The following is a 144,179-nucleotide window of genomic DNA, read 5'->3' as shown; positions in this document are numbered from 1 at the left end:
CATCGGCTTCAAAATAAAGCCCGTTGCACAGCATGACGGTTTCCATCACCTATGAACCGCTCTCAACCCAGTGTGACCTCCGGTCTTCCCTTTTTGTGTTCCTCACTCTGCAGCTCTGCATGCATTGCTTTTTATTGGTCTTTCCCACTCACCAGCCTCCAGTTCTTCCCTGAGGGTCAAGGTCCAGACACAGCGTCCTCTCAGCCTCAACCTTTCCCATAATCCTTCTGGAAGGAAGTGCTGGTGCCTGTTCTGAAAGCCCATGGCATTTTATTTGTACATCTTCATGACAGTTGTCACTTTTTTCTTGATTTGTGCATGCATCTTTTAATTGTTAAGTCCAGAGCAAGATACCCGAACGTTTCATCTTTGACTCCTGCTTAGCACCTAGTGCCATAAACTGACACCAGTTGTTGCTGTTCAGTCACTAAGTCACGTCTCACTCTTTGTGACCCCATGGACTGCAGCACACCAGGCTTCCCTGTCCCTCATCATCTCCCAGAGTTTGCTCAAACCCGTGTCTATTGTATCACTGATGCCATCCAACCATCTCATCCTTTGTCGCCTCCTTCTCCTTCTGCCCTCAATCTTTCCCAGCATCAAGATTTTTTTCCAATGAGTCGGCTCTTCACATCAGGTGGCAAAGGACTGAAGCTTCAGCTTCAGCATCAGTCCTTCCAGTGAATATTCAGGGCTGAACATCAGAGGGACCCAATAAATACTTGCTGAATGGCTGGGTAGATACTGGCCCCAGTAAGCAAGTTCAGAATTAAGATGCATCCACCCCTTACCTGTAAATGGGCCTTAAATGCTTTAGAGGATGCTCCCAGAATCACAGCTGCTCACACACCCACCCAACAGTAGTCCTGGCAACCACACAGATCAGCCTCAGGTTACCATTGCTTCAGACCTGCACCAGTCCAGGGCCAAGGGCCAGGCTGACTTGCTCTGACGTCAGAGATTTGCACTCCTATGGCATCTTGTGGAAATGGACTGAGTTACTGACTACCAGGACTGGTTCATCTGGCTGCAGTAAAGAAGATCCTGTGTGTGTGTGTGTGTGTGTGTGTGTGTGTGTGTGTCTCTGTTCTGTCCAACTCTTTATGACCCCATGGCTCTAGCCCTCCAGGCTCCTCTGTCCATGGGATTCTCCAGGTAAGAATACTGGAGTAGGTTTCTAGTTCCTTCTCCAGGGGATCTTCCCAACCCAGGGATCAAACTCAGGTCTCCCACCTTGCAGGCAGATTCTTTACCATCTGAGTCACCACGGAAGCCCAACTTAGGTATGAAAATGGGGCTCATCTTGAGGACCCAGATGGAGCTCTAATCAGGCCAAGCCCCTTGTGGACACACCTGGAGTTTGGATCTGCGAACCTTCATTCTGGTGCCCGACCTCGCTCAGACGTGGCCACACACCTCAGCTCTGATTCTGCTGGGCCATGAGCAGGCCATCCGTCTAGGTGAGGTCTCCCCATGCCTGACTCCACTGTACAGCCTTTGATTTGAAGCTCTTGCAACCAGCCAGCGAATGTGTTGTCCCCATTTTAGTTTGAATTTCTGAGTAAAGAAATTTGGGACTTCCCCGGCAGCCCAGCAGTTAAGAATCTGCCTGCCAAGGCAGGGGACATAGGTTCGATCCCTGGTCCAGGAAGAGTCCCCATGCCAGGAGGCAATGAAGCCCATGTGCTGGAGCTACTAAAGCCGTCATGCCCTAGAAGCTGAGCTCTGCAACAAGAGAAGCCACCGCAATAAGAAGCCCGTGCCCCCCACTTGCTGCAACTAGAGAAAGTCCACGAGCAGCAACAAAGACCTGGCACAGCCAAAAATAAATAAATACATAATTTTTTTCAAAAAAAGAAATTTGATTGGTCTAGTGCATCTCTGTTTGGAGAAGGAAATGGCAACCCACTCCAGTGTTCTTGCCTGGAGAATCCCAGGGACGGGGGAGCCTGGTGGGCTGCTGTCTATGGGGTTGCACAGAGTCGGACACGACTGAAGTGGCTTAGCAGCAGTGCATCTCTATAAGCCAAACGATGTGGCCCTTAGGTCAGGTGCCTTCTGTGGAGTCTAGTCCCCAGAGGCTGGGGTGCAGAGACTCGTGTGTATCCAGGGGACTGTGCAGTGGAAGCTGCTGCTCAGGTGGCAAGGTCATATACCCGTGGAGGATGGATGCCCGCCCCCCACGGTGACCCTGCGACTATGGGAGCATGAAGTAGGAAGGACTCTGCTCCCTGTCTGAACAGCAAGAGAAACACAATAATCAGAGGATGTGACAGCGAATCCACCCAGCTGTCCAGGCTCTGGTGCACTGAAGGGAGAGGTGGGAGAGTGGTATGGGGAGAATGAAACCACCACAAGTGATCCCAGACTTGTTAGGAAACAAAGACTAAAAACACACACCAGGGAGAAGAAGAAGAAAATGAAGTCAGCACTATAATTAGCAGTGGAAGCCTGGAGCTGGTCTTTCTGTACTGAGTGATAAACTCCATGCCTTATTTAGAACCTTAAATAGAGCTCGTTTGGGCCTCCTGTATTTTAGACTCATATTCTATTCTGGGTCCTCATTTTTAAAGCATTTGAGGCTTGCCACGGGATATTTAAAAAGAAAAAGAAATCATAAGCCATTGCCCGATGAATGCCTAAGACACAGCCGTTTCTGATGTTCACTGAGCGCTTTGCCTCTCAAGGCGGCTGATGCTTGTTCAATTTTCATCTAACAAGCTCTCCCTTCTCAAGTCTCCGGTACTTTATAATCACAGATGGAGAGCCGTGATTAGCTGTTCAATCTGGTGACCACAAGCACCAGTTATTTCTTTCAGCAGATTCAGGCAATCACTCTGAGGTCCCTCTGAGAAGAATCTGATTTCAGGGCACTACTGGTCACGGCTGCCCTGCTGCTCTCCCTGCCGCTGGTGCCCTCCCTGCCTCTGGTGCTTCTTTCTCTTTCTTCCTTCGGGAATCCTTTGGCTGACCCAGCACTGATCCTAAGAGCCAACATCTACTGAATGCTTACTACACACCAGGCGTGCTTGTAAGCGTGTCCCATAATCACCTCACTGAATCTTTGTGACGGCCCTACGGGCAGGTACCATCACATCTCTGATTTACAGAGATATTTTCAACGCTCTCCTTCCAGTCTGGGCTGGGGATAAAGTCGGGGTGAGAAGGAAGCAGGGCATAGGAGAGAGAAGGCAGGGCACAAGCCACCCAAACCCGACTTGATAAAACGTACTAGGCTGTGATGTAAAGCGCATGACCCAACCTCTCTATGCCTCCGTTTCCTCGCAAGCAAAAGGAGAATAAGGATTCACTCACCCCTGGAACAGACAGATGGTTCTGTTACTGGTAGCTGTTTTCAGCATCCTCAGGCTTCTCAGGTGACTCAGTGGTAAAGAATCCACCTGCCAATGCAGGAGACGCAAGAGACGCAGGTTCAATCCTGCAGGGTCAGAAAGATCCCCTGGAGTAGGAATTGGCTACCCACTCCAGTATTTCTAGCCTGGAAAAAGTCCATGGACAGAGGAGCCTGGAGGGCTATAGTCCATGGGGTCGCAAAGAGTGGGACACGACTGATCAACTAATCACACCTAAGTATCCTATCAAGTCACGCTTGACCTTATGTGCAGACCCTCCCAGAAGGGCCTTGCCTCCCAGAGTCCTAGGAAGCAACCTGAACGCTTCATTCCCAAAGAGGTGCACTAGAGGGAAGCTTCCCAGGCATGGCATTTCTGGATCTACCACAAGGTGATAAAATAGGCCGTGGCACATAATATTAGTGTATTTAACTGGCACAGCAACTTCTAAGAGGTGATTTTCTCTTCATTTGGCAAGTTACCCCATCTCACCACGCTGAGTTGCAATGAAAAGAAGAAGGGTTCCTGATGGGACCTGCATTTAAAAAAAAATTTATACTGGAGTATAGCTGGTCAACGATGTTGTGATAGTTTCTGGTTGGACAGCAAAGTGATTCAGTTATACATATACACGCATCTATTCTTTTTCAAATTCTTTTCTCATTTAGGTTGGTAGATAATATTGAGCAGCCTTCTCTGTGCAATACAGTGGGTCCTTGGGACCTGTGTTTAATCAGAAGGACCCCTGTGGGTTTTTCTTTTTCAATCAAGCAGACCTGCTGCCTCCTGTTCCCAACCCCGGGCACATCTGCAGTGGTGGGAAACCCAGACCTCCTGGGTTTCTTCTGCCGTGTGGCTAGGACTCCATTTCCCATCCCCCACCATCACCCCCACACCACACACAGAAAAAGACAGGGGAGAGACAAACATCCTTTGTGTGGCCTGAAAGACTTAAACTTAGGGGCCAATCCTGCTTCAGCACCAAGACAACAGAAATACGGAAAGATTCAGCTCAGCTCCGTTCAGTCGCTCAGTCGTGTCCGACTCTTTGCGACCCCAAGAATCGCAGCACGACAGACCTCCCTGTCTATCACCAATTCCCGGAGTTCACTCAAATTCATATCCATCGAGTCGGTGATGCCATCCAGCCATCTCATCCTCTGTCGTCCCCTTCTCCTCCTGCCCCCAATCCCTCCCAACATCAGAGTCTTTTCCAATGAGTCAACTCTTCGCATGAGGTGGCCAAAGGACTGGAGTTTCAGCTTTAGCATCATTCCTTCCAAAGAATACCCAGGGCTGATCTCCTTCAGAATGGACTGGTTGGATCTCCTTGCAGTCCAAGGGACTCTCAAGAGTCTTCTCCAACACCACACTTCAAAAGCATCAATTCTTCAGCGCTCAGCTTTCTTCACAGTCCAACTCTTACATCCATACATGACTACTGGAAAAACCACAGCCTTGACTAGACGGACCTTTGTTGGCAAAGTAATGTCTCTGCTTTTCAATATGCTGTCTAGGTTGATCATAACTTTCCTTCCAAGGAGTAAGCGTCTTTTAATTTCATGGCTGCAGTCACCATCTGCAGTGATTTTGGAGCCCTAAAAAATAAAGTCTGACACTGTTTCCACTGTTTCCCCATCTATTTGCCATGAAGTGATTAGGGGGTGTTTATTCTGTCCACCGATCTTTAACTTCATGTTCCTTTCTACTTGCTTTCTTGGGGAAAGTTCTACATTCTCCCCCTCCACCCCACAGACAGATGTCTTGAGATGTCTCTTGTGTCCCCCTCCTTATTTTCAGTTTTACACTTAAAAAAAATTTTTTTTTTCACCTTGTCACTCCCTGGGGTTGGCATTAAGACTACAGCCTCAGTGACCACCTCAGCAGCCTTAAAATGTACACTTCAGGGCTTCCCTAGTGGTTCAGTGGTGAAGAATGTGCGTTGCACTGTAGGAGATGAGGGTTCAGTCCCTGGTCTGGGAAGATCCCATGTGCTGTGCACCACAACTATTGAGCCTGTGCTCTAGAGCCCGGGAGCTGCAACTACAGGCCCATATGCTACAACTACTGAAGCCCTGGCGCCCTAGGGCCTCAGCTCCACAGCAAGAGGAGCCGCCGCAATGAGAAGCCTGCACACCGCAGCTAGAGCGTAGCCCCGCTCGATGCAACTAGAGAAAACCCACACACAGCAACAAAGACCCAGCACAGCCAAAGGGAAATAAATCCTTTTTTTTTTTTTAATATACACCTGAATTCTTCCAACCCTCACCTGCCCTCTGCTGTGGGGTTCATCTCCTTCCAGTCAGGGTTGGAAACGAGGAGCTCTGCTGATGGGAAGATGAGAGCAGGATGCTTGAGCCTCTGAAGTCCCTCTGTAGTCTGTATGCAGAGTGAGGCTTGGCTGAGCTGAGTGTTTAGACAGCTGAACCCTCTTGAAACAAAAACCTGAACAGGTACTTCCATCCCTGCAAAAGAATTCAGTTCTGTTCAGTCACTTAGTCGTGTCCGACTCTTTGCGGCCTCATGGACTGCAGCACACCAGGCTTCCCTGTCCATCACCAACTCCCGGAGTTTGCTCAAAGTCATGTCCATTGATTCAGTGATGCCATCCAACTATTTCACCCTCTGTTGTCCCCTTCTCCTGCCTTCAATCTTTCCCAGCATCAGGGTCTTTTCTAATGAGTCAATTCTTCATATCAGGTGGCCAAAGTATTGGAGTTTCAGCTTCAGCATCAGTCCTTGCAATGAGTATTCAGGACTGATTTCCTTTTAGGACAGATTGGTTGGATCTCCTTGCAGTCCAAGGGACTCTCAAGAGTCTTCTCCAACACCACAGTTCAAAAGCATCAAAGCTTCAGCACTCAGCTTTCTTTATAGTCCAACTCTCATATCCATACATGACTACTGGAAAAACCACAGCTTTGACTAGACAGACCTTTGCAAAAGAATTAAACTTCATCAAATTCCCATTGATTTTATTCTCAATAGAGATATCAGGTGATAAAGAATCTGCCTGCAATGCAGGAGACCCGGGTTTGATCCTTGGGTTGGGAAGATCCTTTGGAGAAGGGAAGGGCAACCCACTCCAGTATTCTTGTCTGGAGAATCCCATGGACAGAGGAGCCTGCTGGGCTACAGTCCATGAGGTTTCAAAGAGTCAGACACAACTGAGCGACTAACACACTACTAGGGGTTTTGCCCTGGGCATTTCAGGCTGAGGCTAGGTCCATTTCAGACATAATTTCCTCAAAAATAGGAGACCTTCAGCCAGTCAAATTAGGGTTGATTCACCTGACCCTTCCCAACCAAAGCACAATTACTAAGTGACCCATGACAATGGCTTTGGATTATTTCTACAGTAAGGAAGGAAAAGCATCAGCCTCCCATCTTAGAATCTTTGACTTCATCATTCAATAAATAGAGAGCAGCAGCTATATGCTGGGCACTGGTGGCTCAGAGGGTAAAGAATCTGCCTAAAGTGCAGGAGACCCTGGTTTGATCCCTGGGTCAGGAAGATCCCCTGGAGAAGGAAATGGCAACCCACTCCAGTATTCTTGCCTGGAAAATCCCATGGACAGAGGAGCCTGGCAGGCTACAGTCCACGTGGTCGCAAGAATTGGACATGGCTTAGCAACTAAATCACCACCCTTATGTGCCAGGCAGTGAGTGTGCTAGGGGAGAAAAGAGACCCCAGGAGGATTCTAGGAAAGAAAGAAATTACACTTTAGTTTCCATCCTCTGAGCTCAGAACCAATGGAGAGATACATTCAAGAATCTGACAGGAGAGGATTGAAAATGTCAGCTTTATTATTGGGAAAAGCCAGACTAGAGGATTTTTGGCTTAGGTGTGCAGTCTTTTACTACTTCTGACCACTATCCAACCCATCCCTGGAGAGTTGGCCTCCTGCCACCTCCTGCCTCCAGCAAAGGTGGAGCATGTGTGCCCAGGGAGCTCGCCCCAGGCTGTGGGAAGACAGGCAAACCAGTTCCTCCATGGGGACCAGATCTGAAGGAGAAAGGAAGGTACCAGGACCAGGCCCTTCTCCAAGCTCACAGGTTCCACACAACAGTGACTCCCAAGGCTCCTGCCAGCTGGGCTGGTTGTGTGCATGCATGCTAAGTCGCTTCAGTCATGACCAACTCTTTGTGACCCTATGGACTGTAGCCTGCCAGGCTCCTCTGTCCAGAGGATTGCTCATTGTTTTACAGAGCAGGGGGTCTTCAGGGTAAGGTCAGAAGGATAAGCAGGGCCTCTGCCAACTGGGCTGGTTGCAGAGGACTTGACTGTGCCAAGGCTCAGAGCATGATGTAAAGAGGGTGAGTGCAAGATGAAGATGAGCTACCAAGGAGGACTTCTTCCCACTGGCTGTCTAAGAACCAGCTTCCTCTGCCTCCATGGCTTTTGCATTCAAGGAATAAGGAATTGAGCACAGGACGCAGGAGGCAGATGCTCCACAGAGCAAAGACAGGTTTGCTTGTGTGTCTGTGACAGCACTTGGCACGCGCGGGTGCTCCGCAAGTGTTTGTTCTTGGAACTCACATCACCTCCCTCTGGCCGCTTTCTGCCCGCCTGGAGCAGGACACTTTTCCTCTGGGCCCATTTCTTTTAACTGCAGAGACCCGAGTCAGAGTCACCTTCTCACTTCCCTGAGCCTGTGTTGTGAACATTCCAGAAGTGATGTTTGCACAAGCCTGATGCTCTCAGACGCCCAGCTCTCTGTAAACACAGTTTTATTATTAGAAGACAATGAATTTTTAAAATGCCAATTCTGGCCTTTTCACTGTGACAGAGTGCAACTCAAGTTTCCAGGCACTTTGTTCTTTCTTCCTCAGAAACCTTGCAGGTCTCAGCTCTGGGCTGAGGACATGACTCTTGCCAGTGGTCAAGGCCTCTGATGCTCAGGGGAGCCAGGGAGGCCCCATGAGTGATGGAGCCTGCCCAGCTGAAGCACAGCAACCCTAGGAAGGCCCAGTGGTATAGGTCCAGCAATAGCTTGTCAACATTTTTCAGCCTTGTATTAGTTTTTCCTTTAATGTTTCCAATTGGAGGACTTGTCTTAATGAAAGTTGATGCCCTATGGCATCGACTCAGCCAAACAGGATCGGAGGTACACAGAGCAGAGCCCGTGATGTCACACCAGTTCATATCCTGATTCCATCACTTATTGCTGTCTGGTTTTGGCAAATCATTTCATCTTTCTGAACCTCATCTGCAAAAAAGGAACATTTAGGGCCTCCCCAGTGGTCCAGTGGCTGAGAGTCCACACTCCCAATGCAGGCGGCCTGGGTTCCACCCCTGGTCAGGGAACCTGGTCCCACATCCCTCAACTAAGGAGTCTGTATGCAACTAAAGATCCCGTATGCCGCAACTAAGACCCAATGCATGCCTGCTAAGTCGCTTCAGTCATGTCCGACTCTCTGCGATCCTATGGACTGCAGCCTACCAGGCTCCTCTGTCCATGGGATTCTCCAGGCAAGAATACTAGAGTGGGTTGCCATGCCCTCCTCCAGGGGATCTTCCTGACCCAGGGATCAAACCTGCTTCTCTTATATCTCCTGCCTTAGCAGACAGGTTCTTTACCACTAACACCACCTGGGAAGCCTAACTAAGACCTCGTGCAGCTAAATAAATATAAATAGGCATTTTAAAAAGAAAGAAAGAAAGAAGTGTTCATAATCCCTGTTTCAAAGGATGACTGTGAAACATACTACAGGTCAAGCCCAGGGCACTCTCTCCAGCAGAGCAAAATTCCAGAGAGGAGGTTCCCTGCCCCTTAATGCCTCCTGCTGCCAGCGGAGAAGCCAGGGGAAATGGAGAGTCAAGTGGGCATCTCTTGGGGAGAGAATCAGAATCAGCCAGCATTGGGGGTACTTCCTTAATTCCCCTGGGTTGCTGATCTAACTGGGAAACAATCTGCCACTCACCCAATTGGCCTCCTTTACTGATGGAAACATAAGCTTGCAGGGCAGAGTCTGGGGCATGGAGTTCTCTTAAGCCCTTGGCACTTGCCCTCAGCCCTGTCAGGCAGAAAGCGACTCCTTCTCTTGGATGAAGTCTATCTCCCTCCTCCTCCTGGGCTTATACCAGAGAGTTCCATGTGACCCTCCCACAGCATTTAGTATTTATCTTACCCCATTTCTCACTGTCTGTGGGCAGGTCTCTTCCCTTGTTGGGACACAAGCCGCCGGGTAGGTTGGACAGTGGGCTGCGTCTCCATCTCATTCATCCTTGTATCTCCTCTTCCTCCACCAGCTTGCCCAGTGGCTGCCAAGCAGTGCTAAAACAAGACAAGACAAGGCTACTCTGTTAATTCAGGACTGAACCAAGAACACCACAGAGCCACAGGGCCCAACTTCCCTGCTAATTTCATCCTAGCCTTTGGCCTTTGATGGTTTCCATGTCCTTTTCTACTTTAAAGTTCTCAGTGACATCAATAATTGACTCCACACCAGACTGTGGTCTCTTTTCTCCTTTGCAGATTCTCTGGGGCCTGAATGTGAAACTTTGGAACTCATAGACTGTGAGGAATAGCAACCAGGTCTTTAAAAAAATTATTTTTAATTGAGACCAAATTCACATAACATAAAATGAGCCACTTAAAGCACAATTCGGTGGCATTTTGTACATTCACACTGTTGTGTAACCACCACCTCTATCTAGTTCTAAAATATTTTCATCATCTGAAAGGAAATCCTGAACTCATCAAGCAGTCACACTCTGTACCCCCTCCCCAGCCCCCAGCAACAACCAATCTGCATTCCATCTCTATAGTAGACTTACCTATTCTGGATATTTCATTTAAATGCAGCCTTTTGTTTCTGGCTTCTTTCATTTAGCATAAAGTTTTCAAGGTTCATCCATGTTGTAGCAGGTATCAGCCCTTTATTTCTTTTTATAGCTGAGAAGTGTTCTATTATATACACCACATTTTGTTTATCCATCCATTTTGTTTATCCATCCATTAATAAATTTGAACATCCATCCAAATAATGTTTTCAACATTATTTTCAATGTTTCAACTAAACATTCTTTCAATGTTTAGTCTGTTTAATTGTTTTGGCTATGATGACTAACACTGCTATGAATATTTGTGGGGAACTGGGTCTTTTAAGCCATTGTATTCTCAGTGCAATGGCGCTGCCATAAATATTTATTAAACAAGTGGATGGATGTTCAAACATGGTTGTGAAAAAAAATATGCCAATGTAATAGAACTTAAGGTAGAGGCTCTAAGGGTTCTGTTACCTCACCTCCAGCTCCAAGGAAAACAGCTCACACTGTTCAGTGCTTGACAAATGGATGCTGACAGTGAAGACAAGACAGGCAGTAACTGAAGAGCAAGCTGAGGATGCTGGCTGTTCTAGAGCTGTCCTGGTAGCAGCTCTGGGTTTCATGGACTCGTAGATGAATTCAAGACGGCAAAGTGAATAACTGATTTAAAGACAATTGGCCAGTGTTTCAGATGTTCTTCAGCTCCTACAGAAATCCAGAGAAAGAAAGCAAACGCTCTGAGATTAGGTAAAAACTTTGCCCCGGCCCATGTCTGCGCCAAGGAACAGTGGTAGCACTGTCTCGAGAGTGGACGGTGACACCCCAGGACTCTAGAGTGACATGGGGACAGCCCTGGAGTGGGATGGCGGGCTGGAGCCGCCTGCTTTTAGGGCGGGCAGCAAGCTGACCGTAAGCCCAAGAGAAAAGGCCGTGAAGAGGATGCTGCCAGGCCTGGGAGGAGAGTCACGTGGCTGCACGTCAAAGAGCCACCAAATTGTGGGAAGAAAAACCAGTCATATGTGGGCCTTGACAGTGACACCTCAACAAATTGTTAGTAACTATTTTCAAGGTGTTTATGTGAACATAAAGTGTCCTGAGTTACGGCACACTGGGAAGAATAATGAATTTACAGTTTTGCTGTTAGGGTGCTACTTCCCAACTGTGTGGTAGGGAGAGCTTGAAATAACCAATGATCCCACATGCACTCATTCATACATTCTTTCCTTCACTCCTTCATGCATTCAGCAAACATTTATGGCATAACGTCCTCCTACAGGGCACTGTGCTCGGCACCGCAGGATGACTGACAGGAGCTCATCGGTGACGCAGAGATGCGATTCAGTCTTAAAGCTTGGAGAGGGGTTTACCAGGTTTCCTCGGTGGCTCCGCAGTAAAGAATCTGTGTGCAATGCAGGAGATGGAGGAGATGCAAGTTCGATCCCTGAGTTGGGAAGATCCCCTGGAGGAGGGTATGGCAACCCACTCCAGTATTCTTGCCTGGAGAATCCCATGGACAGAGGAGCCTGGCAGGCTATGGTCCAGAGGGTCGCACAGAGTTGGACACACCTGAAGTGACTTAGCACGCCTGTAGGAATTTACCAGATGGGCACAGAATAGGGAGGGGAAGGCATAGGCCTGCAAATCAAACTTTGAGGAAGATGAAAACATATGTCCCAGGGACAAGGTTTTTTTCAAGCTCAGATAATGCAGTTATCAATTTGAAAATCTTTGGAATGAGCTATCATTGGACAATAGCTAAAGGAAGTGATTTTGGAGTAAAATATCTTTTTCACTCATAATTTATCAGACAGTAGTTACCTGCCAATGTTCAAAAAGAAACTGAAGTGATTGACAATACAAATTCCGTATTCTCAATGTGAGAGAAAGACCCACTACGTGACGTCGGAGCAGATGCTATTGGGGGTATCTCCATGGTCCTGGGGGTTCCTGCAGGCAGCCACCTCCCCCTGCCATGGCCACGGGTCTGCCTGAGGGCTTTACTGCCTGAAGCAATGGACATGCTGGGAGGCAATGCCCCAGCAGCCCGAGGCCCTACAGAGGAGGTTACAGCAAACACACCCAAAGCTCCTCCAGCAGGATATTCTGCATGGTCCTTTGGGGCCCCCAGCAGGATTAGGCCCCATCTGCCCCCAAGAGCGTCCCGCTCATTCACGTCCTCTGTCTGCCTCCCTTCCCTTTCTCACTTCTCCACCTGCTTCAGCGCTTCCTGCGATCACCTCCCAAAGAAACTAAATATTTGCATTCACAACTTTGTCTCAGGGTCTGTTTCAGGAGGAACCCAACTGTTGCAGGTTGAACCATGCCTCCCCAAAAGACAGGCGGAAGCTTTAGCCTTCCCTCCCCCACCTGTGGGGCTACCCTGATAGCTCAGTTGGTAAAGAATCCACCTGCAATGCAGGAGACCTGGGTTTGCTCCCTGGGTTGGGAAGATCCCCTGGAGAAGGGAAAGGCTACCCACTCTAGTATTCGGGCCTGGAGAATTCCATGGACTATATAATCCATGGGGTTGCAGAATTGGACACGACTGAGAGACTTTCATGGGAAATAGATGGGGAAACAGTGGAAACAGTGTCAGACTTTATTTTTTCTGGGCTCCAAAATCACTGCAGATGGTGACTGCAGCCATGAAATTAAAAGACACTTGAAGGAAAGTTTTGTCCAACCTAGATAGCATATTCAAAAGCAGAGACATTACCTTGCCAACAAAGGTTCGTCTAGTCAAGGCTATGGTTTTTCCTGTGGTCATGTATGGATGTGAGAGTTGGACTGTGAAGAAAGCTGAGTGCCAAAGACTTGATGCTTTTGAACTGTGGTGTTGGAGAAGACTCTTGAGAGTCCCTTGGACTGAAAGATTCAACCAGTCCATCCTAAAGGAGATCAGTCCTAGGTGTTCATTGGAAGGACTGATGCTAAAGCTGAAACTCCAGTACTCTGGCCACCTCTTGGGAAGAGTTGACTCACTGGAAAAGACTCTGATGCTGGGAGGGATTGGGGGCAGGAGGAGAAGGGGACGACAGAGGATGAGATGGCTGGATGGCATCACTGACTCGATGGACGTGAGTCTGGGTGAACTCCGGGAGCTGGTGATGGACAGGGAGGCCTGGCATGCTGCGATTCATGGGGTCGCAAAGTCGGACACGACTGAGCGACTGATCTGATCTCATCTGATCTGAGCGACTTGCACTATCTACAACATTTCCAGATCTTTTCTACACACACCCACAAAACCCTACACTCATATGTAACTGAATTTTATAGCTTTTAAATACTAAAGTATGATGTTTGCCATCTTTAGAAAGATCATAGCACTAATTAAATATTGGCAGGGGAGTTCATATAACTGTAAAACTTGCTATGTCAGACTCTACAGTTCAAATCTCTGGATTGTTTACATTTCTATTCCATTTCCAAGGAAAGAATGAAAGAAGGAAAGGGGGGAGGGAGAGAGTGAGGGAGGCAGGGAAGGAGGAAGAAAGAAAGAGAGAGAGAGAAAAAGAAAGAAAAAAGAATCATTGATCTGTTTTGGAAATTATCTTAATCCTTTATCAAAACCCAATTCCAGGTTTCAAACTTTCAACTGTTTCTATCTTCTTTTATCCACCTTTATTGAGCCAGCTGCCTCTTCCTTAACTTGCATTCAGTCCTTTCCTGTTAGAAATAAATCTGCTTTTAAGTGTTTGACCTTGAGCCCTGAAGACGGAGGAAGGACGGAAGAAAATCAGCACAGCCTGATAAAGACGCTGTGAGCCTCCTCCTGAGGCTGGGGAGACTCTTCATACACATCTTTGGAACCTTGGAGTTTTCCTCCTGGTCGTTCATTCCCGGTCCAGAGTCATCAGATAGATAGCCCCAGAGCAAAACTCAGTGCGTGTCTGTGGCTGGAAGTGGCCACAGCAATTTGGAATCTCTTTTAAGGATTCCTTCCCGCCATTCTGCAGACAGGTGTTGCCATGGTAACTCTCAGGGGCATTTTCAACCAGAGACATTCGAACACGGGAAGACGGTTGGTTAAGAAAATCCATCTTGACAAATAGTTGGCATTTTAATTTGAAGGCAGAGTCAGAAATTCTGCCTGCAGCTCTGAGTGACCCTATGTGCAGGAGAACGCAAGTGATCAAAGTAATCTGAAATGTCTGTAAATCAGACTCCCAGCTGGGAAGAGCATGGCCCGGAAGCCCTTACTGGGAGGTCTCTCCATAGGAGGCCCAGCTAGTGAGAGACTCTGTGAGTGCTGTTGAGAGCAGAAGTCAATGGTGGTGATTCCTCCTGGAAAGGGTGATGGGCGTGTTCTTCTTTTACTCTCTTACACACTTATTCACCGTCCCCATCATCCTCCTAGAATCTTCCTGCCTTTCTGGGTTCCATTTCTCTTAGGCCACAGACCATATTTGATTTGTAATTCGTTTGAACCTGGAGTTCAGTCCCAGCTGTGTGACCTTGTTCCTTAACCTCTCTGAGCCACAGCATCCTCATCTGTTAAATGGAACTAGTACGGTGGAGGATGCTTGTCAACAGCGAATGTGGTGACATCTGGACCTGGGTTAGCACAAAAGCAGCACAGTTCAGTTCAGTTCAGTCGCTCAGTCGTGTCCGACTCTTTGCAACCCCATGAATCACAGCACACCAGGCCTCCCTGTCCATCACCAGCTCCCGGAGTTCACCCAGACTCACGTCCATCGAGTCAGTGATGCCATCCAGCCATCTCATCCTCTGGTGTCCCCTTCTCCTCCTGCCCCCAATCCCTCCCAGCATCAGAGTCTTTTCCAATGAGTCAACTCTTCGCATGAGGTGGCCAAAGGACTGGAGTTTCAGCTTTAGCATCATTCCTTTCAAAGAAATCCCAGGGCTGATCTCCTTCAGAATGGACTGCTTGGATCTCCTTGCAGTCCAAGGGACTCTCAAGAGTCTTCTCCAACACCACACTTCAAAAGCATCAATTCTTTGGTGCTCAGCCTTCTTCACAGTCCAACTCTCACATCCATACATGACCACAGGAAAAACCATAGCCTTGACTAGACGAACCTTTGTTGGCAAGGTAATGTCTCTGCTTTTCAATATGCTATCTAGGTTGGTCATAACTTTCCTTCCAAGGAGCAAGCGTTTTTTAATTTCATGGCTGCAGTCACCATCTGCAGTGATTTTGGAGCCCAGAAAAATAAAGTCTGACACTGTTTCCACTGTTTCCCCATCTATTTCCCATGAAGTGATGGGACCGGATGCCATGATCTTAGTTTTCTGAATGTTGAGCTTTAAGCCAACTTGTTCACTCTCCACTTTCACTTTCATCAAGAGGCTCTTTAGTTCCTCTTCACTTTCTGCCATAAGGGTGGTGTCATCTGCATATCTGAGGTTATTGATATTTCTCCCGGCAATCTTGATTCCAGCTTGTGCTTCTTCCAGTCCAGCGTTTCTCATGATGTACTCTGCATATAAGTTAAATAAGCAGGGTGACAATATACAGCCTTGACGAACTCCTTTTCCTATTTGGAACCAGTCTATTGTTCCATGTCCAGTTCTAACCATTGCTTCCTGACCTGCATACAAATTTCTCAAGAGGCAGATCAGGTGGTCTGGTATTCCCATCTCTTTCAGAATTTTACACAGTTTATTGTGATCCACACAGTCAAAGGCTTTGGCATAGTCAATAAAGCAGAAGCAGATGTTTTTTTGGAACTCACTTCCTTTTTCCATGATCCAGAGGATGTTGGCAATTTGATCTCTGGTTCCTCTGCCTTTTCTAAAACCAGCTTGAACATCTGGAAGTTCACGGTTCACATATTGCTGAAGCCTGGCTTGGAGAATTTTGAGCATTACTTTACTAGCGTGTGAGATGAGTGCAATTGTGCGATAGTTTGAGCATTCTTTGGCATTGCCTTTCTTTGGGATTGGAATGAAAACTGACCTTTTCCAGTCCTGTGGCCACTGCTGAGTTTTCCACATTTGCTGGCATATTAAGTGCAGCACTTTCACAGCATCATCTTTTAGGATTTGAAATAGCTCAACTGGAATTCCGTCACCTCCACTAGCTTTGTTCGTAGTGATGCTTTCTAAGGCCCACTTGACTTCACATTCCAGGATGTCTGGCTCTAGGTGAGTGATCACACCATCGTGATTATCTGGGTCATGAAGATCTTTTTTGTACAGTTCTTCTGTGTATTCTTGCCATCTCTTCTTAATATCTTCTGCTTCTGTTAGGTCCATACCATTTCTGTCCTTTATTGTGCCCATCTTTGCATGAAATGTTCCCTTGGTATCTCTAATTTTCTTGAAGAGATCTCTAGTCTTTCCCATTCTATTGTTTTCCTCTATTTCTTTGCATTGATCGCTGAAGAAGGCTTTCTTATCTCTTCTTGCTATTCTTTGGAACTCTGCATTCAGATGTTTATATTTTTCCTTTTCTCCTTTGCTTTTCGCTTCTCTTCTTTTCACAGCTATTTGCAAGGCCTCCCCAGACAGCCATTTTGCTTTTTTGCATTTCTTTTCCATGGGGATGGTCTTGATCCCTGTCTCCTGTACAATGTCACGAACCTCAGTCCATAGTTCATCAGGCACTCTATCAAATCTAGGCCCTTAAATCTATTTTTCACCTCAACTGTATAATCATAAGGGATTTGATTTAGGTCATACCTGAATGATCTAGTGGTTTTCCCTACTTTCTTAATTTAAGTCTGAATTTGGCAATAAGGAGTTCATGATCTGGGCCACAGTCAGCTCCTGGTCTTGTTTTTGCTGGCTGTATAGAGCTTCTCCATCTTTGGCTGCAAAGAATATAATCAATCTGATTTCGGCACAGAGCTACCCAAAAAACATTGGTTCCTTCCACTCATAACTTTTCCTTTTCTTTGTAGTCTTTGTGTGAAGAAGAGTGACCATGAATTAGAATCAGAGGGAGATGCCATTCCTCAATTCTGTGGGTGTTTGGCTAAGGTGAAAGCATTTGATTGAAAGTAGTTAGAGCCTGGCGGGCTGCAGTCCCTGGGGTCGCAAAAGAGTCAGACAGGACTTAGCAGCTGAACAACAACTGTTCAAATGGAGGAGAGACCCTCACAGGATAAAGGCACACTATTCCAAGAGAGATGCAGTGGGCCCAGCAGAAATGGCAATTAATCATCAAAATCTTGCTCTGCCACTTCTAGTGAGTCCAGACTGCTGGGGATGAGGGTAGGAAAAAGTGCAGAAGTGTCCCCAGAAGCACACCATGAATGTACTTAATGCCACTAAACTGGATGCAAAAAATAGTCACAATGATCAATTTCATGTTATGTGTATTTTATCACAACTTTTTTTTAGAAAAGCATCACTAGTGATTTCCTGAGGATTTTATTCCAGATTGGAAAAAAATAAATGCAATTAATGCATTAAACTAAGAAAGAAGTCCATCTGGGATTTATTTGTTAATAACAACCAAGGCATCCTTAACTAAGCTGAACTCAGCAAAGAGAAAAAAGCACTGTGAAATTTGAAAGGCCAATGAAAGAAGGAAGAGTTGTTGAATTCCAAAGATTCCAAACCACCTTTCAGATCCCCTTGATTTAGGATCTGAGGCACACACAACCCTGGTAAGTCTTTAGGCCGCCTTTAAATGCATCTGCTTTCCTAAGTATCTTCATGTTCTACCCCTAAGGGAAATTGATCTGAAATTGCCAAGTTTTAAACAACCCTGTCTGTGATGTAGTTGGTTTCTGTCAGCGCTGCAGTCCTTTTGAGGATGTCTGCCTGCTTCTGCTCCCCAGGCTCCCAGTCCATGGGACGCAGCCTCCTCCTTCCAAGAAAGCTGCTTCTCCCCTACGGGGTGGGCTCTAGTGAGGGCCTCCGAAAAGTTCCGTTGTAAAGGTGGCTTGATGGGGTGTATTGAATTACCTCTTAGAATGACAAGTGCAGTCAATTATTTAATGACTCTTCAACTGCAGGGTTTGGGGCTTTTGTTTTCTTCAAATTAAAAATAAAAAAAAAAAAAGCAATTTCAATGAGACTCTGCTTGACAGTTTTTCAAGCCTGTGGAATATCATTTCCAGCTCAATCACCAGAAAAAAAAAAAAAAGCATGTCAATCATGGAGTTGAAAAGAAGAAGAGCTTTCCAGGAAGCTCTGATGTGAGGCCCAGGGACAGGTGTCTGCCATCAGGGCACGGCTTCTGCTGTTCTGGGAGCAAAGGGGGCTAAAAGAGGTGTGAGGCTGCTCAATGGCCACAGAAAGGGCGGGGATGTACATTGGTATAGCCACTGGGGAGAAGAGTATGGAGTTTCCTTAAAAAATTAACAACAGAGCTACCATATGACCCTGCAATCCCACTTCTGGGCAAAAATGTGGAGAAAAACATGGCCCCAAATGATACATGCACCTCAGTGTTCATTGTAGCACTGTTTACAATAGCCAAGACATGGAAGCAACGTAAATGTCCATCAACAGATGAATGGATAAAGCAGATGTGATAATATATACAATGGAATAATACTCAGTCATTAAAAAGAATGAAATAATGCCATTTGCAACAAAATGAATATATTTCCACAGCATGTTGGATTTTCCTGGACCAGGGATTGAATCCACAGCTCCTGCATCGGCAGACGGATTCTTCACCACTGAGCCACCAGGGAAGGCCCACTCTTGTTGTCCAGCCGCTCAGTCGTGTCTGACTGCAACCCCATGGACTGCAGCACCCCAGGCTTCCTTGTCCTTCAGTATCTCCTGGACTTTGCTCAAACTCATGTCCATTGAAATCAGTGATGCCATCCAAACCTCTCATTCTCTGTTGCCCCCTTCTCCACTTGCTCTCAATCTTTCCCAGCATCAGGGTCTTTTCCAATGAGTCAGCTCTTTGCATTAAGTGGCCAAAGTATTAGAGCTTCAGCACTGGTTCTTCCAATGAATATTCAGGGTCAATTGCCTTTAGGATTGACTGCTTTTAAATAAAAGATTACTTTCAAATGTAGGTGGGCCTCTGTATTTGCTTATGCTGCCATAAGAAAATATTGCATCATAGACTGGTGTGTGGGAGCGGGGAGAGGATGGCTTAAACAACAGACATTGACTTCTCACAGTTCTGGGGGCTGCAAGTCCAGGACCAAGGTGCTACTAGGCCTGGTTTTTTCCTGAGGTCTCTCTCCTTAACCTGGAGCCCTTCTCTCTGTGTCCTCACCTGGCTTTTCCCTCTATGTGCTCCTCCCTGATGTCACTTCCTGTTCTTACAAGGACCAGTCCTGGGGCTTAGGGCACCACTCTGTGACTTCATTTCATGATTGAGCAAATAAGTGCACACGTACATACACACACACCCTGCTCTGTGACCTCATTTCACGATTGAGTGAATAAGCATGCACACACACACACACACACACATGGACCCTATCTCCAAATATCACATTGGAGGTTAGGATTTTCACATACACATTCTGGGAGGACATAATTCAGTCCATGATGGTCTCATTCAATGAATTGAAGGCCTTAAGAGCAAAGATCTAGATTTCCTGGAGAAGTAGAAATTTTGCCTCCAGACTGTAACATAGAAATCCTGCCTCAGTTTCCAGCCTCTGTCCTGCTCTATGGGTTTTGGACTTGCCAATCAGGTAAACCAATTTCTTATATCAAACCTCTATACATTGGAGAAGGAAATGGCAACCCACTCCAGTGTTCTTGCCTGGAGAATCCCAGGGACGGGGGAGCCTGGTGGGCTGCTGTCTATGGGGTCACACAGGGTCAGACACGACTGAAGTGACTTAGCAGCAGCATACATATCATATATATGTAGTATATAATTCATGATCTAGAATGGATAAAGAAGACACGATATATACATACATATGCATACACAATGGAATATTACTCAGTCATAAAAAAGAATGAAATAATGCCATTTGCAGCAATGTGGATGAACCTAGAAATCATCATTTTAAATGAAGTAAATCAGAGAAAGATAAATATATGCTATCACTTGTATATGGAATCTAAAATATGATACAAATGGACTTATTTACAAAACAGAAGCAGACTCAGACATAGAAAAGAAATTTATGGTTACCAAAGGGCAAAGGCAGAGAGGGATAAATTAGGAGTTGGGATTAGCAGATATAAGCTACCATATATAAAATAGATAAACAACAAGGTCCTACTGTATTAGCACAGGGAATCATATTCAGTATCTTATAATAACCTACAATGTAAAAGAATACGAAAAAGAATATCTATGTGTATGTGTAACTGAATCTCTTTGCTTATACCTGAAACTAACACAATACTGTAAATCAACTTTAGCTTCAGAAAATATGATCTAGAATAGGATACATATATCATATGTGGTATATAAAGGGTCAGTGCCATGCATGTCTGCCTTCTAGCTTCTCCATCAGGACTCCTCGGGCCATATTATCTGGCAGCTGAGGCCTCTGGGCACACTCCTGGCATGAAGTAGGATTGAAGAGAAGGTGAGGGCAACGGAGGTTCTCCTGAGTATCTCGCTGAATAAATGTCCTTATCCTATAGAGCCCTTTGAATGTGAGCCCCACTCAATGAACTGGAAACCCTTTCATTTCATTGCCACAAATAACACATTTTCTCAGTCTTTAGTGATCGGTCCTTCTTGTTGCCCCATCTTATCCATTTTCCTTATAAATGATCTTAGTTGTGACCCTGAGCTACTAATTAAGTCAGTTAAACACTGTGAGTTTTCTGCCTCCAGCGGTGCCATAGAAATTGAGGGTTCTGCTGGTAAGTTACTAATCCATCCGAATATATTAATTACTGCATGAACTATTAAGAGCTTTGAGAACATCTTAAGAACATTCTAAGAATACCTTGATAATGAAACGTCTCTCCTCCATGATTCACCTCTGGGTAGTCAGGAGAGTGTCTCACACCAAGGGAAAAGCCTCCACCTGTGCTAGGCATTCAAACAAGAACCCAAAACAAGCACTCAAAAATGGAGACCGTGTGAATGTGCTTGTATATTTTTATCCATGAGGACTGGTCAGGTTTACTGCAGTAAAACAGCTGCCCAACTCAGCAGCTAAAAACAACAAGTTTCTCTCTTGTTCATGCTACTTATCCTACGGGCCATGTGCTGGGTCACCCTGGTATTGGGAGGAATGCACTGGCACGAATTATGCCTCCTTCAGTCACATCAGGGCAGCTGTGGATCAAGGTCATGTGCCAGTGAGGCAGAGGAGCACAGCCTGAAGCACTGGGAAGAAGACCTTGAGAGACAGACAGGTTTGGGTTCAAGCTCCAGCTCCAGCATGTCCCTGCACCTGACCTTGGGCATGTCCTCCATTTCCTCTGAACCTCAGTTCTCCTATCCAGTGAGATCAGTTGCATCTCCTAAAGCTGATGTGAAAATTTAGGAGATGATACTTGGAAAGCGGAAAAGCATTGAGTTCCATGCATGGCAGGAGACAAGCACTCAGTCAACGTAAGCATCCTTTCTGCTGCTCCAGTTTCCTCTGAGCCCATCTACACACACACAGCATCAATACCACCACCAGGCAATGAGACAATCCTGAGTTTTATTTTAAAAAAAAATTACCTTAGGAGTCTTCATTTTTTTTACTTTACTTTTTAGTTGGAGTATAACTGCTTTACAAAGTTGTGTTAGTTACTGCTGTACAACAATGTGGATCAGATATAAGTATACATAAATCCCCTCTCTCCTGTGCCTCCCTCCCTCCCACCTCCCATCCCATCTCTCTAGGTCATCGCAGAGCACTGAGTTGAGCTCCCTGTGCTATACAGCACCTTCCTGCTAGCTATTTCATACATGGCGGTGTGTATATGTCAAGGCTACTCTCAATTTGTCCCAATGTCTCCTTCCTCTGCCCCTGACCTTAGAAGTCTTTAGGCTCATGCATTCCAACTCTTAAAAATCACAACACCCAATCAGAAAAATATTTGAATAAAATCATGTATGAGCTGGTAAGGGGAAATAGGTACAAGCCCTGAACTGCACCTCACCAGGTAGAACACGCAAGAATCACAAACCCAACACCTGTCTCTTGTGTAGCCAGAGAAACTCCTTTGCAAGTGTGCCAAGGAAATGAAGAAGAAGGTTCATACTAGCACTATTTGTGAACACCCAATCTGGAACCATCTCCATGTCCCCCAGTCCTGGGGCAGAACATGGATCATGATACAATCATAGGAAGAAAAGCACGCAGCACTGAAAACAAATGAACTCCACTTATGGGAATAAATCTCCCAAATATAACATGGGGTGAAAGAAGCAGATCAGGGAAAACTCTTATGAAGGGATCAGAGACAGACCAAACTAAACTGTTTTTCCTGATGTATACATAGGTGCTGAAACTATAAAGAAAGCAAAGGGGTTATTATCATAAAAGTCAGGACAGGGGCTACCTCCTGGGACAGGGAGGGGAATGAAGAGAGGAGTCTCATTCAGATGTTTTCTAGAAGGTATTGGTTCTGTCCTAGTTCTTAACCAGAGTGATGGGAATTCAGGATTTGGCTTAGTCTTTAAAAAACACGAATTGTGTTTCAGGCGCTTCTGCACATGTCCTGAGGTGATCTGCTGCCTAGCTGGTTCATGCCAGGAACTCAGGTCTGAGGCGCCAGATGTGTGGCCTCTGCATGTGCCCCCTTAGGAACTAAGCACAAAGGAAAAGAGAAGAAAAAGGTGCTGGTGCGAATGGTCCTCCTGCCTGGCTGGAAAGTCCCCGGAGGGGGATTTGTGGCAGCAGAATTCTCACATTCTCTAGGTGCTGAGGGGGTGTGGAGCTCAGTACGTAGAAAGAAGAGTGCAACCAGATCAAGCACTGAGCCTCTGGAGTGGGAGCACAGACTCCAAGACCCGAGACCACCAGAGAACTAACCCTGCTGCTACTGCTGCTGCTAAGTCGCTTCAGTTGTGTCCGACTCTGTGCGACCCCATAGATGGCAGCCCACCAGGCCCCGCCGTCCCTGGGATTCTCCAGGCAAGAACACTGGAGTGGGTTGCCATTTCCTCCTCCAATGCATGAAAGTGAAAAGTCAAAGTGAAGTCGCTCAGTCGTGTCCGACTCTTAGTGACCCCATGGACTGCAGCCCACCAGGCTCCTCCGTCCATGGGATTTTCCAGGCAAGAGTACTGGAGTGGGGTGCCACTGGGGTATCAAATAGTGAGAACTCACACTAAGAAAACCTCTGGAATACAAGACCCGGCATCACCCAACCACCAGTAGCACCCTGTGCACCCTCATCTAAACAACAAACAAAACAAAAATACAAACCCAGTCATTAGTAGACAGGATTACCACCTCACTCAGCCTCGCCCATCAGAGGAAAAACAAAGAAGCAAGCAAACAAACAAAAACCCAGCACAAATCTCACTCTATACGAGGCTTACACAAACCACTGAACCAACCTTAGGAGGGCAGAAAAAGGAAGAAAGAATTCAACCTTGAAGTCTGGGAAAAGGAGACCTCAAACACAGTAAGTTTAAAAAAATAATGAAAAGGCAGAGAAATACTACACAAATGAAGGAACAAATTAGAAACATAGAAGTTCAAATAAATGAAGAGGAAATAGACAAACGACCTGAAAAAGAATTCAGAATAATGATAGTAAAGATGATCAAAAACCTTGAAAACAAAATGGAGAAAATGCAAGAATCAATTAACAAAGACCTGGAAAATTTAAAGAATAAACATATAGAGACAAACAATGCAATTACTGAAATTAAAAATACTCTGGAGGAATCAATAGCAGAATATCTGAAGCAGAAGAATGAATCAGTGACCTGGAAGATAAAGTGGTGGAAATACTTCTGAAGATCAGAATAAAGTAAAAAGAATGAAAAAAACTGAGGATCGTTTCAGAGACCTCTGGGACAATATCAAATGCACCAACATTCAAATGATAGGGGTCCCAGAAGATGAAGAGAAAAAGAAAGAGTATCAGAAAATTTTTGAAAGAGATTATAGTTGAAAATTTCCCCAACATGGAAAAGGAAATAGTCAATCAAGTCCAAGAGGTGCAGAGTCCCATACAGGATAAACTCAAGGACAAACAGCCAAGACACATACTAATCAAACTAACAAAGACTAAACACAAAGAAAGAATATTAAAAGCAGCAATGGAAAAGCAACAAGAAACATACAAGGGAAACCCCATACATTTAACAGCTGATCTTTCAGCAGAAACTCTGCAGGCCAGAAGGGAATGACAGGATATATTTAAAGTACTGAAAGGGAAACATCAACAACCAAGATTACTGTACCTGACAAGGATCTCATTCAAAATTGATGGAGAAATAAAAAGCTTTTCTGACAAGCAGAAGTTAGAACTCAGTACCACCACACCAGCTTAACAACAAATGTTAAAGGGACTTATATAGTCAAGAAATACAAGAGAAGGAGAAAGATCTATAAACTCAACCCCAAACAATTAAGAAAATGGCAACAGGAACATATATATCAATAATTAGTTTAAATGTAAATGGATTATATGCTCCAACCAAAAGACACAGACTGGCTGAATGGATACAAAAACAAGACCCATATATATGCTGTCTACAAGAAACCCACTTCAGACCTAAAGACACATATAGACTGAAAGTGAGATGATGGAAAAATATATTCCATGCAAATGGGAAGCAAAAGAAAGCTAGAGTAGGAATCCTCATATCAGACAAAATATACCTTCAAATAAAGGATATTGCAAGAGATAAGGAAGGACACTACATAATGATCAAGGGATCAATCCAAGAGGAATACACAGCAATTGTAAATATCTGTGCACCCAACATAGGAGCACCTCCATACATAAGACAAACACTAACAGACATAAGAGGAGAAATTGACAGTGACACAATAATAGTAGGAGACTTAACACCCCACTCACCCACCAAGGGAAAGATCATCAAAACAGAAAATTAATAAGGAAACACAAGTTTTAAATGATACATTAGATGAGATGGATCTCATTGCTATCTTCAGGACATTCCATCCAAATGCAGACAAATATGCCTTCTTCTCAAGTGCACATGGAACATTCTCCAGGATAGACCACATCTTGGGTCACAAATCAAACCTCAATAAATTTAAGAAAGTTGAAATCATATCAAGCATCTTCTCCAACCACAACGCTATGAGACTAGATATCAATTACAAGAAAAAAACAGTAAGAAACACAAAAACATGGAGATTAAACAATACGTTTCTAAATAACCAACAGGTTACTGAAGAAATAAAAAGGGAAATAAAAAAATTTCTAGAAACAAATGACAATGAAAACATAACAACTCAAAACCTATGGGATGTAGCAAAAGCAGTTCTAAGAGGAAAGCTTATAGCAATACAATCCTACCTCAAGAAACAAGAGAAACATCAAATAGACAATGTAACTTTACACCTAAAACAACTGGAAAAAGAACCAAAAAAAAAAAAACACCCCAAAATTAGTAGAAGGAAATAAATCATAAAGATCAGAGTGGAAACAAATGAAAAAGAAATGAAAGAAACAATAGTAAAGATTAATAAAACTAAAAGCTGTTTCTTTGAGAAGAGAAAAAATTGACAAGCCTTTGGGCAGACTCATCAAGAAAAAAACAGAGAAGAATCAAATCAACAAAATTAGAAATCAGAAAGGAGAGGTTACAACAGACAATGCATAAATACAAAGGATTATGAGACTATTATGAACAACATATGGCAATAAAATGGATAACCTGGAAGAAATGGACAGATTCTTAGAAAAGTTCAATCTTCCAAGACTGAACAAGGAAGAAATAGAAATTATGAGCAACCCAATTACAAGCACTGAAATTGAAGCTGTGATAAAAAATCTCCCAAAAAACAAAAGCCCAGGACCAGATGGCTGCACAGGATGATTCTATCAAACATTTAGAGAAGAGCTAATGCCTATCCTTCTAAAACTCTTTCAAAAAATTGCAGAGGAAGAAACACTTCAAAACTCATTCTATGAGGCCACCATCACCCTGATACCAAAACCAGACAAAAACAACACAAAAAAAGAAAACTATAGACCAATATCACTGATGAACATCAATGCAAAAATCCTCAACAAAATTTTAGCAAACAGAATTCAGCAACACATCAAAAAGCTCATACACCATGATCAAATTGGGTTTATTCCAGGAATGCAAGAATTCTTCAGTATACCCAAATCAATCAATGTGATATACCATATTAACAAATTGAAAAATAAAAACCATATGATAATCTCAATATATGCAGAAAAAGCCTTTGACAAAATTCAGCGCCCATTTATGATTAAAACTCTTCAAAAAATGGCCATAGAAGGACCCAACCTCAACATAGTAAAAGCCATATATAAGGAAACTATAAGCAAGATGAAAACACAACCCTCAGAGTGGGAGAAAATAATAGCAAATGAAACAACTGGCAAAGGATTAATTTCTAAAATATACAAGCAGCTCATACAACGCAATACTAGGAAAATAAACAACCCAATCAAAAAGTGGGAAAAAGACCTAAACAGACATTTCTCCAAAGAAGACATACAGATGGCTAACAAACACACGAAAAGATGCTCAATATCGCTCGTTATTAGAGAAATGCAAATCAAAGCCACAATGAGGTATCACCTTACACCGGTCAGAATGGCTGTCATCAAAAAGTCTACAAACAATAAATGCTGGAAAGGGTGTGGAGAAAAGGGAACACGCTTGCACTGTTGGTGGGAATGTAAATTGATACAGCCACTAGAGAAGACTGTATGAAGATTCCTTTAAAAACTAGGAATAAAACCACCATATGATCCAGGAATCCCACTCCTAGGGATTCCCCACTCCTGAGGAAACCAGGGTTGAAAAAGACACATGTATCCTATTGTTCATTGCAGCACTATTTACAATAGCTAGAACATGGAAGCAACCTAGATGTCCATCGACAGATGAATAGATAAAGAAGTTGTGGTACATATACACAATGGAATATTACTCAGCCATAAAAAGGAACACATTTGAGTCAGTTCTGATGAGGTGGATGAACCTAGAATCTATTACACAGACTGAAGTGAGTCAGAAAAAGAAAGATAAATATCATATTCTAATGCACAAATACGGAATCTAGAAAAATGGTTCTGAAGATTTTATTTACAGGGCAGCAATGGAGAAACAGACAATAGACTTATGGACATGGGGAGAGGGGAGGGGAGGGTGAGATGTGTGGAAAGAGTAACATGGAAACTTACATTATCATATGTAAATTAGATAGCCAACAGGAATTTGCTGTATGGCTCAGGAAACTCAAACAGGAGCTCTGTATCCACCTAGAGGGGTGGGATGGGGAGGGAGATGGGAGGGAGGTTCAAAAGGGAAGGGATATATGTATACCTGTGGCTGATTCAGGTTGACGTTTGACAGAAAACAACAAAATTTTGTAAAGCAATTTTCCTTCAATAAAAAATAAATTAAAAAATATGAATTGCATATATGTAGCTGGGAGTTTTATATATTTCACAATAAAAATAAAGATTTAAAAAAAAAAAACCCAGAAATAGGGGACTTCCCTGGTGGTTCAGTAGTTGAGAATCTGCCTTGCAATGCAGGGGACGCTAATTCGATCCCTGGTTGGGAAATGAAGATCCCACATGACTGGGAGAAACTAAACTTTCAAACCTCAACTAGAGAGTCTGTGCACTGCCAGTGAAGATTCCAAGTGCTACAACGAAGACCTGACACAGTCAAATAAAAAATAAAATAAAATAATTTTTTTTAAAAAAAAAGGGAATACATTTTAGGTCCTACCTTAAGCTTCCCTGATAGCTCAGTTGGTAAAGAATCTGCCTGCTATACGGGAGATGCCAGTTCAATTCCTGGGTCAGGAAGATCCGCTGGAGAAGGGATAGGCTACCCACTCCAGTCTTCTTGGGCTTCCCTTGTGGCTCAGCTGGTAAAGAATTTGCCTGCAATGCAGGAGATCTGGGTTCGATGATGGGTTGGGAAGATCCCCTGGAGAGGGGAAAGGCTACCCACTCTAGTATTGTGGGTATACTGCACCCCACTATACAGTCCATAGGGCTGCAAAGAGTTGGACACAACTGAGTGACTTTCACTTTGACTTTTCAGTACACACATTTATAGACCTAGGTGTGTATAAATACATACCAGAACAAAAATTTTCCAGAGAACTCTACTTTTATTACATATTACATGCTGCTGCTGCTGCTGCTGCATCGCTTCAGTCGTGTCCGACTCTGTGCGACCCCATAGACGGCAGCCCAACAGGCTCTACCGTCCCTAGGATTCTCCAGGCAAGAACACTGGAGTGGGTTGCCATTTCCTTCTCCAAAGCATGAAAGTGAAAAGTGAAAGTGAAGTCGCTCAGTCGTGTCCGACTCTTAGTGACCCCGTGGACTGCAGCCTACCAGGCTCCTCCATCCATGGGATTTTCCAGGCAAGAGTACTGGAGTGGGGTGCCATTGCCTGTCTTGAGGTGTATTCAAATGTTTATTTTATTCTACTTGATTCAATTCTTTCTCTCTCTCTCTCTCTTTTTTTTTTTTTTGGTTGTACCACATGGCTTGAGAGATCTTAGTTCTCTGACCAGGGATCAACACATGCCCTCTGCAATGGAAGTGTGGAATAAACGCTATGGACCACCAGGGAATCCCCTCAATTCTATTTTGTGATGCTGGTTGTAAAATGTTGCTGTTTAGTCACTAAATTGTGTCCGACTCTTTTGTGACTCCATGAACTTTAGCCTGCTGTCCATGGGATTTTCCAGGCAAGAATACTGGAGTGGGTTGCCACTGTAAGCCACTCAACTGATTTTAGATCCCCCTAGAGGATCATAGGGCTTCCCTGGTGGTTTAGTTGTAAAGAATTCACCTGCCAATGCAGGAGATGAGGGTTCAGTCCTTGGGTCGGGAAGATCTCCGGAAAGACTCCAGTACTCTTGCTTGGGAAATCCCATGGACAGAGGATCCTGGCAGGGACTGTAGGCAAAGAGTCATACATGACTGAAGTCACTGAGCATGCAGGAAGTGGATCAGGACCTATAGTTTAAGAATACTGCCTTCAACTAATGATAAATACCAACACCCCACCTTGCTTAGACCAGAAAGGCTATTTGAAATATTTGGCAAAGCCCAACATGGCAAAGCCAGACCTTGTTCTTGGAAAAGATTTACTGCTTTTGATCAGCCATTTGCAATTCAACGGGCAAAGCTTTTCTCCCAGGGAGCTAGCCCAATAAGTGATTGCTGGTTATTGTACTGCAGCATCAGACGCCCTTGACCTCTGATTCAAACAGTGAAGGGGAAAAAAAAAAAAAAAAGGCTGGATGCAAAAAAAGAATAAAAAAAGGACCAGATGCAACAATTTGGGGGGCTGTATTTCTGGGGTGGAATAACAGTGTTTTTCAAGAGACAAACCTAAGTGCATCATCAGGAAATGGGCAATGGAAACTATTTAGAGAGGCAGGAGGGAGTGAGAATTGCTGTGGGCACCTCTAAAGGAAGAGGGATGCTGAGATGAAAATGACGCACTAACACAGCCTCCTGCGGAAGAGCATTTTGTTCAGGTGCTGTCCTGTTGAGCTTGGCAAATTATATGGAGGGAGGGTTTTGAGGGAGAAAGCGCTTCCGGCTCCCCAGATAACAGAGCAGCAGTAGGAAATCAATGGACAATCAGCAAACACTCTTTTAGTGTCTAAATACTCTGAATGTTCCTCTTCAGGGCTTCAGAGCTAGTGTTGCTTTTGCTGGCTGAGCAGGACCCCAGGCAGAACAAGCCAAACCCCCTAACTCAAATCCACGTGAATTGCACATTTGCTTTAAGGAGACCAGATGCCTCTGGGCTTATGGCTTTGGGGATCACTGGAGTGAAGGCCCTGCTGCCCTCTGACTTTCCTATAGCTCCAGGTTCAGACACAGTGACTCCCTCACAGGCCAGAATGGAAGCCTATGTAATGCTCTCTCTGGGGACTCCAGCCCATCCAGCCAAGTCCAACATATGGACTATTTCAGATGGCCTCTAGTTAAAGCAGAGACATCACTTGACGACTAAGGTCTGTATACTCAAAGCTATGGTTTTTCCAGTAGTCATGTACAGATGTGCGAGTTGGACCGTAAAGAAGGCTGAGCACCAAAGAATTGATGCTTTTGAACTGTGGTGCTGGAGAAGACTCTTGAGAGTCCCTTGGACAGCAGGGAGATCAGACCAGTCAATCCAAAAGGAAATCAACCCTAAATATTCATTGGAAGGACTGATGTTGAATCTGAAGCTCCAATCCTTTGGCCACTTGATGCGAAAAGCCAACACACTGGAAAAAACTCTGATGCAGGGAAAGGCTGAGGGCAGGAGGAGAAGGAAGTGACAGAGGATGAGATGGTTTGCTAGCATCACTGATTCAATGGACATGAGTTTGAGCAAACTCTGAGAGAGAGTGAAGGACAGGGAAGCCCGGTGTGCTGCAGGCCATGGGATTGCAGAGTCAGACACAACTTAGTGACTGAACAACAGCAGAAACTGCCTTGGCCAGTCCCAGGTTGTTCTCCAGAGAGTAACCAGAGCATGTCAGGCTCTGGTTGCTTATAAGTACTTTGGGACACATTCCTTTCGAGCCTTGAAACTCTGACTGGATAAAGCGTCCACATGTTATTGCCAAGAGAGATCAGAGCTACGTGCTGCCCTGGTCCCGCAGGGAACTTGAGAAGGTAGAGCACAAATTCTGGTAAATACCCAGTGGGGAGACAGGGTCTAGACCTGTGACATGAGCTGTCAGGAGGCAAAGACATCACGTGGGCTCCAGATGGTCCTGCAGTGATGCCAGGGCGCCGAGTCATAGGGGTGTGCTGCCTAACCATTGGGATGGACTAGCTACCCTAAGACAATGACATGAATGAGGGAAAGTGAGAAAGAAGGAACGACAGATCTCTCATGTTCCCTTGTGTTCTTGACAATCACTGAACATTTATAGCCAGAATAATAACACTTGATTCCCAGGCCCCTTTCACTCGAGCATTCCTCTTCTGCAGCAGGAAGCAGAAAGGGTCCGCACTCGGGCACGTGTGCTCAGCTGCTCAGTTGTGGCCGACTCTTCTGTGACGCCATGGACTGTAGCCTGCCAGGCTCCTCTGTCCATGGGATTCTCCAGGCAAGAATACTTGTGTGGGTTGCCCTTTCCTCTAAGGGGGTCTTCCCGACCCAGGGATCGAAACGGCGTCTCCTGCATTGGCAGGTGGAGTCTTTACCACCGAGCCACCTGGGAAGAAGCGGTCTGCATTCTTGGTGCTTTATGAATCTTTTATCATGTGCAGAGAAGCAGACCAGCCCTGGGTACAGTCCATGTATTCTTGGCCTTCCTTCTGCAAAAGGGTTTACAGGAAGAGAGAAAATTAGCAACCTTCTCTCCTCTGAAAGAATCCACAACGGAGGTCTGTTATGATGACATGAAACGTGTCCCCACTGTCCCCAGAAAACTGTTGATACGTCTTTGTTTGTGTTGTGGATAGGAGGCTGCTGTGTGTGTGTGTGTGTGTGTATGCATGTGTGTGCACGTGCTTGTATGCACAGGTGTTTGTCCACACATCACAGAGAAGAGAGAGAACAAGCTTTGGAGAAAGATCAGAAAGGGATGGAAACTCAGTCTGGGAAGCAAATGTGGACATGATCAAGAACCAGGTATCACCTTCAGGGAGCAGGTTTTAGCTCACAGGCTCCTCTCCCCAGTAGCTGGGGCTCTTGGCTCTTTGCCCAGCTTGTTGATCAGTAGCGCTTGCTTCTAACCTACTTTGTATGGAGAATGCATATATACATTTTAGGTAGCCCCTAAAAGGAAAATCGAGGTTTGAGAAGATAAATATGCCATAAAAGCTTTATGACACGAAGATGAGGTTTCACAGTAAGTACAGGCTTCTTGGTAACAACAGAAATTAAACTGCAGTGGGTTTTTCCTATCCTACTTGTAAATGCACCCAGAGGGTAATAAGCCATGAGCACATCCAATAACTCTAATAATTGAATAATAAATAAGCGTTGAGTGAAGACAGACTGTGCAAGGGAGTGATGCCAACAGGCTGGAGCAGCCCCTCTGCAGGTGGTACAAAGGCAGATTGAAACAGATCAAAGAGGAAGTACGAGGAAAACCCTCTATAGACTTCCTGACCTTGGCGTTTATCCAAGACACGTGGCACAAACTCCTAAACGCACACCCAGCACACACCTCCGACCTCCTTGCTGCTCTAAATGAGCCTGCTGAAACTGTGGTTGTTCTGGCACAGGCTGAGGACAGCCAGTGGCTGCTGCAGGGCAATTGTCTGGAGTACCAAGACCATCACAAAATTGGATGGATTGTGACTTCAGCATCAATCAGTGTCTTCCCTGGGGTGGGGGAGGAGAGGGAAATGTGTGCAGGGGCTGGGCAGGGGATGAGGCTATTGAGTTGGGAGAATTAACATAATGGAAGGAAATGAGGAGCTCCAGAAAGTGAATGAATTCCTTGCCAGATAGCACTCACTCCTGGAAACATTTTTTTAATGATTCCTGGAGGATTTGACCCAGTGATTTGGGGGCACTTGAGGCTCCATTATGGGCTTCCCAGGTGGCACTAGTGGTAAAGAACCCACCTGCCAATTCAGGAGACATAAGAGACACAGGTTCAGTCCCTGGATTGGGAAGATGCCCTGGAGGAGGGCATGGCAACCCACTCGAGTTTTCTTGCCTGGAGAATCCCATGGACAGAGGAGCCTGGAGGGCTACAGCCCATAGGGTCCCAAAGAGTTAGGCATGACTGAAGTGACTTAGCAAGCAGCAAGCACAAGGCTCCATTTAACTCTGAGGTGAGGGAGAGTGGAGCTCCCTCACTGAATAAAGACCTACAGGTGCCATAGGAGGAAGGAAGGAAGGGCTAATGCATATAATAACATTTGCAGCTCATATTTCTTGGAGGAGCTCATGTTGGGGCAGCTGCCTGATTACAGAGGCAGCCTCCCTCCCCCAGGAGCTCTCAGTGGGGAGGCTGTGGCCACCTTTAACAGAAACACCCAGAGTTAGCTTCTGGCCATGTGTCTGTGAACCTGGAGACAGGGAGAGGGGCATGGGGCCAGCAAATCACTGTACATGCTTATTACCATTATTAGCACCTCCTTCAAAGAAGTGACAGAATCCCAGGACACCATTAGAAAGGGAAGATGAAGTCTCTTTCAGTCCACCATGTAAAATGACACCATGAAACACTGTTCTACGGATGCATATATATATTGATCCAATGGTTCCCGGGCTTCATTTTCTGCACTGAGCATAATACTTAGTACACAGGGCCTTTGGTGATGGTTGTGGCTGATGATTGGAAGGGGAGGAGGAGGGGGAGGAGGGGAGGAGGAGGAATGGGAAGGAAGGGGGAGGGGAAGGGGGAGAAAGGAGAAGGAAGAAGAGGGGATGTTGGTGATGAGGATGCCTTGGAATGGTTTGGTACAGTTTTTTCTGTAACAGGGTTGGATTAAGTGGTTTAGACTACTCCATGTACTCTATGAAAAGCCACTTTACTTTCCTACTCAGTCCAAAAATCCTATAAATATGAGTATTGTACCTTTTCAGGGTTGTGCATGTAATTGCTGTTCAGTCGCTAAGTCATGTTCAACTCTTTGTGACCCCATGAACTGCAGCATACCAGTCTCCCTTGTCCTTCACTAACTCCTGAAGTTTGCTCAAATTTATGTCCATTGATTCAGAGATGCTATCCAACCATCTCATCCTCTGTTGTCACGCACCCCTCTCCCCTCGCCACTGTGGGTCGATGGGATGAAACCACCAGATGAACATTTTCATGGTATCTGCTTGTGCTGAAGGCATGTGCATCTGAGGACCTCTTGTCTTAAGGGTAGGGAAGGATAATGTGGGTGGAGGGGAGTAGGAAAAGCTTCCTGGTGTCTTTGGATAGTAAAAGTTGTAGTTCAGTTGCTAAGTCATGTCTGACTTTCTGTGATCCCATGGACTGCAGCATGCCAGGCTTCCTTGTCCTTCACTATCTCCCGGAATTTGCTCAAACTCATGTTCCCTGAGTCGGATATGCCATCCAACCATCTCATCCTTTGTTTCCCCCTTCTTCTCTTTCCCACAATCTTTCCCAGCATCAGGTTTTTTTCCCAATGAATCAGCTCTTCTCATGAGGTGGCCAAGGGATTGGAGCTTCAATTTCAGTATCAGTCCTTCCAATGACTATTCAGGATTGATTTCCTTTAGGATTGACTGGTTTGATCTCCTTGCAGTCCAAGGGACTCTCAAGAGTCTTCTCCAACACCACAATTTGAAAGCATCAGTTCTTCCACACTCAGCATCCTTTATGGTCCCACTCTCACATTCGAACATGACCACCGGAAAAACCATAGCTCTGACTAGACAGACCTTTGTAGGCAAAGTGATGTCTCTGCTTTTTAGTATGCTGTCTAGGTTGGTCATAGCTTTTCTTCCAAGGAGCTATGTTTTTTAATTTCATGGCTGCAGTCACTGTCCACAGTGATTTTGGAGTCCAAGAAATAAAACCTGTCACTGTTTCCACCTTTTACCCAACTATTTGCCATGAAGTGCATGTAATAGTTAAATAATATATATCTATGGAGTAGTTTGATGAACCCACTTCCTAGACTGTAGGTGGAAAGACTAAGCCTGATCCACCATTGGACAGCTTGTCACCAGTGGCATTCAAAAAGAAAGTGACCAGGCTGAGTCCCAGATAAGAACAGGTCCTTGAATAATGAACCCCTTGGATTGCATTGCTATTAATAAATTCACCTTCTCTGCTGGAAGGGGAAGTGTAAGAAAGCATCAAAGTGGTGACGTCAGGGATATCAGAGCCAAGTCTTCTCTGAGGAGAAAGAATCACACACAACCACCGAACCATTAGGAGATTGAAAAGTCAGCTTTCGTTTTTCCTAAAGAGCATCAACTTTGTGTTCTTTCTGTCAATGGAAGTGAGTAAATTTTGAGGGCTACTATCTATTCATTCATTCATTCATTTTTTTTTTTTTTACTGAGTTATCTGGACATCATCAGCAGTAAGCCAATGTAGAAACTGTCAGTGCTCTCAGGGAGCTTGCAATTTACTTAGAGTCTACGAAGTCTTCATATTTTACTATAACACAAGGCAGGATAAGGTACATACTCTGAGAGAAATGCAAATAAAGACTAGTTCTGAGGTGGTAGAGATGTGGCAAGAGAAGAATCTGTCATCTCTGTGGTTGCATGAGAATGGGGAGAAGCAAGAGGCCATTCAGAACACTGAGCACCTGCCTCCTGAGCTGATCTGATGCTGCAGATCCAAGGGTATACACTCATCTTCTTACCTGCAATCCTATTCTCTCTCCATCTTGACTCATGACTTGCTGCCTCTTTAAGAAATAGAATGATTTGAGCCTTCTGCTTGGTGTTTCAGGATCTCAAAGCCTGAAACTACTTCAAGTGTCCCAACATACATGCAGTCAGGAGACTAAATCTCTGATTACAGGTCAACAGTGTAAAAGGAGAACAGGGTAATATGATTATACACTGGCATTTCTGCAGTGTCCAATCTGAAGAGTGCTGGCTGTTTTCTGGGTTACCTGCATATCTCAAGGTAAAAGAGCACTCAGGGTGAAATGCCCCAGTGTTATCAAGAAATAGCATCATTTCAAGTCCTGCCATTACATACACTTAAAATATCAGCTCACATGGTTGGCCAAACAGAAGGAAGATTATCAACCCTGCTCACAGAAACACACACAAACACACACACACACACACACACACACACCTATCAAGGTTCCTCAGTGTCACCTTTGTTTATGTTCCTGACTTCTGGTTTTTACCATTAACCCCAGAAACTTCTTGATGAACTTTTGTTAACAACCTCAAGGAACTACAGTCTATGTGACAATATGGTGCTCTTATGGAATTAAACGACTGCTTTACCTTGAAATGGCCCGTGATCTAGGCTTGGTAGAAAGAGCTATGCAGTGTTGGTGTCTGCTCGAATTTTCTTTTTGACAGCACAGAGAATATCAGTCTGAGAGCTTATTATCAACATTGATGTTAAAATGCCAGTGGAAGGTGAAAAATAACAAATAATGCCAAGAACAATTTTCCTCCCCAGATGTCCTAATGGGCCTAGAAATACACAGCACTCACCCTTCTAATCAAAGATGAGCAGACCAGAGGGCACATAGGAAAGGCATTTTCCCCCTTTATATTCTTAGTTATGTAAGTAACCATATACTCAATAGTTAGAAAAGGCAGAGGACCCAGAGCTCAAACTGCCAACAACATCTGTTAGATCATAGAAAAAGCAAGAGAATTCCAGAAAAACATCTACTTCTGCTTCATTGACTAGGCTAAAGACTTTGACTGTGTGGATCACAGCAAACTGTGGAAAATTCTTAAATAGATGGGAATACCAGACCACCTGACCTGTCTCCTGAGAAATCTGTATGTGGGTCAAGAAGCAACAGTTAGAACTGGACATGGAACAACAGACTGGTTCCAACTGGGAAAGCAGTACGTCAAGGCTGTATATTGTCACCCAGCTCATTTAACTTATATGCAGGGTACATCATGAGAAACGCTGGGCTGGATGAAGCACAAGCTGGAATCAAGATTTCTGGGAGAAATATCAGTAATCTCAGATATGCAGATAACACCACCCTTACAGCAGAAAGCGAAGAGGAACTAAAGAGCCTCTTGATGAAAGTGGAAGAAGAGAGTGAAAAGGCTGACCTAAAAAAAACAAAGATCATGGCATCCAGTCCCATCACTTCATGGTAAATAGATGGGGAAACAATGGAAACAGTAACAGACTTTATTTTCTTGAGCTCCAAAATCACTGCAGATGGTGACTGCAACCATGAAGTTAAAAGACGCTTGCTCCTTGGAAGAAAAGTTATGACCAACCTAGACAGCATATTAAAAAGCAGAGATATTAGTTTGCCAACAAAGGTCCGTCTAGTGAAAGCTATGATTTCTCCAGTGGTCATGTATGGATGTAAGAGTTGGACCATAAAGAAAGCTGAATGCTGAAGAATGATGCTTTTGAACTGGAGAAGACTTGTGAGAGTCCCTTGGACTGCAAGGAGATCAAACTAGTCAATCCTAGAGGAAATCAACTCTGAATACTCATGGGAAGGGCTGATGCTGAAGCTGAACCTCCAATACTTTGGCCACCTGATGCAAAGAACTGACTCACTGGAAAAGACCCTGATGCTGGGAAAGATTGAAGGCAGGAGAAGAAGGGAACGACAGACAATGAGATGATTGCATGGCATCACTGACTCGATGGACATGAGTTTGAGCAAGCTCCGGGAGTTGTTGAAAGACAAGGAAGCCTGGTGTGCTGCAGTCCATGAGGTTACAAAGAGTCAGACACAACTGAGCGACTAAACTGAACTGATACATTCAATATAGAAAATACAGATATTAAAAAGAGTTAATCAACCATTCTATTGGTTGAATTCTATTAATTCTACATTCTATTACTCAGAAAATGACAGTAAATATATCCATTGCTATAGATTGAATGTGTATGTCTCCCCCCAAATACATTGAAATGCTAACCTCCAATGTCATAGGATTAGGAGGCAGGACCTTTGGGAAGTGATTAGGTCATGAGGGTGGAGGCCTCATGAATGGGTTTAGTGTCGTTATAAAAGAGACCTCACAGAGCTCCCTCCTCCCTTCCATCATGTGAGGAAACAGTATGTAAAAGACTTCCATCTTCAAATCAGGAAGTGGGTCTTTAGCAGACACTGAACATGCCCATGCCTTTAACTTGGACTTCCCAGCCTCCAGAACAATGAGAAAAAAAATTTCTGTTGCTATAAGCCACTTTGTCTATGGTATTTTATTATAGCAGCCGATATGAACTAAGACATCATCAAAACTTTTTCATATATCTGTGTATATATTTTAATGGAATTAAATCTATAGTTAATATTTTATGACTTACTTTTCCCCTTAATGTATCATGAATATTTTTGTATACACATGCCCATGATCATTTTATTATTTTTAATGGTTAAATAATATTCTACTCTCAAAATGGATGATAATATGCAGTCCTAGATGGTGGTGTTCAGTCACTCAGCTGTGTCCAATTCTTTGTGATCCCCTGAACCATAGCCCACCAGGCTCCTCTGTCCATGGAATTTTCTAAGCAAGAATACTGGAGTGGGGTGTCATTTCCTACTCCAGGGGACTTTCCCAACTCAGGGATCGAACCCACATCTCTTGTGTGTCCTGCACTGGCAAGTGGATTCTTTACCACTAGTGCCTCCTGGGAACCCCTGGATATCACTGGATATTCAGGTTGCTTGCAGTATTTCACTTTTAAAACTAATGCTGCTGCTGCTGCTGCTAAGTCGCTTCAGTCAAATGAGTATGATTCTAATGAGTATCCCTGTACTTATATTTGCATACTTGTCTGTTACATTCTTAAGGATAAAGTCCTTAGAATGGAATTACTAGGTACATACACATTTTTGAGGCACTTGCTAGAAATTTCCAAACTGTACCCCAGGATTTGTACCAATTTACACTTTTAGCAAGTGTCTAAGAGTCTTTCCCCCTTAATGCATGAGAGGCACTTTGAAAATCCTGTTTAAAACCTTAGCCCTTTGAACTCCCAACTAGGACGTGCGCCCTTCCCGACAGCAGCTTACAGAAAGAGCTCTGTACCACTCGTGGGCACCGAACAAAGAGAGGTGGGCCAGCAGCCACAAGAGGAACAGCTGAGACTGCTGTCAGGACATAGCAGGATTTCACTCGAGAGAAAAGAGTGAGGTGTCAGCCTCAGAGATAGGTGGCTTGCTTCCCTCTTCCCTTACTTGCAGTGTTAAAAGCAGCAATACTTTCTATTCATACAGCAAGGTTTCAGCTTTCAAGCCTTTCCAGACTCAAGTATAATTGATATCTGTGCACTTTGGTATAGATGATCGTGGTAAGGCCTCTCTGCTCCCTGATTTGGTGCAGGTGTAATTATCCACCTCACTGTGAATTAGGACATATGCCTAAATGGTAGGGTAGAGTGTTGAATCTCTGGTCCCCAGTCTAGAGCTCCCTTTAAGTATTATCCTCTTTCCCTTAATGTTTACAATATTTGGAATAAATACATATTAACCCCAGGACCTGTGGTGAAAATTACTTTTTCGACATAATTCCTGCTATCAATTTTTGCTGTGTTTTGATTTTTTTTTCTCTCCTAAAGAAGGGTATAGCACAAATAAAGAAAAAATAAAATAGCTGGTCCCAGCTCTTCTGCAGATGCCATGAAATTAGCTACCTTCATGGAACTTACTTATTGCATGAGTGACTCTTTGGGGTCATGGTTACTGGCTTGTGAGGAGGTACCTGTGTTTGGACAGGGCAAAAGGGGGTCCTTTCATGGTCAATTTTATCTGTCAACTTGGCTAGGTCATGGTACTCAGATATTTGGTCAAACATAGCTCTAGATAATTCTGTGAAAGTATTTTTTGATGAGTTTCACATTTAAATCAGCAGTCTTTGAGTAAAGCAAATTACCCTCTATAATGTGGGCAGGCTTCATCCAATTAGGTGAAGGCCTTAATAGAAAAAACTGATCTCCTTGACGAAGAGGAAATTCTGCCTGTGGACTTAAAATTGCAGCGTCGGCTCTTCCCTGGGTTCTAGTCTGCTGGCCTGCCTGAAGATTTTGAACTTGCCTGCATCCATTATGTATGAGCCAATTCTGTAAAATAAATTCCACCCCCGGCCCCTTGCTGTCTCTCTCTATATATAATACATAGAGATTATAGATACATATTATATAATTATAGCTATATATGAGATAGAATAAGTAATATATATATTATATTACATAATATATTATGTAATATATATTATATTATATATATACATATATATATAAAATCTGATGATTCTGTTTCTCTAGAGAACTTTAATACAAGTCCATTGCCAACTTGTAATAGAACTTTCTTTTTTTCCTTTTTAAAAATATTTATTTATTTGGCTGCATCAGGGCTTCCCCGGTAGCTCAGCTGGTAAAGAATCCACTCGCAATGCAGGAGTCCCTGGTTCAATTCCTGGGTCGAGCAGATCCCCTGGAGAAGGGAATGGCTACCCACTCCAGTATTCTGGCCTGGAGAATTCCATAGACTGTATAGTCCATGGGGTTGCAAAGAGTCCGACACGACTGAGCAACTTTCACTTTCACTTTTCATAAGGTCTTGGTTGTGGCACAGGCTTCTCTCTAGTTGTGCTGTGCAGGCGTAGCTGCCCCGCAGCACATGGGATCTTAGTTCCCCACCAGGGATCGAACTCGTGTCCCTGCATTGGAAGGCAGATTCCTAACCACTTGACCATCAGGGAAGTCCCGGGACAGAACTTTCTGATCAGGGTTTCTACCTAATCTGGTGTCACTTTCAAATCCAAGAAGCAAACACAGGTGAACTCCATTCCTTCCCACTTTTCAAAGATATGTTCAAAGACAAATGAGAATGACAATACAGGAAAGTCCCAAGCACTGTGCCCCCAAATTCACAGCCTGCCACTAGGAAGTCGGCCCTCGTAGCCCACCAAAAGAGAGGAAGCTAAGGCCTGGGGAGGCTGGGTTACCTGCATTTCCCTTGTAAATGTGACTCCAGTGAAATAATGCGTAATGAGTAACGTATAAGCAGCTGAAAGCGGTGGGCCTGGAGGGTCAGATTCAGGTTCCCCTGATTTGCCTGACTCTCAAGTTCAGGCTTTTGACCTCTGGAACATCCTGCCATGTCGTAAAAGCAGTTGCATTTGAAAAAAAAATTCAGTCCCAACTGGGCACAGGCAGGGGTCTAAATTATCTTTGTTTCTGAGTCAGTGAGAGCTACCCAGAGACTGTTTGCTTCAGGTTCTAAACACATGAAATGAGGTTCAGGCAGGAAAGAGCATCCTTCCCTGAGCCCGGGCAACCGAGCTGAGTGTTTCTCCAGTTTGAGAACAATTTTGATGCTCAACATATGCCACTGAGCTTCTCCAGACCTCTGTCTTTGTCTCCAGCTCCTATCTCCCTCTAAGGCCATTAGATGCAGAGCTGGGCTCCAGCCCCGCTTACCTTGCCCCTGACTCAGCTCTTCCCAGGCTCCCGGTGTCCCCACGCGGGCTGCCTCGTGGCCAGATAGCCTGTTGTCTGTTTTGCCCTCAGCTAAAAATATCTCTAGCACACTTCCCAGACCTGCTGCTCCATTTCCCTCCTCACTGCCACGTTGTCCTTGCTTCATCCTCCTCCTTTACAGGTAGAAAGATCTGGAGGCAGGAGCCAAGGGGAGGAGAAGAGGAGGAGGCGAACCAAGGCCATTCCTTTCCTCTCTTCTTCCCTTGCAAATCCAGACACAGTCGAAACATAATAAGCATCTTTCAGCCGCGTGAACAGATGTTGCAGTAAATGTCACAAGAAAGCATCAATGTGCTTTCACACTCAAGGGGACAGAACTGTAAGAAAGCCCTGTCCACTGCTGTTAGGAGTCACAGAAGGGAAAATGACAATATTACAAGAGGCACGGGGCTCCTATTTGGTTCAAGGCAGATTGTAATATGAAAAACACCATTTGCCTTTCCCTGATGACACTTTAAGCATTATGGAAGCACGTTCATCCAGAAAATAGTCAATATCTTACAGCCTTCTTTCCTGTTTTCCTAGGAAAGATGTACAGAATCATTCTGCCTCTTTATTGCTCCTCTTTGCTCCCTCCTCCCACCCTCGGCAGTGTGAGAAGCAGATGCTGTTGCCTTGGCAACATTACAGGATAAACTTGTTGCTTCTGAACCAGCTGTACCCAACCCGGGTTGTGTCAGGGCAGTTTGTTTCCTTTTCCTGTTCATCATCTGCTGAAAGTCAGGCTTCATAATTCAGATACTGACCTTCCTCAACTGTCCCATGAGGGCTTACTTCTCACACCCATCTCAGAGTTAGAAGGGCTGGTGGTTCATTTGAATTCAAGTCTTCCTAAAGGACCCTTAATAAAATATATACCTGTTGCTGGTGAGAGGGGACCCACCAACACATTACAATCCAATGGGATATGCCAGTGTTCTTTCTTACAGAAGACAATCTCAATGGACAGCATAGGGCCACCACGTGAAAAAAACAAGTGTTAATACGCTGTCCCCTTCCCTCTCTATAGACATGCATTTACTAATTTATCTATTTGTCCTTATTTCAAGAAGGACAGTGATTAGAACAGTTATACTTGTGTCTTAAAACAGATTGGAAAAATACAGAACAATATTCCAAAATTACCAATAATCCTGCTACAAAACACTTTGTTTTCTGAACATTTTTTCTCTCATGCTGTATGTTTATTTAAAAATCAGATGGCTTTGTTTTATAATTTTATATCCTGATTTCCCAAATTAATATACATTGGGCATTTTTGCACATTTAAAAAACTATTTGAAACATGATGTTTCTCTCTCTCTCCTTTCTACCATCCTTCTCTCTCTAAGCACTGTTTTATTTATTAAATAAACTGGTCATTTTTCCTGTAGAGTTTCCAATGACCTGATTTTGCTAATAGGACCTCCCCATTTTGTCATTTATCATATTCTATTTTGTCATTGATCATGTTCCTCTGTCCCCTATATTCTCTAAAAAATGTTAGCTACATCTCAAAGTTTGATCAGATTCATGTTGTTCCTTTGGTAGGACTGCTTTTTTGACACTTCCCAGGAGGTACCCAATACCTGGTTGTCCTTCTGTGCAGAAGTCAAAGATGATCACTGCCCAGATTCATTATTTCATTAGGAATTTCAAACAGATGAATATTCTCACTTTACCACTATTTCTACATTCGTTAACTGAAGTTATAAGGAGAAAGTTCTCTTCATTGACTCTAATTATATTGAGGCATAGCTCATAGAAGGCAGGATAAACGTGTAATTTATTCCCTTTATTTGCCAGTTATCAAAATAATGAATTAAGTGCCAAGCACCATGCAAATGGAACTAATTAGTTTTTCTAGCATCATTATGAATGCGTGGATTTAAACATATTTGATGTGTTTCAGTCCATTGCAGTTATTATTCTTAATCATGTGCCAATGGTCCCATCTTCAGCCAGTAGGAGCCTCTTCACTTTGCTTTCTAAATCCTTAAACAGATCCTAGCTTTTTTTTCCTAGTGCTTTTTAAAAACTACATCCTTACTTCCTGTTGTTATGGGATGTTCCAGGCTCATCTTAAACATTTTCTGTTCCAGATCTAGAGCTAGTCATTTCTTTAAACAGATCCAGTTTGTTTGCTTCTAAGTGGGAAATTTTATATAGAAGCTGGGTTTTAAGGTATTCATCTTCAAGGTCTTTTCTGTGGACAGAATTAAGCAACTTTGCTTTGGCTTTCCCCTCCCCCTCCTCGTCCTTCTCTCCTCCTCCTGCTCTGCTCCTTAACATAAAATACTCCCTTGCAATGATTGCCATTTGAATTCAAGATTACAGTATTTTCAGACCTCATCAATCTTATACCTGTGGTTCCTTTCTCTTACATCAATGACACCACCATAATTAGTCATTTGCTTCATCAACAATACACACACATTGAATTACCCCAAAACGAATGGTTCAAAGCCGCAACAAACACAAATATGCATCACAGTACCTGTGGATCAGCAAATCATAAGTAGCTTGGCTGCAGGGTCTGGGCCTAAGTTTCTCAGGGTCTGGAGGGTCCAGAAAGCATGATTTCTGGCTTCTCTCAAAGTGAGCTGGTAAAAAATGCAAGGTATGAATGGCAATGCCTTGGGTAATCAAGCCTCAAAAATCCTACAGAGTCATGGCTATCACTTTCTATGGTGAAAGTTCCTTGTCTAGGCCAGGTCTGAAAATGAGTCTCCACAACTTTCAACTCCAGCCTCTGAGCTCTTGTTTCTACCCTGGAGGTCATCTTTTCTTTTTCATAAAAGGTAGCCCAGGTTTTCTGCTCAAAAGTTTTCTCAGTTTGCTTCCTACCAATAGGAGCTCAGGGTCCAAAGGCTTCTTATCAATTTTATACTAAATTGGCCCCTTTCAATCCAACCATGTGGTTCGGTTCAGTTCAGCTGCTCAGTTGTGTCCAACTCTTTGCGACCCCATGGACTGCAGCACACCAGGCTTCCTTGTCCATCACCAACTCTCGAAGTTTACTCAAACTCATGTCCATTGAGTCGGTCATGCCATCTAACCATCTCATCCTCTGTCATCCTCTTCTCCTCCAACCTTCAGTCTTTCCCAGCATCAGGGTCTTTTTCATGAGTCAGTCCTTCACATCAGGTGGCCAAAGTATTGGAGTTTCAGCTTCAGCATTAGTCCTTCAATGAATATTCAGGACTGATTTCCTTTAGGATGGACTGGTTGCATCTCCCTGCAAAAGGGACTCTCAAGAGTCTTCACCAACACCACAGTTCAAAAGCATCAGTTCTTCAGCACTCAGCTATTTTTATAGTCAAACTCTCACATCCATACATGACCACTGGAAAAACCATAGCTTTGACTAGATGGACCTTTGTTGGCAAAGTAATGTCTCTGCTTTGTAATATGCTGTCTAGGTTGGTCATAACTTTTCTTCCAAGGAGCAAGAGTCTTTTAATCTCACAGCTGCAGTCGCCATATGCAGTGATTTTGGAGCCCAAAATAAAGTCTGTCACTGTTTCCATTGTTTTCCCACCTATTTGCCATGAAGTGATGGAACCGGATGCCATGATCTTACTTTTCTGAATGTTGAGTTTTAAGCCAACTTTTTCACTCTCCTCTTTCACTTTCATCAAGAGGCTCTTTAGTTCTTCTTTGCTTTCTGCCATAACATTGGTGTCATCTGCATGTCTGAGGTTATTGATATTTCTCCTGGCAATCTTGATTCTAGCTTGTACTTCATCCAGCCTGGCATTTCACATGATGTACTCTGCATATAAGTTAAATAAACAGGGTGACAATATACAGCCTTGACATACTCCTTCCCCAATTTGGAACCAGTCTGTTGTTCCATGTTCAGTTTGAACTGTTGCTTCTTGACCTGCATAAAGATTTCTCAGGAGGCAGGTCAGGTGGTCTGGTATTCCCATCTTTTAAGAATTTTCCACAGTTTGTTGTGATCCACACAAAGGATTGGCGTAGTCAATAAAGTAGAAATAGATGTTTTTCTGGAACTCTCTTGCTTTTTCGATGATCCAACAGATGTTGGCAATTTGATCTTTGGTTCTTCTGCCTTTTCTGAATCCAGTTTGAACATCTGGAAGTTCATGGTTCACATACTGTTGAAGCCTGGCTTAGAGAATTTTGAGTATTACTTTGTTAGCGTGTGAGATGAATGCAATTGTGCGGTAGTTTGAACATTCTTTGGCATTGCCTTTCTTTGGGATTGGAATGAAAACTGACCTTTTCCAGCCCTGTGGCCACTGCTGAGTTTTCCAAATTTGCTGACATATTGAGTGCATCACTTTCCCAGCATCATCTTTCAGGATTTGAAATAACTCAAGTGGAATTCCATCATGTCCACTAGCTTTGTTCATAGTGATGCTTCCTAAGGCCCACTTGACTTCACATTCCAAGATGTCTAGCTCTAGGCTGGTTCTTCTAGTTCTTCTGTGTATTCTTGCCACCTCTTCCTAATATCTTCTGCTTCTGTTAGGTCCATGCCATTTCTGTCCGTTATTGTGCCCATCTTTGCATGAAATGTTCTCTTGGTATCTCAGATTTTCTTGAAGAGATCTCTAGATTTTCCCATTCTATTGTTTTCCTCTATTTTTTTGCACTGATCACTGAGGAAGGCTTTCTTAGCTCTTCTTGCTATTCTTCAGAACTCTGCATTCAAATGGGTATACCTTTCCTTTTCTCCTTTGTTTTTCCCTTCTCTTCTTTTCTCAGCTATTTGTAAGGCCTCCTCAGACAACTATTTTGCTTTTTCATATTTCTTTTTCTTGGGGATGGTCTTGATCCCTGCCTCCTGTACAATGTCAGGAACCTCCGTCCATATTTCTTCAGGCACTCTGTCTATCAGATTTAATCCCTTGAATCTATTTGTCACTTCCACTGTATAATCATAAGGGATTTGATTTAGGTCATACCTGAATGGTCTGGTGGTTTTCCCTACTTTCTTCAATTTAAGTCTAAATTTGGCAATAAGGAGTTCATGATCTGAGCCAGTCAGCTCCTGGTCTTGTTTTTGCTGACTGTATAGAGCTTCTCCATCTTTGGCTGCAAAGAATATAATCCATCTGATTTCAGTATTGACCATCTGGTGATGTCCATGTGTAGAGTCTTCCCTTGTGTTTTTGGAAGAGGGTGTTTGCTATGACCAGTGTGTTCTCTTGGCAAAACTCTGTTAGCCTTTGCCCTGCTTCATTTTGTACTCAAGGCCAAATTTGCCTGTTTCTCTGGGTATCTCTTGACTTCCTACTTTTGCATTCCAGTCCCCTATGATGAAAAGGACATCTTTTTTGGTACTTCTGTGTGGTACTTCTGCCAATTTACTTCCTTTAAAAATATCTGATGGGGTTGTTGTGAAGAGGAAAATAAGATATTTCACTGTAGAAGTACTTGACCTCACAGGCCAACTATTTAGCATGCTGCCTGATATCTACCGAGCATTTAAATAGTTTTTAAACGTTTTACTTATTTAATTTTGGTTGTGCTGGGTCTTTGTTGCTGTGTGGGATTTTCTCTTGTTACAGCAGGTGGGCGCTACTCTTCGTTGCAGTGAGTGGGCTTCTCCCTCCGGTGACCCCTCTTGTTGCCGAGCACAGGCTCCAGGGCAAGCAGGCTTCAGTAGCTGCAGTGCCAGGGGTCTAGAACACAGGCTCAGAAGTTGTGGCGCACGCACTTAGCTGTTCCCTGGTATGTGGGATATGTGGGATCTTCCACAACTAGGGTTTGAACCCATGTCTCCCACCTTGGCAGGTGGGTTCTTTACCACTGAGCCACCAGGGAAGCCCTCTATCAAGAATTTAAATGTTTGTTATTATTAGTCTCATCAGCAGCAGAGGAGAATGTCAATCTCAGTTAAGATTTATCAGCCCTGAATATGATTGTTTAAAAATAAGAAGTGCCAATTTGACACATAAAAGATGCTATCTTGCTTCATGGACTTCTCTAATTTCTAGTTCTATTGAACATTTATCATTCATTTATGAATCTGTTGTTGTTATAACTGCTACAAATATATCCCTCAATATTTTGAGTTTTTTCAATGTTAGTTGTTAGACATTATTTTGATGTAGAGTTTAGCATTTTATGTAATCAGTATTTTCCTTTCTGATTACTTCAATAGTCTTTTAAAATATTTATGAATATTCCAGTACTTTAAAATTTGATTATTTGCTCATCCACACGTTATTTCAATATATTTGGGGCAAATATCTCACATACAGAAAAGTGCACTGATCATTAGTTCATAGCCAGACTTCCCTGGTGATACAGTGGATAAGAATCTGCCTGCCAATGCCAGGGACATGAGTTCAATCCGTGGTCCTGGAAGATCCCACACGCTGTGGAGCAATGAAGCCCATGCACGACAACTACTGAGCCCACGCGTTGCAACTACTGAAGCCTGAGTACCTAGAGCCCGAGCTCTGAAACAAGAGGAGCCACCGCAGTGAGAAGCCTGCACAACCCAACGGAGAGTGGTCCCCACTGGCCACAAATGGAGAAGAGCCACAACAAAGACCCAGAACCGCCCAAAATAAATAAATAAAAACTTTTTTTTTTTTCACAGCCTAAAGAATTTCCACCAAATGGATATACCCATTGTATTGTTCTCTTGGGCTGCCATAACAAAGTATCACAGTCTGACTGGCTTTCACGGCAGGCATCTATAGAACAGTTCTGGAAATGTCTGAGAAGTCTGAGGTCGACGTGCCCTCAGGGTCAGTTCCTCCTGGAGTCTGTGAGGGAGAATCCGTCCCACGCCTCTCCCTTGGCTTCTGGGGGTTTGCTGCTCGTCATCAGATTCCCTGGTGGCTCAGACGGTAGAGTCTGCCCACGATGCAGGAGACCTGGGTTTGATCCCTGGGTTAGGAAGAGCCCCTGGAGGAGGGCATGGCAGCCCACTCCAGTATTCTTTCCTGGAGAATCCCATGGACAGAGGAGCCTGGCAGGCTACAGTCCACGGGGTCACAAAGAGTCAGACCAACTCTTTTACTGAGCGACTAACCCTTTCACCTTTCAGGATTGTAGGGTAGCCATATGTTTGGCTTTACGAGATGGTTCCAAGCAGTTTTCCAAAGTGGTTTCCAGCAGGGCATGAGAATTTTGGTTGTTCCACATGCTCATCAGAACTTTGGGTTGACTTGGACAAAAATAATTTTGATGGGAAGATGATAATAATGATAATACCTTCTCACTAAAGTTATTATTAAAACCAGTCATTGGGCTGGCTATTTTACTTACATTATCTCATTTCATCTTTAAACTACTTTTCAAGGGAGTTGTTAGCTTCATTTTTACAGACAAACAAAACTAAGCATCAGTGACATCACATAATTTGCCCAAAGTAGCAGTAAGTAGCGAAGTAGGTTTCCAAGTCAAATCTGTCCAATTACCTATCTCTGAGACTTTCTGGTCCAGGTAAAATGTAAATCTGGTTGCTAAGGAGGTGAAGGGGAAACCTTAGGCATTGCGGAACAGCAGGAGAGGGTTGGTGCGGCTGCTGCCAAGGGGCCAACTTAGTGGCAAGAGGCAAAACAGCTCTAAATCTTTATTTGAAAGCTTGTTTGTGCCACCATATTTTGGGTACATCAACCATGAGAATCTGTTACCAGGGTTAGCTTCAGACATTTCCCAATGGATGATTATTTTGAGGACTGATTCTGAGAACAGATGGATAAGCTTAATATTCAAAAATAGAGTGATACAAACAAGTTTGAGGGTAGAGAGTTAGAACAAGAGGTCAGGTTAAGAAAAAGCATCCTTACTAGCAGATCTGTGGCACTGCCTAGTCAGTCACTGATGTCAATATGCACTCCTTAGCCCTTCAGGCCTCATTCCCAAGCCCAATGTCCAGTTGATACCAAGTAATACACTTAAGGGAGAAGGCAATGGCACCCCACTCCAGTACTCTTGCCTGGAAAATCCCATGGATGGAGGAGCCTGGTAGGCTGCAGACCATGGGGTCGCGAAGAGTCGGACACGACTGAGCGACTTCACTTTCCCTTTTCACTCTCATGCTTTGGAGAAGGAGATGGCAACCCACTCCAGTGTTCTTGCCTGGAGAATCCCAGGGACGGGGGAGCCTGGTGGGCTGCCGGCTATAGGGTCACACAGAGTCGGACAGGACTGAAGCGACTTAGCAGTAGCAATACACTTAAGAACGTAGCAAGGGCTTCCCTGGTGGTCCAGTGGTTAAGAATCTGTCTTGCAATGCAGGGAACACCAGTTTAATCCCTGATCTAGGAAGATCCCACCTGCCTCTGAGAAACCAAGTCCATGCTCCACAACAGCTAAGCCCGCCCTCTAGGGACTGTGCTGCACAATAAGAGAAGTCACAGCAATGGGAAGCCCACGCACCACAACTAGAGAGACCCCACTCACCACTACAGAAAGTCTGTGTGCAGCAACAAAGACCCAGCTAGAGAAAAAAAGAACATAGCGAGAGTCAAGTCTGTTCTTATCATGCCCAGTGCTCCCATGGGTAAACATCCATGGGGGAAAATAATTCACAGAGCAGAAAGGAAAAACATTATGGAAATAATCACTCTTCCACTAAAGACACTCAATAGGCTCAAGAATTGAGAGGCTGCTTTGAATCAGACACTGGGATGGATTCTTCCAGATACATCATATCTTAGTCTTCCCAGTAACCTTGAGGGAGAAATAAGTTGCTATTATCTCTATGCTACAGGAGTGGGAACTGAGCCTCAGTGAGGTTTCAAGAAACCTGTCTGAGGTTACCCAAAGGGAGAAACAAACTGCATAATAGTTCCATTCTAACAAAGGATGTAGAAAGAGAAAGTTTGGACCTTCTGAATTACAAACTGCGTCTTTAAGGAATCTATGGGAGTATATGCTAATTTTTATTTTTATATTTTTAAGGAAGACAATAAAAGAATACTGAAGGTTTTCCTGCTAAAAGCTTGTTCTGGAAAATGAAAACCATAGAAAAAGAACTCCAGAAGTACAGACCAGCAACTCTTATTTATGAATCGTACAATGAACAGGGCTTCCCCTGTGGCTCAGCAGGAAAGAATTTGCCTGCAATGCAGGAGATGCAGGTTCAATCCCTGGGTCAGGAAGATTTCCTGGAAGAGGGCATGGCAAGCCACTCCAGTACTCTTGCCGGGAAAATCCCAGGGGCAGAGGAGTCTGGCAGGCTACAGTCCATGGAGTCGCAAAGAGTCAGACATGACTGAAGCCCCTGAGCACATAATGAACACGTTGGTCCAGGGACTCATATCCTATAAAAGTATCACATTGATGAGGTTCTAATCAGTTCAAATGTTGTCATCTTCTAACTTTGCGCCAGTGCAATTATTTTAGAAAGTACAGTTTCCATTTTAATGGGCGCTTGGCTTATTCATTTCTGAAAACATTGGTTTGGTTTCAAACTCAATTGAAAATGAACACCTGGGTTTTGTCCTGGTTTCAGGAAACCCACACATTTTTTTTTCTCTCTATACTTTAATCAGTAGCTGGTTTAATTGCCTTACCAGGTCACAGACGTCACTGTCCCAGCTGTGTGTAAGCTTTACCTACATCACAACCCACGCACGGCAGCCCGAGTGGAGCGAGAGCCATTCAGGAAGAAGCAATGTGCTCTCACACTCTGGGTGTAATTCACACCCAAGCCTGATACTCACCCAGGCTCGCTGGGTGCAGGCTGACTTCCCACCGGAGAAACAGCCAAAGAGGATGGGAAACACAGCACACGCCACTCTGCTGCGTGAGCCCCAGAGAATGACCAAGTCATCAGAGCTTGTCCACCCCAAACTCTAAGACTGCTCATGTACTACTCACAGCCTTTCTCCCAAAACAAGTAGGTGGGCTTAAGCACCCCCAGCAGCCCAGTTCTGAAGAGAGACAGAGTGCCGTTTGAGGACTGGAATGCCCTCTGCCTGCTCCAGCACAGAAATGTGCTGCTGGCATTCACAGAGACAAGCAAACGATGTGGTATTGTGGTATGTGTGCTCTTAATCTCTATTTTAATGTCTCCAACAATCTAGTGGTTAATTAGCAATTTGCTGCCCACCAATATGCAAATGAATGACAAGCAAAAGCCCTCCGCATCTGTAATTATTTTGCTGATTTACAAGCCGCTCTCCTCTCCCTGTAGCTTTTCCCTCTGTGTGTGCATTCATGCACCAGGGATTTCATTATTTTTAGAAGCATACACTGTACACTTTTAAGCTTTAATACTTTCAGGCTTCAATAATTACAGTATTACGGATATACATACACATTTCCCCCCCTCCAACTCCAAATGCTTGTCAGGAATGCTTTTCTCTTTGATAAAGACTGGAGAGTAAGATTTATCAAGCGGCTGAAATCCAAATCGCAGAGAGAGTCAGAGCTCAAGATTGAAAGATGCACGATTCTGCCGCTGCCAAATCCTTATCTGGAATTGGAGGAGTCTTGTAATATTTGATTTTCTCCCAAGCAGCTCTGGTGAATCGGAGCCACGATCTGCCTTATCCATCTGCCTACTTTGGAGCTGGGTGTTTTACTATTTGGCGGTTTAAATGCTTCACGTTTTTGCCAGCGCATTAAGAAAGGCTCTCATGTTAAATTAAGTCAATTAATAAATGAGACACATTAAGCAATCAATTTTGTCAGCCTATCTCCCCGGCATTATGTATGGTTGGCTGTAATCACAAGATAAATGCAATGTGCTGATCTATGGTAATGTTCAATAATACATTCTCCGCCAGGCTCAATTCATCAGGGAGTTTCGGTAGAGGAGGCATTTGTTATTGGCTGTCTCTGCACCTCAAGGATAACATTTCTGTCCTTTTGATTGGCCGCCTCACTGCTGCAAGATTCTAACAGTCTTATTTTGATGATGAATATGAAGGCATGCTAAGCTGGGCTGGAGCGAGTGTCTCAGAGGCTGCGCGCCTTCCAGAGCCCAAGGACTTAACGGCTTCCTCCGCCACCTTCCTGTGCCAATCATCACCCAAAAAAAGTTGTGATGCTTTTCTTCACCCAGTGCTTTGGGGCTGTGTTAGATCTCATTCACCTCCGCTTTCAGCACAACAAGGCTAAACGGGTGTTCGCCGCCGCCGGGCAACTTGTCTGCGTTGTAAACCCCACGCACGACCTAAAGGTGAGTGGCTGGCTACCGTTTGATGTTCCCGTGGCCCGTGGCTCGGGTTCAAGTCCTTCCTCGGCAGGGGAGGGGGGCGGGGGCGGGGGCGGGGGAGTGGCGTCAGGGACCCTCCCACGGAGCCCGGGGCGCTCCAGGCAAAGGTCATCCCTCTGCTACATAAGACGGTGTTGGGCACCCGGAGCCCGCGCTGGGCTCCTTCTCCCTCTCTGGGTGTGTGGATGCTCTCGCGACGGCGTGTTTCCCTGCCTGGCGGGGGAGACTAGAGTCAGCGTCTATTTCTTTTACCCCACGCTGTCAGCCTAGGAGTCGGAGGTGGGGGTGTGTGTGTGTCAGAAGTGAGGGTGTTGGAGGGAGTAGGGGGCGTCCCCCTCCCTCTCCCAAATACTTGTGGGCAAGTGTTTAGGAGAGGGTTTGAAAAGTTACCCACATTGCAGGCTGTCCCGTGTGCTGGAAAGGCAGGCAGGAAGCACACGGATTTCTGAAGCCCCCTCTGATCCTGAATTAGCTGGGCTGGGCGGTCGCGAGACGGGACCCAACCCTCCCACACCAGACAGGGGTCTGGGAGCTGGGGAGGGGGCGCTTTCTGCAAAGTGTGTTTTCCCTGTGCTCAGACTCAGCCTGGGGGGCGCTGGGCGGGGGTGTCGGTAGGAGCTCGTCTTCTTTGCATCCTGAGAGCTGGATGCGCGATGCGCCTGGTGTATCGAGGACGGGAGCAGGCAGATTGTTTCAGTAGCATTGTAATGAACCCCGCTCGGAGCCGCCACTGCTGGGATCACTGCAGGCGCTGCAGCCCTCTCATCTCTTTAGGTCAGCGCCCTTTAAGAGGACAGCCTCAACACGGGCTCGAGGGACCGCTCTGCATCCCCCGCCAAGATGACGGGGAAATGAACCGAGAGCCCCTTGGCTAGGGGAGGAGGGAAGATGGGCAGTGGGGGCGGTAGGGGGCAGTGCGAGGATGCAGCTGAACTCCCCCGCACCCCAGTGTGAAAGTCGCAGCCGCCTGGGCTCCGTCCCAGAATAAACGATGGACTCGTTTGGGAGTTGCTCTCATTATACCCGAGGCTGAGAGAAGAAGGGGAGGTGGGGGGAAAGGGCATCTGTGCCGCTAAGCAAAGGAAAAGTCTCTGCGAGCATAGATCTGTCATTCTGACCACTGCTGTGGGGCAGGTCTTATTGCTTGTTGCTCATCACTTTATATACTCCTGCAGTCAGACTCTCTTCAACTAGAGCCCTGCAGGCCAGTGCTAATGGGTACCTCCTCGCACCCCTACCCCCAACAATTCCTGGAAGTCCCCAGGAGGGCCAGCGGCCCGGAGCCCCTGGGGCCATATGCCAAGGCCCTTCCTGGATGGAAGGGTGATGGATTACCTTGAGAGCACTATGGTGCTCTGGACCTAGGAAGTGATTTTCTGCAGGATCCAAGCTGTGATGAACACCATCTCAACTGCTCTGCCTCTCTCCTGCTCTGTCTCTCCCCATCTCTCGCTCCACCCTCCCCTCTCCCCCTCATTCCCCTGTTCTTTTTCCCTTCATGGCTTACTTTTATAAATGGGAATTCACTCCCAGTCATCCTTGGCAAAGTGAGTGTATGATGTACGTATTAAAATATGATTCTGAATTCCATTTTATGACTACTTTTGAGACCGCCTTCAAACTCCCATTATTTTGTCACTTTACATTTGTTTCTTCCCTGTGGCAAGAAATTCTGTTTATTCCTGCTTTGCATTTTAAAACTTTTACAAATTGTTTATGAGACTTAGTGTTTCCAAAGTTTCGATTTATATGGTTCGTTGGCTACAGCTGATGATGGAGGGGAAACAGGGTGCTAAGATCTTGGTAGGAGATGGACTGAAAGTCATCTGTGCTTGTTTCTGTGATGTCAGCCTGGATTTTGACAGGCAGTCCTGCTGCCCAAACCCAGGATTCCAGAGTCAGGGTTGGAGAGCTTAGGTCAGTGCTGACCAGCTCTGTGACCTTGAATGACTCAGTGTCTCTGAGCCTTCCCTTCTTCATCTTCAGAATGAACCAATGAATCTCTAGCCTGCCTCCTCCGTGGCTCTATGAGGCTGTGAAGGGATACTCAGGGTAGATGGGCTTTATTAACACTCCCCTCCACCCCCCAAATTATATTATTGCACATCATTTGTAGGGTTCCATTAGAAATTTCAAAAGTTATTACTTAAAGCCTTCAGCCAACTTAGAAACTATATAAGCATGAATATAAAAATAGGTGACACGTGCTTTTAGAAGCTGTTTTCCATGGCTCACTTTGTCATGTACATACTCATTTGACTTTTTATTTCCCATAAAAAGCCACTTAGAGATTCTGCTCAGATGAGTGTCCTCACAGATAAACAAATCAAACTGAGGGATGCTTATGTTACCAGGGGGTACGACAGGACACACAGCATTTACAGAGGCTGTGCCAGGTACAGACAGACCTCTGCAGCCCAGGATGCCTCTGTGAAAGTCTCATCCATGCTCCAGGTGGCCCAGCAGGTAAGTTCTACCTGCTTCTCCAACCTGAGAGCTAACAGCTTGGAGCTTTTTTTGGAGCTTTTAAAGGCACAATTCTCTAGGAACACTGCTGCTCCATCATGAATATTAAGAGGTGTATAAAACCTCAAAAGAAAGTGCTCCTTCCAACCATTCCTTTCCAAAGACAGGCCACGGAAATATGCCTTGGATGTAAAAAGCTGCAATCCATGTAGGAAGAAAAAGTCTTTTTTTAAAGAAAAAAAAAAAAATAGTTGTGGCCATGTTAAACCAGGATGGCTATTGATCTGCGGTGCTTCCCCGCACTTTGTACGACAGGCCGGTACATGATGTGGTGACCACGGACACAGAGACCGCAGTCCTGCTTTCAAGTTTCTAGGTTGTGTGTTGCTTCCAAGAGGAACTGGGAAGCCTGTGTTTTTTTTTGTGGAAGCATTTTTGCACTTTGTCCTTTCCTATTCTTTCCTGAGAATGCTAGCAGTACTTCGGGATCTGAGGCAAGTGCTGAGTTATAATCAAAAATCACTTACTGAGCAGAGACAACCGTGTATTTACCATGCTTCTATAGGTCACCTTCATTCTCAATCTCATTATGGCGCTTTACTCAGCAACCTGGGATTCCTTCAAGCAAGCTTGTTCTAGAAGCTTGCTTCTAAGTGGAGGCAAAGGCCTTCCCGGGGAATGCAGACAACCCAGTTAAACCCATTACACTCCTTAAGCCCACCCTTCTTAAAAGGGGTGTTTAGAGTCGCTGGCCTGAAATAAGAGGTTCTCCTTCTTCAAGAAGAATCCACTGCAGAGCTGGCTCCATGGACTGCAGACAGCATCCTGTCTTGTCCTGTGTCTGTCTGTCTCTGCCTGTAGAAGTGGCTCCTTGAAGGGATCAGGCCCCCCAGTTCTCCGTCCCAGCCTGTGGAAAGCGACCGCCAAGGAGCTGGTGATCTTGCCTGGCTGCCGTCTGCTTCCTTGCTCATGGAGGTCACTGAAATGTGGCCCACGGGCTGCACCGAGCAGGGTGCAGGCTCATGTCCTGATTTAGCACCACTTTCTCCCTCCTGTCCTTCGCTTGTTTACAAACCAAGAAAGCCTTTCTCTCCCGGCTCCTCTCCCATCCACACTCGCTGCTTGGACAATGCCCTGCCCCGGCAGCCCTCTCTGCTCCTGCCCCATCTCCAGCGGTGCCCTTTGAAGAGTGGACTGGCCAGTCTGTGCACCCCGGCCTCTCCAGGGAAGGGTCTGCAGTGTCCGCTGGAGCCCCTCTGGGGTCAGAGCTCAGCACTTCCCAAGCAGACTGGCGCTGAGCCGGGGCTGGCTAGGAGACTTCCTCCCTGTAACCACAGCGCTTGATAAACCAGGTTCTGAAACAAGTCTTGCAAAAGGCTTTCTGGCAAACTTCCCAAAGGCCCTAACCTCCCTACTGCTCCTGGGACGCCATTCATGCCTCCATCCAGTGGGTCCAATCCCCAGACCCCTTTTCTGTTGTAACCCGTTAACCTTGAGTCTATAGACAGACACACACATACACACACTCAGAGCCATGCGCACACACACAGTGGGCGGGACATGCGGGACAGTGTGGGCTTTAAGTGCCCGTGCATGCTAAGCTGCTTCAGTTGTGTCCAACTCTTTTGTGACCCCACCAGGCTCCTCTGCCCATGGAATTCTCCAGACAAGAATACTGGAGTGGGTTGCCATGCCCTCCTCCAGGGTCTCTTCCCGACCCAGGGATCAAACCCAGATCTCTTGCATCTCCTGCACAGGCAGGTGGATCCTTTACCACTGGCACCACCTGGGAAGCCTAGCAGACACTAAACCCAAAATGAGGGCATTTTAGTACCAGGACTTGCAGCATCCACCTGCCTCTCATTCTGAGACCAAGCCATCTGGATGGATGTGTGCTGAGTGACGGTGGGGATGGGGTAGGGGCTGCATGGAGTTGGGGGAGGGGATGATTAAGGGAGAACCAAGGCAAACCTCACCTCAAGTGCCTCCACTGTTCAGGAAACCTTTGGAAATCCCATTCCGGCCTCAGGGCTTTCACTAACTGACACAGCACGGCAGGCAGCCGAAGGGAAGCTAAAGACCTGGATGTTGTTTTTAGAGATGTAAAGGCGGCCTTGGAGTGTTCAGCCTGAATGCCTAGTTTCCGGCAGTTCAAGATGGTTTAGTAGCCGGCGTGTGGGTTTCTCCGCTCTTCCTGACACAGCCACCTCTGAGGGTCCCATCCCCCATTCCCTGGACATGTCAGCATCTTCCTTTGCTGTCCAGGCTGGAGGCTCTATTAGCGCCTTAGATGGGGGTGGTAGGGAGGGAATGGGGGCGGGGGATGGGGAGACCAGTGGAGGAGGATAAGGGGGGCTGAAGATGGTCCCTGAGTCACTCTCTGAGCTTCAGTCTAAAGGCTTTCCCGTGCCGCCGCCTCCAGCCCTTTGGTTTCTGTGAATACTGTATGACACTTGGCTCTGCAGGCACAGAGCAGTCATGCGGCTTTTCTGGTTAATGGTGATTGTAAATGAGGCTCCCGAGTCACATAACTGGAGGCTCCGGGTGGCCATTCGGGTAGCGGTGTGCTGTGATGGGGAGGGCAGAGGAGGCTGAAGCCGGTGTGGAGGTGAGGTAAGCCCACGACCTCGGCACTGCCTTTCTCTGGTAGCCCCCTGAAGCAAATTTTGTGGCCCTCCCTTCACCACGGTCCCTCAAGCAGCAGGGACTGTTTGGAAGCAAGGAGAAAACAGGGACTGAACGCTTTCTTTGAAATCCACAGAGAGGTCAGAATTATTTTGATGGCTTCCCTGAGGTTAAGGCAGAATATTTTTCTAGCAATTGACAATAAGAGAAAAATGAACTGTCTTGGGGTGGTATTTGACTCTTGGCAAAGTCACAGAGGATGAGATGGTTGGATGGCATCACCGATTCAATGGACATGAACTTGGGCAAAATTCCCAGAGATGGTGAGGGATTGGGAGTGCTGCAGTCCTTGGGGTCGCAAAGAGTCGGACACGACTTGGCGGCTGAGCAACAACAAAAAAGTCATCTGGATTCAACCAGCTGTGCTCCCCAGAGGGGAAAGCCGGCCTGTTTAGACACAAGGTGTCACGTGGAAAGGGTCCCACCCCAGAGAATGGAGCCCCACCCTCCCACAGGGATCGCCAGCTCAGAGAATGATGGGGAGAATGTCAGAACTGGGAGGCTGAATCTTCTTAGTCTACAGTCAAGGAAACTGAGGTGAGAGAGGGAAATGACTTGTATTTCCTACAGCTGCTGTAACAAATTACCACAAATGGGGAGGCACAAAATCAGAGAAATCTATTTCTCAAAGAAATCAGGAGGCTGTAGGTCCAAAATCAAGGTGCCAGCAAGGCCAGGCTCCCTCCAAAGTTCCAGGGAAGAATCTGTTCCTTGCTCATCCGGCTTCTGAGAGTTCCCTGTGTTCCTTGGCTTGTGGCCTCATCTCTCCACCTCTGCCTCTGGGGTCACATGGGCTCCTTCTCACCTCTGTGTGTCCATATCATAAGGACACAGGTGACTGTATTGAGGGCCTATCTGGATTATCCCTACCTGGACAATCCAGGATTAGTTTTCATTGCAAGATCCTTAATTTAATCACACTTTGAAAGCTTTAGTCCCTCAGTCATGTCCAACTCTGGAACCCCATGGACTGTAGCCTGCCATGCTCCTCTGTCCATGGAATTCCCCAGGCAAGAATACTGAAATGGGTTGCCATTTCCTTCTTTAGGGAATCTTTCCTGACCCAGGGATCAAACCTGGGTCTCCTATATTGCAGGCGGATTCTTTGCCATCTGAGCCACAAGGCAAGGCTAATCACACCTTTGGTCATATAATATTCACTCTGTTGCTCTTTAAGGTAATTCAGAAGTTCCAGGCACTAAGATGTGAATATCTTTATTCAACCCACTACTTCCCTCTTGCAGACTCAATCTATTTTGTGACAGAATTGGAACTGGAAGTTAGGTCGCCAAAGGTCAGACCTAGATCCCCGGCTGCCCCAGGCTGCCTTCCAGTTAGTCCAAACTAAACACCCCTTGCTTGAGTGCGTGCTGTGGGAGCAGGAAATTGCGGGGACCCCCTTCCTGCACCCCATCAGCCCTAGACCAGCCAGTGTGACCCCATGGGCTGCACCACACACCCTGTCATCTCTCCTTTATCAGAGCCACATTTCCTTAGCAAATCAGGCCCTCTTCATCACCGCATGGAGTGCTAAGTCAATTCATTTGTGTTTGACTCTCTGCAACCCCATGGACTGCAGCCCACCAGGCTCCTCTGTCCATAAGATTCTCCGGGCAAGAATACTGGAGAGGATTGCCATTCCCTTCCCTAGGAGATCTTCCTGACCCAGGGATCAAATCCACATCTCATTATGTTTCCTGCATCGGCAGGCAGGTTCTTTACCACTAGCACCAGCTGGGAAGTCCTCTTTATCACCATCCTTCCTTATTCTCCTATCCCTTCCATAAATTTTCTTTCCCGTTTCAAATTCTTTTAAAAATAATATAATCTATGTGGATGCCTGCACATCAGACTTTAAAAATCAAATGATAAAGAGATACACTGTCAGAAGCATAGAGCATTAGATCTTGCCCTTGGCACACAGTTTGTAAATCTACCAGATCAATACGGGGGTGAAGCAGTGGGTGTAGCGAAAACACACAGGCTTTGGGGCAGAAAGAGCTGAGCTCAAATCCAGACTGTTCCAGTGGCCGATGGGTGACTTTGAACAAATGACTTCGCCTCTCAGAGGCTTCATTTCCTTCTCTATAAAAAGCAGGAAAGAACGCCCACCTTCGATGGGGCTGCAAGGAGTAAATGAGCTCACAGAAGGAAAACGTCTGCCGTGGAGGAGAGAGTCGGTAAACAGCAGCCGTTATTGTCAACACGGGTCATTATGATAAAAGCTAAAAGCCGCTCCTCGGAAGCTGGAGTCAGTCTCCCCACCACTCCACCTTCTGTCTTCCTCCACCGCCCCTCCCTTCCTTCGGGCCTCGGGCCTGCTGTTCCTTAGTACTTGTGAATTGCCCTTGGCCTTCAAGAGAGTTTTGAATAGAACAATTTCTTGCCCTAGGTAAAAGTCAGATTTGTCCTTATTGCCTAACTTCATAGAAAACCCTGAGCCCTGCTTGAGTTCCGAGCCTGGAAGTGCAGTGGGCGAGGGGCTGGATTGGGGGAGGATGGGCGTGCCAGGTGGGACACGGGCTGGCACGTGTGCCCTGGTGCCCAACATCCGCAGAGCCAGGAGCCCTGCCACAAGGTCCCCTCTCCTCCTGCCAGAGAAGGGTCCTCATGATGTATGCATGCTTTCTTTTCATTAGCGGCAGCCGAGTAAGCACAAGGGCCAGCGGGTCTGTGAGGGACATCTGATCGGGGTGAGGGTGTGAGGCTGAGTGACACCATTGAGAGATGCAACAGGGCAGGGAGAGGTAAGCGGGCAAAACCTGCAGGCTCCCTGGGAAACTGGACATTCATTTTCTCTCTGCCTGCAGTTCATTCTGCCCTGAGGAAGTCCCTTGCCTCTGAGCTAGTTGGGATGGTTGATGCTTAACGAAAGCTTGGTGTTCTTATTGAGTTGCTAAGTCGTGTCCAGCTCTTTGAGACCCCGTGGACTTGTAGGCCGCCAGGCTCCTCTGTCCATGGGGTTCTCCAGGCAAGGATACTGGAGTGGGTTGCCATTTCCTCCTCCAGGGGATCTTCCTGACCCAGGGATGGAAACTGAGTCTCCTGCATTGGCAGGCTGAGCCACCAGCCACCATAGAGCCACCACTGGCAAGCTGATTTACCACTGAGCCACCTGTAGCCCCTGAAATCAAGGGAGAGAGAGGCTCTGGCCTTTCTAAGCCAATAAAGAATTTCCTGGATACTATCTTCAGGCAAGTCTATAAAAAGCACCAAGAAAGGCCACAGGGCTGGGCTCTTCCTTACTCTACCTGAGTTTCTACACAGACACAGACACACACACACAGACACAGACACACACACACACATCGTTTGCTTGTCTCTGTGAATGCCAGCAGCACATTTCTGTGCTGGAGCAGGCAGAGGGCATTCCAGTCCTCAAACTGCACTCCGTCTCTCTTCAGAACTGGGCTGCTGGGGGTGCTTAAGCCCACCTACTTGTTTTGGGAGAAAGGCTGTGAGTAGTACATGAGGAGTCTTAGAGTTTGGGGCAGACAAGCTCTGATGACTTGGTCATTCTCTGGGGCTCACGCAGCAGAGTGGCGTGTGTTGTGTTTCCCATCCTTTCTTCCCCCCTCAAACTGTCACTGACCTCCAGCCTCAGGAAAGAGGTAAAGGGAGAGATGGGAGAGAAAAGAGGAACATTCTAGTTGAGGCTTTTGACTCAGACCTAGCTGGGTTTGGATCCAGTGATGTCAGTTCCCTTGAGTAACCTCTTTGACCTCCCAGAACCCGCATTTCCTCAACTATTAAAATGCTTGTCATGAAGGTGAAATATAATGTAGATAAACTGCTTAGTACAGCACCCAGCACCTTGTACACACTCCATAAATGGTAGCTGTCGTCACTAGCAAGTGGAGCTCCTTAGAGATGTTCCTGATGCACAAGATGTACCAAGATTCTTCTGCCCAACTTGGACAAGTGATCAAACTTCTCAGACTGGATGTTGGGGGAGAAAGAGGGAAGGGTCAGCAGTAAAAGGACCTGACCAAGATTTTGAAGCATAGTAGGTTCAAGCTCGGGCTTCCCAGGTGGCTCAGTGGTAAAGAATCCGCCTGCCAATGCAGGAGACGTGGTTTGACCCCTGGGTTGGGAAGATCCCCTGGAGAAGGGAATGGCAGCCCACCCCAGCATTCTTGCCTGGAGAATCCCATGGACAGAGGAGCCTGGTGGGCTACAGTCCATGGAGTCGAAGAGAGTCAGACACGACTTAGCGACTAAACGACAAGAGGTTCAAGCTCAGGGAACCAGACAGAGTCCAGGTCCTGGTTCAAACAGATGAGACCCAAAGGGGTGATGCCCAGGGTCACAACTGAGGCAGGGCAGGGCCCACTGCTCTATCTATGCTACCACACTGCTGGGGGCTGGGGCGTTGGATAAAGATGCTGCCTCTCTAATGTGAGCCACACAGGCTGGGCATCTTCCCAGGGGGTCCTTGTCCTTAGGACCTTGGCAAGGTAACAACTAGCCAGGAAAACATGGGGCATTAAAAAGGCAGTGTTCCTCGCATCTCTACTGTTGGCATAAATACATAGCAAAGGACTGGGATGAGACTGCAAGTGAAATCACCCAAGACACAAAGCCATAACCCCAGACTTTCAGATAGCAGGGTGGGTCAAGTTCTGCTACAAAAGGTGACGTTTTCATCTTGACCTGGGGCCCAGGATGAAAGCACCATCAGAAACCAATCTGTGATCAGCCCGATGTTTTTAGCAGATGAATAGGATCCCTGTGGATCATTTAGAATTGTGGTCTAACTGGAAATGTCAGTTTTACTTGCAAGACACTGTATCTCTTAATCATTTCTCGGTCCTTTAATGTATTTTTAATCACGAACCTGTGATTAGGAGGGAGCTGTGTGCTGCAGGGCTGTCTCCAGGCAGTACCAGGAACTCCAGCTGGAAGAAACTGGACTGTGGAAGGGGCAGGGCCCCCCAGGACAAAACTGGAGAGTGTCCTCTATGGAGGGGAAAGGCCACTGCGACCATTTTGGGGAGGGTGAGCATGGCATTAGGAAGGCTCCACAGAGACTGAACCGAATCCAGATCAATACAAGATTTTACAAAAGATGGGCCAGCTAGTCTAGCCATCTGCCCAGCTTTGTAGCCAGACGCCACGGTCCCTCAGATCTAATTCCTACGACTTCGCCAAGGATGTACCAGGAAGTCCAAGGCAGAAAGCCACTGAGAACCTTGTGTTCCCTTTCTATAAATTACAGGTATATTGTGACTTAGGCTAAGCTGGCTGCATATCCTGAAACCCACAGGCTGTGCTTTTCTGCTGTCCCAGTTATGCATACAATAATAACAATAATGATCAGAACAACCACAAAATAGCTACCATTTATGGCAGGCATGCTATGTCCAGGAACTGTGTTAAATGCTATGCATTTAATTCTCCCTAGGAAATAGTATATTATTATCATTCCATCAAAGCAGAGGAAAGGAAAAAAGCTTGCTCAGTGATACACAACTCTGTGCAGTGAAACCATTTAAAATTAAAATCCTGTGCTTGGGGGCTTCCCTGGTGGTTCAGTGGTAAAGAATCCACCTGCCAAAGCAGGAGGCTCGGGTTTGATTCCTGATCAGGGAAGATCCGACATGTCATGGAGCAGCTAAGCCTGTGCACCACAGCTATTGATCCTGTGCTCTAGAGCCTGGGAGCCACAACCACTGAGCCCATGCGCTGCAGCTGCTGAAGCTGACGAGCCCCAGAGCCCGTGCTCTGCAGCAAGAGAAGCCACCGCGATGAGAACCCTCGCACGTCAACTGGAGAGTAGCCCCCGGTCACTGCAACTGGAGAGAAGCCTGCGCGACAACTAAGACCCAGCTCACTCCAAAATAAATTATAAAAAAAGGAATCCTTTAAAAAAATCCTGTGCTTTTAAAAATTTCTTCGTATGTCATCCCTCAGCATTCCTATTTCACAACAAACAACTGGCCATAAGACTAATGTTGAGTGTATTATATTTCATTTAAAAATACTGAGCTGAGATCCTGGCTCATTCACTCTGTATGTACAGACATTAAACACACACAGATGCCCCAGCTCTTGGGGGACGATCCTGGGAGGCTTGCTCTAGGATTCCCTAGGCTGCCTCATGGGATGGACCCTGTGGCCAATGGCAGTGACTTTGTCCCTTCCTCCTGCCTCCTGGAATCTCTTCCCAAAGAAACCACTGTATGAAGTCCTTCTCTCAGGCTCTTCTTTGGGGAACCCAAGTTAAAACTACATATGTGTGTAGTAGTAGTGTTAGTCGCTCAGTCATGTCCTACTCTTTGCGACCCCATGGACTGTAGCCTGCCAGGGTCCTCTGTCCATGGAATTCTCCAGCCAAGAATACTGCAGTGGGTTGCCATTCCCTTCTCCAGAGGATCTTCCCAACCCCACGGATCAAACCTGGGTCTCCGGCATTGCAGGCAGATTCTCTACTGTCTGAGCCACAGGGAAGTCCACATATGTGTATATGTTTCCTAATTAACATATATTTATTGAGCATTTCCTAAGTGCCAAGTGCCATGCTAAGTGATTTACCGAAATTGCCTTTTTAAAAATTCTCAGAACAATGCCAACAGTCTATCTCCAAATCACATGGGGGGAAGCTGAGGTACAGAGAAATTAAGTAATTTGGCCAAGGGTGCATCCAATGAGTGGTAGAGTTTAACTGGTGCTTTTAACCTCTGTGTTAAGCTGTCTCTCCCGCTCCATCACAGACCACCTACTTGGAAGCTTCTACAAAGAGCCTAGCCTTCCAAATCAGGCTTGATAACAACTATGATTTTGGGGGACTTCCCTAGTGGTCCAGTGGTTAAGAATCTGCCTTCCAATGCAGGAGATGCAGGTTCGATCCCTGGTCAGGAAACTAAGATCCCGCATGCCGAGGAACAACTAAGCCCAAGCACCTTCAACTACTGAAGCCCAAGCACCACAACTAGAGAGCCCATGTGCTGCCTCAAAAGATTCCACATGATGCAGTGAAGATCCAGCACGCTGCAGCTAAGACTCCACGTGGCCAAATAAATAATAAATATACACAGATTTTTAAAAATTACGATTTGCATAAAATACTTGAAGGAAATCTTGGCAACAACTTTACCTGAGTGCTTGACTCAAAATTATCTGCAGAAAAGGAAGTTCGTGTCCCATGATCATTTTTTTCAAATGGATTACATGATTGGAGGAGGACAGAGTGTCTGAAACTGGCGTGCGTGCTCAGTGGCTCAGTCTTGTCCGACTCTTCCTGACCCTATGGACTATTTGATATTAGGTCAGACAAACCAGGATAGCAATTTGAGTCTCACGAAACAATGACTATGCTTTCTTTGTTATGTGTGTGTGTTTGTGTGCTCAGTCACTAAGCCGTGTCTGACTCTGCAATCCCATAGACTGTAGCCCGCCAGGCTCCTCTGTCCATGGGATTTTCCAGGCAAGAATACTGGAGTTGATTGCCATTTCCTTCTCCAGGGGATCCTCTCTGACACAGGGACTGAACCCGTGTCTCTTACGTCTCCTGCATTGGCAGGCCCTAGCACTGACCCCTAAATCCGGGCCATGTGATTGTCTTGTCAATACCTCACTTGCTTCTCAATGACAATGGGAACTACTCGACCGTGTCAGAATGCAAACACTCCCTAAGCACTCGGATATCATTAAATAGGGCACTTTTTCTCTGAGAAGAAAGGAAAGAAAGCTTTTTATTCAAAATCAAAAACATACTTCAAGAGAATGAGGCTCTTACCCTGTCACACCTGCTCTCTCAGAGATCCACAGAACTTTGAAATGTTCTTTCCCATTAGCAGCCATACTTTATTATCAAATTTATTTTTTTAAACTCAAATCAAAGAGGAGCGAACTTTTAATGACCATTTTCTACCTAATTTAACTCAGCCTCTACCTTGACTTCTGGTCAGCCCTTTTCCTGATGCTCTTCAAACGTTTCTTCTTTCCAAAGCTGCTGTGAGAAGAACTGAGTTGAGGGAGGCATCGGGTTAGAGGTGGGCTTATGGCAGAAGGGCGGAGTGGTGCTTGTGGTCTTTGTTCCCAGTACACAAGCTGGAGCCGTGCAGGGCAGCGTCTATACTGACTTCTGAGGAAAACGCTCAGCCAGGCACCGTGGAGGGAGGTCACCAAGGTAGTCAACCCCAGAGTCACCTCAAGCAGCAGCCCTGACATCTGGGGAAACTCACAGAGGCTGCAGAGGGCTCACGTGGGAAGCTGACATGAAGGAGCTAAAGGAATTCCGGGAGGAAAGTGCCTCAGACTGGAGCCATGTGCCATCACCGCCATTCCCAGCCCCCGTGATGCCTATGCATCTCTGTGGCCCTCGGGCTGACCACCTGGAGGACCACAGTGCGCAGGGGCCTGGCCCTGAAGCACCGCTGCTGCCCCCAGCCCTGCACACCCCCACCCCCACCCCCATCCCCCGTAAGCAGGAGGGCTGATGAGCACATGAAGAAGCTGCCCCACTGGAAAGTCAGCTCTCTTCAGGACTTCCCCTGTGGTCCAGTGGTTAAGACTCTGCACCTCTACTGCAGGGCACAGGTTTGATCCCTGGTCGGAGAACTGAGATCCCACAAGCTGCACAGTGGAGCCAAAAAAAAGACAGTCTCTTCACCAAGTGATGCTGGGGAACCTAGACAACCTCATGTAGCCCAATGAAGTTAGAATAACCCACATACTATACACACAAATAAACTCAACGTGGCTTACATTTAACCATGACATCTTAAAAGTCCTAGAACACAAAGCTTTCTCTGACATAAATTGTACCAATATTTTCTTACATAAGTCTCTTTTTACTTGCAAAAGTAAAAGCAACAAATGGGACCTAATCACGCTTAAAAGCTTTTGCACAGCAAAAGAAACCATCCACAAAACAAAAAGACAACTCATGGATGGGGAGAAAATATTTGCAAACAGTGTAACTGACAAGCGCTTAATTCCTAAAATATATGAACAGTTCATACAACTGTATCAAAAAAACAAACAACCCAATCAAAAAATAGGCAGATGACCTAAACAGACATTTCTCCAAAAAAGACATACAGACGGCCAAGAGGCACATGAAAAGATGGTCCACAATGCTAGTCATTAGAGAAACAGAAGTCAAAACTACCATGAGGTACAATGTCACACCAGTCAGAATGGCCATCATGGGAAAGTCTAGATCAATAAATACCAGATACGGTGTGGAAAAAAGGGAACTCTCTTACACTGTTGGTAGGAATGTAAATTGGTACAACTACTATAGAAAATAGTATGGAAGTTCCTTAAAAAACTAAAACTAGAATTGCCATAGAATCCAGCAATCCCACTCCTGAATATATAGTATCTGGAAAAGACAAAAACTCTAATTTGAAAAGATATACGCACCCCAATGTTCAGAGCGGCACTGTTTACAGGATCCAAGACATGTAAGCAACCTAAGTGTCCATCAACAGATGAGTGGATAAAGTAGATGTGGTATATATAGGAAATAGAATATTCAGTTAGTTCAGTTGCTCAGTCATCTCTGACTCTTTGCGACCCCACGAATTGCAGCACGCCAGGCCTCCCTGTCCATCACCAACTCCCGGAGTTCACTCAAACTCACATCCACTGAGTCAGTGATGCCATCCAGCCATCTCATCCTTTGTCATCCCCCTTTCCTCCTGCCCCCAATCCCTCCCAGTATCAGAGTCTTTTCCAATGAGTCAACTCTTCACATGAGGTGGCCAAAGTACTGGAGTTTCAGCTTTAGCATCATTCCTTCCAAAGAACACCCAGGGCTGATCTCCTTTAGAATGGACTGGTTGGATCTCCTTGCAGTCCGTGGGACTCTCAAGACTCTTCTCCAACACCACAGCTCAAAAGCATCATTACTCAGCCATAAAAAAACAATGAAATACTACCATTTACAGCAACATGGATGGACCTAGAGGTGGTCATACTGAATGCCAAGTCAGACAAAGACAATATTACTATTATATGATATCATTTATGTGTGGGATCTAGCAAACACCCTGTTCCAACAAAACCAGAGAAGATTCTACACATGGACATCACCGATGGTCAATACCGAAATCAGATGGATTATATTCTTTGCAGCCAAAGATGGAGAAGCTCTACACAGTCAGCAAAAACAAGACTGGGAGCTGACAGTGGCTCAGATCATGAACTCCTTATTGCCAAATTCAGACTTAAATTGAAGAAAGTAGGGAAAACCACTAGACCATTCAGGTATGACCTAAATCAAATCCCTACGATTATAAAGTGGAAGTGGGAAATAGAGTCAAGGGATTAGACTTGATAGACAGAGTGCCAGAAGAACTATGGACAGAGGTTCATGACATTGTACAGGAGACAGGGATCTAGACCATCAGCAAGAAAAATAAAGGCAAAAAGGCAAAATGGTTGTCTGGGGAGATCTTACAAATAGCTGTGAAAAGAAGAGAAGGGAAAAGCAAAGGAGAAAAGGAAAGGTATACCCATTTGAATGCAGAGTTCCAAAGGACAGCAAGGAGAGATAAGAAAGCCTTCCTCAGTGATCAATGCAAAGAAATAGAGGAAAACAATAGAATGGGAAAGACTAGAGATCTCTTCAAGAAAATTAGAGACACCAAGGGAAAATTTCATGTACAGATGGGCACAATAAAGGACAGAAATGGTATGGACCTAACAGAAGGAGAAGATATTAAGAGGAGGTGGCAAGAATACACAGAAGAACTATACAAAAAAGATCTTCATGACCCAGATAATCATGATGGTGTGATCATCAACCTAGAGCCAGACATTCTGGAATGTGAGGTCAAGTGGGCCTTAGGAAGCATCACTACGAACAAAGCAGGTGGAGGTGATGGAATTCCAGATGAGCTATTTCAAATCCTGAAAGATGATGCTGTGGAAGTACTGCACTCGATATGCCAGCAAATTTGGAAAACTCAGCAGTGGCCACAGGGCTGGAAAAGGTCAGTTTTCATTCCAATCCCAAAGAAAGGCAATGCCAGAGAATGCTCAAACTACTGCACAATTGCACTCATCTCACATGCTAGTAAAGTAATGCTCAAAATTCTCCAAGCCAGGCTTCAGCAATATGTGAACCGTGAACTTCCAGATGTTCAAGCTGGTTTTAGAAAAGGCAGAGGAACCAGAGATCAAATTGCCAACATCTGTTGTATCATCAAAAAAGCAAGAGAGTTCCAGAAAAATATCTACTTCTGCTTTATTGACTATGCCAAAGCCTTTGATTGTGTGGACCACAACAAACTCTGGAAAATTCTTAAAGAGATAGGAATACCAGACCACCTGACCTGCACCTGTTCTTGAGAAATCTGTATGCAGGTCAGGAAGCAACAGTTAGAACTGGACATGGAAAAACAAACTGGTTCCAAACAGGGAAAGGAGTACGTCAAGGCTGTATATTGTCACCCTGCTTATTTAACTTATATGCAGAGTACATCATGAGAAACGCTGGGCTCAGATATGCAGATGACACCACCCTTATGGAAGAAAGTGAAGAAGAACTAAAGAGCCTCTTGATAAAAGTGGAAGAGGAGAGTGAAAACTTGGCTTAACACTCAACATTCAGAAAACTAAGATCATGGCATCTTATCCCACCACTTCATGGCAAATAGATGGGGAAACAGTGGAAACAGTGTCAGACTTTATTTTTGGGGGCTCCCAAATCACTGCAGATGGTGATTGTAGCCATGAAATTAAAAGACGCTTATTCCTTGGAAGAAAAGTTATGACCAACCTAGACAGCATATTAAAAAGCAGAGACATTACTTTGCCAACAAAGGTCCATGTAATCAAAGCTAAGGTTTTTCCAGCAGTCATGTATGGATGTGAGAGTTGGACTATAAAGAAAGCTGAGTGCCGAAGATTTGATGCTTTTGAACTGTGGTGTTGGAGAAGACTCTTGAGAGTCCCTTGGACTGCAAGGAGATCCAACCAGTCCATCCTAAAGGAGATCAGTCCTGAATAGTCATTGGAAGGACTGATGCTGAAGCTGAAACTCCAGTACTTTGGCCACCTGAAGAATACTTTGGCCATCGAAGAATTGAGTCATTTGAAAAGATCCTGATGCTGGGAAAGATTGAAGGCAGGAGGAGAAGGGGACGACAGAGGATGAGATGGTTGGATGGCATCACCAATGCAATGGACATGAGTTTGGATAAACTCTGGGAGTTGGCAATGGACAGGGAGGCCTGGTGTGCTGCAGTCCATGGGGTCACAAAGAGTCAGACATGACTGAGTGACTGAACTGGACTGATATGTGGAATCTAAAAAGTAATAGAAACAAATGTATTTATAAAATGGCAATAGACTCAGACATAGAAAACAAGCAAATTTATGGTAACCAAAGGGGAAAGGAGATGGATAGGGATAAATTAGGGGTATGGGAATAACAGGGCTTCCCAGGCAGCACCAGTGGTAAAGAACCTGCCTGCCAATGCAGGAGACATAAGAGACACAAACTGGATCCCTGGGTCAGGAATGTCCCCTGGAGAAGGGCATGGCAGCTCACCCCAGTATTCTTGCCTGGAGAATCCTCATGGACTGGATTCCTGGATTCCTTCCAGAGAAGCCTGGCAGGCTACAGTCCTTGGGGTCGCAAAGAGTTAATCATGACTGAATGGACTTAGCACACAAGCATGCATGGGATTAACACAACTGTATATAAAATAGATAAAGAACAAGGATTTACTGTATAGCACAGGGAACTATACGCATTACCTTGTAATAAGCTATAATTGAAAAAGAATTTGAAAAAGAATATATATATATATATGTAACTGAGTCACTTTGCTGTATACCTGAAGCTAACACAATACTGTAAATCAACTACAGTTCAGTTAAAACAAACAAATAAATAATAAAAGACAAAAAAAAGCCAGAAGCTGCCTCTTGAGGCCCAAGTGCTACATCTGTTTGTGGTAATTAAAGAAATGCCAATTGGACCCTTCTCGGTGCGCCTGCCAAAGCCAGTGCTAGATACCTGAGGCCCTCCAAGAACCCACAAGAAATGAGAGTACAAAGGGGCGCTCCCAGGCACTCACCAGGGCTCCTGAAAATGCTCGGCCGAGGAGGTTTCCTCAGAGCTGAGAAGCTGTGCCAGTGGTCGGGCTCCATGCCCATGGGGTCTTGCGCGAGTCACTTAACCTTGGCGTTGCCATCTGGCAGGTGAGAGGTGACACTTGCCCAGTGCCTCCCTGCTGGGCGACCCTGGTGTGCAGAGACGGCTCTGTACCGCTGACCTCATCCACACATGGCCTCTTTTCCAAGGGGTTTGAGACAGTTTAAGCCAAATGGTGGCATGAACAGGTGAATAAGACAGAAGTAAAATGGAGGATGTGAATAGTTAACCGTACAAGCTTAACCCATTTATCGTGAGTGACGGAAATTTAGTAGAAAAGTGAAATTCTACCGATGTGTCTTAAGCACCTCTCAGTGTACTAGAAAGATCGTGGCCTTTGGAGTCAGATATGGCTTCAAATTTAGTTCCAATATTCATACCTAAGTGACTCTAGGCAAGTGACTATTAGAAGACAAACAATGTGAAGCTGGTGGAGGATTAAATGTGTCGAAACCACACAAAAGCACCTAGATCAGTGCCCAACACATAGGAGTATCCTCTTGGAGGTTGATTTCTTTTGCCTTCTTCCCTTCCTCTTTTCATGTTTTTCTATGTATTTAACATGGAAATAGTTCATATTTGAATAATAGGTTAGAGGGAACTCTCTAGGATTGAGAAAGAGCTTGAGATTATGAAAGGGAGAGACTTGTCCTGCAGGGAAGGCAGAAATTTTCAAGATGGGAATGACTCAGCTAACTTATCCAAAGTCAACGGATGAGTCCTTCACATTCTCTGTGTCTCCATTTTGTTATCTGGGTATGGAATTATTATGATGGGTTCTCTGACACCTGAGAGCTCCCAAGGGTTTGTGGGCACAGAACAGGGAATGCTGGGAGGATGTTTTTTGCACGTTGAAGCGAAAAGACCCCAGGCAGAGCCACTATTAGGAGGGCAAGGGGCACAGCTCCACACAGACACGAAGCTTTGCAACATCAGGATGCCTGGGTAGTCCAGGGGGCACTAGAATCTGCTGTTCCTCTGTTCCTGAAGCAGGCATTGGTACAGCAGTGTGTCTGTGTGTGTGTGTGTGTGCGTGTGCTTAGTCATGTCTGGCTCTTTGTGACCCCACAGACTGTAGCCCACCAGGCTCCTCTGTCCACGGGATTTTCCAGGCAAGAATACTGGAGTGGGTTGCCATGCCCTTCTCCAGGGGATCTTCCCGACCCAGTGATCAAACCTGCATCTCTTGCATCTCCTGCATTGGCTGGCGGATTCTTTACCACTGTAGCAACTGGGAAGACCCTTGGAATAGCAGCTGTCTGCACATTTTCTACTAAACAATTAAAAAGGAAAGATGACAAATGCAATTTATTCTTGCTCTCTGAGGTCATGTGGGTATATGTGGGCAGGCAAAGAGACAACCAGCAAAATTCCAGGCAACTGGCTGGTATCAGGGACACACAGCAGCAGGGAGCAGCCCACACCACCTCTCCCCAGGGAGAATCAAACCTGCCTCCCCCACCTCACTGATATACAATGGAATATTACTCAGCCATACAAAGGAATGAAATTGGGTTAGTTGTAGAGATATGGATGGACCTAGAGTCTGTCATACAGGGTGAAGTAAGTCAGGAAAAGAAAAAGAAATACCGTGTATTAACGCATATATGTGGAATCTAGAAAAAAAGGGTATAGATGAACCTATTTGCAGGGCGAGAATAGAGATGTAAATGCAGAAAAGAGACATGTGGACGTGGCAGGGAAGGGGAGGGTGGGATGGAGTGGGAGGGTATCACTGACATATATACATACCGCGGGTAAGACAGCTAGTGGGAGCCTGCGATACAGCACAGGGAGCGCAGCGCAGTGCTCTGTGAGGACCCAGATGGGTGGGGCAGGGAGGTCCCCGAGGGAGGGGATGTCTGTACACATATAACCGATGCACTTCGTTGTACAGCAGGAACTAATACAACTTTGTATTACACTCCAATTGAAAAAAAAAAGACCATAAGTTTAGGGTTGGTTTGTTGGTGCATTCAAATGCAACCAGTGGGCCTTGTGGTTTAGGCTGTCTGTCTTTATATTCTGTCTAAAGAGGACAAAAGAACATTAAAAATCTCCTTTAGATGTTAAAGGAAAATTCCTTTTTGTTTTTAAATGCACACTTAATAGCTATTTACTATGAGCCAGGCATGCTGTTCTAATGACAAATATTAACTCACTTAACCTGCAAAATTTCCCTGTGAAATACAGTGATAACCATCACTGCTTAACAGATGAGGAATGAGGCAGGGAGAGGGTAAGCAGTGTGCCCACAGTCACGCAGCAGTGAGGGGTGGAGCCAAGAGCATGACCTCAGGACCCGGCCCCAGGGCTGCCCCAGTGTCTCCCATCACGCCACCCTCCAGAAGACCTAAGTGTGGGTCTGTGCACAGGAAGGTAAACAGGCCTCTCCCAGTCCAGGGTGGGCTGAGCTCCCTGATGGTCCCGTTATAGCTCTGTCTGTCCTACTGGACAGGGGAATCCCACAGACCCTATCAGACTCCCAGGTTGACTCCAAGTGGCCCAGCTTTAGAAGGGAAGCTTCCTCAGAAAAGAATCTGAGAACCCAAGCAGACAGTCCCCACGAGCTCGAGGACACTGTCTACTGGCCATGGGCCCTGAGTTCCCACTAACCTGAGAGCACAGCCCTGTAACCTGAGACCTCAGAGGTAGACCACCTCTCCCCCTTGATTTTCTGTTACCTCTCAGATGGGCCCAGACTCAGGCACAGGCCTAGGGCCTGAGGGGCTTCCTCTTGCATCTGAGCAAGTGAAGGGAGCCGCACAGATACCGGTAAACAGGTCTACGTGATTGCCAGACCTTCGTAACTGGACAGCCTTCCCTTTCCCCTGATAGAGATAAATGTTGATAACTCAATGATGATGAAAACATTGTAAAGTGCCAAGCACAGCATGTTTAGTTACAAAAGCCAGGAATAATTGCTTCTGCCTTGCTGCTAAGAAAACCAGTTGTTGAGTCCAGGATAATTCTAGTAAGAAATTGGCATTCAGGGATTAATTGTTTAGGATGTAATGACCACTACAACCCAAACTAATGAGAACAGAAGGCAGTTTCCAATTTGAATCTCAGAAATGAAATAGGCCTTGCCAGGCTGGCTGGTGCAGAAAAAGAGAATGGAAGGGCCTTTTTTTTTTAAACCTCACTACTGATTGGGCGAAAAATCAGAAAGCATTTTGCGAGAACAGCTTCTGAGAAGACTAGCCAAAAGTCTGTGTGGATGCCTCAGGAAAACTCTTGATTGATTATTAAAAGCCTGGCTGAGCTCCTTCCTGAAGCCCTGAGCAGGTTGAGGGCAGCAAGGCAGGGGAGAGTCACCACCGTGTGGGGGAAGAAGGAGCGGGCGCCTGGCCTGGAGACAGGCCATCCCTGGTGCTTCAGCTTGACCTTCAGCGGGTCTCTTTTTTCTCAATCTGTCCCTTCCTGCAAATCTTGGGATGGACTGCAGTACTCACCCCGCCAAACTCAATGGCTTAGGTGAGGAGCAAACAAGAAAATACCTGGCACAGGGTTTTTTGATCTTTAAATCACAATGTGGGTGGACAGTATTATTGGGATGAATTAGCCCCGTCCTCATCCTTTTATTTGTCTGCTTAGCTCTCTTTGTTTTAAACAGGACTCAAGGCAACCTACCTATCTTGTCCTAATTTCTTGCAGAGCTATAAGCACCCTGTAGAATCATGGTCATGGCAGGCAATGTTCAGTTCCAGAAAAGACCCAGGATGGTTTGCTGGACCCACTGGACAAGAGCCTGAGGGCCCTGGTGGGAGTGGAACCCTTGGCAGGTCTTCAGAGCCTCGAACGCACTCCCTACTCCCTCCTTCATCTCTAGCTCATGATTCATCATCCACAGCACTTAAGTCTGTCTGAAATAATTTGAAGTATTTATTTTTTTATGTATCTATGGTATCCATACCTTCTTGTTAGAATGTAAACCCCTTGAGAGCAGAGACTTTTTCTGCCTTGTCCACTGCTGTTGTGCTATGCTTAGTCCCTCAGTCATGTCCAACTCTTTGCGACCCCATGGACTGTAGCCTGCCAGGCTCCTCTGTCCATGAGGATTCTCCAGGCAAGAATACTAGAGTGGGTTGTCATGCCCTCCTCCAAGGGATTGTCCCAACCCAGGGATAGAACCCAGGTATCCTGCATTGCAAGTAGATTCTTTGCTGTCTGAGCCACCAGGGAAGCCCGAGAATACTGGAGTGGGTAGCCGATCCCTTCTCCAGGGGTTCTTCCCAACCCAGGAATTGAACTGGGGTCTCCTGCATTGCAGGCAGATTCTTTACCAGCTGAGCCACCAGGGAAGCCCTTGTCCACAGTGCCTGCTATCGATATCCATTTCAGGGACTTCCCTGGTGGTCCAGTGGCTAAAAACCCAACTATTCAGAGTGAATTTGAGAAGGACAAGAACTGTCTCTTGATTGAGACAAATGGCCTTAATTTTGTAGAACCACCCTGGGACTAGACAAAAGGGCATTTTAAGCTCTGAGTTCTGCAGCTTCCACCTTGCCCTCCCCAGGCTGTGTCCAGACCTGTGGGGGTGAGGGAGTTGCAGTCCCAAATGAACACTCCTCCCTGAAGCTCATATCTTCCCTTCCAGGCCTCTCTCTGGACGTCCAGAGCTGGTCTCTCACAGACTGTCTTTCCAAAGATGCCCCATGCCACCAGCATGCTTGAGGGTAGGCCGGGCGGCCCGATCAAGGCTTCCTTTTTGTGGACAGAACTTAGGTGGACCGGCTGGGTGGCCACATACATACATCAGATATGGGATAGAGCCAGAAATAGGAAAAGAGCTGGCAGGCTGCCCAGCCTAGTCACAGCTGACACTCTACTGCCACGTTTCAGAATTCCAAGGAGTCTGGGTGCTCTAAATTCAAGCCTGGTGTTATGAAAAGTTTTACTTATTAAGATGGGGGAGGGGAGTACTCTAACAGGCTTAGCTGTAACTCTGAAACATCTAGTCAAATGACTGGGACTTCCCTGGTGGTGCAGTGGTTAAGAATCCACCTTGAAATGCAGGGGATTCGGGTTTGATCCCTGGTTGGAGAACTAGATGTCACATGCTGCAGGGCAACTAAGCCTGCACGCTGAAACTACCGAGCCCAAGCTGCAACTAAGCCCCAACACAGCCGAAAACGAAAGGTCTGGGGGCCTCTCCTTGACCCTTGCCCAGGGTCTCCCTGATGTCAAGGGTAGGCCTGTGCCTCAGCAAGACAGGAAGGAAGTCCTTACCACCGGGATATGGGCATCATGAAGTGCGGGGCTCTGACTTGGATACAGAAGCCTCTAGAAATACAAGGTACTTTTTTACTCTGGGGATTTTACATATAACTGAATACATGTGACCCTGAGTCAGGAAGATCCCCTGGAGAAGAGAATGGCAACCCACTCCAATATTCTTGCCTGGAGAATCCCATGGACAGAGGAATCTGGAGGGCTACAGTCCATAGGGTCGCAGAGTCAGACACGATTGAAGTGGCTTAGCACGAACACATATGATAACATATGGATTTTATTAGCAGGGGTAAGAGAGAGAAGCACCTCTTGTCTTCTCTGAGGACCAAATGCAGGCAAAGTAACCAGCAAGACTGTTTTGCCTCCAACTAATTTATGTCAGAGGAGGAATTACTGGGAGCAGTGGGGGTGAGGGGTATTGACAGAAGCTTCCAGAATGCTGGAAGTGTTCCACATCTTGATTAGAGTGGCGGTTACTGGGTCCTGCACATATTAACATTCCCCAAGCTTCACACTTGAGATGAATGTACTTCACACAGGAGCAGTTGGGGAGTCAGGCAGCCTGGGGCTAGCCGGCTCCATGCCCTCCGGCAATTTACTTATCCTCTTAAATCTGAGTTTAATGGGGCTTCCCTGGTGGCTTAGATGGTAAAGCGTCTGCCTACAATGCAGGAGACCCAGGTTCAATCCCTGGGTCGGGAAGATCCCCTGGAGAAGGAAATGGTAACCCACTCCAGTATTCTTGCCTGGAAAATCCCATGGATGGAAGAGCCTGGTAGGCTACAGTCTACGGGGTCGCAAAGAGTCAGACACGACTGAGCAACTTTTCTTTCTTTCCCTGGTAGTCCAGAGGTTAAGACTGTATGCCCCCACTGCAGGGGGCATGGGTTCGATCCCTGGTTGGGGAACTAAGATCCTGCTTGTTATGCAGCCAAAAAGAGGAAAAGAAAATGTGTTGACTAAAAATCAAAATAAGGCATATCAACTTTCAAAAACTTAAATGGGAAAAGTAACACATACAAAAACAAAAACCTTAATTCACTCACTGCGTAGTGGGTAAGGTCAACTCCTTACCTCACGACGCTGCGGGGGAGGGCGGAGGTGCGCCTCAAGAGTGCTTCATCGCTGGTGGTTATCAAATTATATCAACTCCATTAACTGCTTGTGCATCAGCTATGTCAGCTGGTGCTTATTAAAATGCTTAAAACTTTAAACAGATTTGTTGAAGGTATATTTTTTCTAAATGCAACAAAATGTGTTATCTCTGTCCAAAACTCTCCTTCGTCTAACTAGTCTGTCAATACCACTCATTTTCACTGACTGATTTCTTGGAAACCACGCTTGCGGCTAGGTGCCGACTCTTCTGCCTGGCAAGCAGGTTGCCCCTTGGTCATCAGGCATCTGGGACACGACTGGAATTCAATCCTCAGGGAAACTAGAGCCCGCTATGGAAACGGGATTATTGACAAAGACCTTCATTGCTCTTGCGGTGGAATTCACCCCGGCCCGAAAGAGGCCTGGTCCTGGCCACATTTCATTCCTTGTGGTAATGTCTCAGCTCTGATCTAATTCCACTCGGAAGCTCAGAGGAGGTAGAGAGGAGATTCTGACTGTTTTATATTAGGTCAGCCAAGCGAGGACAGCAGTTGGAGTCACACAAAATATCAACTACGCCTTCTTTGTTGTGTGTGTGTGTGTGTGTGTGTGTGTGTGTGTGCTCAGTCACTAAGTCGTGTCCGACTCTGTGATCCCACAGACGGTAGCCCGCCAGGCTCCTCTGTCCCTGGAATTCCCCAAGCAAGAATACTGGAGTGGGTTGACATTTCCCTCTTCAGGGTATCTTCCCAACCCAGAGACTGAACCCACGTCTCCTCCATTGGCATGTGGGTTCTTTACCACTGAGCCACCGGAGAAGCCACTTCTTTGTAATACTGCTGTTAAATTCTGCTCTTCTCTAAATTCAACTTCTAAAGGAGAAGTAGGCTTCTCCTAGAGTCCTAGAAGCTTCCAGAACAGCACCTACACATCATCAAAACCTTACCAGGTGATGCCAAGGACAAGGGACCATCCCAGGTGCCATGGAGGAAATAAAGAGGGTCTCAACCCTCAAAGAGCTTACCTGGCATTAAACTCCTAAATGACGAACCCGGAAAGTGAACTTCAGCATTGGAGACGGACACGGGTGCAATCAACCCCAGTAGGAACTACAACCCCAGTAGTTCCTCAGGCAGACGAGGAACTAGAACGGGGCACTCGAGCAGGCCAGGCATGGTGGAGCTGCTCCACTAATGTCTCATAAAGTCCACCAACAACCAGGCAAAGGAGTGAGGATTATTCTCATTGTACAGATGAGGAAAATGAGGCTCAGAGAGCTAAGACATGGCCCAAAGTCGAAGACTGTAAGCGGAGGCAGGACTGGTTACATCACGTTCGAGACACAGATCTAAGTCAAAATCTAGAACCCTATGTTAAAAAATTAAGAATTTCTATTTTTTACATTTTATTATTGGAGTGTAGTTGCTTTACCATGTTCTGTTAGTTTCTGCTGTACAACAAAGTGAATCAGCTCTAGGTGTACATACAGTCCCTCTCTCCTGTGCCTCCCTCCCACACAAGCAACAAAGATTCATAAGAGGGGGAATTATTGCCATTATCTTGCAATAAATTTTAATCAAGTATAATCTGTAAATAAAAAAAATACTGGAGCACTATGCGCTACACCTGAAACCAATATTATATTGTAAATAAACCATACTTTAAAAATAAATATTAATAGAATAAAAAAAATTTAATTTAAGAATTCACAGTAGTGACAGTAGTGCATTAAATCAAGGCCGAGACCATTTTAAGTGCAGAGCCCTGTGTACCTGGACATTTCTGATGCCCATGAAGCCAGCCTTGAGTGAAGGGGTGGCAAAGAACTGTGGAAGGAAAGAGGGCTTTATCACGGTTGGGAAGACTGATAAAACAAAAAGTTGTATTTACAGAGGTGGCAATGAGTTGGAAGGGGAATATCACTTTGGTTTCATGTAGTCAGACCCGAGAGCACCCTACTGGTGCTTTTTAACCAGAGCAAGATGTAGCCAGGAGCTTAGGTATCTCCTGAAGCCAACGGGACTTGGGTATCTGTCCCAGGAGCAAGCTGCCAGTTCTTGGCTTCATCCTCTGCTGTCTAGTACTTTCCCCAATCCCTCTGAGAATTCCATGACCTTCTGGATCAGCTCCAGGCCTGGACTAGACATGTCTGTATAGTTCCCTACCCATTAACAAATAACAGAATAATTAAACATCAGTAAGTAGCCTGACTGGTTTGATCATCTTGCAGTCCAGGGGACTCTCAAACCAGTCAATTGTAAAGGCAATCAGTCCTGAATATTCATTGGAAGGACTGATGCTGAAGCTGAAGCTCTAGTACTTTGGCCACCTGATGCGAAGAACTGACTCATTGGAAAAACCCTGATGCTGGGTAAGATTGAAGGCAGGAGGAGAAGCGGGGTGACAGAGGATGAGATGGTTGGATGGCATCACTGACTCGATGGACATGAGTTTGAGCAGGCTCCGGGAGTTGGTGATGGACAGGGAAGCCTGGTGTGCTGCAGCCCATGGGGTCACAAACAGTCAGACACGACTGAGCGACTGAACTGAACTGAAGTAGCTTGAAGAAATATAGGTCTATTTTTCTCACAAAACAAAGCCTAAGAGTAGGTAGTTTGCAGGATTAGTTTTGGTTCTCAAATGTCAGTTTTGGTCTCTCTGTGATTCTCTTGCCCTTTGTCTCAGGGTATCGCCTCATAGTTGCAATATGCTTGCTGTAGCTCCAGCCATCTTGACTTCACTCAAGACAAATAGAAGAAGGGGTAACAGTGCACCCAGAAGGGAAAGCGAAAGCTTTCTCAGAATGCCCCCCTCCAAACAGCGGCCCTTGAATTTCATTGACCAGAGCTGGTCACACAGCCGCCCAGAACGGCCAGGGCATGGAGACAAGAACAGTACTTGGCTCCGAGCTGTAAATGGCCATTCAGCTGCCATGAATTGCTATTAACCATGAAGAAAACAAACTAGTATTATGTCTTAAGGCTGCTGGTTACTCCATGGACAAATCTAGTGCCCGGAGTTCATCCCAGTCCACATGTATGTCTCCCAGAAACAGTTTGAGGGAACCTTGAGACTATGGTTGGCCTGGGTATCAATCTGGGGGCGTCCGTTACCCCAGGACTGTGGGCAGCTAGACAGACTTTGAAGCCCAGGCATGGCCTGTGGCCCTGTGTCCCCTCACCTCTTCCCTTTAGGGCACTTACAACTCACACAGTGGACTGAGGTCTTTCTGAGGATGCCTCTCCCCTCCTGTGGGACAGTAAACTCCTGGAAGGCAAATCCATTGTTCCGATTTGAGCAAGTGTATTTAAGGATGTCAATGGCTAAGAACTCTGATTTTGGTACAGTCCACTAATGGCTAATAAAGGCTGCAACACAGACAGGAGGAGAGTGATAAGAGAAAGCATAGAGTTCCTGTAATAACATAACTTGGAGAGCCAAGGAGGGCTTGCAGAGAAGGCGGTTGATTGAGCCATCCATCCATCCATCCATTAAAATATTTATTTAACACATAGAATGTACCAAGCATTGTCCTAGGCTCTGGGGACATATTAATGAATAAGATAAACAGGTTCTTGATCTCACGGGGCTGATCTCAGTCTAGTCCAGGGAGGAAGAAAAATAAAATTCAAGTAAATAAACAAATGTATTAACTTGAGCAGCAAGGAGATCAAACCAGTCCATCCTAGAGGAAATCAACCCTGAATACTCATTGGAAGGACTGATGCTGAAGCTGAAGCTCCAATACTTTAGCCACCTGATTTGGAGAGTTGACTCATTGGAAAAGACCTTGATGCTGCGAAAGATTAAGGGCAAGAACAGAAGTGGGTGACAGAGGATAAGATGGTAGGATGGCATCATCAACTCAGTGAACATGAGTCTGAACAAACTCCAGGAGAGATGAAGAACAGGGAAGCCTGGTGTGCCGCAGTCCATGGGGTCACAGAGTCAGACACGACTTAGAGATTGAACAACAACAATGAACTGAGTCACCCCTTCTTTAAACAAATAGCTGCTGCTGCTGCTGCTAAGTCGCTTCAGTCATGTCCGACTCTTAGCAACCCCATGGACTGTAGCCCACCAGGCTCCTCCATCCATGGGATTTTCCAGGCAAGAGTACTGGAGTCGGGTGCCATTGCCTTTTCTGAAACAAATAGCATGTGTGTTCAAATTTAAATGAAGAGCAAGTTTCCAGAACCAGCTCTGCAAGGCTTGGGGGAAAACATCTTTGGGGGAAAGACTGAGATGAAACCAAGCAAGAAAGCTTCAGGGCTGGGGTGTTGGGAGCCTGAGCGAGGAAGGCAGGGACCCCTGAGTGTCCTGGGTCTTGTCTGCGTGCGTGGGGAGCCTCTGGAGGAAAGCTGGGTCTTAGAGGATGAGTCCAGAAGTGAGGAGGGAGCAGCGGGGAGGGCCATCCTATGAACAAACCAGGATAATGACAAAGCCCAGAGGCTGTGTGTGGCTGGGGCAGGTGTGACCTGGGGGAAGAAGAAGGTTCTCCAATAACTGTCTCTGGGTGGGGGGCCAGGAGTGGAAAGAGATGTCTTCAACTCAGGAAAGAGAATGCTGGCAGAAGGCCCTATAGAAGCATCAAAAATATCCAGAAAAGAAATGTCGAGGATACACACTTGGGAAGGGGCTGGGTGGTGGGAAACTCAGTCTACCTGGGAAATAAGTAGGATCTTCAGATGCTCTGCAGGGTCTACCTGGTACTTCACCTGTGACAGGTGTGCATTGATGGTAGTGGAACGAATGGACAGGTGATGAGAGGCTGAGAAGCTCCAGAAAGCAGCGACAGGGAAAGTCATTGCCCCAACAGAAAGGGCTGCCTCCTAAGTCACTTACTGTTCACCAAGATGTTTCATAAAAGACACTGACTTTTTCTTTTCCCCCTACCATTACCTTCCCAGGTGATGCTAGTGATAAAGAACCTGCCTGACAATGCAGGAGACATCAGAGACTAGGGTTCGATACCTGGGTTGGGAAGATCCCCTGGAAGAGGGCGTGGTAACCCACTCCAGTAGTCTTGCCTGGAGAATCCCATGGACAGAGGAGCCTGGTGGGCTACAGTCCATAGGGTTGCACAGAGTCGGACATAACTGAAGTGATTTAGCACGCACACACCATAACCTTCAGTAGGAAAGTGAACTGGGAGAAGCGAGTAAGCTAGAGCACTAATTTACAAAGGTGTGAAAAGGTCAGTTCAGATTTAGCACTAAGCACATCACTGTGACTTGGCTGGGAGCGAGGCTACGGGCTTTGGTGAAATCAGTTCCCCTTCCTGTGTTTAATGATGAGCAGTGTGATGTGAGGCTCTGTTATGGAGGCTGCAATCCCTTCTCTGCCTTTCTCCATCATCTTCCTTCCCATTTATTAATGTGATGCTCCTAGAGTTGAGATAATGATTTAAAAGCTCTAATTTTGTTACATTCTGAAGCCTGTCTGCCATCAAGGCTGATTGTAATGAGATTTGGGAAGGAGCTGGGCTCTTAGCTGGGGTCAATTCATCTCTGGGAGAAAGTGCTACCATCAAAACGCCCAGGAATTATTAGCACTTAGACGACAGCAGAAGAGACCTATTAATGCGAGCTGCCTGGGGAGTCCTGAAGTGTGAGACGCAATTATATTTCTTATTTATTTCTCCTGGCTTCATCTTTAAGGGTGAAGAATAGATGGGTAGGCAAGATCTTGTGAAATCACTAAATATTTAGTGATGCTATCCTAGCGCCCAACCGGGTACCACATACTGGCACTCAAGGATGTGAGCACACCTGCATGGGCTAAGTCTCCCAGTTTCTCAGCCCAGCCCTACAGACACGAGAGGACAGCCTGTTTTCTATTTTTGTTTTTTTAAATTGAGGAATCTGAGGCTCAGAGAGAATAAGTCCTTTTCTCTAATAAGTGGTAGAGCAGGATTTAAAACTGGATTTTCCAGTTCCAGTGTACTATTTTTACAAATCCACAACCCCACTTTCTTTACATTCCAGGCTCTGTGTGATGTAGTCCAGGGGTCCAGAGAGATTTTATCAAGTGGTTTCCAACGCTGCCTGCATGGTAGACTCAGCTAGCAACCTTTAAAAGAAGGGGGGAAACATGCCCAAACCTGGGCACCACCCCCAGAGATTCTGCTTTAATTAGATGACATCAGGCCCAGAACCTTTGACGATATAGAGATGAGAGAGAAGGAAGGTGTGGGAAAGACAATGCATGGCGTGGGGCCATGGTCACTGTTGATCTTTTTATTAATAACAATGCTTTAGTGACTGCAAGAAGGGCCAGGTGCCTTGCCTGCTCCTGGGTCTTATCACACTCAATCCCACTGACAACCCTCGGGGGCGGAGAACATAATTGACGTGTTCAGGGAACTTAATATGGCACAGTGAGATGAATTAAGGGCTTGGAACTAATAGGAATTGACTTCAAAACCAAGTTCTGCCGGTTTCTATTTGTGTGATTTTGAACAAGTCACTTAAACCTCTTTAAGTCAAATTTGCCTGGTTCGTAAAACGGGATGTAAAAATTGCCCTAAGTTACAGCGAGCGGAGATGAAACGGAACAAAACATGTCTTTGAACTTTGTAGGGTCTTCTATGTAGGCCGGCAAAACAACATCCTGATGACATTTCAGAGGGATAGACTGAGGCTCAGAGCAAGAAGCGAGGCACCCAAGATGACAGGTGGGGCGGACACACTCCTGATACAAACCAGTGTCACACATCCCTCTCCCCTCGCCACTGTGGGTTGATGGGATTAAACCACCAGACGAACATTTTCATGGTATCTGCTTGTGCTGAAGGCATGTGCATCTGAGGACCTCTTGTCTTAAGGGCAGGGAAGGATAATGTGGGTGGAGCGGAGTAGGAAAAGCTTCCTGGTGTCTTTGGATAGTAAAAGTTGTAGTTCAGTTGCTAAGTCATGTCTGACTCTCTGTGATCCCATGGACTGCAGCACGCCAGGCTTCCTTGTCCTTCACTATCTCCCGGAGTTTGCTCAAATTCATGTTCACTGAGTTGGTGATGCCATCCAACCATGTCATCCTCTGTTGCCCCCTTCTCCTCCCTCCTTCAGTCTTTCCCAGCATCAGGGTCTTTTCCCGTGAGCCAGTTCTTCGCATCAGGTGGCCAAAGTTTTGGAGCTTCAACTTCAGCATCAGTCCTTCCAATGAATATTCAGGGTTGATTCCCTTTAGGATGGACTGGTTGGATCTCCTTGCAGTCCAAGGGACTCTCAAGAGTCTTCTCCAGCACCACAATTTGAAAACATCTTCACTCAGCCTTCCTTATGGTCCAACTCTCACATCTGTACATGACTATTGGAAAAACCACCTTTGTTGGCAAAGTGATGTCTCTGCTTTTGAATATGTTATCTAGGTTTGTCATAGCTTTTCTTCCAAGGAGCAAGCATCTTTTAATTTCATGGACAGTAAAAGACTGAGGCTAAATTCTTGCCAGTGCTTGAGGGGAATCACAGAACAGACCAAGCTCTCTAGAGCTGAGAGTTAACATTCAGGTAATTGGAGTATTTTAAAGCTGAAGGCATATCAGCCGTAGGTTTCACAAAAGAAAAAAAAAATTGGAAAAACTCCAGAGGTAGAACACGAGACTTAAGGTTTCTAAAGTAGTGGCTATAAAAAGACTTACCTCAGAAACTAGGGCAGACTTGCCTTGCCTCTAGCGGTTCTGAGGATCAGCTAAAATAGTAGACCAGTGTTTTAAAAACTTGGAGGCAGCACTTGTTAGCACTGGCTGTCTATCAGAATCACCTAGGGAGCCTTCACAAGCCTCCAGAAGTGGGGGGGCCACCCCAGACTGATTAAGTCAGCAGGCGGGGGTGGGTGGGGCAGTAAAAGCTCCCCAGGCAAATCATCTGAGCAAAGAGAAACCGCCACTCAGAAGCTTCCTGCAAATATGAGTTGTGATTCTGTTATTATGCAAGTAGACCCAACACTATTACGGACTATGGTGCCCACCTTCAACTGAGGTTCAAAGAAGAGCTAATAGCTTGAAGCTACAGCAGCAGGGCTTCTTTGGTGGCTCAGTGGTAAAGAATCCACCCGCTGATGCAGGAGATGAGGGTTTAATCCCTGAGTCAGGAAGACCCCCTGGAAGAAGAAATGGCAGCCCAGTCCAGTATTCTTGCCTGGGGAATCCCATGGACAGAGGAGCCTGGTGGGCTACAGTCCATAGGGTCACAAAGAGTTGGACACAAGTCAGCGACTGAACATCAACAGCAGAAGGGACCAGTTAAACCAAAGGAGAAGCTGTCTGCCCTGAGGATTAAAAGAATCCCTCGGGCTTCTCGAGCATAGACGTCCACGAGGACCAGGTGACCTGCAGCCTCCATATGCTCTTTAATAAAGCAAATAAACAGAACTGCACGGAGGTAATATTTAAGCCTGGGATAGAGGCTATGGGGGCAGGAGGTGGAGAGCACAGTAGTTTTCAGACCAGCTCCTCTTGTTTCAGAGTAAGGATGAGTGTCCATCCCCCATGTCTGTGCATACCCCGCTCTCACACAACAAATATGTGTCAACTGTACTGAGGATACTGACTCTTCTAAAAATAACATTTTCCTGATTGTATGAAAAATACACGTTCATTTTCAAAATCTGGCAATAAAAATATTAAAAATTTAAATGGCCCATAACCTTACATCCCAGAGGCAATTCTTATAAATATTAATTAATAAATTTTGCTCCCCCCATTCTCTCTCTTTCTTTCTGTGTGCACACTTGATAATGAAAACTTTAGCTCACTTTTCCATGGCATTAATCACTCTTGAGTAATAATTCAGATTTAAAGCTTAGATCAGAAAAGATTCAAGTTCAAATGCAGTTTATTTAGTTATAAAACAAACCCATTTAACTCAGGGTGTTTCCATGTGATCTAATATGCTGCCTACTATACAGGCATGCCTCGTTTTAGTATGCTGCACAAATATTGTGTTGTTTACAAATGGAAGGTTTGAAGCTTTGTGGCAACCCTGAATTATCAGAGGATGGTTGGTACTTTTTAGGCAATAAATCATTTTTAAATTAAGGTATGTACATTGCTTTTTTAGATATAATGCTAATGCACACTTAATAGACTACAGTATAGTGTAAACTTTTATGTGCACTAGGAAATTTAAAACTGTGTGTGACTTGCTTTATTGCAATATTCTCTTTATCATGCCTGCCTGGAACTGAACTTGCAATCTCTCTGAGGTCTGCCTACACTTTGAAAAAGTAATGAGTGATTATGGGGTAATATATTTAAAAAATCTCTGGGCTTCCCAGGTGGTGTTATTGGCAAAGAACCCATCTGCCAATGCAGGAGACTTAAGAGACATGGGTTTGATCCCTGGGTTGGGAAGATCCCCCAGAGGAGGGCATGGCAACCCACTCCAGTAATCCTGCCTGGAGAATCCCAGGGACATAGGAGCCTGGTGGGCTACAGTCCATAGGGTTGTAAAGAGTCAGACATGACTGAAGCGACTTAGCACAAATACACATATTCCCCTCTAAGAAATTTACAACAGAGTTGAAAAACAAGTCCCCAAATCACATTCCGAAAAGACTGCAATTTTTCCGCCCATGGTTCCCCAACTACAGGAGCAGGATAATAGATCTGAGTCAAGACCTCAGTGTCTTCAGAAAGTAGTGAGTAGCTGGAAGGCTCTTAGGACTAACGCCGGGGAGCCTGGACTGGCAACTCCAGGACCCAGACTGCTCCAAGATGCCCTGGGTCCCACACGTCCCCTGTAGCTGGGGACAGATGCTCCAAGAGCAGAAGCAGGTAGTCCCAGCAAAGAGCACACAGGTATGATGCATTCCCTGTAACCACTGCTGATGGCCCCCATAAATCACTCTGCCCCCTCCCCAGGCCCTCAGCCCGGCATCCTGGAGGGTGGTGCTGAAAGATAAGAACCAGACATCAATCTAGCACGTGAAGAAGAACCTCCAGGCATCTCACAGGGCACATTTGTTCTGCTCTCTCTTCTACCCAGCTTGCTGAGCTGCAAATCCTCCCCTTCATTGCCTTTCTGCCCCACTTCATTGATTATGAACCGAATCATCACAAACAGGTATTTCCTGGGGGTCCTATCTAGGTGATGATAAAATTAAGAGGGCTATGGAGCCACTAAAATAAGGCATGCTTGTAATTTGCATCTTTGTGTCATTAATTAGAGGGCTTCCCTGGTGGCTCATGGTAGAGAATCCGCCTGCCAATGCAGAAGAAGCGAGTTTGATCCATGGGCCAGGAAAATCCCCTGGAGGAGGACAAGGCAACCCACTCCAGTATTCTTGCCTGGAGAATCCCCATGGACAGAGGAGCCTGGAGAGCTACAGTCCATGGGGTCACAAAGCGGTAGAATATGACTGAGCGACTGAACATGCATGCACGCATCTGTGTACAAGGCACAGAGGGGAACACACAGGAGGAGCAACAGAGCCTGGCTGGGAGAGTTTGGGGAGGAGAGGACTTTCCAGGAAGACAGGATATGTGGGGCAAAGGCCCAGGGGGCAGGGATGGGCTCCCCAGGAAACAGGATAGGCAGCAGCATGTTAGGAGAAAGCCCCACAGATGGCTATTCCCCAGTGAGGCTGCTCTAAGGACCCCAGGATCTGGGAAAGAAGGGGAAAGAGAAGCTTCAGGGAACTCAGAGACTCACAGAAGCGGCCCTGGTGGAGAGTCTGTTCTCCCCAGGTTACTCAGGGAAAGAGGTGAGAAGTAGGGAAGTGGCTACGCGGAAGGACTTGAGAATCACTAGGCACCATCGCCATTGAGCAGACCTGCCCCTAATATCTGTGGGCCTGGGGCAGGTGGAAGCCCACATCCCATACCTCTATGCTTTGAGGAGAGCAGCCCCATGAGCCTTCAGCATCTCGGTGAGGCGAGGCAAGCAAAGGTGAGGAGGTGCTCCGTGACTGCTCAGAGCAAGAGTAATCAGAGGGTACACCCCAGAGGGCTGCTGTCCTGGGGGTTTTGTTGACACTTACATCGGATGAATGCTGTTCCTGCAGGGCTTTTATGACTCAGCTGTTCTAATTTATAACAACACTTAAAAAAAATAGACGCATACACATAATTTCCCACTCCACATGTTAGTGGAAATACGGGGCTCCCTTCCTTCTGCTGGGATATGAACACTAGATAAGCCTCACTTCACTGTCTTTATGCCAGTCTTGTCTGGTCACCAGGATCCTGAGATAAAGAGGCTGGTGGAACCAGGGGCCGGCAGGTTGCAAGACCTCAGAGCACCCTTCCCGTGTCCTTTCTTTCCCCTGGAGCAGAGTGATGGGACGGTGCAGAATAGACACAAACCAGGGGGGGCTTCCCAGGTGGTGTAGTGGTAAAGAACCCGCCAGCCAGTGCAGGAGACATAAGAGACTCGGGTTCGATTCCTGGGTCGGGAAGTTCCAATGGAGAAAGGATAGGCTACCCACTCCAGTATTCTTGGGTTTCCCTGGTGGCTCAGATGGCAAAGAATCCGGCTGCAGTGCGGGAGACCTGGGTTTGATCCCTGGGTTGGGAAGATCCCCTGGAAGAGGGCATGGCAACCCACTCCAGTATTCTGGCCTGGAGAATCCCATGGACAGAAGAGCCTGGCGGGCTATGATCCGTGACTGAAGTGACCTAACATGCACAGACGGGGTTCCAACCACGGTCCTTGGTCTCAATGCAGGTCTAGCAGGAAGGTCTAGCCTGGGCTTCACTCCTGCCTCCAACCTCCTGTGTGAACCTGGGCGATGCAGCTACATTTCTCTGTGCCCCAGTTTCCTCATCTCTAGAACGGGGTTGATGATGATTCCTAACCTGTGGCTTTGTTGTGAGAATGAAATGAGAGGATGCATATGGCATGCTTCATGGGAGGCCTGGCTCCTGGAAAGAGTTCTCTTAAGTAGTACCTGTTTTCGTTCTTATTATGAAACTCCCTGAGCTGCCATGGCACCTTAACTGCTGATGTCAGCTATGTGACAGATGAAGACACTGATTCCCAGGAAGTTAATTGATTTGTCTAGACTCTAGAAACTCAGCGGGCTGGGGCAGGCATGGAATTCAGGGCTGTACTTTTTTTTCCTACCAAGCCCTCTGGGATCATACTGCGAGCACCTGTGATCAACAGAAAAAGCCAGAACACATGGTGTTTCCTGGTAGATAAGATGTAACACTTTCAAATGAACCTAAAGATAATGATATTTTATCATTATAAAAATACACCGCATATATTAATCAGGGTTCTCCAGAGAACAGAACCAATCAGTTTCGTTCAGTTGCTCAGTCATGTCTGACTCTTTGCAACCCCATGGACTGCAGCATAGGCTTCCCTGTCCATCACCAAACTCATCTCCATCAAGTCAGTGATGCCATCCACCCATCTCATCCTCTGTCGTCCCCTTCTCCTCCCTCCTTCAATCTTTCCCAGCACTGGGGTCTTTTTCAGCGAGTCAGTTCTTTGCATCCAGTGACCAAAGTACTGGAGTTTCAGCTTCAGCATCAGTCCTTCCAATGAACATTCAGGACTGATTTCCTTTAGGATTGACTGGTTGGATCTCCTTGAAGAATCAACAGGACCTACCTATCTATGTATCGATACATCTATACATATACGGGGGCTTCCCAGGTGGCACCAGTGGTAAAGAATCTGCCTGCCAATGCAGGAGATGTAAGAGACACAGGCTCGATGCCCGGGTCGGGAAGATCCCCTGGAGGAGGGGAAGGCAACTCATTCCAGTCTTCTTGCCTGGAGAGTCCCATGGACAGAGGAGCTTGGACTGTATGGGCTACAGTCCATAGGGCCACAAAGAGTAGGATACAACTGAGCAGCTTAGCACGCACGCATGCATACATATACATACACACACTTGTGCCCCCAATATGTGCCACAGAAAAGTATGGCAGTAATGCCGCAGGTTCCCGGAGATTCTATGTCAGGATAATGATCATTATAATCATGTAATATTAGCCACCCACTGCTCCAGAATGACTGTGAAGAGTAATGGGATGCGGTTAACAAAGTCCTTGAGGAATTCATCAGCAGGCACTGTTTTTAACCTCTTTCAGGTGAAAAAAAAAAAAAAAGGATGAACTAGGAATGGGACCATCACTCTGCCCTGTCCAGGTTGTGTAAAATGGGCTCGGGGGTTGTCCGTCCTCTTTTCTGGGGTGTTACTGTTATTCAGTTGCTCAGTCATGTCTGACTCTTCACAACCCCTTGGGCTGCAGCACGCCAGGCTTCCTGGTCCTCCACTATCTCCCAGAATTTGCTCAAACTCATGTCCATCGAATCAACGATCCTGGGGCATAGGTGAGGACAAAAAGAGATCCTGAAAGTGAACGTCCTGGGAAAACTAGCGAGCTTGGGACCCATCTCCAGCCTGGCCTGCACGATCAACCTCAGGTCACGCTTCTGCACTGAGCAGCTTGGGAGCCCATTGGCAGCTCCTCCTCAAAGTCCTTGGTCTGCTCGATGTGGCCCACTTGCTTCTTCTCATCTCCACCTGTGCTGGGAGCTGTGCTCTGGTTGACTCCAGGCTAAAAAGAGCGCACAGCATGAGCCTGGCTCCTGTTCTCTGAATGTGTCCCTGGCATCCATGCCCAGATGATCCATCTCTCCCAGGAGATCTAGCCCTTCCCAGGTGAGCTGTCCCTCTCCAAATGATCTCTCTCTCCCAAACTGACAGCTGAGGAATCTCTGAAAGTCCAGACAGAGCCTTCCCATAGGATCCCAATGCAGAGCCATCCTCACAGCAGGACCAGCTTAGACCTTCCCTGGTTCCCCAGAGACAGAGCACCTTCCATTTGCATGATCTTCCCCTAAACGACCTCCGAGTCCTACGTAAGTAGAGGCTGATGGACATGAGAAACGGAAGTTAAACCAAGAACAGCAAGCTCGAGGATAGGATGGCCCAGGGAACCCTTGGAAGGAGAAATTGGAGCAGGTGACAACAGAAGCAGTTATTTCCTGTCTGCAAGGAACGTCAGGACAGGGAGTATGCCAGGACCACAGTTTCATAGCCCTAAGACTCTGATAGTGGTTTCCTGAAATTAAGAAAAGTCACCCATAGGAGGTGTCATTTAGAAGGCTCTAAAAATACTTCCAGAACATCTATTTGTCCTATAAACAAAGCACAATTACAGAGTTTTCAAAATCTAGTTAGGCTGAAAACATTAATTTCTCTCCTGTTCATTGCCTCCCTCCTGGCCAGAGTACCCCCTACCACCACCCTTCACCCCCTCCAATTAGTCCTGCCTTTAAGTTCCAAAAACCTTCACCACAAGCACCATCGCTATCATCATCACCACTACCAATACTGACTAGCAACTCTTCTGTCCCAGATAATGTGCTATGGTACAGGACTTTCTCTTTTTCTTAAAATCACCCTATGACAGAATTCTCTTACTGTCTTGGTTTTACATAGGAAGCTCAGAGAGGTTAAGTAACTTTCCCTAGGTTGCACAGCAAATGAACAGCTAAACCAGGACTCAAATCCGTGTCTCCAAAATTCATGCTTTTAACTTCCTTCCCTATTTTACTGCCCCTAAGCATAATAGAATAGTTCCTCACTGTATTCCTGCAAAAGCCAAGCAGAAAGATACGGACAAGTGAGCTGCTGGTTTTCTTTCTTTCTGACTCTGTGCCTGGTTTCCAGAGAGTCTGTTCTAGGCTCTTTCAGGCTGTACATGCAGACCCTCACCTAAAGACAATGAACCAGGGAGCCCAGGGAAGTTTGTAAAGTTTGTTGCTTCACATCTCCAGAGATGCCTGTAAGTGATTCAGTAGTGACAACTCACAGTCAAATTTTAGCAGAAGAATCTGTTCAAAATAATCATTTTGGAAGAGCATCAACTCTAGATTTCTATCATCCACATGAATAGAGCAGCACATAGTTCTCTAAATGTTGGCCTCCGACTCTGAGCCTAGAAGTGAGAAATTGACAGGTTCCATGCAAACGCTGGGCTAAAATTCCAGTCCTTCATGGGTTTCAGTACTTTTCTATTTTCTGAGAGCGATTTACTCTGATTCCAGGACACATCAATACCCCGTGTCTGAGCCCCCAAATACCAGCCACTGGAAGCAGAGTTTGAAAAATGCCTCCTGGATTTTAAGTATCCAGAGTGGTTTGCAGCAGCAGTACATCAGCCCGACAACACGTGCAAGAGCCAAGATATATGTGCAATTCTGGTGCAAACCATTCCTCACCCATGCCCTGAGTGGAAGCAGTCTCCTCTCCTGTGCAAAACAGAAGTGCATCCACCCATTCAGCTAGCTAGCCTCGGCAGAGCATCCCTAATGGACATGGGACACGGCTGAAGCTGGTGGTCTCTTTCTTTCGTTGAAAGGAGGGTGTTGAGTTGAGCAACCGGAGGGGCTGGCATCTCTACCAGCTATTCTTGTAGAGCCTGGTCTCCTGGGAGGTCTAGAACGCTGGCTGTGGGCCACTGTGATGCAAGCTGATGGCTTCTTAGTCACCCTTGTGAATTGCGCCTTCAGTCGTCACCCCAGGACTTTGCAGTGGTTTAGGAACTTTGGGCTATGGGTCAGAACTGGCTCCAACAGGGGGCTCACAGCTAAGTGACTGCCCTGGACCTAGCTGCTGAAAGGAGTTCTAAATGGATGCGGGTTTGTTTTTTTTTTTTCCTGTTTATGTTTTGTTTCATTTCTCTCCCTCTTTTTCTCTGTCTCCTTCTTTCCCTGCGACATACATTTTTTAAAAAATAGCATTTATTTTTCTAATGACAAAACCAGCACATGCTCTGTAAGGATGCTTATAAAATATAGAAAACCACCAAGAGAAAAAAAATTGCCTATAGTCAATCCCACCCAGTGATCACCACAATTCTATTATTTGTGCTTCCAGTAAAATATTAATGCAACATGTTTGACTGTATTTTTACAAGAAGAGCATTAAAAAAGCATTATCCATATATGGTCTTACCTTGCTTTTTAAAAAATTAATATATTTTAAACATTTTACAAGGTCAGTATGAAGGTAGGACTCTTTCAGGGAAGCCCCTTGGGCACTTTTAAGTCCAGTGTCTCCCAACTTGAGTCTCACCCAGGGTAGAGGAACATGGCCCAAAAGGACTGATGCTCTTGGCTGAGACTTTCCTTGCAGTCTTGAAGCAGCTGAACTGCCCACAATCAGGAGTCATGCCTGGCAAAACCCCTGAGAGACATGGCTCTCCGTCTCTACTGGGCACATCTGATTTATCTAGGGCATTTGTTAGAACATTCAGAGATGTTCATTCCACTGATCTGCAGGCACAAAAAAAACATGTCCAGTACTTGTAATGATTTCCAAACCATAGTCTATAAATTTCCAGGGCAGCCTTAAGTGTGGAATGGAAATTATGGAGTCCATTTAAAGGTCTCGGTTCTATAGAGCCCCCAGCATCCCCAATTCCCTCCACCCTCACTCCCGACAACTCAGCCAATTACTTTAAGGCAGCAGCTGCTGAAAGTTCAAGGGTTATATGAGGCAGCCTCGGGATTTATGTCCGCTTCAGGACTCACTGACCCTCATCGACTTCTCTTATGTATCAGGACCGAGAGTAGACCATCAATATTGTTCCAACGGGGTTGGAAGCCAGCTCATCCCCCGTATGGGGACATGCCACTGAAGGCAGAAACTCAGGGCACTGCAGCCTCAGAAGCTTCTTAATCAACTAAGACCTTTGAGATGAGAAATAGGTCCAAATTGTAAACATGTTCATAATTTGAGAAGTGTAAGAAATACAACATTCTTTTCTCTATAACTGAATTTACATCTTGGCTTCCCATTCCACCAAGAGTGGAAACAATCTTAGCCAAGTTGAAGATTCCCCACTTTTGCCCAGAGTTTTGTCCACATTTTGAGGGGCCTAAGAAATGGTGTCCTTTTTTTTCTTTTTTTTTTTTTTTTTGACCACATAGAATGGCTTGTAACATCTTAGATCCCTGACCAGGGATTGAACCGTGCCCCCTGCAGGGGCTTCTAACCACTGGACTGCCATGGAATTCCCTGACATGATGTTCTGATCAAAGTTTAGCAATCAGCTCTCTGGGGTAAAAAGTATATATACACACATATACATAAGTTTACTATAAACTTTACTGATATAAACTACCTGTGACCAGTCTAAAAAAATAGTAAAATACACAATATTCTTAATCTTAAATTCCATATAGCCACACAGAATGCCTTCATAGGTTTTGCTGGACTCTTATACCCATAGCCAACTTATAGTTACAATTTGAGCATCACTTGACAAGACCAGGTCATCATGAGACATCGCCACTGAGCTGATGAATGTGTGTGATTTCCCTGTGAGTGTTGGTCGAGAGTTTCTTTCATGTTAACAAGATAAAAGTGAACCAGCAAAGGTACATGTCAGAGTATCACTCACACTTCAGTGTGTGAATGACCCCTTGGCTTAATCAGATAACAATTTTAGAACACACTAAAAGAGTGTTTCCTCAATTTTTTGCACTATTTAACACAAACGAACAGCTCTATACCCAATGCATTTTTAAATGTAATTTGCCTTATTAACATTTTCTTGGGAAAGAAAGGATGGGACAAACTGAGAGAGTGGCATTAACATATATACAGTATCATGTATAAAATAGCCAGCTAGTGGAAAGCTGCTGTACAGCACAGGGAGCTCAGCTTGGTGCCTTGTGATGACCCAGGGGGATGGGAGGGAAGCCCAAGAGAGAGGGGCTATATGGATACACAGAGCTGATTTATGTTATTGTATAGCAGGAACTAACACCACGCTGTAAAGCAATTAGATTAATTTAAAAAGAAAAACATGTTCTCCATTATTTTCTTCAATCTCCTCTAGACAATCAAAAAATTTGAAAAACCGAAACAGAGAATCAAACCCTGATTTCCAGTACTTGAGAATTTCCTAAATACACCTACCACGTGTGCTGATTTGTCTACACACGCTGTCTTCTCCAGGTCCATAGCTCTCCGCTCACTCCTGTGCCTCTATGGATGAACGTAGATGCAGAGTCTAAAACTCAGGGGATTTCCCTGGTGGTCCAGTGGTTAAGAATCCACCTGCCAATGCAGGGGCCATGGGTTTGATTCCTGGTGAGGGAACTAAGATCCCACATGCCTCAGTGCAACTAAGCCTGCCCTTCATAACGCGACAGTCTGTGTGCCACCAACGAAGAGCCCACGTGCCACCAGATAAATAAATAACTCATTAGAAGAGTTGGGAGATCCTTATCTCTAAAGACACACAATGGTAACTTTCCGCTCAACTAAATCCACTAAAGCAATCCATATGTGTTTGGGTCATGTGGTTATTGTACGTTTAACGCTCTGAGGAGCAGCCAGAATGTTTTCTGGCTGTACCATTCTACATTTCCACCCACAGTGTATGAGGATTCCAGTTTCTCCACATCCTCAGCAATTCTTGTTACCTTTTTTGTTTGTTTTTTAATTTTAGCCATCTTAGGGGGTGTGAAGAGGTATCTCATTGTGGTTTAGAACTGTATTTCCCTAAAAGCTCATGACATTGAACATCTTTTTACTTGCTTGTTGGCTATATAACTTCTTTTGAGAAATTCATCTTCAAAAGAAAGTGAAAGTGAAACATGTTAAGTTGTACCTGACTCTTTGCCACCCTATACATTCCATTGAATTCTCCAGGCCAGAATACTGGAGTGGGTAGCCTTTATCTTTTCCAGGGGATCTTCCCAGGGATTGAACCCAACTCTTCCACATGGCAGGCGGATTCTTTACCAGCTGAGCCACAAGGGAAGCCCTTCAAAGCCTTAACCCATTTCTTAGTTGGGTTACTTGTCTTCTTGTTACATTGTAAGAGTTCCTTATATATTCTGGATATAAGCCCCTTATTGGATATATGATTTGTAGATAGTGTCTCTCATTTTTTTTGCTTTATCAAATATCTTTACAACATCAAGGAATATAGTTACATGATTCCTTTTGATCTACTTATATGGTAAATCATATTAATGGCTTTCTAATATTGCCATCAGTTTTGCATCCCTGGTATGAACCCTTCTTAGCCAAGGGTTATTATTCTTTCAATATGCTGCTGCCATACTCGAGTTGTATCATTTTATTACAATTTTACATCAGTGTTCATAAGTGAGATTAGTCTAAGCTCTCTTTTTATGTTGTCTTAATTAAATTTTATAATTAGTATTTTGGTGGGCTTTTTTAAAAAAATCAGATTTCTTTTTGGACTGCTTAACCATTTAGATATGCTGAGGATCATCTGTTTGGTACAGATTTGGCAGCAGTCGTGTGTGGAGCCGTCTGGGCCTGGGGGTTATATCTTTGGAGGCTGTGAGAGAGGAACAGCAGCTTCCTCTACTGCTTTTCAGATTTGCCATCTCTGAGGTTCACTTGTGTGAACTCATCTCTTCCAGGGAACGTACACATACATCGCTCAGTCGTGTCCGACTCTCTGTGACTCCCGTGGACTATAGCCCTCCAGGCTCCTCTGTCCATGGGATTTCCCAGGCAGAAATACTGGAGTGGGTTGCCATTTCCTCCTCCAGGGGATCTTCCTGACTCAGGGATCGAACCTGAATCTCCTGCTTGGCAGGCAGATTCTTAACCACAAGCCACCTGGAACTCCCCTATATTTGCATAGGCTGAAGTAATTTTATAATTTTTACAAATTTCCTGAGTTTATTCTCATTTCATATTTGTACACGGTCCTTAGTAATGACTCAAGGTGTTCCTGGGAGAAAGGAGAGCCCTCTGTGTGTCTCACCTTTGGACTCTAGCCCTGGTGGATCAATTTGAATGTGAAACAAGAAGTTAGACCCTGCTCGCTCAATCCAGGGTCTCCACACAGGACACGATCCGTGTCCCATCAAGTCAAGAGCCGTTTTCCTCTCATTCTTGGGAATGTTCTTCTCATTTCCCCTCATTCCCTGTGAACAATTCCCTGAACAAACACATGGCAATCAAGACTTAGGAAGTATTAATAACGTATTCCTAAATTTGAAAAAGATCTGTAAGTGGTTAAGAGTATTGCACCAATTTTATTTGCCTGGTTTTGATCACTGCAAGATGGTTGTATGAGTTGTTAGCAATAGATGAAGCTGCATTCATGTACATGGGAAATCTCTGAAATTTTTTTGCAACTTGGTTCTCTACATCTAGAGAAATGGTACTGATAAATCTAGCGGAGAATGGACTTGGGGACGTGGCAGAGGAAGGTGAAGTTCGGTGAATTGAGAAAGTGGCATTGACATATACACACTACCATGTGTGAAAATGATAACCAGTGGGAAGCTGCTATGCGGCACAGGGAGCTCAGCTCAGTGTTCCGTGATGACCTGTGCAGTGGGATGGCAGGAGGGGAGGGGTTCAGGAGGGAAGGGATATATATATATATAAATTATGACTGATACACTGTTGTATGGCAGAAACCAACACAAAATAATAAAGCAATTTTCCACCAATTAAAAAATAAAAATTTTTAAAAATGAGTTTAAAAGAAAAAAATGCACCATCTGGGAAGCCCACAAAAAATATTTTTAAAAAATAAAATGAGTTCAAAAGAAAAACTATAAAAAAATAATACCTGATATTGTACATAAAACTTAAATGTATGACATCACAGCCTTAGAGTATATGCTTTGGAAAAGGAGTCTTTGTATTTTAGAGATAGATTTGTTTTAATTCATATATACTTATAACAACATTAATATAGTAATATAGGAATGGTAATAATGAACTCACCTAAATAACATGTAAAGTGATTTTATTTTTAAAGATATAATATGTAAAACCATTCTGTTTGTAAAAGTTTCAACCACAGTTTACTTTATAGGAATCCATCTGTTTTCAGTGTCCAACTATATGCATCTCTAAAAAGGGATTGTGTAACTGATAAAAATACACATTTTTAATTGCTACTAACCTTATATCCCTCTTCACATCCCAACCCACCCACCTGGCAAAGTTTTAGTAAGAAATTAGTTTATGTCAGCCTCTTCCCCTCTCTTTTAAAATCCTTTAGTGGCCCCACCAAAGCCTTCATGATGAGATCCAAACTCCTTAGCAGGGTATCCACGTGTTCCAAGGACTCTTCTGTGTCATTTCTCACCATCTCCAATCACCTTGACCACCTCCACCTCCCAGACTGGTGGAACTGTCTGTAGCCTTGAACTCTGTTGACATGTCCTAGCTTCTTGTCTACCTGAATGTCCTTGCTGTCTCCTCATAGCCTGCCCTTTGCCAGGACAGTCCCCACTTGTCAATCAAGGCTGGGCTCAGCTGTCACCTCCTCCATGAGACGTTCCCTGGCTGGACCTCTCTCCCTGTCTCCCCTCTGCTCCCATTCCTCCCTCGGCTTCTTTCTAACACAGCACTGCCCATGGATGTATTGCCATGTCTGTTTTCCAGCCTGTCCCTCCATCAAACTGTGCTCTCTTTAGGGGCAGACATAAATGATGGTAGACGTATCATCAGGATATATCACAACTCCTAGCTCATGGAAGATGGCTGATAAAGTGTGATGAATAAATGAAGAAAACAAAATCCATACACTCCAGCTTTAGGCAAACCGACAGACACTCTTTGATCACTTCTACATACCTTCTAGGAGAAGGCAATGGCACCCCACTCCAGTACTCTTGCCTGGAAAATCCCATGGACGGAGGAGCCTGGTGGGCTGCAGTCCATGCGGTCGCTGAGGGTTGGGCACGACTGAGCGACTTCACTTTCACTTTTCACTTTCCTGCATTGGAGAAGGAAATGGCAACCCACTCCAGTGTTCTTGCCTGGAGAATCCCAGGGATGGGGGAGCCTAGTGGGCTGCCGTCTATGGGGTCACACAGAGTTGGACACGACTGAAGTGACTTAGCATATACCTTCTACATGGCAAACACCCTCTTCCAACACAAAAGAAGACTCTACACATGGACATGATCAGATGGTCAACACCAAAATCAGACTGATTATGTTTTCGCAGCCAAAGATGGAAAAGCTCTATACAGTCAGCAAAAACAAGAAAAGAAGCTAACTGTGGCTCAGATCACAAACTCCTTATTGTCAAATTCAGACTTATATTGAAGAAAGTAGGGAAAAACCACTAGACCATTCAGGTATGACCTAAATCAAATCCCTTACACTTTTACAGTAAACATGACAAATAGATTCAAGGGATTAAACCTGATAGACACAGTGCCTAAAGAACTATGGACAAAGGTTCATGACACAGTAAAGGAGGCAATGATCAAGATGATCCCCAAGAAAAAGAAATGCAAAAAGGCAAAATGGCTGTCTGAGGAGGCCTTACAAATAATTGTGAAAAGAAGAGGAGCTAAAGGCAAAGGAGAAAAGAAAAGATACACCCATTTGAATACAGAGTTCCAAAGAATAGCAAGGAGAGATAAGAAAGCCTTCCTCAGTGATCAATGCAAAGAAACAGAGGAAAACAATAGAATAGAAAAGACTAGAGATCTCTTCAAAAATTTTTGAGATACCAAGGGAACATTTCATGCAAAGATAGGCTCAATAAAGGACAGAAATGGCATGGACCTAACAGAAGCAGAAGATATTAAGAAGAGATGACAAGAATACACAGAAGAACTATATGAAAGAGATCTTCATGATATAGACAACCACGATGATGTAATCACTCACCTAGAGCCAGACATCCCGGAATGAGAAGTCAAGTGGGCCTTAGAAAGCATCACTACGAACAAAGCTAGTGGAGGTGATGGAATTCAAGTTAAGGTATTTCAAATCCTAAAAGATGATGCTGTGAAAGTGCTGCACTCAATATGCCAGCAAATTTGGAAAACTCAGTAGTGGCCACAGGACTGGAAAAGGTCAGTTTTCATCCCAATCCCAAAGAAGGGCAATGCCAAAGAAAGTTGAAACTACTGCATGATCACACTCATCTCACACGCTGGCAAAGTAATGCTCAAAATTCTCCAAGCCAGGCTTCAGCAATATGTGAACAGTGAACTTCCTGATGTTCAAGCTGGATTTAGAAAAGGCAGAGGAACCAGAGGTCAAATTGCCAACATCCGCTGGATCATACAAAAAGCAAAAGAGTTCCAGAAAAAGATCTACTTCTGCTTTATTGATTATGCCAAAACCTTTGATTGTGTAAATCACAACAAACTGTGGAAAATTCTGAGAGATGGGAATACCAGACCACCTGACCTGCTTCCTGAGAAATCTGTATGCAGGTCAAGAAGCAACAGTTAGAACCAGACATGGAACAACAGACTGGTTCCAAATTGGGAAAGGAGTACTTCAAGGCTGTATATTGTCACCCTATTTATTTAACTTATATGCAGAGTACATCATGAGAAATGCTGGACTGGAAGAAGCACAAGCTGGAATCAAGATTGCCGGGAGAAATATCAATAACCTCAGATATGCAGATGACACCACCCTTATGGCAGAAAGTGAAGAGGAACTCAAAAGCCTCTTGATGAAAGTAAAAGAGGAGAGTGAAAAAGTTGGCTTAAAGCTCAACATTCAGAAAACGAAGATCATGGCATCCGGTCCCATCACTTCATGGGAAATCGATGGGGAAACAGTGGAAACAGTGTCAGACTTTATTTTTCTGGGCTCCAAAATCACTGCAGATGGTGACTGCAGCCATGAAATTAAAAGACACTTACTCCTTGGAAGGAAAGTTATGACCAACCTAGATAGCATATTGAAAAGCAGAGACATTACTTTGCCAACAAAGGTCCGTCTAGTCAAGTTATGGTTTTTCCTGTGGTCATGTATGGATGTGAGAGTTGGACTGTGAAGAAGGCTGAGCACCGAAGAATTGATGCTTTTGAAATGTGGTGTTGAAATGAGAGTCCCTTGGACTGCAAGGAGATCCAGCAAATCCATTCTGAAGGAGATCAGCCCTGGGATTACTTTGGAAGGAATGATGCTAAAGCTGAAACTCCAGTCCTTTGGCCACCTCATGTGAAGAGTTGACTCATTGGAAAAGACTCTGATGCTGGGAGGGATTGGGGGCAGGAGGAGCAGGGGACGACAGAGGATGAGATGGCTGGATGGCATCTCTGACTCGATGGACGTGAGTCTGAGTGAACTCCGGGAGTTGGTGATGGACAGGGAGGCCTGGTGTCCTGAGATTCATGGGGTCACAAAGAGTCGGACACGACTGAGAGACTGAACTGAACTGAACTGAAAATTCAACATTCAGAAAAGTAAGATCATGGCATCTGGTCCCATCACTTCGTGGGAAATAGATGGGGAAACAATGGAAACAGTGACAGACTTTATTTTCTTGGGCTCCAAAATCACTGCAGATGGTGACTACAACCATGAAATTAAAAGATGTTTGGTCCTTGGCAGAAAAGCCTAGACAGCATATTACAAAGCAGAGACATTACTTTGCCAACAAAGGTCCATCTAGTCAAAGCTATGGTTTTTCCAGTAGTCATGCATGGAAAGAGAACTGGACCATAAAGAAAACTGAGTGCTGAAGAAATGATGCTTTTGAACTGTGGCGTTGGAGAAGACTCTTGAGAGTCCCTTGGACTGCAAGGAAATCAAACCTGTCAATCCTAAAGGAAATCAATCCTAAATATTCATTGGAAGGACTGATGCTGAAGTTGAAACTCCAATACTTTGGCCACCTGATGTGAAGAACTGAGTCATTTTAAAATACCCTGATGCTGGGAAAGATTGAAGGTGTGAGGAGAAGGGGATGACAGAGAATGAGATGGTTGGATGGCCTCATCAACTTGAGGGACATGAGTCTGAGTAAACTCTGGGAGTTGGTGATGGACAGGGAGGCCTGGCAGGCTGCAGTCCATGGGGTCGCAAAGAATCTGAAACAACTGAGCGACTGAAATGCACCAAACTGAACATACCTATCAGTGACCCAAGCAAGTCAGAGTTGTATAAAGCACAGTCCCCACTTTCAAACTACTTAGGAGAGTACATTACTGTGGCTCACACGCTAGTGAGCAAGCTTTCTGGTGCAAGGCTGCTTCAACCCAGAACTCCTGGTTCTGTCTTCCTTCTCTTGCTTCGATGCAAACAATTGGGGACAGCACGCATGCTCAGTCATGTCCGACTCTTTGGGACCCTATGGATTGTCACCCACCAGGAGCCTCTGTCCATGGGATTTTCCAGGCAAGAATACTAGAGTGGGTTGCCATGCCCTCTTCCAGGGGATCTTCCCAACCCAGGGATCGAACCCATGTCTCTCGCATCTCCTTCACTGCAGGTGGATTCTTTACCCACTGCACCATGTGGGACAGCATGTGTGAATGCACAACTAGAGCTAGCGTGGCACTTGCGTGAGGCTCACCGAGGCCACTGCTCTGTTCTAAAATAGTGCATCCTCCTAGAGCATCCCCACTCCCTCTCCTAAAGCACGAACGGTGGCAGCCAAAGTGACCCCTCAGTCTAGTGTATGGATATTTGGCTGAGAATTACCCTAATAATGCTGAAGATTTTCCCACCCTCCTTCTAGCTCAAGGACCATAATCCAAGAGGCAAAACTTCCTCAACAGTTCCTGCCCTGGCTCACCCCACTTCGCTCTGTAAACTCACCACCTGCGTCACTGGGCCATGGGAAAAAACTATACCCCTGTCATTCTGCCACTTCATTGAACCTTAAACTCCTTGTGTTTTAAAACCCATTTTCTGGTTGATTCTTTTACATATCCCAATTTCCATTTAAAGCATCTTCCCCACCTGCTCCCCGTCTCTTCCAGAGTCAGCATAAACTGGCAGAATCTCCACCAAAGCTCAGCCTCTCTGACACTTACTGTCAAGACCAATGCCTGGAACATACAGAATACCAGCAAATGTCATCAATGGGGTGACAAGTGCACCTGACCTTCCGTATATTCACGACTGCATGAGACACTAAGTATGAAAACACTTTTAAATGCGAAAGTGATGGTTCGAGGCGATAGTTCTTCACTGAAGAGACGGCAAAGCAATGCATAATGTAACATGTTATTAAATATCTGTTGAGCCCCTGCTGGGTGAAAAGCCCTACACACACAATTTATTTCCATCATGATTTCCAGTCACTTATAGTAGAAAGCATGGCACACTCAGTCTACCCTGTGTATCCTGATCATGTATCCAGGATACGGAACCAATCCAACGTGAACCCCCATGCCATCCCTCCCAACCCCCAACTTACTTCCAAAGCTCTTGGTAATGTTGTCACACCGTTATTTCTCATTATTCTGCTAAGGCCTCACCCGCCCATGAAAAGACTAGCTCCTCACTGAGCTCAAGCTGTTCCCTGGCCTCCAGGAGTTCTCTCTTCCCACCTCTCCACCACCCAGCTCTCACCTCTCGTTTCTGGCCCATTTTAAGGGTCACCCCCTGCACAAGGCTTTTCCTACAACTCAAGCCATTTGATCCTGCAGGGAAGGCAGCCTGCATCACTCCACGCTCTCTTATATTGTAGAAACATATGGCTTCACATATGGCTTGTGCTGGCGAACCCCCTGATGGTTGAAACAGCAACATCTCTGCCTACGTTCCATTCAACTCATCACACCTTGTCTAGCACACCCTACCTGTGCTGGCTGATAAGGACCCTGGGGGGAAATGGCCCTGAGCCTACAGGCAGAAGTGGGTACAGGCAGAGTCAGCCCTTCTCGTGGGATGGTTGCGGAAGCAAGGCCCGAGTTTCCCCACCCCACCCCCGCTGTGATCATGGCACTGGAAGAGGTCACCCACAAAGACAACGTTCTACCTCATTACCAATTCAGTCCCCGTGGAAACCCTTGCCAGGGCCCTTAATTTCTTGTGTTAAAACAACAAACGAGGTGACCCCAGCACAATCTCTAATAGGTAGCATGGGTCACCAATTATTCATTTTGTGCTGGAGCTTTTCGCATGACGGGCTGAGATGAAAATTTGTCCTCTTCCTGGCAAGAGCCATAAATTAGTTTTATGCTACTGTTAAACCCAGAGGCAAAAGGGGGGAAGGGAATGGAGTAGGGGGAAGGGCAATGAATAAGGCCTGGCTGCTTCCAGGGACAGAGCTACTTCTTGGACTCTGTGGACAAGGACAGAGGGGACAACAGAGGACAAGCAGGTTGGGCCACAAAAGAGAAAGATCCAGAGACTCTGAGACAAGACAGTGAACTCTCAGAGGATCTGAACTGAATCTTAGTTTTCTTTTTATGCCAGGATCTGCCAGGTCTGCTGAATGAATGACTCAGTCACGATTGAATACATGCAACTGTGTCTCTCTTAGCCAGATCTGTACGAAACCAATTATGCCACCTCCACATGAGTTCTCCATGAGTTCTCTGAGATCACTGGAGCCAGTAAAAATGATGGTGTCAATCAGCATATTTTGACATGTATCGTTCCATAAGCTCTCAAATGGGAAAAAAAAATGTGTACAAGATCATACACACAATACGTGCATGCTCTGTTGCTAAGTCATGTCCAACTCTTCAAGATCCAGTGAACTTTAGCCCACCAGGCATACATACAATGTTTAGGTATTTACGTTTAAAAGGCATTGAAAAAAAGCACCACCAAAATACTAATAGTGCTATTGACAGGACGGTGGTCTTCTGAGTTTTCTATTTTCTTCTTTATACTGTGCAGAATTTTCTGAAATTTCTTTGACCAGGATACATTTCCTTTTCATCAGAAAAAAAAAATCCATTAAAAAAAAAAGATCCATGATCAACCCATAGTTATCTGGGCTAGAAAAAGAGGACAGTGGTGAGCCATGTAGATCATCTAGAAGATGGGAAAAAGCACCCAGGTTTGACTCTGGAATATGTTGCATACATTTTTTTCCCCAGAAGATTTATCTTCCTAATTAGGCTTTGCTCTTTACTTAATATTAGGATTACTTTTAAGTCCCTGAGCTCCCCTGCCAACTAATGAGCTGAACTGGATGGCGAGAAAGAGTCAGCTTGGAATAAAATGAAATATGAGCTGCAGATAATCCAGAGGCAGATAATTGAGCTTCAGTTGCACATGAAGCGGGCAGGAACCCCTGGGTGGGCTCAGTTCCCCTGCTCGGAAGCCGGATTCCCAAGGATCAAAACCCAGCTTCACTACTGCTAACCCCAGAGTCTTGAAAGATCCTTCTTTCTGCTGCTCTAGTCTCCCGGGATGCAAATTGCCATTGATAATGGTTCCCACGTCCTGGAGCCCAGAGGAGGATTCAGTGAGGTGATGCGTGTAAGGCGCTTTACACAGGTCCTTGGCAGATGTCTGCCAGAATAATTAAGTGGGGGCACGCCCCTGCCTGATTTGCATTCATATAATACTTTCTTCCAAATGGATTTCACTGTTTAAAACACATTCTAACATAACATCTCCTTCACATCCTCCAGTTAAGGGGCAGGTGCCAACTTTCTCATTTTACAGTCATGGAAATGAAGGCCTGGAAAAAAAAACAAAAACAGTTGCTTCTGGTTTCAGAAGGAGTGGAAGAGTTGGGACCACATCGTATTTCTGCAGGAGTCTTGATGGCTACCCACTCCCCATCACACATGGTGGGCAGAGGGGGTGGGGTGGGGTTTCCACTCTACACCTCGGTTCCTTTCTAAGCCCTCACAAGGACATTTAAGTTTCACTTCAAGATCTGTCTGCAAAGATTTGTGACAATTAGCCAGGAAATTACTGTTAACTGCTTGGCCAAGTTCAAATGCTGTGGATATGCCAAGTTCCGGTAATGGGGAGAAACTGAAGAGACTTTCGCTCACTCCGACTCTTCATCACGAGGCTGGCACGTTGGCAGGGCTAGGATCGAGGACTTGTCATTCCTATGTTTTATGAAGGAAGGCCTTCCTGCCATCATCAACTTATCTCCCTTCTGAAATATTCTTGGATGTTAGATTCGTGGAAGAATTTTTTGGCCATGGTGGTATAGGGAAAGGGCTGGGGAGGAGGATAAAGTCCTTCCAAACCTGGCTTCCTGCAAGGAATTTATACAGAGATCAGACCTTAGAGTCTACATGGATTCTAGCTCCTTCCTCATCCCCACCCAAGCCACCTTCCTTGCCCTCTTCGCTTTTCTTCCCCCTGCCCCCCGCCATTCTCTCAGCGTGTGCATGCTCAATAGCTCAGTGGTGTCTGACTCTTTGCGACCCCATGGAATGTAGCCTGCCAGGCTTGTCTGTCCATGGGATTCTCCAGGCAAGAATACTGGAGTGGGTTGTCATGCCTTCCTCCAGGGAATCTTCCCCACCCAGGGATCGAACCCAAGTTTCTTGCATCTTCTGCATTGCAGGGAGATTCTTTACTGCTTGAGCCATCAGGGAAGCACCCCACCCCCACCATTGGGTTTGACATTAACAGAGGAGGACGCAGAAAGGACAGAGCAGTTTGCCCTCAGCTTCTCTCTACAAGACACCACACAGAGCACACCCTGATCATTCTACAAATCCCTGCCTGACACCTATGAGCACGTGGTCCCATTGCTCAGAAAGTCAGCTCTGAGAAGATGGGGACTACATTTCCCTGTGCACCTCCCACGGCACATACTAATTGCTTAATATAGATTTGCTGAATGACTGAGTGAATAAACGAATTCACTATGTGACAGCAGCAAGCTCTGGGAATTGGTGATGGACAGGGAAGCCTGGCATGTTGCAGCTTATGAGGCTGCAAAGAGTCAGACACGACTTAGCAACTGAACAACAAGAAATGTGACAGCAAAACAGCATGGAAATCAACGGACGCTGCTGGAGAGGGTGATATTTGTTCGTTTATGTTTTACTACTTAAAACTCGGAGGAGGAAGCTTCTTCTAAATTCCGAACATGAAAACCCAATTAAACTAAATAGTGGGAAATTACAGGCAGCTATAAAAAAATGAAGAATTTATTAATTAAAGCTAAACTCGCTCCTAAAAAATGAATTTAAATACTGTGAAAATAAAGAAGATAAACCAACTTCCCACTCTATGCTTAAAAACTCCCTCAGTGCTCTGCCTTCCCCTCTTCCCCCTCTGCCCCTCCTGGGAAGCAAGTCCATGTTACCAGACTCTGCCTGGATACCGGGGACCCCACATGACTGACAGATCAAGTCGTTATCCTGCAGAAGAGGGGAGCCTGTTATGAAGGTGCCCTCGAAGTTTGTTAAAGAACCAGAGAGTTAAGAGAAATGTCTGAGACCATTGAGAACCATCTATTTGAGTCCAAGAGATGCCCAGTAGGATCTAAGCTGACAGGAAGAGTGCGTCTAGCCCCTTGCTCCTCAAACTGTGGTCCATGACCCAGCAGCTTTGAAATCCAGGAATCTCAGTCCCACACATGCTGGCTGAGTCAGAGTCTGCTTTTTCACAAGATGCCCAGGTCATTCGCATGCACGCTGCGGTGTTTGAGCTAGACAGGTCTAGCCCCCTCTCAGTGGATTAGTGAAAGGGGAGTTTTTCTGCTGATGGAACTGCCGGGGATGCTATGGGAGATTCACATGAGTGCAGGGCATGCGCTTGCCCTTCTAGAACATCCCCTAAGAGCGAGGGGAATGATGGGGCGATAGAAAGCCAGCCTAGCCCCCTTCCTGGGGTGACCCTAGAGGGGACCCACACTGCAGGTGCTGTGCAGGGTTCAACCAGCGTAGCCTGCAGAGGGCCCAGCTGGAGTCTGGGGCCCCATGATCATCTTCCCCTTAGGAGATGGAGTGTTTGGGACTCTGGGAGGAAGTGAAGGAAATGGGACCAAAACGGGACCAATGTTGAAATGCAGCCACAGTGAATTCTAGAAAGAAATACAATTATGGGGACGCTTTCAACCGCCTTGAAGTATATTGGACTAATTATCTTAGTGGACACTAATAATCATGTTCCTTAGAGACGCATGGTGACCGTAATAACTCAGAGATGAATATTGGATGAAGGAGTTATTAGGGACTGGCTGGACTGCTCACCCTCCAAGCCCAGCAGGCAGCAATTCTCCTTCCTGCCTTCCCAAGTCACCCCCTTAAGCCTGAAATTTTTATTAAATATGTACCCAGCGACTGGGAGAGCTTTAGAGTCAATAAAACACCTGCCCCTACCTTGCTCAAGGGGATTGAGTCTGAGCCGTCAGCAGGGGTGAGGGGGGCCTCGCCCCATAGAGAGGAGACACACAGCTCTCGGCCCACAGCCGGGGGTGGGTCTCCTCTAGTTCTCGGTCCTGCCCTGGTGTTAGTCTCAGTCCTTAGCCCCTCATCTAGACTCAACAAAGTGTCTTCTGCTCCCACGACCAAAGGGCTGGCCCTGCCCCATTCCAGGCATGGCTGTGCATCCCTTCAATCCTTTCCTCAAATTTCCAGTCTCCCCGGAAGTGTCAGCCTGACCCCATCTTCCAAGCCCAAGGGACTCTCACTCCCCGTGGATGCCCAGTGCCTGGCCCTGCTCTAACTCCCACCCTTGTCCTCCAGTCACCCTAGTTACTAGCATCACAGGGCACCAAGATCCACAGAGGAGCAAATGAACACGTGGGAACATTAAAAAAAAAAGTTTTCTGCCTTAAGGACCGTACAGTATGCCCATTTAACAGTGACCTGGAGACAAGAGCCATCCACCCCCATTCCCCCAGTCTCCTTCTTTATTCTTTTTTAATACGGATTAAAAATCCGTATTAAAAATCTTAACGGTAAGATTCTTTTTTTAAAAACTGTATTAATTTATTTATTTCTGGCTGAGCTGGGTCTTCATTGCTGCGCACGGGCTTTCTCTAGTGGCAGCGAGCGGGGGCTACTCTCCAGTTGCTGTGGGCGGGCTTCTCTTGCTGCAGAGCTTGGGCTCCACGGTGCAGGCTCAGTAGTTGTGGCGCACGGGCTTAGTTGCTCTGCAGCGTGTGGGATCTTCCTGGACCGGAGATGGAACCCATGGCCCCTGTGTTGGCAGGCGGATTCTCAACCACTGGACTACCAGGGAAGTCCTTCTTTCTTCTTTTCTATGTGTTGCTTGGTTTATGTTTTTTCATGTATAGCGTGCAGTAAAGTACACAAATCTCTAGTACATAACAGATTTTGATCCACCTAACTACTAACGGAGAAGGCAATGGCACCCCACTCCAGTACTCTTGCCTGGAAAATCCCACGGGCGGAGGAGCCTGGTGGGCTGCAGTCCATGGGGTCACAAAGAGTCGAACACGACTGAGCGACTTTACTTTCACTTTCACGCATTGGAGAAGGAAATGGCAACCCACTCTAGTGTTCTTGCCTGGAGAATCCCAGGGACAGAGGAGCCTGGTGGGCTGCCGTCTATGGGGTCGCACAGAGTCGGACACGACTGAAGCGACTTAGCAGCAGCAGCAGCAACTGCTGAAACATTTCCAGCCCCGCCCCCTCGCAGAGATTCCCTCACGTCTCTTCCTAGTCGATGCGCCCCCACACAAACCTCTCACCATAGGTCAACTGTACGTGTTTTTCAACTTCATACACATGGCATCGTTCAGGATGTACTCCGCTGTGTCTAGCTTCTGTTAACCAAGACGTTTCTGAAATGGATCCATATGTGTAGCAGTCGTTCACTCTCCTGTGACAGCCAGATAGCATCCCAGCTTAGACAGTAGTGTATCCATTGAAAGCACACTTAGTGGTTTTTAGATTTCTAGCTACTGTGAATTAATCCTTCTATAAATATCTGTGTGTATGTTTGCTGATCTTACTTTGCTCACTTCTGTCAGGGGCTCAATGTAACCAAAAGGAGTCTGAGATTTTACTCAACTGGTTGGCTCACAAAGTAGCCTACCTATTTCACTGAGGCTGGCAGAAGACACAACACTCCTGGGTCTGAGATGACAGGCAATTTCCCACTCACAGCAACAGCAGCAGCCAGAATATTTGCATTTTTGCACCAGTTCCTTGAGACTCAATCCTCAAAGAGTAATTAACACAGAGAAGGCCAAATGACACCCACCCACAGTAGGGTGCCTTACAAATGCTCAGGGAGTTCTAATTTTTAAAAAAAATAATTATTTTTATTGATTTATTTGGCTGTAGCAGGACTTTGTTGTGGCATGTGGGATCTCTGATTGTTGAAGATGCAAGATCTTTAGTTGTGGCACGTGAACTCTCAGTTGTGGCACGTGGGATCTAGTTCCCTGACCAGGGATCAAACCCAGGCCCCCTGCATTGGATGAGCACAGAGTCTTTCTGGACCACCAGGAAGTATTCCCAACCAATTTTTTATAATGGGCAGTAAGTATGCTTGCCCTTAGTTCTAGAGGGAGATACAATATCTGAGTCCCAAAGAACGTGAAAGTTGCTCAGTGGTGTCTGACTTTTTGTGACCCCATATACTATACAGTCCATGGAATTCTCCAGGCCAGAATACTGGAGTGGGTAGCCTTTCCCTTTTCCAGGGAATCTTCCCAACCCAGGGATCGAACCCAGGTCTCCCACGTTGCAGGTGGATTCTTTACCAACTGAGCTATCAGGGAAGCCCCATCTGAGTCCCAAGGCTGTAAGCAAATCTTTCTTTTGCTCCAGAGTGAAACAGTATCTCTCTATCTCAAGGCTGTTCAATATGCAAACATCCTTGAAAACATAATCTGAAACAACGGACATTGAATGCCTGGCTTGCCAGGTGTACAGAAATGCAAGAGTTCAACAGAGAACTGTTTCCCAACAGATGAATGCTGAGGGATCAAGGTGCTGAGTCAAAGTGGCTGGCTTGTATTTAGCTGCAGCAGATATTGCCCCAAAAGTGGCCCAACATGACTGTACCAATTTATACTCCCATTAGCAGTGTCTGAGGTTTTACCCGCTCCACTTCCTTGCCCACACATGGTACTGTTGATCTGTTTCATTTAAGCCATCCCAGTGTGGGCATGCCTTTGTTTATTCAGGAACTCTTCCACATAGCAGATGCTTAGAGGTCATTTAAAATGATGGTTCAGATCAACATGAATATTATTGCCTTTACCAAATTTTCATTTGTCAACTATATTAATAGCCATATACCAGGTAAGCCGTGGGTAGTGTAGGCATGAGGCTCCAGGAAGCAGACACACAGGGCAATCTTCTCTCAGGAAACATATTTTAAAGACGTAGAAAGGGACTTCCTTGGCAGTCCAGTAGTTAAGATTCCACGCTTCTGATGTAGGGGTTGTGGGTTTGATCCCTGGTCGAGGGAGTAAGATCCCACATGCCTCATGGTGCAGCCAAAAAAAAAGACACACAAAGGGCGGAAGAGGCTCTCTTAAGAAGGGAGAGCCTGTCTTAGGGGAGGGCACTGCATTACGTAATGCCACTTAGGCCTGGCCACCATGGGTGAGAGGCCCTAGGAGAAATGCTCGATCAATGGAGGAGAAAGGGATGAGCTTCTAAGAAGCTGGGGGGACCAATGCACACCTGCTCATAGAATTGCCTGAACTTTCCAGCAGCTTTGCACTGCCCAAAATGCTAGTAGATGATGATGTTCAGTCGCTCAGTCATGTCCAGCTCTTTGCAAACCCATGGACCAGAGCACACCAGGCTTCCCTGTCCTTCCCCATCTCCCAGAGTCTACTCAAACTCATGTCCACTGAGTCAGTGATGCCATCCAACCATCTCATCTTCTGTCGCCCCCTTCTCCTCCTACCCTCAATCTTTTCCAGCATCAGGGTCTTTTCCAATGAGTCAGCTCTTCGCATCAGGTGGCCAAAGTATTGGAGCTTCAGCTTCAGCATCAGGCCTTCTAATGAATATTCAGGGTGGATTTCCTTTAGGATGGACTGGTTTGATCTCCTTACTGTCCAAGTAGATGATGATAATGAAGATAATAACGATCAGTTATTGAGTACCTCCTATATTTCAGGCACTAAACTAGGCTCTCTACATGGATTAAGTTAGTCTGTACCTTGCAGCCAGCATCCATTGGCTAGTGACGAGATGAAAATATTGAGTAAAAGGCTTTCTACGAGTGCAAATACTGGTCTGGAGTGAGAGCTGTCAGGGAGGTTTGAGAGGGTGTCTGGAAAGGTTTTGGTGTTTTTATGATTCCATCCAATTCAGTTATGAGTCTAGAAATTATGTAGAGTGAATTTCCTTAGCTTATATCTTCAGCAGCTAGCTATTCAATAACCATGATAATAATAGTGATGATGGCAATAATGACAATAATATCTTCTTACTCTGGCTTAGGCACTATACAATGTGTTGAGTTGGCCAGAAAATTCACTTGGATTTTTCTGTAACAGCTTATGGATAAAACCAAACGAACTTTTTGGCCAACCCAATATTTTGTATTTCATTCAGTCCTTACTCCAACCTTATGAGATATTACAATTCCCAACATATAAAGGAAGAAACAAGAATGGAGAGGTTAATTAATGAGCCCACAGCCTCAGAGCTTTTAATAGCAAAGCCAGGATTCATACCCTGGCGGGTCTGCCTTCAAAAATGTTTTCTTTTTCCCCGCAGCACTATCTTTCCATCCATCCTTGGTCAAACGACACGCTTCCTATTTTAGGGGCAGGCTTATCGGAAGGCCCAATTTTCTAAAAATGATTATTGGGAATTAAGTGTGCTGTTGGAAGATGGATTTTTTTTTTTTTTTTTTTTTGTATGTGAAATGACCTGGTTCTCTGCTCTAGATTTATGCAGCTCTGGTGTTAGCCCAGGGATACTGAGCTGACAATCATTCTGGGAAAGACTGGCTACATCCACGTCTGGCTGTAGACGTTTCCTGACAGCGAGGCCGTTCCCTGTCCCAGTCATCCTAAAGCAAGCCTCAGGGAGGAAACCAGAATTTTGAGCAGAGGTCCTAAGCAGACAGAGAGGAAACCCTTGCTTCTATCATCTTGGACCTGGAAGATTCAGAGGAATGCAGATGGGTAGGCATGAATTCCTCAGTGCTGGGAGATTTGGAGACGGACTGGGAGCCAGGATGAGACAGGCCTGAAAGTCATCATTGTTGTTGTTTAGCCGGTCAGTTGTGTCTGACTCTCTTGTGATCCCACGGACTGTACACACCACTCCCCCAGGCTCCTCTGTCCATGTGATTCCCCAGGCAAGAATACTGGAGTGGGTTGCCATTTCTCTCTCCAGGTGATCTTCCCAACCCAGATGGAAAAGTTTAAGACCCAAAGGAATGTAACCATTCATTCAAAAACAAACAAAAACAGTTATTGAGCTCTTTAAGGTACCTGATAATGTTCTAGAGATACAACAGTGAACACAGCCAAATTCCTGGTCCCAAGAAACTTACATTGCAGTAGGGAATACTGACAGTATACAAAAAAATGTGTGACCTACATATACTATAATGTATAGTTGTATAGAACTGAAAAATACTAGGAATTGAACTAAAGCAGAGTAAGGGGATTGAGAGGGTTTCTTTAACAGTTAAGTGAAGGACAGCCTTAGAGTAGAGGCAGTTGTGGGACAGAGATGTGAATGAAGTGTGACAGTGAGCCACGTGGGGATGTGGGATTGTTTCAAGTAAGGGGAATAGACAAAAAACCCTGGGGCAAGTGTGTGGATAGCGTGTTCAAAAAAACAGTAAGAGGTCAATGTGCTTAGGCTGAGTAGCAAATAGGATGCAGAGAAAAAAAAGATGATGCAGAGAATGTGGGATTTTGTTCTTTGAAGTATAGTTGATTTACAATGTTGTGTTAGTTTTAGGTTTACAGCAAAGTGATTGTGTTATGCATATAAGAATATATATATATATATGTATATATATATATATATATATTCTTTTTCACAGTCCTTTCCATTGTAGGTTACTGTGAGTATTGAATATAGTTCCTGTGCTCTATAGCAGGTCCTGGGTGTTTATCTATTTTATATACAGTAGTGTGTATCTGTTACTCCCAAAGTCCCAGTTTATCCCTCCTCCTCTCTTTCCTCTTTGGTAACCATAAGTTTGTCTTCTATGTCTGTGAGTCTATTTCTGTTTTATAAATAAGTGCATTTGTATCACATTTTTAGATGGTATATATACGTGATATCATATATTTGTCTGACTTCCCTTGGTATGGTAATATCCGGCTCCATCTATGTGGTTGTAGATGGCATTATTTCACTTTTTATGACTGAGTAATATTCCCCTATATATTTAATGTGTTTATATATATACCACATCTTTTTTATCCACTCATCTGTCTATAGACATTTAAGTTGCTTCCATGTCATGGCTATTGTAAACAGTGATGCTATGAACATTGGGCTACAGGTGTGTTTTTGAATTAGAGTTTTCATCTTTTCTGGATATATGCCCTGGAGCAAGATTACTGAATCCTATGGTAGCTCTATTTTTAGTTTTTAAAGGAATCTCCATACTGTTTCCATAGTGGCTGCACCAATTTAAATTCTAAGAATGTAGGAGGCTCCCTTTTCTCCACACCCTCTCCAACATTTATTATTTGTAGACTTTTTTGATGATGGCCATTCTGACCAATGTGATTTCACTGATTATCATTTCTCTAAGAATTCGTGAGGCTGAACATTTTTGCACGTGCTTACTGGCCACCTGTACATCTTCTAGAGTATGCTGGTTCTTGATGGCACACGTAGGAGTTTGTGTTTCATCCTGACAGTGATGGAAGACCATTAAAAGATTCTGTGACAAAAGTTACGGTCTGTATGAGGCCAAGAATGGATGCAGGAAGACTTGCGTATTCATTTCCTAGGGCTGCCCTGCAAATTACCACAAATTTGGTGGCTCAAAATACTAGAACTTTATTTTCAATGGTTCCAGAGGCCAAAATGCTAGAATCAAGTTGTCAACAGGTCCACGCTCCCTCTGCAGGCTCTAGGAGAGAACCTTTCCTTGCCTCTTCTGGTTCTGATGCTCCAGGTGTTCCCTGGCTTGTGGCAGCCCCACTCCAACCTCCACCTCCATTCTCACATGGCTTCCTCTTCTGTGTCTATGTCGTCTTCTCTTCTGTCTCTCCCAAGAACACTTATCATTGGATTTAGGGCCTCTCTGGATAATCCAGGGTGATCTCCTCTTGAAATCCTTCATTTATTTAGATCTGCAAAGACCCTTTTCTCACAGAAAGTCACATTTACAGTTCCAGGGGTTAGGATGTAGACCTATCTTTTGGGGGTCACCTTTCAACTGAATACAACTAGTTAAGAGGCTGCCACATTAGCCCAGAAAGGCAGTGAGGCTGACTTGCCTTAGATTGGCAGCAGCCAGATAGTGAGTGGCTGGACTGTATTAGGGTGAGAGCTCAATGGGGAAGAGTCACTCATTCAGCATCTCCAGGAATATTTCTTGGGTACCAACCATGTTCCAAGTTCTGCCAGCACTGAGGATACAGCAGGGAAGAAAAGATGCAATGTTCAGGAACCTGAGTTCACATCACAGTCCCGCAGCAAAATTGGATGTTCAGTGTATCCTGTGTCACAAAGGAACACAGGGCAGACAGACCTGCACTGGTCAGCAGAGAACACTGGAAGGAGGAATACAACTTAGCCAGGCCGTAGTGTGTATTGTCGGAGAAGGCAATGGCAACCCACTCCAGTATTCCTGCCTGGAAAATCCCATGGACAGAGGAGCCTGGTAGGCTGCAGTCCATGGGGTCGCTAGGAGTCGGACACGACTGAGCGATTTCACTTTCACTTTTCGCTTTCAGGCATTGGAGAAGGAAATGGCAACCCACTCCAGTGTCCTTGCCTGGAGAATCCCAGGGACGGCAGAGCCTGGTGGGCAACGCACAGAGTTGGACACGACTGAAGCGACTTAGTAGTAGTAGTAGCGTGCATTGTAGGTGGGCAATGGGGAGGGTAGCGAGTCCAGCTGGAGAGAGCTGAACTTATGGAATGTCTGGTCAAGATGTCTTAAAGAACCACACAAACAAGGGTGGCATGAGGTCTTGGGGCAGCCTGGCCATCAGCATGTCTCAGGCCACCCAGGACTAACTGCCACCCACTCACAGCCTGTCAACACAGGTGCTGCTGAAGTTTGCTTTCGCATGTGTAACTGTTTTTATCAACCCACCCCCAGCCCTGATCCTACCTATTGCAACACCAGGCACACGAGCAAAACCGTTGCCCACAACCTGCAGTTGTTCAGATTGGCTGAGATTGTGTTCCTAGCAGGCTAGGCCCTGCACTTGAGTCACCCCGGGGTCCTGAAGTCATCCGATGCAGATGCTTACAGTCTTTAGGTAATTAAATCTTAACCTATCAACGGCTCCCTAGAGGCCCTGGGATTCACTTGCTGGCTGCAGATATAAAAGTCTGATGACTCAAAAAGTTGCTTTTAAGGAAAGGTCTTTCATCTATAAGACTCATAAAACTCATTAGTATGCTCAAAAGCCCACGGATGAAAGGCGGAGTCGGGGAAGAAATAGTGATCCCTCCGCCACTGGTGCGGGATTCCTCCGCGGCGCGGTTTGACCGCAGACCCGCCCCTAACGTTCGCGGGGGCTGTGGGCCAAAGAGCCGGCGGAGGCCCACACGCCGCCTATCTGGATACCTCGAGGCTAAAAATCAAGGGAAGCGACTCTTCGAATACGTCCTACCCTCCTGCTTTAATAATTAGCCCTTTGAGATGATCCGGAGACTGCAGTCACCGGGCAGCAGCCTGTCTCACTTTCTTTTTACTGAGGCTTCGTCTTGCATTGCGATGAGTACCAAGGCAGAGGCAAGTGCACACCCGCGGCCCACCCATCCAAGCTCCAGCTAGTCCCCCACTGGCCACACCTCACGTCTGCCGTTGCCCGCCTTCTGGGTACTGGATCCTAGAAGTAGCTCAGGCTCCTGGAAGCTGAGGCAAGAGTCCTTGGGTAGGGAATTCTAGGACCCCTGTTATCTGGAGTGCGGCCTAGAAGGCCAGTTCAGGGTGCGAGGGCACAACCCAGTAGGCCCTCATCTTAAAGGGGAGGGAGCAGCGGGGGGCGGGCCTGTAATCTTGGGTTGAAGTTGCTTCCTGGTGATTGTTGACAGAAAACGAAGAGGCGGTATGGGGGCATCCAGCCTTCTGTTAGGTCACTGGTCCTAGTGGGTAAAGTGGGTCCAGATCAGTCTAACAGGTCGTCGGTCCACCAGACCGTCCTTCCCAGATGGTAAGAAATCATCTGCTAAGAATAAAGAGGATGCTGAGACTCGGGAAGTAATCGCTGTAAAAAGTAACAGCAAAGAGAGTGCCTAACTGGCAGGAGAAGTTGCTTCTTTAACACTGTTATTGCACTTCCTGTAATGGCGGCTGGACACGAACCAGTGCCTGGACGTGAATCAGGTCTCAGTGTCCCGTCACTCTCGAATTCTGGGGGAGGAACCACCAGGAGACCACCATGGAACCACCATGAGCCCACAGCTATCAACTCATGCTCACCCATGTGCACACACATACACACCCACGTATTTCTACAGGAAGGAAGGGTAGAGGACAGAGCCTCTGACTGAAGGCCAGTGGCCTTTGCATGGATACCTGCTGGGCGGCCATGGGCCAGGATCCAGGAACTCAAGAAAGGCCCAGGGTGCTTGAGGACTGAATTATATTTTTGCTTTCACAGTGTTGTCCACATATTTCTTCCCAGCCTCTCACACAGCCAGGGTCTGGATTTATAAGACGATCAGCTTGGTCAGGAGATTTTTGAGACCATAGGAACAGTACCTGTATAGACACCTGTATGGATACCTTTCACCCCTTTTCACCCACAGACCTTGGGTTTTAAAATCGATCCACCCAAATTTTTATCTTCCTCTTTTCACAATAATAACTCGTTTCCCTCTTCTCTAATTAGTTATGGCATATATGGGGCTTCCTGGGTGGTACTAGTAGTAAAGAACCCATCTGCCGATGTAAGAGATGCAAGTTCAGTCCCTGGGTTGGGAAGATCCCCTGGAGAAGAGCATGGCAACCCACTCCACGATTCTTGCCTGGAGAATCCCATGGACAGAGGGCTGCAGTCTGTGGAGTTGCAAAGAGTCGGACATGACTGAAGTGACTTAGCACACACTCACACATGGCATATATAGCTCAGGACTCAAAGTTTCTGTGTATTTGCTAACCAATGTCTCCTTGCTCAATTTATATAATTTTGACTGCCAGCAAGAAAAGTTTGTATGTATGTAGTGATCTAACAAGAAAAAGATTCTGATATTCTTAGAGACGGCATCAGACCATGGGAAGTCCTTGACTCAGTGGCTAGATTCAGAAATACTAATGGAACAAACTCCTGGGTTCATCCTTAAAGTACAGAATTATTCTGAAATGTTTTAAAGAATCTTAGTACATCTATTATGCTGATTAACAAACTACTAATTTCACCAATGGAAACCTCTGTGGAAATGTTAATTAGCAACATCTGGTGTAGATCAGAAATATGGATACTAAGCGAGGCAACTGTAGTCATTATCTCTGAAGTGTGGCCTTTCGGATAAAATGTTAGGTGATCACCTCGAAGTGTGAATTCCTGATTAGGGAATTGACAGCCCCTGGAGTGTAGGTTTAAAATGTACACATTTCTATCACAATCTCTCAACTGAAGCATTTTAAAGAAAATTACAGACATTATCATGCTGCCCACATGAAGATCTCATTCATTCAGTGTTCTAAGTACAACAGTCTGGGGAAAAGCAGCATAAGACACATTTTTGAAGGAAGACAGTCTAGTGGAAATAAAAGCCCCATCGTTGTTTTCTATCTCAGCGTAACTCATTTCTTGACTGTTTGGCAGAAGCTTTTCCAGAGTCCTCCTGGGTTTCGTGTGCACATGCACACTCATGTTAGGTTTTGAGGTGGGGGGGAGGTGAGAAAATGGAATGGGAAACACTAAACCTTCAGCCTTGACCATCCTTCCCAGAAACAGAGGGGATTTTTAAACACTGCAGAGTGGGACCTGAAGCAGATACAATTACTCTTCCGTCTTTGCAGACCTGATGCCCGGCTAGGTTCTGGCCATGACTGTTTTCCAACGTTGTGGTTGTTGCTGTTGTTCAGTCTCGAGGTCATGTCCGACTCTGTGGCCTGATAGACTGCAGCCCACCAGGCTTCTCTGTCCTCCACTATCTTCCGGAGTTTGCTTAAATTCATGTTCATTGAGCTGGCGATACTACCTAGCCATCTCATCCTCTGCCACCCCCTCCCTCCTTTTGCTTACACTCTTTCCCAGCATCAGGGTCTTTTCCAATGTTCTGATACCTGCCCTGAAATATAACTCCTCCCCATCTTCCCTCCTGTGTGTGAAATACATCGATAGCATTGCTGAAAGTACTAAAAGCTTCACTTCATTAACTCTCATAAATAAGGACATGAGCAAACTCAAAACCCATGACTGTCATTTGAAATTGGGTGCAAAACCCACCTTCAGCTGAAATGCCTCCATTAGCATGGCACTGTTCCTGGAATCAGGCAGAAGGACAGAGCAGTCCTCCAAATGAGCTCACAGATCAGAGGGAGCAGAGGCTGGAGAAAGGGTCACATGGTGTTTCCAGGGGCAGGTTTCCTCTTTGGACACCAGGATTTGGAGGGATAGCCATTACCAACCATGGGAGTGTGGCTGATGAAATTAAGGAAGATGTCTTTAAATTCAATTACACCCTCAGTGGAAATGGTTTCACTAATGCTTGCGGAGAGAATTATACCCAGTCCATAAAGCCTAACATTTCTAAACCCAATTTTGCGAATTATTCTAAAGGTTAATTCAAGATCTCTCTTCCAAATGGCAAGTTAAGGACAGCCAATGGAAGGAAAGCGATCTTGGACTGACTGAGGGGTTTATCAGCCTGGAAGAGTTCATTAGTTTTAATTAGTGTAATCACTAATGTTGCATTAACAGTTTAGTGAAGGAAAGTAATTACTCACACATCCACTGTATGAGATGGGAAGATTAGAATTCATTTTCCAAAACGATTAGCATTTTGCCAATTAAAAGAATCCCTTCTCCCAGCCAGCGGCCCTGTGACCTCGCTCACCCCAAAGATCGTGTATATAAATGAAACATATTTTGCATCAGGAGAAGGAGCATGAAGAAATAAAGGATTAAGGCTGTGTTTATTCTCAGCGCCTTCCCAGGGCAGAGCAAGCAAGCACAAGAGTCTCTGTGAGTTTACGATGTATTTGCATAGTCATTCACTCTGGAATACATCCCTGGCGGCTTTGTTACCCTGCAGCAATTAAACAAAGGGAAGGCCAGGAGAAGATGAGGCCAGAAGGAAGGAAGGGGAGAGTCTCCCTGGAATGATCCTGGCTCGAGTCCAGGGGTTGGACAAGTGCCAGGACTCCACTGTGGTCCCATCTTGAGTGCGAGCTCTACTGCTGGGCTTGGGGCATCGCACTGCCTGAGGGGGTTCCCTAAAGCCCTTGGGCCCTCCTACCGATTGCCCCTAGGGCTGGGTGCTACCTCCGTGCCCACTCTTTGGCAACATGGTCCGACTGCTCTCTGGCCCTGCTCCTCGCCATCTCTGCCAGATCCCTTAGCAACAGCCACTTGGAACGTCTCATTTCTTAAACATCCCATGTTCTTTCAGATCCGGCTCCTTGGAACCTGTTAGAAACCTTTTGCCCATTTTGTTAGAGCATCGCCCTTCCTGCTTCACCGAGGGTAGACAGCGCTTTGCATTGACCAGAACAGCTACCGCCCCTAATCTGCACGCTCAGAGTTCCTCCCGGCATCCTGCATCCTTGCACTGTGTTATGTTACACTAATCACAGTGAGCCGCTGAGACGGGAGCAGGGATGGTACCCTGTTCAGTATTCTCAGCCCATGCCCAGGCGGTGCATGTGTCAGCTGGTATATACATTTTCGTCAGACGGCTTAATGATTGTGGACAGGTATCAGCCCTCCCTACCTCCCCCTCACCAGCCTTATCAAAGCCCGGCCGAGGAAGCCCAGCATGGTGGGATCAAGGAACATCACAAAGGAGAGAACTGAGACATCTGCATGCAGGTGGACATTCCCTCTTCACAAGCACATTTCCAAGGGGAGCTGACCCTGGCTGAGTGCATCTCCCGGGCTTCCTTCTGCTTGCATTCAGCCAACAGGAGGCACCGGCAGGAGGCTGGAGGGAGGGGAGAAAGGGAGGCTATGGTGTTTCTTCCTAACTCCCTCCTTCCTTTGATTTTATATCAATACTGCGTGTGTGCTTGCTAAGTCGCTTCAGTCGTGTCCAACTCTTTGTAACCTTATGGACGGTAGCACACCAGGCTCTGTCCATGGGATTCTTCAGGCAAGAATACTGGAGTGGGTGGCCATGCCCTTCTCCAGGGGATCTTCCCCACCCAGTGATTGAATCTGCATCTCTTAACGTGTCCCTGCATCAGCAGGTGGGTTCTTTACCACTAGTGCCACCTAGGAAGCCTGGTGGTGAGCCCCTGGTAAGTTGTTCTTTAACAATGAGTCTAAAGCAGGTCAGAAGTGTGCCTGGTAGAGCCAAGTCCCAGGAGTCACAGCTGAGACTCCCGCCCTGGGGACCACAGTCCAGTGGCACACAGTCAGCTCTGCGTGCCATGGTTGTTTTACAACCCAGAAGGGCACCCCAGATAGTACCAATCCCTGGCAGCACTGGAAGGACAAACCGGTATTTACCGAAATTTTGTTCTAAAAATATCAGTAATGATAAAATGGGGGGGGGGGGATCCATTGACCTCCAGTCCCTGCACAAAAATATCAACAATATCAAAAAAGAACAGAAAAATTGATTTCTTTGTTACTTATGACCATCATAATGCATGCTATTCAAAGGGGAAAATTGCCTGTTTGAGTATCTTATTAAAGAATCAGAAAGGCATAAATATTGCATTTTCTTCGACTGAGTTTTCAGAATCTCAACCACCCAAGACATCCACCATGTCCCTCATTTTTTTTAAGGTTTTTTTTTTTTTTTTTTGTAATACACTAATACATTTGGAAAGTCTCTTCTTGCAGGAAGAATCTTTTGAAGGAGGTTCTGTTTTCAATTGGGTAAATTTACATTCTCTCCTGAAATGACACGCAAATGTACAGATGTTTCAGCATCTAAATTTGGCAAAACATTCAAAACAATGAATTCGGTCTCATTAACCTATTTGTCAAAACACATAATAACAAGTGTTGACAAGGACATGGAGAAATCAGAACTCTCTTACTTGGCTGATGGGAATGTAAAATGTGCTGCCATTTCAGAAAACAGTCTAGAGGTTCTCTTTTTGTTTTTTCCACAAAATAAAGCTTTTGTCTACCTGTATCGGTTGGAGAGGGAAAGGGCAACCCACTCCAGTATTGTTGCCTGGAAAATCCCAGAGACATAGCAGCCTGGTGGGCTACAGTCCACGGGGTCTCAAAGAGTCAGACAGAGCAACTGCACGTCATCACCTGTACTGGAGCGTTTGCTTTCCACACTCTGAACCTAGGGGTTGGTGGAGGGGGTGGTGGTGGGTGGTCCTCAGCCAGAGAGGCTGATCTCACAGCCACGAACCCACTAAGGCTCTTCTCCTTCTCTTACAGTATGTGTCCAGCAGACACGCCGTCACTCAGAGCGCCCCGGAGCCCAGCAGCTATCCGCCTCCGCACGCCCCCCACCACCACTGCCACCGCCACTGCCCCCTCCAGCCCCGTCACCGCCTCTGCCACCACGCCCGGCCCCACCACCTGCACCACCAGGAGGCGGGGCCGCCCGCCACGCAGGTGATGCCCTGCCTGTGCCCCTTGTTCTCCTGCCAGTGGGAGGGCCACCTGGAGGTGGTGGTGCCCCACCTGCGGCAGATGCACAGGGTGGACATCCTCCAGGGGGCCGACATTGTCTTCCTGGCCACGGACATGCACCTCCCAGCGCCGGCCGACTGGCTCATCATCCACTCCTGCTTTGGCCACCACTTCCTGCTGGTGCTCAGGAAACAGGAGAGGCACGCAGGGCACCCCCAGTTCTTCGCCACCATGATGCTGATCGGGACCCCCACCCAGGCCGACAGCTTCACCTATCGCCTGGAGCTCAACAGAAACCACCGGTGTCTCAAGTGGGAGGCCACGCCCCGGTCTGTCCTGGAGTGCGTGGACTCGGTCATCACCAATGGGGACTGCCTCGTCATCAACACCTCGCTGGCCCAGCACTTCTCCGACAACGGCAGCCTGGCCATCGGGATTGCCATCTCTGCAGCCGCGGAGATCTGCTCTTCAGAGGCTGAGATGTGACACAGAGGCCGCCGGACACTCACGTGCGGCCACCCCTCTACCAAGAAACTGCCTGGGCCCTCAGATCTCTGCGAACCAGGACTCCGGGCTCCTTTCCATTCTTCTCCCTCCTCCCCTCCTTCCTTCCTTTCTGTTTTTTTGTCTCAGGTACTTTGTGGTATTTGGTATCTGTCTGCCATGGGCATTATATTATGTAAACATCCTGTGATGCAAGACCTTGGTGTGACGTTTGTCCTGATTTGTTGGTGTAGTTTTACAGAATGAGTTTTACATTCCATCAGAATGGTGATTGCTCGCCACCCGCAGTTCCCTTCCCTCCTGCTTCTCAAACGAGCAACAGTCACCGAGGTCACGAGGCAGACTCTTGGGGTTGAAAGGAGACTGAGTGTCCACATCATTTCCCCCTCCTCCTTTTAGTCTATTTCAGACTGAGCTAACTCCTAAGGGTGTGGAGACAGCAGATTACGGAAGGGGGCCTGGCCAGCTCGGGGGTGTGTATTGCAGACCAGCTAGACACAGCTCTGCCACTTTCCCAGGAACCTCTGGGGCCATGCTGCCTGGACACTAGACGGCGTCTCCTCCAGGGTGCGGGGCTGGAGGTACCATCATGCCGTGTGTCCTCTGGGTTGATCCTGGGGTTCAGAGGAGCAGGCAAGAGGTTGAACCCTCTTTTGGCAGGCTGCTGTGAGCTTGCCCTCAGCCCGGGCCATTTTTTCCTGCTCTGAAATCAAAGGCCTCAAGGGTTTGGTGCTTTCTAGAAAACCTCTTTGCCCTTCGTTGAGCAAGTCATAGAAAAGAATGGGTAAGACACAGGGGAAGAGAAGCAGCCAAAAAAAGCAAAAGATAAAATTAATCTCCTACCTCTGGGAGGGCATTCTCCCCGGAGAGAACTTTATTATCAAGTTATAAAATCCATCAGTGTTTTCCCTCGGGGTGGAGTGCTTTTGTATCCAGCAAGGATTCCTCTGCTCTGGACAGTTCAGAACCATGATTCAGCAGCAGACACAAGAAACTCGGAGGGTGCAGCTGGCCCTCTGGCCCGGAGGCCTGGCCCCATCACTCAGACACCTGGGAGAGTCCTCCTTCCTTTCCTTACTTCTAAAATGCCCCGGTGGTCCAGCGGTTAAGACTCTGTGCTTCCAATGCCAGAAGCATGGGTTCGATTCCTGCTCGGGAAACTAAGATGCCCACAAGCCACACGATGCAGCTGAAAAAATAAATACATAAAACATGCCGAGGGCCCCATTCAGCACACAGATGCTATCACTGGTCAGTCTGCATCCACCACTCTGCTGCAGGGTGAATGAAGAGGCCACAAAAATCCACACTGCCTGTGGGTACAGTGGCTTTCTCTTAATTCGGCCGTCAGAACAATATGCCAACGTCTTGTTGTGGAAGTCTCTCGGGTTTCTGAGTAAAGTAAGCGTGTTTAGTCAATGTCGTCTCTTCTAACGAAAGCTGAACACCTGTAAGTCTTCCCAGGAGGTCCTCTCCTACCTCCTCCTGTCCTCTTTTCGTTCTCTCCTTGGCCACTCCCCATCCGCACCAGAAGCGTGGGCCCCCCGAGCCCCACATGACGCTCACTCGTGGACCTTTCGCCAACCAGACATTGCTCTCAGCCCCGTTCCCTCACCTTGGCCATCTCGGCTGGGTCCTGGCAGGCCTCCCACTGAGGACAGTTTCAGGCAGCATGCCCTGGCTGGGCATCAGCCATCTTTTCTCAGCCAAAAATAACTGATCTTGAAACACAAGAGCAACCTTCCCCCAACAACCCTGTGGTCACCTGTGCTGTTAACCTCCAGCTCCAGCTGCAAAAGGGCGGTGCCAGTCCATAGAGGAGTGCAGAACACAGCCCCCTCTACTTACACAGTAACTCTGGGGCCTGGGAGCTGGAGTTTTATTCTCTAAGAGCCCTAAGGAGGCTAATAAACATCGTGTTACTGATGGAGGCAGACACCAGCTCTGCAGCCCCAAGGAAAGAGTCCTTTCTCTCAGCACCATCACAGCATCCTACAAGGCGCCAGCATCTCCCACCAAGAACAGAACAAGCCAAGACCGGTTGGCTCATGTGGGGAGAAAGTGGCTCCTTCCTTTGCCCCCAGGCCCTTCCCCAGAACCTAAGACCCTCCCCACTTGGCTGTAAGTCTGTTGCCTCCGGAAGTTGCATTCCTTCTCTGGTTCCTGGTCCTCCACCACTTTGAAACATTTGTGTAGCATCACAGGTGCCCAAGATAAACAAACCAAACCTCAGCAAGAGTCTAATTACTGTCCACAGGGCCTTAGGGCTCCTGCAGACATCATCTCTGCCTTCCTGTAGTGCCAAGTTACGTGAGCCAAACTGAGAATAACATTAGGTTATTATTAGTGCACACAAGACTGTATTATGAATAAGTGAGCCCAGACAGGAACTGATATTTTTGGTTCCCAGAAATGGTTTAGACTACAGGGTAGAGATGGGTTATTGTAATACACCCATCTACGATGGTCCCCAGAAGGCCTTTGTCTCGATAGCCATGTGTTAAGAATGGAAGAAAAAGGAGCAAACTAAAAACAACAGGGATTCCCACCGCATCTGTGGACTGTGGGCCCCAGGGTCCACTGGGTCTTGGTTCCAGGACCTGGGGGAGCAGGGACACAGAGTGTGAAGTGGCTTTGATTTTAGAGGCATCTCAGCTCAAAAAACTGGTCGACCTGGAAGTGTGGGGAGGGACATGGCAGGGATGGGGAACCAAAGAGTGGGGTCCTCAGTGATCTCAGGCCCTACTCCGTATCCCATCACCCACTTCAGGCTCCTCGTTTTTAGATTCCCAGGAGGCAGCTCAATGTAGAGCCCTGGGATCTGACTGCCACTCGCACATCTAGGTGCAAACTTATTACCCACTTTCTAAACAGTACAGTCAGCCCTCTATATCTTCAGGGGTCTGTGTCAGGATAAGCCCCCCACCCTCCACCAACCTCCAGATATCAAAATCAATGGATGCTCAAGTCCCTCATATTTTTTATATGAGTCAAGTCAGAAACCACAGATGTGGGGGACCAGTTTTATTTGCATTTTAAAGTAGGCCTAGGAAGACAGCAGCCCTTCACAGCAAGAAATGAGTTACCAGCATGTGATCTTCAAGCAGGAAGTGTGGTGAGAAGGACATCCCAGCCTAGAGGCTGAGCTTACATAAATGGTCCGTGTACAATGGAATCAGACCATGCAAGGAAGAAGATTGCCTTAATTATCCTTCTCTGCATGAACTTGCATCTAGGGTAGATCCCATCACCACCTGTGGAGACTGTGGATCTTTTAGAAATTGATCAGGTTAATCACAATGGTACTCATGGCTACCACTTATTGAGGGTTTATTATGTAACTTAGTGGGCTAAGTACTTTGAGCATATTGCCTTATTTAATCTCCATTACAACTGTATGAGGGCTTCCCAGGTGGCACTATGGTAAAGAACCCGCCTGCCAATGCAGAAGATGTAAGAGATGCCAGTTTAATCCCTGGGTCAGGAAGATCCCCTGGAGAAGGAAATGGCAGCCCACTCCAGTATTCTTGTCTGGAGAAACCCATGGACAGAGGAGCCTAGCGTGCTACAGTCCATAGGGTCGCAAAGGGTAAGACATGACTGAAGCAACTTAGCACGGACACGCACAACCTTATAAAGCAGGTACTATTATTTCACCCATGAGAAACCTAAGCAAAGAGGGGTTAGACACTGTTTAAGGTCACAGAGCTAGCAAATGGTACAGCAGAGACTGGAATTCAGTGTGTCTTGCTCCAAAGTCCCGGCTTCGGACCAATACCAACTATGTCATTTCTAGGAATTTATGGACCCGTGGCTCAGAAGGGCCATGCATAAAGTCTGAATGGCATGGAGGCCTTTTAGTACTTTAGTATTAAATACACCCTTTCATCTCTCCCTTTACTCCATCTTTTCCCAGACCAAGACAGAGTGGTATGTTAGAGCTGGCTTGTGTAACAGTTGTTAAATTTTTTAGGAATTTTACAAACTGTTAAGCATAGCCATGATTAAAAATTAAATTATATAAATTTACAGTTAAGTTCTATTAAAACAAGAGTAATAAATACTCGAAACTCATCACTTCCTAATTATTTCACTACTCTTATTTTCCATGCTCTTGAGATTGTTTACCTTGATCACATACGTATGGTGAACATTCTATATAATGCTGTGCTACCATCCCCATGTTTGGTGATCTCACGGGAACAGCTTGAAATTGGCCGTGGTGGCAGCGTTTACACCATGGAAATTGGCAGTGCGATAAGCCAAGGTGTTTCCCATTTGAAGAACTAATCATTAAACATTTACCAGCATTATCACTGCATGGACAGTTCTGATGCATACATCAGGATGGGGAAAGGGGATTTTGGAAGGAGAAATAAGATCCCAGTGGCCACAGTGACAGGACAGAAATGACAGCCAAGCCAGCCAAATAGCAAATTATTGGGAAGGCGCAAATTGTTTTGGAGAAGGGAGTCTGAGGCTTTAAAGCAGCTTCCAGGGCATTCCTTTCCCTATTCCAGATCCTTCCCTATTGTAGTTAGTGTGGAAAGTTCTATCTGATGACTTTCATGGAAAAATTATGCCTCACAAAACCAGCCTGTTGGCAATTCCTGTCCAAAAGAGAAGACCAAACTCTACAAAAGTACAGCTTCTCGTTACTTGTTCTCATTGGTCATCTGTCTCACTCCACATGTAGACCAAACCCTAAAGAAATATTTCACTTTGCAACAAGAGACTGGAAATATCCAACAGTGGGCAGTGACTATAACATGGCATAACATGTGTGAATGCAAAAACAGGACCCTCATCCATGAAGCTGAGGGACTGAGAGGGAACAGGTCAGGGGATGTTACACGAAGAAAGTAGCCCAGCGCTAATCTAGCTTAATCTGGCTACTTCACTGCAACCCAACAAGGACCCCATTCACCCAGGCCAGCACACTTTTCACATTAAGGCCTGGTTCCCACAAGGATAAAAGTCACAGAGAAACTCCAGGCTGAGTACCTGGTAAGAGGCAGAATCTCCAAGGCCAATAGTGAATCAGTGACTCTGATCCCAGTGGCTTCAGTGTAAGGGAAAGAAGTGAGGCTTGTTGAAGCTTCCACTTGGATGCAGTTTCTGGTGGAAGGGGAAGGGATCATGGTTGCGACATCAAAGAATTACGCTTTGATTAAAGTTCAGCTACAAATAGCATCCAGAGCAGAGTCTCCCAGTAGATTGTTAGACCTTCAGATGATTTGTTCTGAAGATTTCCTTAAGAATTGCTGAGCTCTCTATTGTGTTAACCTGGAGAACAGCCAGCCAAGAAAAACTTCACTGTTACAAGACCCAAACAATCTGTTGTAGATAAGCATTTATTTTTCCCCCCAAATCAGATTACTACATAGGTTACCTACATGGCTTAGAGTTTGCCTTTTATAATATAGTATAGTATATAGAATACTATACTATAAATATTCCTCTCCCCTTTTTAACCTCTTTTTGGGGTACTGAGACGAGAGAGACAGAAAGGAAATCAAGGATCATTTTACTTGACTTAAATTGATGTTTATGTTATTTTCTAGGCTTTCTTATGATGTTAGAAGAAGCAGGCTTAGAATATCACTTTATCTCTACCCTGTCTCCCATGAAAAATGTCATTAAATTGCATTTGATATTGTTTCCTTGAACCCTTCAGGGTTGCTTGTTGTTATTGTTTGTTGCTGGAGTTTTTTCCTCCCCACAGGGTTCTGTGCGACTTCAGGGAATAGAAATGAAATGCTATACGGGAAAGTGCAATTATCAGAAATTCACCAGCTGCCACATTTGACCTATGTTTCATTATCTTTCTCCCTGTTTCATTTTTCTGCCTCCATTTCAAAGTCATAGTTGGATGCAAGGAGGAAAGTATTTCTGAAGGTGAATAAAAGCCCTGGCAACTAATGTGCCCCCAGGACTATTTCAGCCTCTGGTGCTGCCTTGAGAAGAGGGACCACAGCCTTCCCCGATGGCCATCACTGCCCACCCCCTTCCTACCAGCACCCCTTATCTGAGCTCTTCCCTGCCTCTGTCTGACAGCAGGGTCCCTGAAATTTACTTCCGGGCCTATCAGATCAGTTGTCAAGGGAGCCTTCATGGTTTAATTCTTTAATTTCAGGCCACTGTTAGTTACTCGCAAGATCAGGATTGAGCAAGAATTTTAATCCTATTGCCTGTCAATTCTTAACCTCCATCTTCTTCCTTATGTCCTTCTTCCCAGAACCTACTTCCTGCTCTCACAGAGGCTTATAGAGAGTGCCTTGAATTGAGCTGAGTGATCAAAACTGACCACAGGACCAGCATGAATATTCATGAACCAAGTTAGTTGTCAGGCCATGGCCTCTCTTGGAACAGTTCTGCACCCTGTGGTGTCCCAAATACTTTCCATTGCCCTCAAAATACGCTAAAGATGTGCAGTAAGGTTGCTGAGTGCCAGAGAGAGACTCCACTGAAAGAAGGGGGACACTCACCCGTCGAGAAATTCAGCCAGGGAGGGAGGTCCAGCCCAGAACCCTCCCTGGGATGCAGAGCTTTATTTCCCAAACTTCAGTGTGCTTAAGAATGTGCTTAAGAATGATCAACAGGGCTTCCTTGGTGGTATAGATTCCGCCTGGCCTGGACAGAACATGGGTTTAATCTCTGGTCCGTGAAGCTCCCACATGCTGCCGAACAACTAAGCCAGCGCGCCACAATTACCGAAACTTTCACGCCTGGAGCCCATGCTCCACAAAAGAGAAGCCATAGCAATGATAAGCCCACGAACCGCAACTAGAGAGAAGCCCCTGATCGCTGCAACTAGAGAAAAGCCTGAGCAGCAAAGAAGACCTGACAGAGTCAAAAATAAGTAAATTAAGTGTATATGTGTGTGTGTGTGTGTGTGTGTGTGTGTGTGTGCGTGTGTATGTACATAAAGAGTGATCAACAGAACTTGATTTCTGAGATCCAGAAACCAGAGATTCTCATTCAGGAGACTCAGAGTGGAACCCAAGATTCTGATTTTAACACTCTTTCCCCCAGGATTCTGCAAGGGTTATGTGACCAATGATTGGATTCTCAAATCCAGAGCTGAGCACACTGGTGGTAACAGGGGCCACAGAAAACAAAGGCGCAGATAAAACCTCCTGAAGAAGCAAGCCGGTCCTTCCTCGAGAGGGAGGAAGGCAGGAAAGAAGCTGACGGGAAGGGACCGGTTACATTCGGATGGGGGAGCAGGAAACTAACAGAGTCCAGAGAGGAGAGGAGTCAGGCGGGGGTTCCCTAGAGCAACAGAGGAGGGAACTCTGTTCTCCTGTCCCTTGGAGGCAGAGGTGGTGGGTGACAGGCACAGAGGAGGGAGAGAAGAGAGCTGGGCAGGCAGGACACTGGAGGTCACCAGCCGTGATGCCGGAGCCGTGGCCGGGGCTGGCAGACGGAAGCCAGCATGGAAGGGCCCCCAGTGCCGAGTGCCACTTGGTCACAACTCTGGCAGCCTGGTGCCGATGAAGGGACTGTGTAAATCTTCCCCATGAGCACATAAGCGGCTCATCCTATAAACCCCTGCCAGGCTGGGATGGTAATTCATATTTAAATCTCTGCCCCTAGCCCTGACAGGGAGTTACCTCTCAAATCCCCAGGGAGTCATTTATTTATCCTGCAAATCTCCCCCAGGACGCATGAGCAGGTGTCACTGTTCCAGGGCCGTCCATGGGGGATGTGAATTATCAGGCCACTTTCAGCAGCGGCTCAGAGCTAAGCCCCACATAAGTCTTGCCTATGGGGCGAGAGGAAAGGAAATCACTGAACTAGTTTCTTATTAGCCTAGAGGTAGACAAGGTATACTCTGTACATCCTCTGCAAGGGGGCCCATGGAAAAAGCATCTATTAAGGATCAAAGCTGGGGACGTGGATTATCACCCATCCAGGAGGTAATTCCATCTTCCTCTCTCTCTGCCTCTTCCTAGGTTCTGTATCAACTTTTGTTAACACACAGAGATAGACATTTCTTGATTTCTATAATCCTGGCAATTACAGATTTAAAAAACAAAACACAATCAACAGGAAATCAAGCACCTCAATACACTGAAATGTTAGAGAACTGTTGAGTGAAACTGGCCGCCTTGGCTGGGCATGAAAATAAACTGCTTGCCTGAGTTGTCTCACAACAGGAGGTCCCGATAAAGAATGCGATGCTACAGCCAAAACTCACCAGAGAACTGGAGAGGGTCGAAAGGAGAAGGGAGGAGATGGTACATCCTACCAACCTCCCAGAAACTCACACACTGGAATCCACCTTGGCTGAGAAGGACTCTGATTCAGACCACACATGGGCAATAAGCAAAATGATTGGCCAGAGACGACCCGGAAGCCAACTGCATTACCATAAAGCCCAAGACTGTGAGCCATGTGACAGCTGGATTCCCTTGCCCTGCTGCTCTCCACCGGGGCGCCCCTTCCCAATAAAGTCTTTTGCTTTGTCAGCACATGTGTCTCCTCTGATCATTCATTTCTGAGTGTTTGATCCCACCCTCAGGCCCTGGAAGGGGTCCCCCTTCCTGCAATGGAAACGCTTCCAGATCATTCAAAAGCCAAGCCCACCACCTACCTGGTGATCCTGCTTCCTGCAAACAATGACAGAAGATCAAGGCAGCCAGCAAAACTCAGGGAAGGTCTCCTGGAAGTCTAGGTCCACCCTCTAAACTTTCAGATCTACATCTTCACCAGCCCAGGTGCGAGGCTCTGTGAAAAATGAGAATCAGGAAAACCATTATCACTGGGTCTGCTTTAGTGATGTGGCCACACCCCGAGGGCAAGGCTCAGTTGGGGAATGGGCTCTAGAGGGGAGAGTGCAGAGAGTAGGACCACTTAGTAAAATCAAAGTATTAGGGTATTTGCTAAATCTGGCAAACCTAAGAGGAACAAGTCCATAAAGTGCATTTGTCCTATTGTGGGTGCGGGTTACCAGCCACAGCAAGCCCTCATTGGCAGTGTCGCCCTTTGCTTATTCTGCTCCTAATCTGGGGAGCCATGTGTATGGCCAGCTCTCTGGCTGCAGGGCTGGTGGGGCTATTCCCTAGACTCTGCTCCTGCATTCACAGTGGGCTGCCCTCTGGGTGGGCACTGATGGGACTGGAACTCACCTCCATTGTTTAACAAAGCCTGGGGTGTTTTGAGAGCCCAGAGTCTTGAGTCAACTGGGCACATGGAAGCCATGGCAATTTATAAACAGTCCCACATCTTCAGGCAGCCATCAAGAAGAGCACTTCAGGACAGGATGTATGAGAGCCTACAGCAAGCGCAACAAAATAGTAGTGTTTACATGTGTTGGGCTTACTGGAGGATACAAAGGGAAGAACAGTTTGGTCCCTGCCCTCAGGAACCTCATAGTGAACTCAACGAAACAAAATAAATACATTTACACATGCATCAAGCAACTGTCTAATGGCCCAGCAGTTTCTAAGCAGCAGCCCAGTGGCATTTGGTTGATTAAGATGACATGCATCCATAATTCTGGTCAGAAGAAGACAATGAGCCCAGATGGACTGGGACGTTTTCCTTTGGCTGCATCGGGTCTTGGTTGCCACGTGCGGGATCTTACGTTGCAGTGCGTGGGGTTCTCTCTAGCTGTGGCGCACTGACTTAGTTGCCCCGAGGCAGGTGGGAGCTTAGTTCTCTGAAGAGGAATCAAACCCGTGTCCCTATCATTGGAAGGCGGATTCCTAACCACTGGACCACCAGGGAAGTCCCTAGACAATTTATTATTTACAGCAAGAATAATATTTGAGTCTAGGTTTCCTGAGCCCCAGTTCCAATAGGACAATGAACAGGTGCTACCTGAGCACAGAGTTGGGGAGCATTAGGGAGAGGGACCCTGAGATTAGGAGACTCTGATCTTAGGTAGGGTTGCTAGGAAGTCTGCCCATCTTCCTTTCTGAAGAGATTATTTTTTTATTACCCTGTGTGTTTCAGTCATGTCCAACTCTTTGCAAGCCTAAGGACTGTAGCCCCCAGCCTGGCACCTCTGTCTATGGGATTCTCCAGGCAAGAATACTGGAGTGGATTGAAATTCCCTTCTCCAGGGGATCTTTCCAATCCAGGGATTGAACCTGAGTCTCCCACATTGCAGAAAGATTCTTTACTATTTGAGCTACCAGGGAACCCTTATTACCCTGGAATATAAGCAAATCTCTCTAAGGAGGGAATGCTTCTACTTTTACTACCCAGGAACATAAATAAATTTGTTCTAGAAGGAGTCATTGTCTCCACATTTACATTAACATTCCTCAAAAGACAATTCTAGAGCAAATTGGCTCTTCATGCCTAGACATATAGAAACATGAGCAATTCATGGACCATCCTCTCGCAACAGCCTTGAAGAATAAAGAGCTAACGAAATGATGAAGACTTTAACTGACATGGTTTGAGGAGGAACTTGATGGAAGCTATTATGATTAAAAAATGCTTCATGGAGAAATAACTTGGCATTGTCCTTGCAGAACTTGTAAATAATGTCCAAGATTCCAGCCCATTCTATCTGCTAGGACAAGAGATAGTAAATACTAGAGATTTTGCAGACCATATGCTCTCTCGGGCAACTATTTAGTTCTGCCATTGTGGTGTGAAAGCTGCCTTAGACCACACCTGAATGAATGAGCATGGCTGTCCTCCAATAAAACTCGATTTACAAAACAGGCAGCAGACTGGATTTGTCCGATGGGCTGTAGTTCATCAACTTCGGCACTAGAATACACAACAATTCACTTAAACACACATGCAATGGGATGATCAAATGGATGGGTCACTGACCATCAGAAATGGCAGAAGGGATTCATTCAACAGGAAGAGGGTTTGATGAAGAATCACTGAATAGGGACTTCCTTGGTGGTCAGTGATTAAGAATCTACCTTCCAACGCAGGGGACATGGGTTCGATCCCTATGGGGAACTAAGATCCCCATGCCATGGGGCAACTAAGCCTGTGAGCCACAACTAGTGTGTCTGTGTATCACCAGGAGCCCTCATGCCACAGTGAAAACCCAGTGCAGTCGAAAAATAAATAAGCAAGCACTGAATGATGAAGAGAGTCACAGAGGAGGAATCTAGGTAATTCCTAGGGTCCTTTATCACTCTAAGATTCTGTAATTGTTTAGGGACTTGGTAGAGTAACTATAAATTCTACAGGTGTTTTAAGCTTTCTTCCAGATGTACAGTCCTATTAGAATCTTAATCTACATATTCACCTCCAAAATTCTAGAAGAGCTAGAGATTCTAGAAGGTCACAGAGAGCCTTACTCATGTTAGTTCTTAGGTTCTCTGAAATAAACGATAAGGGAGACTTTGCGTCTGATGGTCAGTGACTCAACAATGAGAGGGAATGCGCTGATGGGGAATCCTTCATGTAACTTCGCTGAGGCAGAAGACAATCAAAATACAAGGGTTCTGTCTTGAGGAGTCCAGTTCATCATAAGAAATAAAGACTTTGGAATATGATACTGTGCGTGTGGGCTCAGTCATGTCATACTCTTTGCAACGCTATGGACTGTAGCCCACCAGGCTCCTCTCTCTATGGAATTTTCCAGGCAAAAACACTGAAGTGGGTTGCCATTTCCTCCTCCAAGGGACCTTCCAGACCCAGGAATCGCACCCATGTCTCTTTCATCTCAGCTTCCCTGATAGCTCAGTTGGTAAAGAATCCGCCTGCAATGCAGGAGACCCAGGTTCGATCCCTGGGTTGGGAAGATCCCCTGGAGAAGGGAAAGGCTACCCACGCCAGTCTTCTGGCCTGGAGAATTCCATGGACTGTACAGTCCATGGTGTCGCAAAGCGTCGGACACGACCGAGCGACGTTCAGTCACGCACTCTCGCGTCTCCTGATTGCAGATGGAGTCTTTCCCGCTGAGCCACTTGGGAAGCCTGTGATACTATGTAGCGCTGCTCAAATAGTTTCTTTCCCAGTGTTCTCAATTGGCCAGGATTTGTTTTAATCAGATATGATAAGATGTAGACACAGGGACAGATACCTGTGAGTGAAAAGTTTATTATGTAAAAATTTCCAAGAGGAGGGGGGGTCCCCGTGCTACCCAGAGCCGCACAAGGAAACATCAGGGCAGACAGGAGACAGGAATGAGGGTGAAGCAACATGGCAAAAGCCACTGTTGTGCTTTTCCTGAGAAGGGCTGGGTGAGGCGGAGGACGCAGCTGAGCGGGTTGAGGATTGGGTATTTGAATCTCAGTGGCCTCCTCAAGGTTATTGTCCCCTGAGGTGATTTAGGGCAGGTGCCTGATAAAAGGAAGAAGGTTGTTGTTGTTCAGTCGCTCAGTCATGTTGGACTCTCTGCGGCCCCATGGACTGCAGCACGCCAGGCCTCCCTGTCCTTCACCATCTCCCAGAGTTTGCTCAAACTCATGTCCATCAAGTCAGTGATGCCATCCAACCATCTCATCCTCTGCTGCCCCCTCTCCTCCTGCCCTAAATCTTTCCCAGTGTCTAGTCCAATGAGTCAGCTCTTCACATCAGGTGGCCAAAGTATTGTGGATTCAGGATTGGTTGATTTACACATCAAAGGCATGCTCTCAGGGACGTTGTCTACTCTCTTGAGGAATGACTCATCTAACCTTCAGAGGGGCTGTCCCTCTCTGGGGTCCTCCAGTCCCCAACATGTCAAAACATCATAAAATATTGAAAATAAAACTCATGATTAATGCACCCAGCCCCTGGAATATTTTGTCCTAAGTGTCTGGACAGAAGAAACTATAGCCTTAAAGAGTTTTAATCCCTTGGAGAATGTCATGAGAGCTGATAGAGTTGTCATCTCTGTAGAAAATTTTCCCTTCATGCTTGGGTGGCTACAGTACAAGCTGTGGAGTGAGGCCCAAACTAAGGCAGCAGGAGCAGCAGAGCTGAGACACCGATGAGAGGCTTGCAAGACCAGAGCAGTTCATGAGGGAAAGGGTTCAGCCCATGTGAATGGTGTCCTCTGGAGCTGAGCAGTGCACCATAGCCCAGAGTGCGAACCACCCAGGACACACAGGAATCGGGGAGTGTGTCAGTAAAGCTTTCTGGTTGTGGCCAATAAATCTGCTGTAGCTAGTTTAAGCAGAAAATATATGAGGTAGTTCACAGGAGGGCCAGAGAGTCATAGAGTCGGGGACAGAGCAGACAACGACAACTACCTAGCTATATATAGCACCAAATTCTTCTGGCAGAAATACCACTGTGTCGCCTTCTGCTTCTCAACACCTTGATACCAGGACGCTGGATGCTGGGGTCAGAGACCTGGCCATGGCTGCCTCCAGGGTAGCAGAATATGGCTCCCCAAAATGTGACTGTGGGAGTTCAGGACGCAGCACCCCAAAACATGCCACTTTGACATATTGATTATATTGAGCCCTAGGCACTTGGAAAATAGCAAATACACGGAGAAGGCTTTTTCTGAACGCCCCATATCTACCTAAAGAGATTTTCCAGAAGGAAGTCCACTGTCATAAACCATCTCCCTAGGAATTTCACCAACCAGGGAAGATGGACTGTATCACAGGAGAGAAGAGAAGTCAGTACCTCACTCAGACAAACTTCATCACAAACTATCATCTCTCCTATCTGTTCTTCTAAGGGTCCATTCAAATTTCCTAGAAGTCAATTTTTCCTCCCATTAACAGGAGGACTTCATCCTCCTCTCCTGTCCTTGTTAAGATGATATTTAAGCCTGAATTCTTTTTTTAATTAATTAATTAATTTTTGGCTGTGTTGGGTCTTCATTGCCACACGGGCTTTCTCTAGTTGCGGCGAACAGGGGCTCCTCTCTAGTTGCAGTGCATGGGCCACTCTTGTCGTGGAGCGTGGGCTTTGGGGCTTGAGGGCTTCGGGAGTTGCAGCACATGGGCTCAGTTGCCCCCACAGCATGCGGAATCTTCCCGGACCAGGGATTGATCCCATGTCCCTGCATCGGCAGGCAGATTCTTAACTGCTGGATTAGCAGGGAAGTCCAAGCCTGAATTCTAAGCCACTTCTTTGAGTTACTCATTTTCCCCAGGTGTCTCTCACATATACATAAGGTGGACATGTTAATAAACTCCTGTTTGTTTCTTGTGTGCATCTGTGTTTTATTACAGGAGTCTTAGCCAAGAACTCAGAAGCCAAGAACTCAGTAGTTCTTGAGTTGCTAAGTTGTTTCCGACTCTTTGCAACCCTGTGGACTGCAGCACACCAGGCTTCCCTGTCCTTCACCATCTCCTAGAGTTTGCTCAAACTCACATCCATTGAGTCAGTGATGGTAGTGGGACAGTATTTTCCTTCCCTACTAGGGTCAGACATCCCTACTACTGTACTTGCCAGGAGATCTAATTCCTAAATCATAGGAGAAGGTCTTAACGCCAGGGAAACTGGGCAGACTTGGTCTTAGCTTTCAGAATCTCTAGCTCCACAAAGCAAACTAATAGCAATTAGAATCTGTACTACATGAGCCAACTTATAGGACCTGTCACCATAAAGGATGAGAGGCTTAGAGTTCTAGGATCAAACCTGTGGATTCAAAGCAGCTACCACTAGGATGATCTCCTGAGTTCTGGCTTGTCCCGATGCTGCTGCGGGCTGGGAAGCAAGGGGTGAATCATCTTAAGTAAGAAACACCAAAATCCCAGAAGTAGAGTGCATTGTGCCAGTAGACCTCTTCCTGAAATGATGAACTAAATCACAAGCTAAGCACCCCATATAATATTTACAACTTAAAGAATTCCATTGTAGATCCTTCTGCAAAGTGAATAACCATCCTCCTATATTTCTCTCCAGTGAAGCTGGATTAATATACTGAGCTTTCTTAAATCAAGGTGTACTATCCCCTTGGAGCCTTTAAAAGAATGGAACGTCACAAATCTCATGAAAAGAGGCCATAAAGAGTCACGGTTTTGACATAACAGGCATGACATAACTGCAAGACGGAAACTGGCAACTGGCGTTAAGCCCCCTGCCTTCCATATTAAGAGCTGGAACTCATCAGTTTGGACATGGAGGGAAAGCTTATGATCTGAATACCTGGCTGTGTCCACTTAGTAGCTAATATCCTCAGAGTATCCCAACTCAAATGCAGATCATGGATCCCACGTTTGCATGTGAGCTATAAATACTCACTCAGGTGCTGGACAGGAGGCACGGGTACTTAACGCTCTCATAAAAAAGCAGCATGCAGATGGTAATTAACGCCTCACTGTCCCCAGCGCTCAGAGAGGATTTGCTACAGTGGCAGCAACTTTGATTTTTTTTTTTTCTAATTTTTGCTCAGAGAGCCGGAGGCCAAAAGCTGTACATTATGAAAGATTTCTCTGCCCGTTCCCTCAAATCTCAGCGCATAATGGAGATTGGTTCCCCTTAATAGATTCATGTACTTCTTCCCCGGTGCCTTGTCAAATAATAGCACAATCCAAGCAATAAGACAGGAGTCCAGGCACACACCCGGCTCCCAAGGCCAACAGTGGGGAGGGGGCTTGTTTATTACCCTGTCTGGAGCAGAATCAAATTACTTATGGACCATTTAGATGCAAATGCATCATTCATTTAGCAAACATGCTGCATATGCAGACAATTTAGCCAAACAATGGATCTATAAGGACATCCCCTGCTCATCTTCGAATATCAACTGTGCGTTTTCAAAGGGGATTTGGATTTTCTCTGAATTGATCAAACTTGACAAGTAATTTCTACCTAATGTTCTGGCTAGCCTCGTCTCTCTTCTCCATCTGTAGGTGAGAAATCCTATTTTCTGCTAGTGACAGGGTAATGCAAAAGGCTACAGACGCAGGAAGAGGAGGCAATTCTTGTGCCCGGGACTAGCTTGCCACATTCTGAAGGATCTGTTTTGTTAGGTTGCCTTGAAATTACAAAACCTTTCCATTCGACACACGCCCCATCCCCCACCCCATTTACACTTTCTGAGCTGCCGCGGGAAAAGAAGCTGTGAAGAAATCTAAGCCATCTTTGTACAAAGGGAGACAGCATTCTCACACGGCAGCTCCCAAGACCGTCTCAGTCCCTGCCTGGGAATTATAAACCAGCCACTGCTGTTCCAGCCACGCTCGGAATCAAAGAAAAGCACATTAGGGAAGAAGATACCAAATTTGAAAACTCGCCTCATCCTGGAGTTTACTGTCAAAAAGACAGCTTGATTCAGTTGTAGGAAACAATTGGGTGAATAGGAACCATTGGGAGAAAAGCCAGGGAATCAGCCCAGTAAGTCAGAGATGTCAAAGGGAGTTATAAGAATTTTCCTACCGAGGGGCTCACTGAACTCAAAGATCAGCCTCTACATATTCTAATCAAATGACTAAAACCTACACTGGCATTTTTCCTTGTACAAGGCAAATGACCTTTAAAAAAAAAAATCACTTTTTTTTCTTTTTGGTCCATGTCCAAATGGAAAATTACCTGTGATCTGCCTCCTTAAGGAGCCTTAGCCCAACAGATCTCCTACCAATTCCAGGAGGTGCCTTGGCCTGGTCATTTGCTATTGTTGTTTAGTCACTAAGTCATGTCCAACTCCGTGCCATCCCATGGACTGTAGCCCACCTGGCTCCTCTGTCCATGGAATTTCCAGGCAAGAATACCGGAGTAGGTTGCCAATTCCTTCTCCAGGGGATCTTCCTGACCCAGGGACTGAACCCAAGCTTCCTGCATTGGCAGGCAGGTTCTTTACTGCTGAGCCACCAAGGTAGCACTTGGCCTGCTCATTAGAAAACCATAATTGAATTGCCAATGTGTTCTTTAACCAGGTACCTCTGTTTTACTGGAAAGCCAGTCAATGCCTAGATTTAACTGACAGTGATAAAGTGGCAATGATATGCACCAGAAACACTGGGCCAGATGCCTTTGAAATTTCTTAAGGGAAAAAAAGCTTTGATATTGTATTTTATTAATCCAACAAATTTTATAAAATGTTGGCTAGGGTATAATTCTCCACATGCTAAATATGACACATGCCAAATCAATAGTAAGTCACCTTATCTATCCCTATCTCTCTTTCCCCACCCATTTCTAAACTCCATACACACAACACATACATTCTGTATCCAAGCTACTTTCCCACACTCCACTCGTCGCAACAGTTCTTAAAACCTGCAGCGGCTACTTCTTTAACCACTAATGTCATCCTTTCTGTGTGTTCTGGCTTCATCCCGCACTACTGTACTATCTCAGCTTGCTCTCATCACAAACTACCTCTATTGCCAAACGCAGCCGCCTCTTGTTTTATTCAAACTCTCTGCCACAGTTGGTGTCGTGGGTGGGTGGCTCGTGGATTTCTGGGAAATTCCTAAGCCCTACACAGAGAAATCCACTCAGCGTCTCACACCTCGCTTTTACCCAACGTCGATGCTGACCCGCTTTTTCTACCTGCACAGGAGCACGGTCATTGAACCTTCCATTCCCGAGTTTCTAACCTCTCTCTCTCGGTCACCTGACTAGAAACCCAGCGGCGTCTTCACAACTTCCCTTATCCTCCCCTGACTTTTTCAGTCCACCTTGGTGTCCACTTGATTCTTCCCCTACATCACTGGCTCTCTAAGAACTGTCCTGCATTTCCTGCATTCCCTCAAGGGATTCAAATCACACATAAAGAGGTTCAACTTTATGTTGTATCTGCAATTGGCAACATCAGTTACCTCTGCAGTGATGTTAGTGTGGGTGAGAATATTGGACTACTTCACACTGAAATACATGTTATTTGATATAAATGACTATCGTGGTGTTTCTCCCATATATTACACTTGTGTGTGTGTGTGTGTGTTTAGTCAGTCTGTTGTCTCAGATTCTTTGCGACCCCATGGACTGTAGCCCGCCAGGCTCCTCTGTCAATGGGATTCTCCAGGCAAGAATACTGCAGTGGGTTGGCATTTCCTTCTCCAGGGGATCCTCCAGACCTAGGGATTGAACCCACATCTCTTGCGTCTCCGGCTCTGCAGGCAGATTCTTTACTTATGAGCCATCAGCGATGCTCATACTACACTTAGTGTATTAAAATTTCTGAAATTAAGAAAGTAGCTTGATTAGACTATTTATGAGCTTCATTTCAGGTGGGTTGATAAACGCTGCTCTCTTGTAGAGCAAGTGTTTAATCTTTCCCTTCTAGTCCCACTGATCCTTTCCAATTGCCTACCTAAATAGCATATTCAAAAGCAGAGACATTACTTTGCCAACAAAGGTTCGTCTAGTCAAGGCTATGGTTTTTCCTGTGGTCATGTATGGATGTGAGAGTTGGACTGTGAAGAAGGCTGAGCGCCGAAGAATTGATGCGCTTTTGAACTGTGGTGTTGGAGAAAACTCTTGAGAGTGCCTCAAAATAACCATCTTATGTGGTCTGGATGCCAGGTTCTTTTATAGATCAGAGATGGGGGGAGGTTAGGAAGCAAAGTAGAAAGGTCATTAATCTAGCAAATATCTCCTAAAATGGCAGGGAGTGTGTTAATCTCTTCCTTCCTGCCATCTACAGGTGGACAGGGTTCTAAACAAAGGCACATTAGTTTACAGTCAGGCAGAGGGGCAGGGTTCGCTGAGGCAGGCTGTCATGTATGATTATAATAACAAAAGCAGAGAAAAGCAAATCCAAGAAGCAGTTCCAACATGGAGTCAGAATTGGCTTCTTCTCTGCAACAGGCTGACTCCTCTGGGCCTTCGCTTATGCGGTTCCCTCCGCTTCAACTGCCTGTCCCTCCCCCAAGCACCAGCGTGGGATTCACCCCTCGAGACATCCTTCCCTGCCCCCAGGCCCCCCCACTCCTTAAAGCACTTTATGCCAACCCATCAGAGCACCCAGTTCCTCCCCGCTGACCACAGTTCAAAGGTGTGGTCCCCTGGGCCAGGACAGTCTCATTTACTGAGATGTTGGTATCCTCCCTTTGACATAGTGCGTGCTCGAGAACTCAAAACACTTCTTGAGTTCAGCTGAAGTAGCCAAATCTTGCCAGAACTCAAAGCATTCCTGGACAAAGACCATCTGTTGGGAGAGACCCAAGGGAGAGAGGGACGTGTCCGTAGCCCTGTTAACAAGGCTAACTGCGGGGCTTAGCGAAAAGCCTCAGACATTTCTGTCCTGCTATTCTAACTGAAAGTAAAGGCAAATAGCAGTAAAACAAAGAGAAATAAATGCAGCACTTTCTTAAAAGGTTATGTTACCGAGTCCAAGAGCGCTCTGCTTGCCTCGCGAGAAAAGCCGATAAATCTGAGACAAAAGTGTCAGGATGAGGAAGGGACTTTATCTGGGAGCCGGCTGACCAAGAAGATGGCAGGCTAGCGCCTCAAAATAACCATCTTGTCGGGGCCTGGTTGCCCGATTCTTTTATGGATCAGAATTGGAGGGAGTGGTGAGGGGAGGAAACAAAGTAAAAAGGCTTTTCGATCCTTGCAAATGTCCCCTAGAATGGCAAGCCTCAGGCAGGGGGACGTGTTAGTTTCACAGGCCAGTATGTATGCTCACAATAATAAAAGAGGAAAAGGAGGGTCAAAGTCCCAGTAGCAGTTTCAGCATAAATTCAAAATTAACCCTTCCCAGTTACAGGCAGACTGGCAGGCCGCTTCAGCTTGCAGGGCTCTGCTCCTCAGCGACCCACCACCACCACCGTTCCTGCCCCAGAAGCCCCTCCCGGTGGTGGTCCTGTGGAGTCAGGGTGATTCTCCCGTCAGGGCTCTTCCAGCCAAGTGGCCAAGCATGGCATCCACACTTGTCACTCCACGGTGAGCTTCAGGCCCCCCGGGGAAACACGCCCTGCAGTCAGGTCTAAGCAACATTGCAACTCAAGCATCTGTAGTGCCCGGCACACAATGCCAGGTGCCCCCAGGCGGGCCTCCGAGGTCACCCAGCCCTGGTCCCCACCCTTCCCCTGCCTGCTTTCCCCTCTGTCTCGGTCAGCTCTGTCCCCCTTTCCCCCCCTTACCCCCTCCTCATGTCACCCCTCTCCCCCCACCCCCACCGTCCTCCAACAGCTCTGAGCATCTTCTCTGCTCTAGAACCAGCACGGTGCTCCCTCTCTTCTTAGTCTCCTCCCTGTCGCCTCTGCCTGGAAAGCTCTCCCTCCTGCCCACTCGTCTCCAGTTACCTGGGTAATTCTCACTCCTCTCGGAGCCTCAGGGACGCCTCCCCTGGCACCTCTGATGGAATGTAAGGCTCACACTACATCAAACTCCTCCGCTAGCACAGCCTGCGATCTGTCGCTCCCTAACCCTCACCACACTTGTGGTGCTTTGCTTTGTATTTGTCTTCCCCGGTCTGTGTCTGTTCACCAAAGCATCCCCAGGGACCCAACACGGGGTCTGGCACATAGCAGAAAATCAATACTTACTTACAGGAGTGAAACGAGCTGCCTGACCGCATGGATAGGTCTGCAGATTTCATGGGAATATCTACCATGGAGAACAAGGTGGGCAGAATCTCTGTTGTCACAAGTCTTCCACTGCAGTGGGAGGAGATGGATTTTTTAAAGAGCTGAAGAAGGAATATGATTATTGCCAACAGTGATGATTCTGAACAAGTTAAAATCCTCCCTTTCCTATAACTTGCTCAGGTTGCCAGTTACCTAAGTTCCAACTCCCTTAAAGGCCATGATCACCCCATACCTGCACAATATTAGCATGATGTTAGCGGGGAAGAAGCAAGACAGATGGCCTAGGGGTTGAGAGCCAGGTTGTGGCCACCTTTCCCCACGTCGGCCTCACTTCTCCTGTCGTCTCTGTGTCTACATCACAGCTCCAACTCAGGTCCTCTTTGATTCCAGCTATTCACAAATGTCTCTGTCTCCATTTGTGAACAGGAAGGCAAGGACTAACCTTTCCTCAAGTCTGCACATGGCTCAGCATATAGCAGGAGCTCAGTTAAGATGTGCTACCTTTGAAAAAGCTGGACCTAGAGACTGTCACACTGAGTGAAGTAAGTCATACAGAGAAAGAGAAATAATGTGTGATATCCTGTATATGTGGAATCCAAAAAGAAAAGATACAAATGAACTTATTTACAGAAACAGTCTCACAGAGAATTTATGGTTACCAGAGGGAAGGAAGAAGGGAAAAGACAGTTAGGGAGTTTTGGGTGGTCATGTACACACTGCTATATTTAAAATGGATAACCAACAGGTACTTACTGGATAGCACAGAAACTCTACTCAATGTTATGTGGTAGCCTGGATGGGAGGGGAGTTCAGAGGCTTACGTCATTTGCCCCAAGTCACTCACCTTGATGGAGAAGGAAATGGCAACCCGCTCCAGTACTCTTGCCTGGAAAATCCCATGGACAGAGGAGTCTGG

At 46.0% G+C, this 144,179-nt stretch overlaps 1 protein-coding gene, 2 long non-coding RNA genes and 1 other non-coding gene across 4 annotated transcripts; 2 read left to right on the top strand and 2 right to left on the bottom strand.

The window, feature by feature from the left end:
* Positions 1–3,624: 3,624 nt before the first annotated feature.
* Positions 3,625–10,345, bottom strand: LOC133258205 (uncharacterized). The gene is made up of 3 exons (XR_009739863.1): positions 10,135–10,345; positions 9,486–9,631; positions 3,625–5,818 (listed from the first exon to the last, which is right to left on the bottom strand). It is a non-coding gene; the product is annotated as an uncharacterized LOC133258205 (long non-coding RNA).
* Positions 10,346–51,772: 41,427 nt separating this feature from the next.
* Positions 51,773–123,103, top strand: SIAH3 (siah E3 ubiquitin protein ligase family member 3). Its single transcript, XM_061434559.1, has 2 exons — positions 51,773–52,314; positions 122,205–123,103. The coding sequence occupies exons 1-2, from the start codon at positions 52,180–52,182 to the stop codon at positions 122,886–122,888; spliced, it is 819 nt and encodes a 272-aa protein (XP_061290543.1). The 5' UTR covers positions 51,773–52,179; the 3' UTR covers positions 122,889–123,103.
* Positions 76,484–76,555, top strand: TRNAC-ACA (transfer RNA cysteine (anticodon ACA)). The gene has a single exon. It is a non-coding gene; the product is annotated as a tRNA-Cys (tRNA).
* Positions 123,104–123,314: 211 nt separating the features above from the next.
* Positions 123,315–143,291, bottom strand: LOC133258204 (uncharacterized). The gene is made up of 5 exons (XR_009739862.1): positions 143,226–143,291; positions 133,542–133,640; positions 132,041–132,186; positions 131,506–131,639; positions 123,315–124,095 (listed from the first exon to the last, which is right to left on the bottom strand). It is a non-coding gene; the product is annotated as an uncharacterized LOC133258204 (long non-coding RNA).
* Between the last annotated feature and the right edge of the window lie 888 nt (positions 143,292–144,179).

Source organism: Bos javanicus, chromosome 12 (genome assembly GCF_032452875.1).
Source record: "Bos javanicus breed banteng chromosome 12, ARS-OSU_banteng_1.0, whole genome shotgun sequence".
In the NCBI taxonomy this organism is placed as follows: domain Eukaryota; kingdom Metazoa; phylum Chordata; class Mammalia; order Artiodactyla; family Bovidae; genus Bos; species Bos javanicus.
This window is presented reverse-complemented; position numbering and strand designations above follow the sequence as displayed.

What these genes read in the sequence shown, in the direction of transcription:
- SIAH3 (XM_061434559.1), top strand. Translation starts at nt 52,180, where the DNA reads ATGCTTTTCTTCACCCAGTGCTTTGGGGCTGTGTTAGATCTCATTCAC. An exon ending in ACCCCACGCACGACCTAAAG is followed by an intron (nt 52,315 to 122,204) that starts GTGAGTGGCTGG and finishes CTTCTCTTACAG; the next exon opens with TATGTGTCCAGCAGACACGC.